Source organism: Amphiprion ocellaris, chromosome 1 (genome assembly GCF_022539595.1).
Source record: "Amphiprion ocellaris isolate individual 3 ecotype Okinawa chromosome 1, ASM2253959v1, whole genome shotgun sequence".
Lineage (NCBI taxonomy): Eukaryota > Metazoa > Chordata > Actinopteri > Pomacentridae > Amphiprion > Amphiprion ocellaris.
The window spans coordinates 22528794-22672972 of NC_072766.1; the positions used below are offsets into that span (position 1 = coordinate 22528794).

Below are 144179 nucleotides of genomic sequence, written 5' to 3' on the forward strand. Positions count from 1 at the left end.
ATGTAATTTTCATTAAATTAGCAAGCAGTATTGGCTTTTCTAGACTTGGTTATTATGTACAGATTGTGATAATGACCAGTAGTATCACTATTAGTCACTGAGGCTTTAAATGCACCAGGCCTTTTATCAAAACTTTTGAATCTGACTATTAGTTTGATAGTTATTATCACTTAGTCTCAATCTAAAATAACCAAACTGACATTTTAAAACCACCCACCTTCTTGGCAGCAGCACTACTCTGTGTTACTGTGCAGTGAAGCAACAGTGGAGACAGCAGAGTTGTGGAAACTCTGGCATAATACTTTGCTGAAGAGAGAACAGTGACATCATGCTGGACACTACTGGACACCAAAAGCTTCCTGTTTTTTTCCCCTCACACAAAAACAACATAATGGCTGTTTGTCTCTCTGGTGGTGTCCAGTCTTTGTATCTCTCCTCAGGGACAGGAAATCCATGCTGAAGGCAAACTGTGACACTCCAAAAGAAAGTGATGACTGCAGAGAAAACCCTTCAAACACAAAACCTGTCATAGATGGTGTGGCTGATCTGCTGGGATGATTTTGCATCAGAACAAAGTGTGAGTTGTCTATTAATACGCAACAAATCCAAATATTTTAATTAATATAAATGTATTTATAGATATTATGCATTCTTGTTTTTACGGCCAACTTCAGCGAGAAATAACATAATGTGGCTGAGAGGAAATTATTTTCTCTCACTATGTGCCTAAATGAATCATCAATTGTCTGCTGTCTCTGTCTTCATCTAAATTGTATTATAAAGTCAAAATGCAGTACAATACATCTTCAGAGCAGCTATTGTGGCAAGTAATTGAACATATCAGTTCACAGAAGTTAATAAGACCTAGTTTTGTAATGTAGGATTTGTACATTGACAAACGGATTGCATTTACCTCTTTCTGCCTTGCTTATTATCAGTAACTTGTAATATAAATATGCAAATCCGCTGCTTGAACTTTACAATCCTCCGTTGAGGCTATTCATCTCCTTTAAAGTGTTCATTTACATGTGGAGAGCCCCCATGCATCAAGCTGTGTCATTTTGAAAGCAAATATTAATCAATTTTGCGTTGTGGATTGCCCCGGAGCAGTGTGTAATACATGCAGTGTCTGTGCTGGGATGGATGTACACAGACTCTTCTCTGCTCAAACTTCTGATAACTGTGGAGAGGCTGCAGCATTAAGTGGCATCACTAAGCTTTATCATATTAGGTGCACACATGCCCTGTTATTCCCCTTTTTGAAACTGCTTTGTTTACAGGGAAAACAGGTGTCAGTTTATTCGCTTTATCCCGATTAGATACACCCATGTTCAGTTGTTCAGTCTGTATGCTTTTGGTGACAGTCTTCTACTACAGAAGAACTTCTTCTCTTTGCTTGCTTCACACACACAGTGGGAACTACTCCACTTGTTTCAGACCTGTAGATACAATCTTTCTGATGGATGATTACAAAGAATCTGCAGAGCCAGCTGGCATGTTGGCTTACTGGCAGTGACACGTGTGTTAACTGACACTGAATCATCCCTAATGTCCAACTGAGACTGACATCGCCTATTTAGTTCATAATGCCTACTGAGCCACCCATGATAATCTTTCAAAACCAGGCTGAAGTTTGTCTGAGTCATGCAAACTGGTCCGTTTGAGCCGACATGGTCTGTTAATGTTGATGCCAGTCAGAACTCATTAACCTCATTCTACTGGGCCACAGCATGACTATTTAGCTTTAAAGGGAGCTGCATCAGCTACACTTTAGTGTAATGCATTGGAATAATACTGTGATTTCCTGTACTCAGGCTCATAGCCCGTGTAATTTGTTTCTCAGCATCATAATGCTGCACTAATGAGCTCCCAGTGTTGTGTCATGTTTTCATATGGCAGGCAGTGCTAATATCATCTGCTGGTGATGGTGAGAGACCATCTTTGGCCTTGTTACAGAGCTTTATAAGCCGAGATGGATTCAAGGCGTGTTTGTCCATCTGCTCACGTGTCCGGAGCTTCTCATGTTGTGGCTGTCTTAGCAGGGAAATATCGGAGTCTGTGCTGGGTCTTTCTGCTGGCACTGCTAAATTCTAAAATGCTGTAATGATCAGTTTGGTCCAGGACTGTATTTCAGTCTCTGCTAGCACTAAATTTTAACAGATATCTGAAGAACTTTGCTGATCCTTCTGATTTGTTTTCTAGCATCAACAAAAGGTTCCCTTTTTCAGTTTTGAATGAAATGTGACAACTATGGGACAAAATGATTGGCATGTAATTTGGTATAGATTTGGTATAGATTTGGTATATAATTTGGTATATATATATGTTCCATGAGAATTCAGCATCAACCATTTAAACTGTTAAAAAACGTTGAGTCCACCTAATCTCCCAACATCGAAGATCAAAATTTTAATTTGTGCAACACTTTTGTTGTTGAAGATTATATCTGACATAATAATTACGGTATAGCATAAAATACACACAAAGTAAAGACTGTTTCATGTTCATTTTAGCATTCAAAATTCACTTTCAAAGTAGACAACATACCGTACAGTGAGAAGGGGAAGGAATAAACCTTGCAAAGCAACTCATTGTACAGTTTTATGTGCAACTTGGCAAACTAGTGGAAATCACAGCTGCACTGCTTGTCTCACCAGTGCTGTATGTTCAGATTTTCTTACTGTGTGTAAATGCAGCGAGGCCTTGCAGAGCTTCTTTCTTATGGTGCCACTGAAGCCTTGACGAGCCATCATACTGAGTAATACCACAATAGGCCAGTCTGCTGGTTTTGTTGCGAGCCGTGCAACAAACCTTACCAAGCAATTTGACAGGCTGGAACAACAATCCTGATAAAGCCAAGCTAGCAACTAAGTAAAAACGGAGCATACAGCAAATACAGCAGCCTGGCCCCATTTCCCTAAGGGCTCCCTCCTACTCAATAGCGTCAGACACGGCAGACAAACGATGATAAAGTGATCCTCTCATGACTTTGACAGGCACGACAGACAGCAGCAGGGCTGGCCCACACAATAACGCCAGTCAACCGGACTCAAAGAGGAGCAATGAGACACGCGTCTCATCTGCAGTGCTGGAGTCACAGTAAACACCTACGCTCACAGTCATGTCCCTAATTATTGCCAGCAGCTTGTTAATAAATAAAGGCATATTGCTGCTGTCATATCAGTCGCACAGGTCTTTTTTTTTTGTCTGTAGAATGTCAAGATGACAAAAAAGCTTTTTTTAATGATGTATTATGGATTATTATTTATTACAAATGTGGCAATATTACATAGAAACGATGATTAGCAGTGATTATGTTCCCACTAAGACTGGGGGAGTAAATGAATGATGTTATGAGCACAGAAACCTTCATTACAATCCAGATTCGTGTTGTGTGTGCCAGGCAAACAAACTATCCTTCCCCACAAAGATTTGGTTACTTTTGGAGGCTTGGAGGACTTCCTCGTACACAATCACCATGATGGAAACACTTGGAAGACAACAATACAACAATTCCACATTTTTTTCCTGAACGTTTTTTTAGAAATCTGTAAATAAAAACTGTTGTTTTTTAATGACTTGAATAGTCTGTCTGTGTGAGTTATATTCTGAGATAAATTAATTTAGTTTTTTTCTAAGAAACATAAAGATGGCCCATTTGTGCTGTCATTTCTTAAGATTTCTACAGCAACAGCGCCAGCATCTTTCTGTCTGCTCCTTGCCTCACTTGGTCTTCCAGGTGTCTTTAAAAACAACAAAAAAAGGACCTTATTTGATTTGAAGAAGAACACGCAATATTGGGGAGACAGCACAATAGCCTCCAGTGCACAATAGCCTCCAAGGAGCAGACAGCCTTCAACCATTTCAGCATACACCATCCATTTCTCTGTTAATTATAGTCATATTGCTGTATTGAAGTCCAGTGTTCCTTAACATATTCTTTGTTTTGAGTCCTTTTTGTCTCAGGTAATGGAATGTCAGCGCAGTGTGATTCCCGTGTGTCGCAGAGTGTTGATCAAAGTGACCTCTGCACCCCTCTGCTCTTGCAAATCAATACACACAGTCAACACAAGCTGACAGAGGCAGGCACAACATATAATAAATGACAATTCACCATCACAATGGCAAGAGCATATCTGACAACTGCTGCTCATGGCAGTCATTTTCATGTGATGCCAAGCTGTTATGTTCAAAGTGGGATTCATTTGCCAGGACTGTCTCACACAGATGCTGATATTACAAGGCTGACTTGTAAGCACCTCATCCCCCAGTCGTACGTTCCTGCTGAAGCTGTCCCAGCCAAGTGCTGACAGAGGCAGCGGTATTACAGTTGTATCTTTTTATTGTTGTTGTCTTTCAAAGGGAGCTTATATTGAAAGCAATTTTCCTCTTAAGGGAGCAAATTGTTCACAGAAAATTGTAACTGCCATCGCTTGGAGATGATTGGCTGCATCTTTTGGTGTTGGCAGCCAAGAATGGAAGGATTTCATATGTAGGAGGGGAGAGGAAGAATAAAAAGGGAGCAGCGCATATTAAAAGACGTGTTGTGAAAAATGAGTGTGAATTTTCACACGCTCCGGATGATGAAAATGGCTGCTGTTTTGCCAGGTGGAGGGGAAATAGAAATCTGATGTGTGTGTTTTGCTGTCGCGCAAAGAGGTGGAGGTGGAGGCTATGTGTCGGTGGGGTGGGAGTTTCAGGTTTTATTATAAACTACACAGTGGGTCTATCAGAAAAACTGAGACTGGCCATTTCCCTCCATGTTTTGCAGCTTTGTAAGGATCAAGAGGATTTGTTTCTGCTGGCAGCTCGCCCATCACCTGAAACAGAAAAGCCAATTAAAGGAAAGGGACTTCTGGGTTGTTTTGTGGACTAGTCGACTAAAACTGATGCCAAATGTCAAACGTCTGCTGCATGAGAAAGGTCAAAAACAACTAGAAACATGTCACATGCACAGCCTCCTCTCATTTTATAGACTGAGCTTGTTTGTGCAGTTGTTTCTGCCTATCTGGTGCCTCTATAGACCTACACATTCTACTGAACAAGCAAATCCTATCCTGGGGTATTTCTGACAGTTCAATATAAATTGAGTAATTAAACTGGTATAAGTTATCCAGGAAATAGCCCCGTGCTCACATTCAAACCTAAACAAAATTCTCGCACTCTCACAACTACACAGTTATTAGAAGTTACCAAACCAACTCTCAGTTGCACAAACTGAGACGTGTACAGTCTTAAATAGGGGAAAAAACTCACCGGAGGACTGTCTATGTAGAGGCACTAACGCTAAAGTTTAAACCTGAATCCGTCACCTTGCTGCTCTTTTAAAAATATCAACTGGAGCATGCACACCAGTTCTGTTAGGAATCAGTATAAACCAGACAGAAAATGCTTACAGAACTCAAAACTCAACTATAGTATTCTGAGTGGCATTCACCATCTACTGACTATATCAGTTCACCAGTGCAGTGCAGGAATGTGTTAAGTAAATATCAATCACGCTGCTATCTGTTAAAAGTTATCTTTTAAGGTTTTTCACAATGTGATGGTGTTTACCTCAAATGAAACAGAAAAAAAGCAAATCCTTTTTATTTCCAAGCTGAAACCAAATAATGTTTAGAATCAGCACTTTTAAGTTTTAAAATGTCCAGCGATGAAGATGTAAGCTGAGGGATAAAATTGTATGAGTTAGTATATATACAAATGGATGTTTAATTTTTGTTATCTTCATTTTAGACAAGAAATTGCATCACAGTTTAATATCTTCCACAGAGGTCAAGAGTAACGATAAGCATCATGGAAATATGTGGAGATTAAATCTTACCTATTGTGATTTCAGATGTTATTTTTCATTTAAGAATGATAGAATCTGAAGTTTTTAGCATTAAGTTAGATCCATCATACACTAACAGAGGCTCTGCAGATTGGCGAAATACAGAAAACTAAATATCTTGTGAAATATGATAAATTTATTAACATACCCATCCTAAGTTTCAGAGAAAAGTTTTATTTTATAATCAACATGTTCCAAAAGTTGCATTTTTGGTGATAGCTTCATTCACTGTGGGGAGAAACAAGTGAGAAAGACCATCAGGAGCAGGCTTGGTCTGGATGCCGGGTTCAGTGGTTTAGAGAAACCTCCTCTGCCTTTTCAATCAGTGCCTTGGAGGAAGAGCTGTCAGCTGTCTGTTGATAAACTGCAACAGAAATGATCTGCAAAATATCCATAGTGTGAAGCTGACTGCAGGGACTGAGCAGGACATGGAAGATCTTCACTGGCAGGTCCCTCAAATAAAAATCATGTTCAGTCATCATCTAGAGTCATACTCCAGCCTTCCTACCTGATGGTGGTCTTCAGGTGTTTCCCTCACAGTTAATGCTGTCTGGGCTTTGTCTTGAGTTCACTCAAAAGTTTAGGCTTCCACTTATTAAAAAAAAAAAAAGATGCTGTTTTTTTTTTTTTTTAAACATATTTACTAATTATTTTACTTTATTATTATTAGTGACAATGATTTTGACAGTTTTATTACAATGATTATCACTTTAATTATGTTTAATTAAATTTCCATTTAATGTAGTTTTTAAATGTTATTTTTAATTGTTTTACTTTATTATTAATAATTGTATTATTAACAATATGGTTATGGTTTTGTTTAGTTTCTGTTAAATTCAATTTTAAATTTTATTTTTTAAAATATCTTACTACTTGCATTGGTTTTATTGGCATTTATTGTATTGTTATTATTATTATTATTATTATTATTATTATTATTATTATTATTATTATTATTATTATTATTATTATTATTATTATTATTATTATTATTATTATTATTAACAGCAACAACAATAATAACAGGTTTTTCTTTAGTTTGTCAGTCTAATAAATTATTTGTATCTTCTTAATATGGTTCATGTTACAGGGGGTTGAAGGTGTGAAGTGGTTTGTGTTGACTCTGATGTTGATCCTTATTGTTGATTGGTGGTAAATGTTACATGCTGTGATGTTCATTTGGACACCTGCGTGGCTGATCAAGTCTCTGGTGGATGTGGTGTGAATAGCAGACCTTTCTCTGGAACATCTTCACCGGTGCTTGGTCAGGAATTCACGGAGTTGTGTCTTAGAAAAGCTCTGAGTAACATCAGTCTCATCTCTGGTGAGCCTTTCTGTGGAGCATCTTTAGACTTTGTCCAGGACAAATTTGAAGATTTGTGGGACATCAGTGGCATCTCTGGTGTGTTGGCTTTTACTTTGTGTGAACTTCATTGTATCCGAGATGAGTGGGAGGCAAACATGCATAGACCTCTACTTGACTCTGCTAGTTGGTGGTGGTATTCTTTGGATATCTGCTGGAGCTTTTTACAAAAAGATTTTCGTGTCTCGTAGTTTTCTTGTTTTAAGACTCTAGGATCAGTCTTAATTTTCTCTGACTCTTCCAAAACAGTGTCTTATTTCTGTAACAGTTCGTTGTTTAGGGTGTCGTAACATAAACTAGAGATTGGACGTTTTGTGTGTGCTGCTAATTTTTGTGAAAGGGTTAGTTGAGAAACCACACCCACACACATGCATTTGTACCACCTGTCAACAAAACTTCACACCTAGGGGAGTATTCTACGCATGTGCTGCTTTTAAATTAAACCTTAGATACTCTGAGACTGGGTGTAAGAGCAAGAAGGACCACTATGATTGACAATCTACTGTAATAGTCTGCAGCTTTGGAAAGTATCAAATCTGACTGTACTCATCTGTGAAGACAGGAATCCTGAGGCCTATAAAGTTTATAGTGGGATGCCTCAACTGTGCTGAAACATAACTAGCTCTATGGTGCTGCAGAGAGATGTCCTCAAATACCTCTGGGCAGAAGAAGCCTTGTTTTATAACGTTGTAGAAGATGAACACAGTCAAATTTCCTGTCATGCCCATAGGAGATAATTCATTTTCCATTTGATCGGTAGTTCTTGGCAGTCACTTTGAAGTTCTCTTCAAGTATGGAGCACACCAGTGCAAAATGTTGAGCGATCGTGCTGCAATTACAGAACAATAGTTCCCTTTCAGAGGAGGAGACAGAAAGCTGGATCAGTTCAGTGACATGCACCATGTCACTTACCTGTATTTTTCGTTTGTACAAAAAAGGAAGAGTCTCTTGTTCCTTATCATATAGTGGGAATTCTCAAAGCTGTCAGTCTGCAATTCAGCACTCCATCAGAATCGATGGTGAGGTACTGACACCTCTGATGGGGCCTGATCTGACCGTATACGTGACACAAGTCACTAGAATCCCTGCTGAGCTCCAAGGGATGGCACACTGTCCTGACTTTTGTCCTACGTCCAGCAGCTGTCAGTTTTCATATGCAGTTTCAGCAGGTAATCTATTGTGACACTTTGGTATATTTGCTTCACTGCCAAACAAAATTCATCAACGTCCAGTCCACCCCTCTAATCAGTGTCTGCTTCTCTGACTAATTTGACAAAACCTGGAATAGCATCACTATCAAACATTTTTATCTATAATTGTAATTTTGCTTCTGTCCTCTTTCTTGACCAAGGCTTTGTGTGTCCTTCCATTAGAATATCAAGCATTAGATACACTGTTTGTACTGTTTTTGAATTACAAATAAAAAAGTTACTGAAATTCTCACTGTAGCTGTTTCTGCTTCATCTCTGTCTGCAGCAGCCCCCACCCCCATCCCACCCTTTCCTCCACCACCACCACCACCACCATGTCCCTGCAGCTGCTGCTAATTGCCCAGATACTGACATTTCTCTTACTATGGACATAATGAATTATGAAAGTGGCAGAGCAGGCCTCAACTCGCTGTGTATGCACACATAAATACGCACACACACTTTCCCACGCCTCCCGATAAACCTGTTTGTTTGGGGCCAGCTTGCCCATCCATTAGTTGTTATTGTTTTCTCTAAACATGACATTGATTCAATTTACCACCAATCAATTTCAAATGGTTCTGACATTCAGATATGACCTTAAAGCCAGGAAGACCAAGAACTATGATTAGGATTAAACTTTTGTTAATGAGGTGATTTCTCTTCACACGGGGCCAAGTGACACGATGGAACAGGAATGGTCAGTAAAAATTAGATCAATTATTGTGAACGAAACCGCTTTAACTTGATTACCCTTGCACCCGCTAATTTGTGTAATTAATAACCTCCTCTCAGCTGCAGAGAGCAGTTTATTAATAACAATCTATATCTGTGCTCCTTAATGAAATGGCAGGGGCCAGGCCATCCGTTCTACAGGTAATGTCATAATCAATGGCGCCCAACACACATGTTAATTACCGTAGTTATTAATTGTTACAGTTGGACTTGAATGCTACATGCTGTCAGCTCCTTTGTCCTACTATGTATAGCAATCAGTGGATTGAAAATGGCAAATCTAATTAGCCATTCAGCAAGCAGGCTGGGAATCCAAATGAGACGGTATCAGCCCTGACAGCTGGCAGCCGAGGCGCCGTTCACACTGGGCCGTGAACAAAACCAGCATTATCCACTGCCCCGGGAACAACAGGAAAAGGCATGTATCGCAAACTAATAAATACATTCACAGCAGCGACCTGCCATATCACACAATGGTCTAATGAAATGCCTGCTTGATGCCTTTGTTTGGGTACAAGGAGTGTTTATGCATTTATCTGTACAGGGTGAACCTCGTCCAGGCAGCAGGCAGCACAGAGTCACTTTACGCACGAGAGAGATTCTGTACCAAGTGGTAAAAATATTAAGTGGTACATTCTTTTATTTACTTATTATATTGATAATAATCATTGAAGTTTTTGCTATGTGAATTACAATGTATGGAATGCTGCATTTAATGAGAACTGTACATTAAAATTAATATTACAATACAATTTAGAATTAATAATACTGTCAGGAAGCTAATCTGTGCAGCTTTTATATTGAAGTTTTGCATGGGCCAGGCAGCCTTGTTATCTGTAAAGTCTGAAGGTATCATTTAGAAGAAATCTCTTGAAGTCAACTGAAAAATGAGCTTCCAATACACTCAAAGTATCCTCATCATCCCATTGTTCTTTAATCCACATGTGACTTTTTGCTGCAAATAACTGCATGTCACTTTGAACATACTTGGTTATTCTGGCCTTTATTGCTTAGTTTGTGGGGCAAATTCATGAGGGAGATTATAAAAGGTCATCGATGGTGGAAGCTTGATAGACACAAATAATTTAACCAGGACAGTCAACTTCTGCTCACTACAGGAGATAACAGTAGGCATAGTTCACAAAAGAGTGCAGTGTTCAGTGTGGACTTACAAGGCACATACTCTTTTTATAATTATTTGACCTGGAATTGGTCGTTTCAACATTACATTCAGTGGATTAATTGTGTACAGTATGTATTGGATGTTACCTTGTGGGTCAAGGGTCTTCTTGAACAAAAAATACTGAGCAGCAGCATGAACTGACAGTCCTATTGGTCCCACTGCTTCTTGTGCTGTGTACAAACCTGCAAAGAGGACAGGCAAACCCACTGAGAAAAACATGCATCTCCAACACTTATTCCATATAAACTGCTCTGCTTTCAGCACTGTGACAAAACACATGGTAGACAATCCAAACCTGTATTTAAATCTTTTACTTATACTAAGAAATTTGAGGATACTGAACCCATACAGGAGTGTTTTTAGGTTGATCGTTTGTCTGAAAAATCAAAGACAGTGTCCAAAAGTTGGACACAAATGACATAAATGTAAAACATTCTCTTGTAATTTATTTATTTTTTAAATCACACTGTCAGCTAATATCATGAATTTATTAGCAAAATGTTGCTTATTTACACATATGTCTGATATTCACTGTGTCAGCTCTGGAAATATCAGCCCCTGTGCTTGCAAAATGCTCCCCTATGATTACCAACTGCTAACTTTGTATTATCATTCAGCTGCTTCTAAATAAAGTATGAGAACATAAGTTAGTCAGGTTGAACTAACCTGGTGACCAGTATCATCCATTTGTGACCGGCTAGCATGGTTCCATTTCACTTTTTCACACATATAGTGTAGACACACACACACACGCACGCACGCACGCACGCACGCACGCACGCACGCACGCACGCACACACACACACACACACACAAAACCATCCATATTTAAAGCAGACAGCAGCTTGTGTCTCCATCCAGAGAGCACCTGTAAATAATGCAGTGTTAAAGGTGGCAGCCAGGAGGGAATTACAGGGCGAACAGTTGGATGATCCCCACCCCTCACCCCCCACACATGCACCAACACCACCATAAGACAACACAACACAACGCAGTGCCATGCCAAGTCTCACTCTCAGCCTCTCCATCCATATTCTTAACACCACAGGTGCTGAGCTCCAGCGTGGCAGGCCCAAGGGGGCCGCCGGCCTTTCCTCTTGCCATACTCAGAGCAGTGATGGGCAATAAAAACACTTCACACCTTAAGTGAAAGATACGACTTTAAATATTTTACACACATTCTGCATATGCAATTTATCCACACCTGGCTCTTAGGAGCAACAGCATCTGGTAGCTGTTGCTTTAGAGGCAATTAATTCCTCATCCAAGCGGCCAGGTCCTTTCTGAGAATGTGGGCAAATGACTTATGTATTACTTAGATGAGCACAAATGTTGAGATTACAATGCAGTTTAGTCGCATCAAAACAATACAGAAGAGATAGTTTGTTATAGGTAGCAACAATGCAAACTTTACACCAACGGTATCACAATAGGTCGAACTGATTTCTCTACATTTTAAAGATAAAATAATGGAGACGAGGCATGTTATATTTATAGTAATTTACATATGATTACCAGTGTGATGCACAAACAGCTATTGCTGAAAATAATGGTGTTAAATCTCAATTTATTTAACAAATGGGTATATTTTAAAAGAATGCTGTTTTAGACTACAGACCTAAATTGAACAAATTGTCTCATATAAATATTTGACCATTTACGTGGAGGCTGTTTTATCCTGGAGCACATATGTAAATTATATGTACAGCAAGGTACAATGCATCTATTTTGTTGCAAGATACAGGACATTTAGAGCACACAAACAGAAAAGTTACAGTTTCCCTGATCTTTAAGACATAGTGTTGTGCAGTGCTTTAGGTCAAACACTTAAGTCAGATTTTCAAGCTGCTTATTCTTTAAGAATGCTGTCTCCAGCAGGTGATATTACTTCTAATCGGCCTCATGTTTAATTTCAAGAATATCAGCCATCAAACCTGAGATCCAGAATGTCACCAGAGACACCAGGTTTGAAACTACTGCAAAGACCAAGTTCAGACGTTCATTTATATGTGAAAGTCTCACTCCACCTTAAAAGTGAAACTGAGGTTATATGTAGAATTCACTGCTTCTGTGTGGATTTTAATTAAATTGATCCACTGTAGCCATTCATTCATAATGGCTGGTGTACAATTTGTTGCAGTGTTTGTTTTGTTAAATGGTTAAATGTTGATTTTTTTGTTACATGTGTGAACCAACATACTCATTGGGACGTAAGACACATTTTAGAAGAATATTCAGGTCGTAAAGTCAAATCAGATCAAATCAAATGTAGCAGTGGATTAACACTAGATGCATTACTCATGAGGATTCAGTGACTCTTTAAACTCAGCTTTCATTGTGATCCAAACTAAACACCAGTAAAGTTTTGACTTCATCTTTTACAGTTGTGATGCTATTGTGATGACAAAACACATCCACAGAAGTCCAGACAGACATGTAACATCACCTTTGTGATAACTCCTGCTACAGTGGATGTCTCCAGCACCACATTTTGCAATGATGACACACACACACACAGATACGGATAGATTCACAATATAAAAACAAAATGAACCACCCTATCACAGCTGGTAAATATTACCCATAGATGGTTGCACTCACTGATTTTAAAAAGCAAGAGACAACAATGACAGAAATGCTAATTTTGTGCCCTGACAACACCAAAGCCAGAGGCACTTGTGTCCCTCCACTGATGAATTGAACAGATAGATCTACTAAATGTCTGGCTGGGTGTAATTTTGGAGGGGCATGTGTCCACGGAAAGAACAGCGATCTGGGTAATGGTGAAAAATAACTGTCTTCTGAAGCCTGAAGAAAAGAAACTAAAGCGAAGATTTTAAGATAGCTTAAAGTGACTGAGTAACTGCTGAGTTAATACTTTTGGCAATAAACATTTAGGTTGATTACACTACTTTGACTTCATCAGAAAGTGACCTTTGAAGACACTAAATAAAACCGGTTACCATGATGGAGTTAAAACAACACCGAAGTGGTATATTGAGTTAGGACTGATTGGCTTAAAACCATTCATGGTCCACTCTTTTTCATCTTTAGTGCCGGAAATCACTGCTTTCCTGTTGTCTGAATGGCCTTAAACATTTACTTTCCTTCTGCACTGATAGGATTCCTTTGTTTGTTGCTGTCTTTTCCCATGGGAATGAGAGTAGATGTGGAGCTCAATGCTAAGTGAGAACTGCCCTGCATTCCCATGTACTGTATAACAACAGGAGACACCCGATTACCTTATGAGATGGTGTTTATTATGACATGAACCACAGCAATGAAATCTTGGCAAGGTTATAAAAGAACACAATAGTCCTCTGTCAGTGAGAAAAAACAGAGGAGCCAGACATTTCGAAATCAGCACCAAAATAAGAGGTTGTGTTTTGAGAGAATTTTGCGGTTTAAGGTCAACTGGCTGAACAGGGACTTGTTGTGGTGCATGTAAATTATCAAAACTCTCCTCAGGACGTGGTAAGTCATTATGTGCTTCCTTCCTAAACCTTCTATGTGTTTGGGTTTGGTTGCTGTTTTGGTGAATAAAGAGCGGAAGCCCGGAGCAGGTGAGGTTAAACTACTGTAATCCTGCTGGCTGTCAGTTTGTTGGGAGGGTGGGGTTAAGGTGTTAGATGGACACTGGTTGGACTGGCTGTTTATCATAAACACAGCCTAGCCCAGAGAGGTCCATCTGCTTTGATTTTATTTAGTGATTCCCCCCAGGGGCCCTGAGCTGGAGCGAGAATAACAATACTTGAGCCCATCTGTTCCCGTAGAACCAGCCCCGGCTAAATTACCACACGCTACGAGCGGCTGGCATATGCTGTGGCATAAAGCTACAAGAGGGCATTGTGCGCCAGCTGTTCTGTTGACAAATACTTATCTGGCACTTCTGAAGTCAGCTTGCTAAGCTGGTTTCAAGTTTGACTAAAAACTAAACAGGGTAAGGTGTAGAACAGGGTTCCAGTGGGGGAGGTGCATGTATAATACATGCTGATTTATCTCAGGGTATCGTTTTGTCAGAGACTGTCTGGGGAATTGGGTCACTGGATGGAGACTTAATCTGAACATATAGGGCAGATAGAAGAATAAAGCCAAACCAGTGGACAAAACAGACTATAACTAATCTTTGTCATCCTCCTATAAGCATAACAGGCTGTAATCGTATTGTTATACATTTACAAGTCAGGGGATGATCACTGCTTCAAAGACCTAAATTGGGCTTGATCATAGTAATCCTATAAGCAGAGCAGCAGATCTTTCTAGGGATAGACAACACACAATGCAGACACTGAAAAATACACTATAGCTGTTTTATTAGCACCTATAGGCTTTAAAAAAATCAATAATAATATATTTTATAGCACACATATGGTCCTTGATAGTGAAATAACCTGAGATCTTCATTTCAAGGAAATGGATGCCAGCTACGGACACTAAAATGTGAAACTTGACAGGTTTGTGCTACACATGTGGTCTGTAATGTCAGTGCATTCAGTTGTAGTCACCTTAACCCTGCGAGCACACGGGTCCTATAGCAACTTGTTAAAGGCAGTTTCATAGAAATGTCTGAATATCCATTTGGGAACACTGTTTTGGGACATCTATTTTTTAATTTCTACCATTATTCTAGACTCTTTTGGTGAACGCCACTTCTTCTGATCTTCCTTTAGTACTGCAGTTCTGAATGCAAAATCTATGCAAAAATACATTTGGACATAAAACTTTTTAAAAATGGTTCAAAAGCAGCGTATCATTCTCAGGTTTAAAGTCTCAGGTCTGACCAGTTACTCTTTAGGTCAGTCTTAAGGCACCACATTGCATGTACAGGCTGAGCTATTCTAGCACCACACAGACTCTACGTTTAGTTGGCAAGTTACATCAGAAACTGATAAGGTTTTATTTTGTTATTAGTCGGTGTAAGAGTTTTGTATCTACCACTTATTTTCAAAGTCACATTGGTGTGTCTGTACTGCGCAAGTGAAATAATTGTATTGTCAATTTCAACCCTATGCCACTGGCTAAAAAAATATTTGAGATCCTATAGTCCTTTCTGAATTAAAAAAACAATAAATTTTAGAAAGTAAAAATAGCCCACCACACCCACCACCACAGCATCTGCACATTAATCCTTGACGCTCACCTTGCTAAACGAGAATCGTCATCCCAATGCGTTGCCATGCTTTTCTCAAATGTACTCACCAGATACCACGTACCCTTCAAAATGGGCTTTATTTTTGTTAACATTTACAGGAACATCACTGACATTAATTTTCCACCCGTTACATATGTCTACACTGTACAGATGCAACAGAAAAAAAATCAAAATGCCATCCTCTGTTCTGAGACTTCTCTCATCGAGAACAAGGCTCCAGTCAGTGACAAGCTCCAGCAGTGCAGAAAAAGTTCACACAGGAAGGTCCTCGGTCAGAATCCCTGCGACAGTGGAAACGACCACAGAGCAAAATGGAAGTTGTCGGGTGGAAAGTAATTTATAAAAGGCCCTTGCACATTTACTTTAAACTCACAACTAAATCCATGATTAAGCTGTGATTAGGTTTAAGAAAAATATAATGCTGATGCCAACATCTGTACTTTGTTGATTTCATCCAATTTCCTCGGATATATAAAAAACAACTACTTTATAACTTGATTGGTATGCTTTCTGTATTCTGTAAAACTGGAATATAATGGAATCAAGTATCATGTTTTTCATTTTTAATTTATTTTTTCTTTAAATACATATATATGATGCCCCAAGGTTACCTGCCTTGTGCCTCTTCATTTTCCATCGTTTGCTAACTGTTCAATGTGTCACTATTAACATTCAGTAGTTGCTATGAGACAACGTAAACTACAATAACTCACTTCAGTATACAGTGAAAGAGGACAAGGAGTACCCAAACCTTACAGTATCATCAACCCTGTTTCGTTTTCTTTAAAAGGGACATATGAGTTTGTAATGTGATTAGAGCATAATAAATAATTATATTTGATCACAATTGGTTTGTTATGTGGTGCTTGGCTGGAAATATTGCATGTCACACTTTCATGAAAGGCAGCGAGAGTCAACACTTGCTTCTCTTCACCCATAGGAAATCAGACTCGCCATGATGGGCAGAGAAAAGGCTTTGTAAACATAAATATAATTTAGATTTACTTATCAACACCGTGAGACTTAAAACCACTGCATGTAAAATTCTTCACATCACACCTTAAAGAAAACAGCCAGACTTTTCCAGTATTTCACCTCATTGACCCTATGAATGCACGGAGTGCTCCACCAACCAGCTTTACAACAGGAGCCATTGTGCAAGCCTCCCTTCATGCATTTATCTGGCATCTACTCGGCATTAGCAATGCAGACCATTCTTTACAGCTACAGCAGAGGAGCAAATTTGTATTCTGTAGCACAAAACTCTGATGTCTTCCAACCAACAAATTAGCACTCACTGCAACTTCCAATGGGAGGAAGAAAAAAAAAGCAAAACCTAAATGTTTCCTGATAGGTCCACTTGGGGATGGAGCAGAAGTGCAGCATTGGTTGAGCAAGTATGCGGTAAAACGTGAGACTTTTACAATGGCTACGTCTGTTTCTGCAAAACATATACTGTAGAGACACTTACACAGTATGATGAGGAAATATGCAAACCGGTTCACAAAGAGCAGAATAGTCTGGTCTTAATGCAACTGCACAGTAGGTTGACATCTATACTGTTGATGTTACTACCTGGAGAAATCTATGCTACTAAGAGATTTTACACAAGTTTTTACAACAGTACACACAGGTTGGATGAGGATTTGCGCACTGCATTGCTTCCTTAATGTGCGTTACGGAAAGCTCCCATCTTTTACAGTGATTAAGAATAGCAGGACTCCTCTTTTCTTAAGGTAAATGAGGTGAGCAGGGTCCTCCCACCAGCTCATCTTGTTTTTGTTGCGCGTGTTTTGTCAGCCACTGCAACGCAACATGCCCTCCCGCCCATCTTCTCCTTCCTCCCTGACCAGGGAGTGAATCCTCATAATGCCTACCTTTGCTTCATCATCGGCCACCAATGCTCAGCTGTAGGACACAGGGAAGCTACATAGGACTACATGAAGAACACAACACTTCAACTAATGCACAGTGCAAATAGGCACACCCCCCCCCGCCCTTCCATCTCTCCTACCTCCAGAAACAGGTAGGCATTGAGGAGAGGTGGGGTGTAGAGGGTTCAATCTGCCCATGCTGGCAGGCAGCTGTTCTTCTTTTAGTTTATTTTTCATTTTTGGTCTTTCTTTTGAATCTCCTGCCCTGGGGGGAGGGGGAGGTGGCGTGGCTGAGGGGCAGAGGTGGAAGGACAGGGGTTTGGGGAGAGGGTACTACTTGTACAGGCTCATGGTTGGGCTCTGGTACATGCACATGTAGGCATCGCACAGCAGGCGTCGGGCCTGGCCCTGGATGCTCTTGGGATCCAGGGTGTGCAACTCCTCTGGGGTCATTTTCAGGTAGGCTTCAACCTCCGGACAGGGAGACACCTGCGGGATGTTGAATCCATTCTGCCCTCCTGCAAAACCACATGCAAGGTCATTAACAACAACACAGTGGACACTGCACAGCCGAGTACAACTTCATGCCCTCACTGCATGATTTTATATGACTAACAGTATAACTATCTGCTTGAATAACTCAAACTATTCAGTGCATAATCAATCACTGAAATTTTAGTAAAAATTGTGACAACACTCTAAACATTTAAGTGACGTGTAAGAAAAATGCCGAGTTCCAGTTCTCAGATTGTGTCTTCCGTGACAGTAAAAATGTAACTATGTTCTCAAACAATCAACAGAATAAATGTAATGAATTGCTGTGGCTGCCATGTTTGATGTCACTGGAAGACCAGTCACACCGTATTTCAAAGTCTATGCAATTCAAACAAAACTTCACAAGTTTACATCTTCATCTCAGCGGTCAGTTTGGTAACAAACACAACATCAAAAGGCCACAACGCCCACCATCACGGTCAGCCATGCTGTCGAAGAAGAGCCAGGCGGAATCTGCGCTGCCGTACTTGACGAAGGCCACGTAGTGACTGGTTTCGATGCACAGCACGGCGAACAGCTCCATCCTCTGGCGGGGAAAACTGCCCTGACGCCCCGTACCGTCTTGTAGCTCCTTGGGGACAGACAGTTTGCCGTGCCGATGGGATTTCCTCCTCGGGTGGAGGTGAACCTAAATCAGACACACATCATCTGATATTATGGCCTTTAAAGGACAAACTAAAAAAGGCTAAACATATTTTTAATTAATCATTTAGGTGGAAATAAAAATCTTTGAGGACTTGTGCTACTGTACAGCAGGGTTGATATTCTTTCAACATTATTTCAAGAAATGAAGTGATTGTGTGACCATGTGTTACAGTCTGCTGTAGAAGTCAGTCTTCTGCGACTGAACTCCAACAATGAGCTAAGTACGATTCCTTTGGATTTGGCGCCACCAAATGGATGTTCTTGACACAGACTTTACAACTTGTTTTTGTTGAACTGATGTTGCAATAATGCCCTCTGTTGTTTACCTGTGTATTGCACTTTTCACAGAACTGCTTGATCTTGCCAGCCGTGATATCTCCGTCCTCATAACAGTCTCGGCACTCGTAGAGCGCCAGGCCTCCGCAGATACGACATTCTCTTGGAGCTGGATAATAAAACACAAGCCTTTATCATTGCCGACACACTGTACAGAAGTGAAGTTCTTTAAAAAGTTAAGAGCCACTTTGAAAGCAAGAAAAATTGGCTCCTTCATCTCAGCTGAGCGGCAGCGACAACCCAGCAGAATTTCATTAACGAATGGCACGCAGCTCTGACTCCCCATTGATCGACACATCACACTTGCAGACTGGAAAAAAAAAAATTAACTACAACTCACTGTCTTCAAGAAGGTCTGTGATGTCCAACTCCAAGGAGGGGAAAATCTTGTTGAACATTTTGAAGTCCTTGCCAAAGCGGGGCATCTGGATAATAAGGCAGGAGGGAGCCTGTGAGAAAAACAGAGCAAGAGAAAACGTATGTAGTCATCAACAAAGCAAGATGAGCACATCAGCAAAAAAAGTGTACATAAAAATTTAAAATTGAGACCATAATGTGACAGCCCTATTTATAGAGCAAGCCTTAAAAAGTAAGCAATCTTTTTAAAGGTAAGAAAATGAGGACAAAGGATATTAAGTGTAAATTACCTCCTAACAAGCACATGAAACTCTAAGCTGTACATTATGTCTTGTGTAAGTGAGGTGTTTGACCAGCAGATGGAACAATAACTAATATATCTACAGTACAGCATATAGATTTCTAAATGCTCCTCATGGTAATATTTTATTTTCAGGTTTTACCATCATTATTTCAATGATTGACAGTGAGTATACAGCACACACGAAAGAGACAATTACAAAAAGTGTATTTTCAAATACAGTAAATTATGAGGTGCAAAATTAATTTACTTTATTTTGTAAATAATACTCAAGTTGCAAACCTGTCACAACAGCCTAAACAGGACAATACTAGACTTTCACTGCACAGCTATCAGCCAAAAGAATTCAGAAAAACCATACTATCACAATATCTATAGAAAATTTAAAAATAAATAATAATAAAAATAATGCTATCAGTCAAACTCATCTTGACGTTTTGTTTGCTTTTTGGCAAATGAATGACACTCAAAAGTCTGTAACCACAATTGTAATATATAGTTTTTCTAATCTGCAGTGTCAACCAAAAGGTTACTAGTGCTGAAATATTTACAGTATTACCATATGTATATTACTACCATGATGTTAAGTTATTTTTTTCAAATATCACAAGTGTTAGCAATACAAATATACTGTGACACCTCTAAACCTGAATATAAAATAGAGCAGAACAAGGTAAAAAAAAAGTTGTAACATTTATTAATTACATGATTAAGTCTTTAAGACATCCTGCTAAATATGCCACTTTTTATTTCTTCTAATTTTATCAAATTTAACACAATGCTCAACTGATTTTGTACAACTGAAAACATGAGACAGAAAAATGTTTAAAAATTTAATCGAGCAAATAAATGTGGAAAAAGACTTGTCAGTGTCCAAATTTTGCTTCGATCACCTATCAGGCTACTTAATTCAAGCTAAACTGAATACAGAGAGTTCAAACTGAATAAAACTCACCTCTGCAAACTTTAGGTCGCTGTTAATGAAGGACCATTCCAGGAGCTGCTGGATGGTGGGAACTCCAACTTTGTCTTTCTTGTCCATGAAAATCTGATAAAAGTAACAATCCTGGACCTTCTGACCCGCTGACCTGAAAAACAACAGCAGACTTTATTTATCTTCTCCAATCATATTCACATGTCCTGTTCTCATCAGACAAACACAACAGGACAGCTGTAATCTTACTATTTATAACTTTAAGCCTACAATATAAAAAAAAAGCTTTATGTGGAGCTGATTAGTGGTATTAATCTTTCTGAACAATTTAACTCCAAATAGCACCGTACTTATGCTAATTGGTAAAACAGGTAAAAACAGTCCCCTCACAATTTATGAATGAATTTATGAGCAAACATTTATGTTAGTGAAGGATCGGCACAATTTTTCAGCATATTTCTAAGTATTTTGAGGAATTTCTTGAAAAAGACTATATAACACTATGAGAGCTTTCCATACAGTGAGAAATAAGCTAAATGGGAATACATTTTCTTTTGACAGCAGTTTGATTAATGGGCAGTTTAACTTAAGATCTGACAGCTTGACATTTAATACACAAATTTTCTGCTATATGTCTTCATAAGCTGTAAACACAGATTCAAAACTCCTGAAGTATCCTTTCCATGGCCAGTATTTGTTTCAAATTAGTCACATTATGTAACATGTTTTAGAACAATTTACACTTTAGAACTGCTGCATAACAGTAAACAGGAACAATGATGTACAGCTCTCTAAGCCATTACTCCGCTCTTCTGAATTGCAAAGACTCTTTAACCTGAATATAGTGTGAGTTTTCCTGCGGTAACCAAAATAACTTCTACAGTTAAACCAAGCTGCCCACACTGTCCGCCATTCAATCTTCAATGTAATTACAGTAGCACAAGTGAAACTCGGTGTGTCTGTTTTGAATATAAATAATACAAATTTAGACTGTGTAACTCTGTGCTTGAGCAGTGATGTGTTTAGAACTACAATTTTCTGTTAATGCACAGTCAAGGACAGTCCATTACACTTTGTAATACACAACGTTTATGAGTAAAAAGTATTAAGATATCTAAGGTATTTCCTCTGATCCAACGTCGTTTCAAGATTGTGCTTATCACTCTTTTGTGCCTTACAGTAAATGTAGCCAAAGATGTTATTGTGTGTTTTATCAAAAGTCAGCTGGCCCTTACCTTAGCTTGAGCAATGGATCCACCCTCAATATGTGATGGAAAAGGATATTTAAGAACTCCTCAGGATCTACAGGACAAAATGTGGTAAAATTAGATGTGAAGTAATATTCCTGTGCAAATGCTGCCATAAACAATTGAGATTATTGTATTGAATGTGTTTGTTATGCTAAAAAAAAAAAAATAAAATTTATTGTTTCTCATGACTTTGAACATCATATTTTAGTTTCTCTAGAAAAAAACTTGAATGTGATTTTCTTTTTATAATTATAGCAACTAAATCAGAGAAAAATCCACATACAAATACAATAAAATAAGTTGAGATGATCATCAACACAAATGCACAAACTCATGACGATGAGCACACGGAAAAAAAGAGGTGAAATCCTGATCAACATATTGTCTCACTGTCCTACCTTTTTCTTCAGAGGTAAAACCAGACGCAGCTTCTACTTTCTCCAGTATTCTCCTCAGCTTCATCACTTTAGTGGCACAAACGTACCCATGTCTGGAGGACAAAGACGATGGAAGTTACAAGCTTCTTAAATAGCTACATCTGGTTTAGTAGCAATGGCTACTGTACTGCAGTTTGCTTGTTTGAATGAACAAAGTAAAAATGTATTGTTCCCTGTACTGCTTTTATTCATTTAAATGTGTATGCTACTATTTAAAGTCCTGGAAAAAAAAACTTTATTATCCAAACCTAAAACTGAAGTTTTTGACTTGAAATCACACATACCAAACACAGGTCATAACACTGTTAAGCTCAAACCTATAATATGTGTCAAGGTGAAAAGCCATGTATCAATTATTAAGACTTACATTCGCAGAGGGTTGACGATCTCTGTGCGTAGCAGCTCTTGCGTCTCTCTGTAATACTCAACGTCGGTCTTTGATCGTGGCCTCAGCAGAACCGTGTCCAGTACAGAACTGAAGGAAAAAAGACTGCAGAGCAGAAAACACAACAAAGGACTTAGAAGACAATTAATCTGCCCATTACCTACTGTACATACAATAAATAGGGATTACTTGTCTGATGTTCACCTAATATTAAAAACCAGATCAAAAAAAAAACCTAATATTGTAAAGCTCCATATGAAGGACATGATGCTATTTGTTTATTACATTTGTATTTATTATACAGCTGATTAATATAGGCTTTACGTGAAAAGCTCTTAGAGACTTAAAGACTTTTTTGTTGTTTGTTAGTTTTTCAGAAATGGTCAGATTTGAACCTCTGAACCTCAAAACCCACCACTGGGATTGAGAGGTATGTTATCTTTAAAGACGATGGCCAAAATTGTACCACTTATCATAACGAGAAACTGTAAAAAGAAGGAATGATTGGATTGGACTTTCTAACTGTTGTTCATCTGCTCATCTATGATGTGCTGTTGGGAATATGATAGAAATCTAAGCCTAAAAATCATCACATTTTATCAAGATCACTTGATTCAAGACGACTCATTTAAAAATTTTTAAAAAGAAATAAAAGTAAGCCATTTGTACGAACCACATTCTATTAAAAACTAAAAACGTCTACACTTAGCGCAACACTGAAGTCATTGGTGACTCAGCTACAGTCACATAGCATCAATTCTGGGACTTTCTGGCTGACTGGACTTAACTGCAGGCTGTGTTTACACAGAGCAGATAAGAGACAAGTATGAAAACAAACACTCTAAGTAGTAAAATATCTATGGTATGTAGACTCACCAGTTTTTTCCAGTATTAGCAACACTAGTGGGCACTTGGAAAAATGTTGTACGTGCTGATTCTAGTTTTATTTACATTTTTTGTAAATAAATAAAGAAATTCAGCTTACATTTTTTCCTTTTTTATGATATATGCCATTATAAATGTGTCATACTGCACAGAAGACATGTTTGAGTTCTCTCTAGCCATGGTTGTACTGGTTCCATAGAGGTGCACAGTGAGTAAAAATGTGACAGGAGTAAAGAAACACTTGGCGTTCAAAGAGTTGAAGCTAAAATTCCCCAACTAGAAACTGTCAAATCATATTCAGAGGCATCTCCAGTAGTTTGGGGTGACTGCTTCATTCAAAAGGCAGTGCTGACAGAAACAACAGATGTACCACAATACACCAGCCTGCTCACAGCTGGAACACATCCTCTGGACAGAGGCAGTGGTCAAAGTCAAAACAGTTTACTAATAAGCCTCCGCCTCAGGGCAAATACAGCACTGCCTGCTGATGAGGCTCTGTATAGTCAATTAATGGGACTGCAGTCCAGAGACAATAATAGAAACTGGCATACATTGTAGCTGATAAAGTATTTACTGCTCAACTAAAAGAGTACTGACCAGAAAAGAGTTGAATCCAGGTAGCAGGAATTGTAGTGGCCCTGAATGCCTTTCTTTTTTCCCACCATGACATCAAGACCATCATTCTCTGTGCGTGGAGGTGTGTTCTCATGTACTACCTCACTTAGGTAGCCCCCAAATGCTGCAAAAAAAATTTAAAAAATAAAACTAGAAAAGCAGTCAGAGTGCAGTACTCCACCAAGGCTGTTCAGTTGATGTATCATTTCCGACAGATGAAATCTTTAATAAAAAATTACCTTGCGCTGAGTACAGGCATGTGTTATGCATGTGCATGTTATGTATGAATACCAAATTGCATGTAAATTACTCTTATAAAGGTCTGTTGATCAGTTCATCACTTTTGCCAAAACTTTGTTTTGCTACTGTTAAAATAACCGTTCTTTCCATGCTTTTATTTTTAAGACACATTTTTAATGTTGCAGGCTTGTATTTTGTCACCATTCCAGCGGCACATGAAGTGGTTCCCTAAGAAGCAGGTGCTTGACATGACGAAGACGCTGTCGTAAAGTCCAAAATTCACATAAAGATGAAAGAAAACAGTTCCACACTGTTGCTGTCTAGCAAAGGATGTGTCTAAACTTGCACCTAGCTGCAATACGGACAAGCTCTTACGGTGAAGAAATGAGTGAAGGACAGAAAGGTGAATCTGTGTTCAAAATAAGACTGACGGCTGAACTTAACGCGTCTGGCTGGGGTTTGCTACATTGCGTGACCTAAATATGTGGCGGGCGGCAGGAATTGATGGGACTCAGAAACACCCCACAATTTAATCATTTGTTCCTTGTATGATTTCCAACTGATAAATCACAGTCAGTTTGTAGTAGGATCGCAATCATGTGATCGACAGCAGGTAACTGACACAGTGCTCATGTCATAGTTACACTGCTATATCTGGCAATGGGAAATCCTTAACAAATCCGTGGATCCAGATTATAAGCCGCATCAATGCCAAAATCTAATCAGTTGGTCTTTGTGTCATTTCTGACCTTCTCTGAAAATTTCACCCAAATCCGTCAGTCCGTTTTTGAGTAATGTTGCTAACAGACGGACAGATTCACAGACAAACGCACGCCGATCGTCACATAACTCCACTGTTCCTTGACGGAGTAATCACACGGTTCAAGTGCAAACATAAAACTTTTGGGAACAGTAGTTTTTATGATAACTGTACTCATTCATATACTACTACTGACTCACCAATGGAGTTGCACCGCTCTATGGGGTTGGAGGAGTGGTGCAGGGATGGGAAGCGGGAGTCAGGGCGGCAGCACTTGAGCTTCACAAACAGAGCTTTTTTGGGAGGACAGGTGAAATACCGTGTGCCTTTAAAGGTACCATCAGTGCAACCAGGGCACTCTTCTTCCTGGAAGAGAAGGTCACAGTCATGCGATCAAATTACTTCAAGGTACAGCAGATGTGTGCAGTAAAAAAGCATGGGGCCAGTTAGGCTGCCCTGAATATCTAATCAAAACTGTCAAAAGTGGTTGGATGTTTAGTGACACATATCTTACATTTTACCCACATTTTATGCTCACAAAGCCTACAGACAATCTCAAGAAAAATGTCAATAGAGCACTGTGCTAACAGACAAAGTACAACATTTTAGGAAATACTTTTTTTCCATGTTGTTGCCTAGCAACCAGCAGAGAATCCAGGCCGCCACTGTGCTCAGCTAAGAAACTGTCTGGCCCAAAAGCCCTCTAAAACCAGTTTTTCATATTAACTCTTTATCTTTTGAACAGATTGAAGAAAGCTGTTGTGATGTGTTGATTACACAATGTAAGGTGGTGCTGAATTGGTTTTAATTCAATCAGGTATGAAATGTTACCGGGCTTTCACTCTGTAAGCAACATGATCGACATGGTGAGATATGTCTACTAATTTCCAATCCAGCTCAGCAACCAGTGTGATGAAAGAAATCATTTCTGAAGGATCAAAACAAGCTTGTTGATGAAGAAATGTTTGATATTTTTAAGATCATCCATCAGTCAGAGTTATTAGTAGGGACAGCAGTTACAAACAGCAAGCATTTTAGCAGTAGAAACTTTAACACCTTAAAATTCACAACTGAGGGAAGGCTGGGTGGAGGTTGTTGTGTGTCTGGTTGGAAAACACTACAGTAACCGACCAGTGAACAGCAGCTCACTACAGTATTTAAGAGAAAAAACTACTCTAACTCAACAATGCCTCAACAATGTCTACATCAAGGCTGGGGTGGTAAGCACTGAGAATAAGATACACTATCTAAAAATCAGCTGACTTGGGTGACACTAATTACTTCATGTCCTTCCATGACTATTAGAAATGTATTTAAATAAGACAACAGATAACATTTAAAGTCTCTATAAAAAATGCTGAGACACGAATTAAGATTTGATCTTTTTAAAGTAGACAAACAATCTGGAAATTACTTCAGCACCACAAGGCAGCGCAGTTACCATGTCTGAAGTAAATAAAAGCTACACTGTAGCCTCAGTATCTTAACATGGTGTTGATAGTAGTGTAGTGTCTCCTGATAAATCAATACATTACTTTTCCCAGCAAAATTTTACTATACCTGTGCTTTTTTTCTCTCTATATACTGATCATAAGACTTAAATCTAACTTCCAAGTTTACATTGTTGTGTCTTCTCACCAGCTCCAGACCAGCCAACGGCTCCAGCAGGCCAGGAGGCAGACCCACCCAACGGATGACACCACACAGAGGGGGGTTCTCCTTCACCTCCACCAAAGAGCCCACCTCTAGACCTGGCTGTCCTCGGGGAGGCGTCGGAGGCCGCGGTGAGGGAGGTGCGGCAGGTGATGGGGGCTCAGGCTGCTCTCCCATCACCGACTGGACGGAGAGGGAGAGAGGCCCATGGCTCATACTGTCAATGGGCCCGGTTTTGCGGTTCAGGCTGAAGGGTAGCGAGTGGAACTTGTTGTCACTGGACAACGAGGCAGAGGGCGGGGCTCTGGAGGGCGGGGAGGACTGGTTGAAGTCAGGGGGGGTGTCAGTAAGTGACTTGGCGGGGTCCTCTCCAACTGTAGGAGAGAAACCAGAAACCCAAACTTAAAATCTATTCATGTCATGCAGGCTGTGTTTACCAAAGTAGATGTCTTTGAAAAAAAGAAAACTGAGTATACCAGTTTAACTGGTCTCAACTGATTGAAAGTCTGTGGAAATGAGAAAACTTTAATCCTGGCGATCATTGAACAGTGTTAAGAAATGGTTTATTAGCACCATTCATAGGGCATTTTCTCACATGAGACAACTACATAATTTAAATTAAGGGTATTTTCTACTTAGAAAAGGCATGTTTGGTAAAAGTTAAAATGTCTGATTAAGCATTAATACCATTCAACAATCTAGTACTGCTAAAGTAATTTTCTTCCGAGCAGTTACACCCATTACAAGTGATGAGAAAGACTACAAGCAAAGATCTCATTGTTAGGGTGTCTAAAAAGACATTTAACTGGTTTGTGATGTTGGTGACATTGGCGTGCAGCTAGATTTTAAATTTTCCAATGGTGCTTGAACTACTCGTATGAGCCTCCAAATCTAGTTTATTGCTTAATGGTATTTCATTTAAAAAATACTTTATTATACATGTTCTATTTAAAAGTTAACCAAAAATAAAATGTTTACACCAATGAGATTCTGCAAAAAAAAATAAAATAATTGTACTCCATTGCGCAGCTGTGAAGTACTAGTAACACCTGTGGGCACTTGGAAAATGTTGTGTAATGTGATGTGATAAAACTATTCATTCCCTAAGTAACAAGTTTCCATGTCTGGTTAAGTGTGAAAATGCCCTCAGCTGATGTGTGATGTCAGGTGTGCAGACTCCTTCACTTTGTTAACACATTTAAGTAATCGGGGATAAACTACTTACTTACTTGCAGTATCAAATTTGCACTTTTCAGAGGTGGCATACTTAAAGTCAGTGTTCTTCACGATATAGTAAACGCAGCAAACCGTAAACAAAGCCTTTAGAAACATTCTGTGATTAATATGAAATAAGAAACATATTTTAATAATAACAATATTTCAACATTTCAGAACTCGCAAAGCATTCATTATCCCTTAACCTCCTAGGACCTGGCATCCACATATGTCGACATCATTTTGTTTTTCATAGAGTATATTGTTCATAATAATGATAACAATAATAGCAATAATAATTATAACAAAATAATAATAATAATGTATATAATAATCAATATTACATATGATCTGATTATTATATTTACTGGTTACTTCTTATCACAAATAACTAGAAGAAATCTAAAATGGAAGAGCAACCGAAGGTCTGGTCTTAAGAGGTTTATCAATCAATCAATCAATCAATCAACCAATCAACCAATCAATCAATCAATCAATCAATCAATCAATCAATCAATCAATCAATACTTGCATCACAGTTACATTGTTTTATCTTAATCAAAAAATACAGTACTGACTAAAGTGTCACAATACAACACAAGTGCTAGAATTCACCTTTAAGCTTTTTTATCCACAACTCAAATGTTGTTTTCACTGATAGCACCACAGGAATGTGTAGCCTTGTCTGCTGGCTTCATGATAGAAATGAAAGTCACCAGAACCAAAAAAGCCCACAATGTGAAAAATGACCCAGAGGAGGATGAAAAATGATTACACATTCACAGGATGAGTAAGCAGTTGTGAAAACAGCTATTTATGACTGACCTCCTAATTTCTGCAATACAAACAGCAAGGGAGATTGCATGAATTAGCATTGAAATACTACTGCAGGCTCTCATGGAAGCTGTTTTGCAGTAGCAGATGGCAACATTACAATCACTTGTACACAATCGATGCTGTTTATGATTAGTCCCAATTTCAAAGCTTACATATGTCATATTTACCTTGATAATGAGGTAGTCAACTTTTCTTGCATGTCTTTATTGTATTTTTTTTGTATGTTTTGTGATCTTGTCTCCAAATTCCAAAGATAATTCTTAGTTTGTTTATTCATTATTAAAGCTAGAAATTTAAACTGAGTGTGACAATAAGCTGAATATCCACAGTGTTGTGTAATATACAGGAAAAATCGCTCCATCTTTGTTTAAAAAAAAAAAAAAGCGCTTCACAACTGACAAATACTGGTGATGACATGAGCAGTGTAACTGTAAAAACAACTTGTGTCCCTTCACCAACAGAAACACAAAAACAACGAGACAACGTGCCAACTGAACCAGTCAGTCATGACACCAGCAGCTAAGTCTTTTACTAATGCTTTGGCCAGCAAATAGTATCGCACTAAAATTTGGATCTTTCAATTGCATAAGCAGCAAAAAACAAAGACAGCAGCCAGTTGAGATGTCATTTGCAGCACTGAGCATTATTAAAAGCCTTTAGCAACACCATGCAGGTAGAATATCACGCTAAAATGGTGATGAAGGACAAGACTAGTGGACAGGCCTTTATAGCAAGCTACTGCAACAAACTGCTCATTGTGTTACTTCTCTGGAAACCATGTTTGGGGCAGAAATTTACTTAAAGTGTCCTGTAACCAACTTCTTGAAACTACCAGAGTCTTGTAAAAACTGATCAACTCATCGTTAAGCAAAATCATGGCAGGCATTTTGTCCCAGCATACAGTAATTACAGTATGTAACCTACACATACATATTTTAACTAAATATATTTTTTAGGAAACATCAATTCTCCCACTTCTGTTCTTTTTTTAGTCATCTGTTGTAGAACAAATGTAGCTTTATTTCCACAAATGTTTAATTTCACACAAACCCAATATGCAATCGCCACGGGTTTATTATTAGAAATAAATAATCTCTGCTTTTGTCCTCTATACATATTAGTAATTCTAAAATGTAGCTCTTCTGTAACCTACTGAAAACTTTTTTTGTGTATGGATGAGTTGTTGTGTTGGTAGTATTTATTATATGAGCCAGCAGGGTAGAGACAGCAGACTACCTCTGTTTGAGCAGTGCAGCTCCATTTAGTTACTGCTTAAAGGATAAAAGGAAGCTCAATCACTAAGTCAATTTACAATATATGCTACGGAGTAAATCAGACTGATGGTCTTGTGCATCAGTGTCTGACTGAAAAATGACTTTGAACTCAATAAAATTTATCATAAGTAGCTTCATATAGATTTAGTTAATATGAGATACTATGTCAAAAATTGTTAGCAAGATCAGCAATAAAATAATTAATGTAAATTAGATCTAAAAAAAATGTTTTGCATGTGAGAGATATTATGACAGAGTTCCATCAATTTTATTTTACAATTATGATAAAACAGTCATCTGAGTAAAACAATTCATAAAGCCTCCTAGATGATTGAAAATATAATTATATTCCGGGTTTTAGCAGGTGGGAGAAATGGGTTTCCAGCTATAGCAAATGCTACGACTATTCACACTGTAGTGTATGCTGCGTTTGGAGGACACTTCTATTTAGAGCAACCCTCAGCACCAGAGAGTCTTGGTACAGAGATAGTCCAGTGGGAATGGAACCCCTGATCCTGCCAATGTAAGTATTAAAACTGTACACTCGTAAAAGTAGGCCATAGTCAAACAGATTACTATGTAGCTTGTTGTGAACAGGAGCTTGCTGTGAACAGGAGCTTGCCAGTTGGATGGTTGACGTCTCATGAGTACCCCCTTTTTTTTTTTTTTTTTACCTTCATCAATGTACCATGTGCTTTTGGATTTGGACTGGGCTGGGGGATCAAGAGAGCTGCCATTTAAAGTATAGTAAAACTCAGACTTGCTTCTACTGCCACACTGATGACCTAATCCTGTAAATAGCACAAGTACATGAAAAAAACAGAAAAGAGAAAGATAAGCATAATATGAATGTGCGCACTGTATGAGTGTGTGTGTCTGAGATCATCTTTAGTCACCAGGTTTCAACAGAGAATCAAGGACAAAATGAATTTTTAGAAAATCCTACAACAAAGAGCCACAAGGAAAGAAATCAGGGTAGAGACCGATTTCATTCACAAATCAGTTCAGCTGCTACAGGAAAAATGGAGGGGAAAATACCCTCCATTATTATCTTTTTAAAGGGACTTCTCACCAAAGGTAGTGTATAGGTTGTTAATTATCACTTGCCTCTCTTTGCCTAAAATATTACAGGTTTCAAAACTTGTTTCATTTTTAAGAACTGTCTGTAACAAAGAAAAGACATCTGTAAAAGGATCTCTAGAATGTGTGAAAAGCATTTATGAACTGCCACTTTAGTAATTATCATCACTCCAAGATGTGGGTAAGTCGGTTTACTTTGTATCACAGCAGCAGTGCAGTACCTTTGCTCTTTGGTTTGCTTTGGCCAGAGGACGACTTGTCACTGTTGGTGCCTCTGGAGGCAAAACTGTGCTTCTGCAGCCTTTGGTCCTGCATGGAATATTCTGTACAGCCCAGAAATACATCCACGTTAAAGGCACAACGCTCCTGTCATCACACATGAAACTACCATGCACCGAATGACTGCCATACCCACTTGCAATTCAGTTAAATTTACTTTGACCTGTCATTTAGTGTTTTCAGTTTGTCAGTGTAGTTTGATTAACAGATTCAAACATCTAACAAGAAATGTGAATAATGTACTTCAGCTTCCTTTAAAGGAAAAATAATTTTAATAGGTTAAATTTTAGCAAGATATTCCTTCACAGGCACTTCATAACCTGGAGCGTAATACTGAGCCAGGGACAACAGATTGTGAGTATCTTCTGAAAGTTTCCCACTAAAGACATTGTATTTAATTGCAAGTAAGTGACCAGAAGTTATCTTGCCTTTCAGTTTACACACGGGCTGATTGCTAAAAAGAAAGCATTTTCACTGTCTAGTATCAAAAACACAACAAACAAGGAACCAATGAATAATACATTTTGTTTCAAGACACATTATAAATCAGCTCTACTTAGTGACAGCATTTACTTTGTATAGTCTGTCTGCAGAGTGCTAAAGGAAGGGTTGTAAACACAGATGACAAATTTGCAAAATTAACAATGTCAATCTTGAAAATTTTCTGAATGCAAGTCTAAGCAGTCAGAAATGTGGCAGTAGCACACATAAACAAATCAATATGCCACTGCTGGGAACAAAGAGCCAGAGTATCTCACTTGACTTTCAAAAACAAGTGAGCCATCAACACAAAAGGCTCTCTGTTCCCGCTGCAAGCAAAACACAAACTCAGAATGCTCAGAAGGAGCTCAGTGTTGGTCCAAGTGAGGGACAGCTGAATGTTTTCAGAAAACGCTAAGATTTGAGAACATATACATGGTGTAAAAACAAGGATAAACACTAGATGACTCACCTGGCATTACGTCACAGATTGGGACGAGTCGAGTGTGCTCCAAACTGGCAAAATTACACAGCAGCTTCCCGTCAAACACACCATCCCAGTCCCCAATAGGATTGTCCTGAAAGAGTTGGAGACATGACCACCTTGCAACCCTCTGAAGCGCTCTTCAACACTGATTAAGTTGGTGCGACACTTTCCCTAGTACCTTCTTGGTGATTAACAAGGTCTATTGTCTTGTCGCTCTATCTAAAGATTCTGATTAATCTGGATCCTTAGTATTGTAATCATCCAAACTGCTCATCTCATCTTCTCAGATCTTCCAGCTCAGTTCCTCCTCCTTGAAAGCTCCACTTTCTCTGCGAGCACAACCACGCTGTTCTTCTTCAGTTTGGAATCCAAGGTTCTGCTCCAGAGGGATAATCTAAGATAAGCCTGAGGCCAGTGCCACTAGCTAGAGAAGGCAGGGCGAGGCTGGATGCAGAGTGAGGCAGAGCAGTGGGCTCTCCTCAGCTGCCTACTGGCCCCTTGCCATGCTGTTGGGTCATACAGCACTAAGTCTTTACCTCACTCCCCGCGTGACTGCCTTGCCTTTGTGTGGGAGGCTCAGATGCACCGAGTGGGCTGCTGCTGCGGCTGCTGTTGGTGCTGCTGCTAACGATCAGCAGTCAAATGCCTCAGTTATGTGTTTCAATCTCTCTATGACTACAATACCACTCCCGCCTGACAACAGTAGTCATAGCTACACTGATCCAAGGCAACAAGACATGTTCCTTCAATGGTCATTAACAACAAAAAAAAAAAAAAACACATGCAAATTGTGACAGAAAACCCAAAACAACAACTCTGCTAAAATTGGTGACATCCCCTCAGTTTATGATAAACAGCTATCTAGTTGAATGTAAATGCCACAAAGCCCATGTAACACCATTTTTTAAATGAAATAAAACAATGAATGGTAGAACGTTCATGAACGTCAGCAACTAAGAATGAACTATATTTAAAGAAATAGTTCAATATTTTGGGAAATCAGTGTTTATTACCTTGCTTCTTCTGCAGCTCACTGACAGAACCAAGGTGTAACAATGACATAGTGTCATCTTACAGTGAGGGAGGGAGGTATGCTTTGGACTATAAAGTGGTCCTGACCAGTTGTCACAGAACAAGGTGAAGATACTGATCCCAACCCTAACTAATCACCAATTAGCCAGCCTTAAATGTGCCTGTAGGTACCTTTGATACATCAGGACAGAGTCAGGCGACCTGTTACCTCTCATTCCCAGTTTTTGTGCTAAGCTAAGTTAGCCGGCAGCAGGCTTCATGTTGAGCATACAGTCAAAACACTGCTGGTAATCTTCTCATCTCTCTCTCTCTCTCTGACAAGCCTATTTTTCCCTTATGAATGAATGAATGAATGAATGAATGAATTGTAAAATTACTTACCATTCATTCTTCAAAGAATTGATTGTTTAATTCGTAGGACGTTAGAACATCATGAAAAATGTTTATCATAAACATCCCAGAGCTCAAGGTGATTAAATGGACTATTGTTTTCCCCAACAAACACCGTAAAACCTTTACCAGTATTTGGGCCCCATGCATTTTATGTACCATGATTTAGCACTTGTTCTTGCACTTGTCTCAGTTGTACATGAAAATAGAGGGAGCCATACTTACCATGTCAACTCCCACATAGTAGCCCAGGCTCTCATTGCCTGGCAGTAGGTCGCAAAAAATGATGGTGCCTCTCTCAGGTCCCTCCCTCGTCTGCACCAAGACCCTGGAGTTGATCTCCAATGGAGGAAAGTCCTGATCCTCTTCCACCAGACTGATGTGGTCCACCTCTAGCTCTCCCAAGGCTTCATCATCATCATCCTCCCAGAGTTCAAGCTTGTCCAGAGCCACAAACACACCACACTCATCCTCACAGCGGAAAAGCTGTCGGCCCTGGTAGGAGCCCTCCGTGAAGCCCTGGCCTCGACCTTCCTCCTGGGACAGGAAAGTAGAGGAAAGATGATTAGACAAGTTTAGAGAGTAAGGCAGAACAGGAACAAGAGAGATAAGCAACTTATTGTCATATTAAGGAGGGCAGGTAGCAAGGCTGCTTGCTCAGCATTCTTCAGCAAAGGGAAGTCAACATCCTAGAGCTGTGAGAGCATCTGATCGATTACTGCAGTAGGAATACGACTTGACTTACTGCGATGACAAATATGCTAAAAAATTTCCAGTACAGATACTGAATGCACTCGCAAGTCATATCATAACATACTGTGCATCTTTTCTCATAGGCTCTTGAGATGAAAAACTGCCAAGTCCCTGTTACTGCTGGCAAAAAGAATGAATTGATCTCTGCTTGGTTATCAGCATAAAATAGGAATACTATCTCTAGCATATGTGCTAACTGAGGCATCCATCCTGAGCTACAGTTTGAATGCTTTAGCTCCATCAGCCCACTCAAGAAGACTACAGCTGGACTCAGTAGAATAAAAACAACATTGTGCTGCAATAAGCAACCCTTTGTATTTTGTTACTTACTGTTCTGTACATGCACGCGGCATGAATAGCATGACATCAAGAACTAAGATTTAGTGTTGTGATTAAAGGAACAGGATTAAAATGTTGTCATGATCTGCTTTCATTCAAGTCTGTCAAAACACTGCAGCTTTGTTCCAGCCTTCACTACAACAAAATGACATCCGCATCTAGTCTCAGTCTTTACAGCTTAGGTAAAAATGCCCATAAACCTCACCTTTGTAGAAAACGATATAAAAATTTCTAAAAAGCAAAAAATCTGAGTTTGCAAGTCCAACATATTCTTCATTCAATCCTGCATTTTCAGTTGAACTCAAACCCTAGAGGATGCTAAGATGTGATGATCTCATTGCAAAAGCAATACAAATATCAATATTCACCTTTTCATTTAGCCCCTGCAGAACTGCCCTGGACAACCTTTAGAAACATACATCTTAATGGATCAGCATGGAAGATTTAGTGGCATTTAGCATTGAGATTGCAACAATAGGTTTTAAATAAAAGATGGAAACAGCCACTGTGACATCACACATCACCCACTGGTTTCTGGGCTACCTTTTTGAAGCGTTGAGTTTGGAATTTGGTTAATCACCATCTTGGTCTTTAAAAACCGATCATAATGAGTATGAGGCGGATCTGACTGAGATTCTACGAATAGAAATATGACAGCAACCTATCAATCACAGAGTAGGCCTGCCCTAAAACATATATGTTTTTTATTTACTTTAAATAAGAACATCATTTACAAATATGGCACAATGTTGTATTCAAAAAATCTCACAACTAGCAACTGAGCACAAACGTTTAACACAAATAAACAAGCACAAATAAAATGTTTACTGAGGTAATATATCAAAGGAGAAGTAGGGTAATTTTCTAATAGGCCTCCTTAATATCTGAGTTCCATTTTGGGTCCTGCAAGCCATTAGAAACAATACAGGTTTAAGTCACGTGGATATTGGCTTCACTTTGCAGACCTAGAGGCTATGTCTGTCTTGTATATACAGTCAATGACCACAACCATCTCCCTCCTGTCAGTTTTTTCAATCATGTAGAGGAATCAATGATGGACGTACTTCAACCTAAAACCGCAAAAGGACCTGTTGAGAGCCAATGTTTGGTTTGTCTGTCCTGGGCTTCTGAAGAAACATGGTGGTGCAACATGGCAGACAAGGACCGGCTGTCTATATGGTTATAAAGGACTTATTTTCAGCACACTAGAGATGCATTATATTGGGGTTTTGCCAATATTAGTGCATGAAGTCACCAACACAGTTTCCAAAAAAAGCTGCAAAGCAACCCAATCTTTGTGTGAAGAGAGAATCTGGAGAAATCTAAGGATTGTGTTTCCTTCTATTGGATACAAAGGTACAAGTTCCAAGTCCACTGAGATTAAAATAGCATTAGACTCGCACTCCAGCATAACCACATACCTGCCTCTGTCTTATTCATTGCAAAGAGAGGTACAAACACTTTAATGCATTGCAATTACTATGAGCACTTTTCCTAATGAGGGCCAAGAACCATAAGAGGACATAGTTGTACTTCTGTGCCCAATAAATAATGACAGCAGAGACTGTTTGTAATTGTCAGGATTACCTCATTCATTAGCTGGAGAAATGGACTGACGCAGTTCTAAGCAGTTGTCCATAATTTAAAAAGGTACTTGACTCAAGGAATATCACCTCATTTCCAAAAGCTCCCAAAAATCAGTTCTTGTCAGCTCCTTTTGTTTTTAGTTTCTTGAAGATGTTCATGTTCACTTACGACAGTGGGTTTGCAATCATCACATCATTGTGCCATAAATAAGCATTTGCTGAAAAAGGTATTTAGTGCAGCAGTGTTGTCGGATCACAATTTTACCTCTGGATACACATCTGTGTACTTTTTCAAGCAGTGATTCAACTATAAATTTAAACTATGTTTTTTGGGTTTTCTTGTAATGTTATTTGAAATATGAATCAAGCCATAAGAAAACTTAACATTTTCCATGCAGAATTTTGTCTCATTTATACTGACTAATTTTTGAACTGCATTTACTATTTAAAATATAGTAGGTTTTTCCTGCAGAATGAACAGAGAGGAAACATGAAATTTGCATTGATGGGAATACAATCTTCAAAGACAGAAAAGTCACAAGAGTTCTCACCAACAGCTCCACTCCAAACCAGATTCCAGAGAGCGCTCTGTCAGGGAGCAGCGAGCCTTTGAAGCGGACCACACCAGGCAGAGGTTCATCCCCTGAGCGCAGCTGGACCCGCACCTTTGACCCACAGTCAATATCACGGACACGCTCTAGCCGTGACTTGTTGCAGAGCAGGGCATATCGCTCCTCACAGTTGGTAATGGGGAACAGCAGCTCAGCCAGCTTCTCGTCCAGCTCCAGGACGTCCCGCTCATCCAGGCTGAGCACCACATTGGTCTGATCCAGAATGCGGAGACTTTTCTTGCCCTTGCATGGGGGCAGTGTTCGTCCTAGGCTGTTGCGCTCCTGGCAGGACTGGCCAAGACTGCCACGGGGGATCCTCAGGGTCTTCTGGGGAGGCTTCTCCACCGTACACTCCTTCACAACCATGTAGAAGCGCCAGTCCTCCCGGAAGCCCCCACTGGGCTTCTCCTGGCTCCACAGGGCAGAGCTCATGGCTGCATGCTAGGCAGGAGGTCCAACGTCAAGGCAAGCTTGACCTGTGGTCTGGAGTAAAACAATGTACAACTAGTACAGGAAGAGCAAAAGTACTTTTATTTTCTTAACTTGAATGCTAATCCCTCAAGGAAGTGCTTTGACACTGTCAATAAGATACAGCTATATATAATTAAAATGGCATATTATTTAAATCAGTTATTGTGCAAACCAATAGAAAATGCTAAGTAACACCATCTAACAGCTTGTATAATGTATTTCTCTGTTTCTGTACCAGTTTGTGTGCTTTTGTTTAGGCGTGTGTTATTTTGCAGTTAAGCTACAGTGCAAGGTGGAACATTATTCAACACAAAGCAATGCACCAGGAAAGCCTTAAATATAGAATTACTTTCATGATGCAACTGAAAATATAAAGAGTATTCGTTGATAACACTACAAAGCCCATTCTTCAGCACAAATCAAAATCAAGTACTCATACAACTATTGTTTCTTTTGTCAAAAAGCAAACTGAGACATCAGCAGATGCTCACATTTCCATTAATTACATGCAAATGGATTACTGACAAGTCATACAGAAAAAATAAACCACTAACCATGCTCCAATATCTGATAAAACTATCTCAACAGCATGTTTACTAAGGAAAATGTTTTCTGAATGATGAATTTTGACCATAGAACAATTTATATACTGTCATGGAAAAAAATATTAGACCACCCTTCTTTTTTTCAATTTCTTGTTCATTTCAATGTCTGGTACCACTAAAGGTATATTACACGAAGAATACAATGAACACATCAAAAAATGCAGCTGATTATATAATATATTATGTCCTATTTGACATGCTTAAGCTTAATTGAATTCCCAGGGTATGTAAGAGGCCATTTCATGTCAAAAGCAGCCTGCACATGCAAAGGCCTAGAGTGGTTTCCTGCTTACATTGAAACCATAGCACAAATCAGAAGTTGTCAACTGTCACGTAATGCCTAAAACAAAAGAACTATGTGAAGCCACAAAGGCAGCCATCTTGGCAATTGGCATCTTGAAAATTGGCATGACTGAGAGACAGGTAGCGAAAAAACTGAAGATCTCCGAGACTAGATGGAGAACCAGAACATTTGAATCACACTTTGGCCTGCTCAATCACCAGATCTGAATCCATTTGAAAACCTGTGGAAAATCAGCAAACACAAAATGGACAACCACAAGCCCAAAAACAAAGCAAATTTGTATTTGTTCAACAGGAATGGGCTGCTGTGACAGCAGAATAATGTCAGAAGCTGGTGGAGATGGATGGCTGCAGTCATCAAAAACAATGGTTATGCAATCAAGTACTAACTCCTGTGTGTATCATGTGACTAAAACAGACAGAAAAGAAAACATGGAATGCCTAAAAGCAATGTTTTTGGCACTACAATGCCATAGGTAGTGATGTAAGAAATTAATTGATTTTGGTTATTATCAAGACAACCATGGAAAATGGCTTGATATCAGCTCTAAATTAAACTCTTGCAAGCTATTTTTGTTGTTTTCACGACATTTTTTCAAACAAATGTACCTTAGTTGTACCAGGCAACGAAATGAGCAAGAAACTGAAGAAAACAATGGTGGTCTGTGTGTCTTGATATATAAATATATATATATATATATATATATATGTATATGTATATATATATATATATATATATGTATATGTATATATATATATATATATATATATATATATATATATATATATATATATACATGCGCAAAGTAACTTTAGATCTAAATTAACTGATCTGTTATCCAGTTGGTTGTTGTGGTTTGAACCTAGCGGCTCTTGCTGGTCTCAGCTGTGTATTCTCCTCTGCTGCTCAGTCATGCCTGTGCAGCACACCTGTTTTTAGCAGGACCTCGTGTGATATTACTCATATCTACTAATTTGAATGTTCTAAATATAGACGATGAGCAGACAGTTGACTTTTTCTGACACTCAGGACAAGAGTAACACCAGACGAGTGGATTTCCCCTGATCATACATTAGATACGATATTCAGCCACCCGACAGTCAAGAACTACGTCTACATCCGTCTTTTGTTTCAAGCATGGCAGCAGAAGCAGTTTTACAGCATTTACTTGGTTAAGATGTTGTTGTTTCCAATAACTAATGATATATCGGCGAAGAAACCTATTACCGTTACACCGATATTGTTGCAGCTAATAGGGTTAAGACACAACAGACGCAACACCGAAAGTGATTTCAACTTGGCATGCGCTGACCTGACTTGACATTTACTAAACGTGGTCTTTCAGGCGACAACCACACACCAATATCATGAACCGTTTATAAATTAACATTTTCCTTGACAACCACAGCGGCAGTGTCACCGGGCAGAAGCTGTCAGTCTAAGGCCCTTTAAGAGAGGGAAGTGGCTAACACACTAGGAGCTAAAACGCACTAAACAGGTATTTACGTTCAGTTTAAACAGCATGGACACCTTACCTCTGATAGGCGTCAGTTCGGTTACAGGCTACAGATGACTGTCATTTCAAACGCCCATCCCAGCTAGATAGGGGTCTCTGGAAACAAGCTAGATTCCCTCCGTAATAACCTCTGATTAGCCAAATGGCTAGCTAATGCTAGCGTCCTAAACAGCCCTGTATCACGCTAAAGTTAGCCTAGCGAGCTGGTCAATAGCAAGCAGGCCGGCAGAGGACTGCCACCTTCTACAGTACGCTAACTGCATTGAGATAAATCTGTTCTCCACGAGAAATACGTGAAATAAAACAGTGTATCGTTACATCTGTGAGATATATTATTTACAGGAGACGACCTCACTAAACTTAACGTGTTGACGTTGCTGCACTCTCAGACAGCTATTGGTCAGCCGCTACGTTCTCAAGCGCTGATTGGTTGTTTGTGGTGTCTGTAACCAAGTCCCACTCTGTGGGGTTTTCCCACGGAGTGCAGAAAGCGTAGCTAGGTTGAAGTGTAGCTTCCAGGGCAGATGATGCTGTGACATCTGCAGGCAGTGATGGAGGAGTATTAAATAAAGAAGCGATTCTAAATCATAAAAACAGCATCAAATTTGTAGGCTTCTTAATTTAAACAAAATAAATTATCAGCAATACTTCCTCAAGAATAACAAGTGTTTATGTACTCAAAATCCTCTTCAAGGGTGTTATTTACTACATGCATGAAAATATTGGAATTTTATTAATAATGTATTCATATGAGATGTTTTTTGTTGTTGTTGACTTGGTGCTGTTTACTAATGCTTTATACATTATCAGAAAAAAAAATCTAAATTCACACTAAATAACTGAAAGCATGATTTGAGTTATTATTATTTTCTGCATGCCCTGTGTGTGTAAAGTCACCAAATAATCCAAGCTAAACTATCACTCAACAATGCCTGAAAGATTAGAATTGTGAGGTGACAAGAATAAAGCTGTGCTTGAAGAAGAGGAATACGGTGGGAGAAGAGTCACTAAATGGACTGGATTGGAATCAGTAAAAAAGCTGTTCATTATAACTTTAAGATGGCTCCACCAAGAACAGAGAGGAGGGCAAATGAAGAGACAGAAAACCATGTGCACACATGAGATGATCATACACCGATCAGATACATTATGGCCAGTGACAGGTGAAGTGAATAACATCGATCGATCTTGTTATAATGCAATGTTCTGCTGGGAAACCTTGAGTCCTGACTTTCATGTGGATGTTTGACATGTACCACCCATCTAAACATTGCAGGTCAAGCAACCCCCCAAAACCCCCATGGCAGCAGCAGTCCTTGATGGCAGTTGCCACCCTCAGCAGGATAATGCACCCCGACACACCACAAAAACGTCTCAAGAGTGGCCCAGGAAACACAACAGAGCTAAGGTGGCCAGCGGGGTTCCACACTCCCCAGATCCAGATCTTATTGAGCATCTATACCCTGGGATGTCCCAGGGTAAGTCTGATCTAGTTAGGTCCCTCTCTGCAACCCACAGGACCCACAGAATTCACTGCTACCATCCATCCTGGCACCACAGGACATCCCCAGAGGTCCTGTGTCCATGCCCCACTGGGTCAGAGGGGTTTTAGCAGCATAAAGGAGACCAACACAATATTTGGTAGATGGTCATAATTTTATGCCTGTTCAGTGTATGTTCAAGTAAGTACTCCTGTCTGAAAATGTATCACAATAAAACATACACCATTCAGTAGCGGTTTAACCATGATAAACAGCAAAATACTGTTTAAAATACGAGTGTATCAAAATTGTACATCTCTTCGGTAGTTAATTTCCGGTACTAACAGCATGTCAGTTATTTTCATTTGATACAAACATATACCAACTCTATCATTATTATTATAATAAATAGCAATGTCAGTGGTGGAGTGCAAAAGTCAAAAAGTTTTATGTGTCTGAACAAACAGAATATGTCAAAATAAATTTCACATTTGACACATTTTACAGGTCACATTTTAATAGAGCACATTTACTATAATAAATAGAAACCAATCTATTGCACTACACATTCCTTGGCCAGCCTCTTCAGATCAGAAGGTCAGTCTTGATTCACGTTGTGCCATTTCTTTTACCTCCTCCAAACTGAGGTCATTGTTTCTCAACCTGCAGCACATCAGAAAAAGACAAAAATCAATCAATTACAATGCAACGGTCACTTTGGAAATAAAAACAAAGGTGAAAGCCAAACTAATATTGTAGCTTAACCAAAACTGAGATGGAAACTACAAGCTTTTCTTTTCCCACACGCTCATGTACTAACAACATGTGTAACAATGGGAATCCTTGTATTAATGAATGGATCACATACCACACTGACTTCATATGAGTGTTGTGTTCCAGGGCTTCAATCAGACATTCCACCCCTGCTCTGGTTATGCAGTTCTCTGTCAGCCTGTCACAGGAAATACGAGGGTGGAGTCATTTAAGCATTACTGTACAGTCACTGCTCAAATGTCACAACAGACATTCAGTTATTGTAAATGTCATGTGCACAAGCAATATGAGTAAATCTTGTCTCCAACGCTTACCAAAGTTCCTCTAGCGATGTGCTGTTCCTGATGATGTTAGCGAGGGCATAAGCTCCTTCACTCCCGACGCCGTTGCCTACCAGGCTGCCATTATATCAAATTCTAATTAGATTCAAGACAAATTGCTAATCATAAACCGAAAGTGCAATGTGTTTAGCATCTTCCGGAAATATATTGTACAACTGATAAAGCATCCTCACACTTACATATCTGTGATGCATGTTTTACTTCGTCAAAAGTTACCAAACATGTGCTGGTGTTAAACATAAATATTACCTCAACCAAAGCAGAGTGTCGCTGTTCTCTAGAGCACTGGCAAGGGCCTCGGCTCCTACATCACCTATCTTATTGCCCCAAAGCCTGGAAATGGAAAGAAAGATTAGTACATGGAAATGCATCAGCAATATGAAGCACGAAATTTAACAGGAAAACTTTTACCCTAAATGCTTCAGTGAATGATTGGATTTCAGCCCCTCTGCCAGCTGCTTTGCACCTTCCTCTGTTATATTATTGTTGCCTAGTCTGAAAAGAAATAAAGGAGTTATCTCTTCTTCTGCACTGTAAAGGCTTACTTATTTGTGCAGTCCCATTTTAGTGCCACATCTTATGACTGAGGCTGACCTTAAAGAAAGGAAATCCTGCCTGGTCTTCAGAAGGTGAGAAAAGTGCTGCGTACAAGCATCAGTTAGCTTATTGTTGAAGAGCCTGAAGAGGAATAAAATGATTATGCATTGTGACTAATAAATTTAATTCCCAGTTGCATAATGAATCATCTTGACAATACTTACGCAATTTTCTGAAAGTTGTCACACTGGATTACTTTGGCAATCAGTTTGTGAATTCCCTCATCTGTAATGTTGTTATTTCTGAGGCTGAGAACAAGAATACAGACATTTAAGCAAAACAGTTTTATCTTACAATAAATGCTGTTAGACTTTGTTCACTCTGAATTATGGCTAAATGATTAACAAAAGACATTCAACAAAGAAGAATTGAAGCTTTGCACACTTACTACAGGGATTTACATATGTGCATGCATGGAAGAAGCTGCTCCACTCCAACATCGCCAACAGAGTTGTTGTCCAGCTGGATGCCCACGGCGTTTCTTAAATGTTGGAGCACGTAGGCAAGTGCAGTGCACTCTACAGGACCAATGTTACAGTAGGTCAGCTTTAGGTGGTCCACCTGCAGCTTACTCATCGCTTCTTTTGCAATCCTGCTCTCCTGCATTTCATAGATGCACTTGATAAGCCAGACAAAGCCGGGCATTGCATGCATGCTCTTCTTCTCCCCCTGCACTGGTTGGGGGATGGATTTAAAATGTTTCTGCATGCCTTTGGAAAGGCATCTCGCCACTTGTCGAGCCTTTTTCTCCACCATAGCAGTGGAGCAGCAGTGGAGCCACAAGCTTTGGTGGCGCTGGGACAGTAGTCCACTCACAAAGGTGGCTGTGATTTGCAGATTTGGTGTTTCTGCTACTGCATGTTCACTATCTACAATCTGCTCTTCTTGGTCAGTGGAAGGCAAACAGGATCTGAAGCACATGCTGCTCACACCTGTGTCTCTCAACTCCTGTAGCTCGAAGAGCTTTGGGATCGCATAACGGTCTGTGTGACTGGACAAAACAATGTAGAGAGCAGCAAAGAAACATTGCATTGTTACATGGAGGAATTCATAACATTTACTGTGGGAGGAGGACATGTCTTTACTTTGTGTGAGAAAGCCCATGCAGATATCCTTTTCAGTTACATCACATTTCTCCAAGTCTGCACCTGAGAAGATATAACAAGTGGTGGATATTCCTTCAAAGGCGAGCTGCCCTAAATGCAAGATTGTTTCCAGGTGCCCCTGCTGCCAGCCTAACCTCACAGTGCTCTTCGGGGGGCTTTGGCGTTGGAAAAAGTGCTGTAAGATCATCAGGTAAACATCTGTGATTGTTTGGGGGCTGCCTTCCCCACAGCCTAGCAGCTCCTTGTGGCACTGTGACACAATCCAGCAGAGGACTGGACTATGGCAGAGTCCAAGTAAAGCTGTGTTTGCTTGTAGGGACTCTAAAACCTTAACAGCCACAGTGGGGTCACTGTGATGCTTTCTCACAAAACAGTCAATCCCATTTGGAGAAAAGCCCTTCAGGAGGACCTCCTTGCAGAGGTGCTTCTTTAACACAGGGCCCACTGCCTCTGGACGACTAGTGACCACTTTCCGCACCCCCTTCAGTAGTGAACCTTGGATTAAATTGAACAATAGGATATGAACAGGTGCACGCTGTGTGGGGCAGCAGAGTCTGTGTTCATCTGAAAAACTCTGCTTGAGCTCATCCAGGCCATCAAAAGTGAAGAGGATAAGATGTGGGTGGTCCAGGATGAACTGGAAAATCTCTTCCTGCTCCCTGTCCGGCCAGCAGCAGTGTTGAAACAGCAGCTCTTGGACAGACAGTTCCCTCTGCTCTGAGTTCAGCCTGCGGCAGCTGAATGGAAAAAGAAGCAGATAGTACTGAAGAGCTGCACCCCGAGCCCAAAGTAAGTGCAGCCTCTGGAGTAAGGTGCTCTTCCCACTGCCCGCCTCCCCACATACGAGCACTGTGTCGGCCTCCTCGTTCACTGTACCCACCGTCCCAACTATGTCCTCCAGGCCCAAAGGTCCCTGGACGTCAACACATTCGTGAGCTAGTTCCAGCTGGCCTTCAGTATAGATGTCATCTAGAGACATGTGGCTCGTCCCTCCATAAGTACTGAGAAAGCAGGACTGGGCACATACAGAACTGCTCAGTTTCTTCTGGTACTTCAAGACCTCTGTGAAAAAAAGTTTTTAAAAAGATAAATTAGAATTAATCTATGTATTAGTAGTGAAAATGATCCCATTAAAATCTTTTATACATCTTGTAGATAGTTTCTGCATGTATTCTCTAAAATGAGGAACTTGCCATTCATTTTTCACACGTTCTTTCACATTTTATGTTTGAGCTCCACTGCTTCCACATTTTTAAAGGAAATGCATATAGTTTGTATATTTTAGACAGAGTTCTCATGTGGTTAAACAAGAATGTGCATCTGCTATAGGTTCATCATGCTCAGTGAAATATTATTGCACAGTGTAATCATTTTCATCATAATTATGATAACAACAAACCTTTGGGGGGAGTCAGTTTCTCCTCGTTCAGTGAGGATCCAGCTTCCTGTTTTTGGTGAATGTACTGCAGGACAGCCGCTGCTGCTGACTCACCCTTAGATCTGACAAGGTCAAGCAGACGCCTTGCCTGGTTGACATATGAATGACAGCAACAACAACAAAACAGAATAATTGCCAAACATTTAGAGAAATACAGTTATTTACCTCCTTGCTGAGACTGCAATAAAAAGATGGCAACCAGTCTCATGTCTGTATGTTAAGTAAGATGCTTGCAGGAGCAGGTGGTAAAGCAAGGTAAGACTCCCCCCTTAGGAACAATGTCTATTTTCTTTTCTAATATATATGTATTTTGAATATCAGCTACTTATGATGTACGCTTCTTAAGAGTTTAATAAAATTACAACCAACAAGAGATCTTTTGTAATAAACCTAAATGTAAATTCTTAAAAGGAGGTATCTTCTCCCTCAGTGCAGTCATTTTGATCCACACAACTTATGGATTAGATTAATTTTTACTAATAATTTGAAAATGATGGGCCCAGTGCAAAAGCCAGAACTATAACTTTATTGTCATATATACAGTATCTAAAATCCTCTTTTTACCTCACATTAGGGACATGGAAAGCCTGTCTCTGTCCAAAGTCAGTAAAGTCCACATTCTAGCACCTTTAAAGTGTCCACTAATTAACCTTGTTATATATGTTTGGTTTAATCCATGCATAATAATGAATTAAAAGAAAACATACAGTGTTAAAGGGGTTATATGCTGGAATACTTCTTTAACTTTCATAGAAAGGCCCTAGTTTAGTAGTGATCTTCAGTGGGTTTTAAGTGGATTTGTTACCTGTTCCTTTTCCCTGCTTTATATTTACTTTACAGACAGAAAAAAACGGAATAATTTATCTAAGTGAATAAGCAAAAAACATTTATTTAAAGTGGTAATCTGGACGTTTTTATTTAAACAAATATCTGTTAGATCTGCAGTGGGCGGAAATCTGAAAAAAATTTTAAAATGTGAAAACACACAACCTCCTGCAGCTCTCCCCTCTGCTCTCTGCCCTCAGCTCGTCCCACCAGACAAGCAAGAGCTTCAAAATGCAAAGATAGTCAGGCTACCAGTCAAACCCACAGCATCCTGTTTTCTCTACATACTCCATATTAATATTTATGCTACCTGTGATTGCCTAAAATTATAACAAGCTAGATTTTCTAAAGCCTGAAAAAACAACCATTTGAATTACATTATGTTGAAAAGATAGTGTAATTTTTTTTTTTTTTTGCAAAATTGTGCCCAAAAATATGGCCTATAAATATGTCACATTAGTTAACACAATGATGAATAAGCCAATAAAATTGTATAAAAATCCTTGCATTTACAATTCTGTCCTGTGCACAGTTAGTGACACAAGACTCCATCACCCAGCAGTTATCTAACACACCACACTCACAGTTCAACTACCTGTCATTTTAAGCACTGTACTGGTTTTGACACACTGTTCTCCTTGAATCTCCGACGACTGTATTATGTTTGCATTTTTATATGTGTAAGCTAAATGGTTATGAAGGTGTGGTCCAGGTGCTATATGTACCGGCACTCCTCTTAAACTGGTGGTAAATCCATTTAAACATATAGTTGAGACTGCTAAAAACATCAACATAAAACCAGAAACAACTTTCAATAAATTCCCAATAATAAGGAATGCAAAAGCTCAGCAGAGGCTTCGTTCCAAGATAAATAGGTAAAGAGCAATAACAAGAAGCTGTGTTAAACTGGAAGCTTTCAGTACCTGCTGTGTGGGTGTGTATATGGGCAGCTGCACTGGATCAAAATCTGCTGAGGTAAAGTGGCCTGATTGAACCAGAGCTTTCAGAGCACCATCAATGCAGTCTTGAAGCTTGTAAATGAGACTCGGCCTTTGAGTCAGAAGAGTCTGAGCAGACGTTCCGTGAGTTTCTTCTTTTTCTTCTACATTCGAACAGCTGCTCAAAGAGGAGAAGCCAGCTCCTTGCACTTCAGGCAAGACCTGTTTGAGAGCAGCAAAGAAGATTCCGCAGGTGTCCACACCTTTAGCATAAACCAGGTCAAGCAGCTGTCTGGCATTGGTGTACAGCGCCCGTCCTGGTACCTGTACATTCTGGTAGTCTTCCCATGTGAGCTCCCCCTGTGCCAGCAGTACATCCAGAACCCTTTCCAGATGTTCAGCTGACCCACTGCTGCACAGTGCATCAAGTATATCTGTCCGTTTTTTCAGCACAAGCTCCTGGGCAGACATGCTGTTTGCACGTCAGCCCAGTGCTGGAGGGCATCCAGTTTGTACGTCTGCTGCTTTCAGTGTCACGACCTGTCTCAACAAACAGCCGCATGTCATCATTATGCTGCTTCTAGCCTCCTACAGTTTCATTTTCCACTGTTCCTCAGCTGTACACAAACACAGGCTATTTTCATGTAAACTGTGTTACACACTCCTTTAAAACATGTAGAAATAAACAAATGTAAATCAAAGTGCAATAGACTGCAACACACAGTAAAGTCATTGTAAAATTACCTTTCTCATGAGAATGTCAAGAGGAGCCCTGTTCCCTCCATCTGACATTTGCGGAGGAAGACTTGAAAGCTTCATATTTCCATCTTCCTCATTCTACAACTGAAAATGAAACTTATTCTACTGCTCCACCCCTCCTGTAGCATGGAAGACAAGTAAAGCATTCAAACATGACCGTTTGAGCCACTTCCCCGATGTTTTGGAGACAGAAAAAAAGCAGTGTTTCACAGTCAGTTTCAATATTCAGAAGCATTTAAATATAGTTCGCCACATGCTGAAACCCATTGCTCACTGAGATTTGATGCCATTTCCACATCCTCTCGCTAACTTGATTCTGCATGTTAAAAGCCAGAAAGAGGAATTATACTTTTTAAAAGCAGAAGTTCTGGCGTTGAATACAAATGAGGAATTTTGCACATGTTTAATAAAAGACACCAAAAAATACCCTGAAGTGGAAAACTAGATGTCAGAAATAGGAGCTCTGTGGAGGTTGCAGTTTGGTGGTGTAGCCACTTGATGGAACTGTTGCATTAATAAACTGACCTGGTTTTCTCCAGAGAATGGGACTTCCTTTATTTTCTTCCCTTTGACACATTTCTATATTCCTCTTTTTGTCACATTTCTCTGATTCTTTTTATATCTCAGAAGCTGTTTTCTTCCCATCATCCTGACCGCAGTCCTCTCTTTGAGCACCAAGTTCAGTTTGAGTTTGGTGGTTTAATTAGTATTACTTTGATAGCAGGTTGGGGAGTGATTCCTGTCAGGTTTGTTGGAAATAAAGATGCAGTCATCTTAGTATGCTAATAATTGTACTGTGTTGGATTAGCAGTGATACTGTAACCACTTAGAACCTGCAGCCCAGGCAGCATGCTGTGCATCTGATCCAACTTCAAAAACTGCATATAAAACACCAACCCTAAAACAGCTCATAATGCTCCCTGCTCCGCTTACGTTCTTTGAAGTCAAGATGAAGTAAGTGCAAGAATAGCTTTTTGGGCGGTCACATGATTTATCATTATTGTTATTACAGCTCCCTCCTGAGCACCATGATTAGTTTATCGTGTGTCTTCGCTGTGCCCTGTGGGGGAAAATCCTCAAACACACAAGGACAGCAGTAATCAAAGACAAACTGGAATAAAACTTTCAAAAAGGGGAGTTTCTTTTCGTCTTCCTCCCCTTCTTGTCTAAGAAACTGTCAACTCCACCAAGGGGAGTGTAATGCAGAGTGCTCTCTGTCAAGACATCCTACATGAAGCACTAAGGTGGGGTTCTGTCATCCAAATCACAGCTGGGGGTTCAGAGAAGTTTGGACGGATAAGAAAGAAAGGTAAGAAATTGTCAATAAAAAACACAGGCTCAATCCCTAAAGACATTTCTGCGTATTTCTGTCCTCTGTCATAATAGAATTCTTAACACTTGGTGTGAAAACATGGACAATATGAGCTCCAACTTTAAGCATTCGGGCTATATGAATTTCTTTATTATTAATGAATGGATTTTTTTTACATAGTAGTAACTATGTTCCTTTAAAATACTTTACAGAAGATTAATAGTTTTCACACAGAATAGACCCACAGACAGGTTGACTTATATGGCCTGGAAGATCTGTTCCTCAGCCTGCAGTTTATTGGGCATGAAAGTTAAATCTTGGTCCAGTCAGTTCAGCTTGGTGTATTCCAATATAAACTCCTGCCCAGCACTAAATAACCTCATCCACCAAGTCAGCTTTAGACTGTATGTCAGTGAATAACAGCGCAGCTCAGTGCTGGATCCTCCCCACACTCGTAGCAGAGATGGAATACTTTGGCTCAGCCATTTTATCGCTGTGCTTTCTTTCTGTGCAGATATCAAAAGCACATGTGGTGAGCTCAGCGTTAGGCCAGGTGCACTGATGTATTGTATGTGCGCTGATCGGTCTGCCAGAGACTCAGAACTCCTAGAAACAAATCGGCACGTCTCATCGTCAGTGTAATCTGGTCACACATGGTAAATCTGTGTTTCTTTTTTGATAGTGTGGACGTACTGCACTGCACACGTAGAAATATTATATCCGCATCAATACAGTACGCAAAGCAACACAAATGAAGACTCAGTCATTAAAAGACTTGATTTTTATCCTTGTAGGTGACATTGAATGCAGCAACAACACACAGTATCAGTACACACATAAACGGCAATCAACTAAAATCAGTGTGCATTTGTGTCAGTCAGGGTTTCAATGGCTAGGAAGGAAAACAATAAAAACACTTAAATTTGCTGCCTCACCTTAACTCCAGATAATATTTGGCTTGCAATTCTACACAATCATCATTAGCCTAATTCATTTTATTTGGCCAGAAAGATGCACATACAGTATATGAAATGTACCTTAAAGCACATTTTTGGCTTTTTATTGGTTCGAGAGATCAGTTCTCAACATCTAAGATTTTAAGGAACAGTACGAATAGTACAGAATATGCGATCTTAGTGATGGAGGTTGATACAGTGTTAGAATAAGACACAAACTTGCTACATTATTCTTTACATGTTTTCAATGGTTCTGTGATAAATAATTCTCAAAAAGGAGCTAATCAGTATTTAATGGAAGCCTCACACTAAGCAAACAGCAGTGAAGATTCCCAGTCTAGTAAGAAATGATGCATTAGTACTTCCTCTGTCCAGGGCATGTGTTTACAGTATGTAGTCCACTAACACAAGAACTGAGTTTTATTTCAACAGGTTAAACAATAAAAAAGAATAATTACAGACGCTGCATCTATGGCATCAAGCCATATAGTGACAACCTGTAATCTTCTATTCCTATGACACAGAAGGGCTGACTAATGGAGCTGAATTACCCCATTTGACTAATGGAGACATTGACAGCAGTACTGTAGTAATGCGCGGATGCAAGCCACAGACTGACTCATACACTGGAAGGATGGATTTGCAATTAGAAAAGGCCTCTCCCAGCCAGGGAGACTGAGCAGAGGAAGTGGATGGCATCTCTGACTGGTTAAGTGGAGCATGTGTCGGTGACCATGTGTGCATGGGTGTGTGCGTCAATCAGGATTTAATTGACAGGAAGATTAAAGCTCACATCTGAGAGCCCCCCTTTTTGCAGGCGCAGCCAAGTTGAAGGAGTCTGGTCTCCAGCGTCTGCCTGAGGTTTGGGGTGCTGCGCTCAAGGTTAGCGCAGGCACCCTGCTGAGTGTGCGCTGTCTGAGATGGGTCCTACTTGTTGGACATTCATTATCAAACTCTGTTTGCTCCTTTCATCTGCAGCTCTCTGCAGCACTCAACGTAAACTACAGAGGCACCTTGCAGCTTGACATCTCTCCATTCAGTCTGTACCTTAAACAGCATGCTGCCACATCAAAGAGCTGCGGCTGCCTTTGATGTTGCAAAAAGAAAGAGCTCCAATGATCTACTAAAAACCAATGCAACTTTCTGGAGCCTTGTTTTATTCATTTGCTATCTCTAGAAGCCTGGAGTCAGTCTCTAGAAGTCCAGACAGTAGATTTGGAATTTGGAAAAGTTGGACAGTGCTACTTCCAAAATAAAGTGAAAAGAGAACGCTATTTTTCATATCACTGTGGTGGGATTTGTGATTCCAGAATGTCCCACGGTGTCATAGATTCATGCCTCAGTGAAAAATATGACTGACAGGCTCTATTGGGTCTGTTGTTAGCAATTTACCACAGCTGCAGTTTAAGCAGCTGTAGTCATTGCAAGTGGACAGTTGTCGATATCGATGTCTTTGTTAAGAATTTAGCTGCATCTCAATAAAATAAAATACACATTCATAACATAATAACTGACAATATCCTCAGTCTCTGCATTTTGGTTAATATTTATGTCATTAGGTTAAGAAGTTAGCTGCATCTTAATATAAAACATTTTTATTACATAACAATTAACAATATCTTCAGTCTGTGCATTTTGATCCAGAAATCCAATGTTAAGTGTCTCAGCCTAAAGTTTTTATACTGAACCATCCAACAATGTAGAGTAACACAACATGCTTGACAATGAGAGTGTTTAATTTAAATTTTGACAATTAAATACAGGTTATTGATACAAATGTCTTTCTCTTACTTGAGTTTCTAAAGAATAAAGCCATTATTCTTCTTTTATTGACAATGAGTTCCATAATGAAATCAATAATGTATTAGTCTGTCTCAATACTTTCCATCCTCTGTCTGCAGCACTTCTCAGCATCGTTCATTTCTTCTGCCTGAAGTAAATCTTTCAAACTTCAATGTTTAATTTTTTTTTTTTTTCATTTTCAATACACACTTGCAGCTCCGGTTAGCAGAATTCTGTATGTGGGATTAACTCAAGATAAACTACAACTGAACCATGTCATCCGCTGCGATGGTTGGCTCTCAGGTGTGTTTTTTGTAGTTTTTAGCAATCAGTGGAGCTTGGTGGCACAGAGAATTACAGTATTAGACGACTGAGAGAATATTTATTGAATCAGTTCAGCCTGGGTTTTGGTATTTTTACAAGATTTGATGACAATAACAAAAATAAAGATAGATAGAAAACTGGGGAAAGTGAAGCCTAGTTATTAAAAATTATGGCAGTTATAGTCTACGAAGACTCTCACTCTTATTGACACACACTCATACAAACACACATTTAAACATATCCAGTGTAAGTGTTTGTCTTTTTATATCTGGTGGTGAAGGATTTTTGCACACTATGCTAATGACAAATATGATTTTCCTTCAAATTTCTAGCCAGACAGACACAAAAGGCTGATGAAGACACAGCAAGACTAAAAACTGCTCCTGGTCACGAATGACTTTTGTGGTTTGGCTGCCTGTCATTAATCAGACAGATCACGAAAACTTTGTGGGTCAGAAACTCCTTTTGTTATCAGTTACTCACACTACATCTTGAGTCACATTAATATTTATTATCATCGAATCTTTATTAGATTTGCTTAGGAATAACTGTGCAAGCATTGTGCATAATCGTCAAAATATTAGACTACTGAAAGGAATAACATCCAACCCCCCAGGCCTGAGCTGCCACCAGCATCCGAGCTGAACAAAGTAGCCTCCCTCTCCAGCACCAGCTTGGTGATTATAGAGTGAATTTAATCCTGCTAATTATAATTTCATCAGACAGAACAAAGCAAATGTCGACAGTGAAAAGTGACATTTATTTCAAAAGGCTACTGGGTCAGACACACTGAACTTTTGTACTTTGTCAGCTTGTTTCCTAATTGAATGAACTTGACAATAATTGAAGTGTTTTATTTTTGCCCTTCTTTTCACACATAAAAGACTGCCATGGCAATTAGCTTTAATTCTCTCTTTTCCCTCTTTCTTTTCATGCTCTTGAGTAGGCAGGAAACAGCATATTCCGATCATTTGCATTATCCAAAGCGAATCTGCTTTGAAGTTCTGAGATTCTGTAAGAAAAAGGATCCACTTATCCCAAATGAAAAAAATGTTCAAAGCTCATAAATTCGCTGGAACAGATGTACATTATCATTGGATTTGCCTTTTTCCCCCCTCTTAGCTCCTGTATTGGTAATAGACTACCTCATGTCCTTCTCATCCTTTAGCGTTTAGCATCTTGCCTTTACAGAAGCTCACTCCCTGCTGTGCCAATCCACACTTCAAAGCTCTCTGCCTATCTGCTGGAAACAAAGCACACAGGACATATTATGGCAGCCTCTTATTTCCCCATATTTAAGTCAATATCATTGCGTTTTTTTTTGTCAGTGGCAGCACAGAGGCAGGGTTTATTTCTACCCAGAAAGACCATCCCCTGTAACCCATGTCTGCCAACAACACAAATACAACAGAGGACACATACAGGGCAAAGGTTTATCCTATTATAGTCCCGACTAATGCAGAGTTTTTCGGTGACAGTCGCCGAGCTCGTCATAGCTCTAAAAATAGAAAAGCAAGAAAAAAGAGATGTGCTCATTATTCTTTAAAGAATTCCATTCAACTGGATGTAAAAAAAATAAATAAATAAAAAAAATCAATGTTTAAAATAGCTATTTTGTCCTGATTTACTCAAAGGAGGCAAAATATTGTGTTGAGCTCATCACCTATAATTACACTCGACAATCTTTACTTTCCATAGCGCAAATTAAGATCCTCTTGGGCACTGGCTGACTTATTAGAGTATAAATGAATGAAAATGTTTGTGGCCATAAATACCTCTGTGATGTGCAGTAGAGAGAGAGGAGTATTCCCCTATCGCCACTCTTTATTATCCTTAGCTGTTTCTCGCAATAATTGCTCACTGAAATTACTGTTGGTAGAAATCAACTATAAATGACTGTTTATAGTCATTGCACCAATGTCCTGTGTTGATTTTTGTTCTTGTTGCAAATGAGAATTAAGCAATTTACCTTTAGATAATTTATGCTCATTTATATTCAGAGCTTTGGAGTAATGTTGATATTCTAGCTAAATATATGGAAGATAACAATTAAACCTTTAGGATGTACAACTTTAAGAACACTGTAACATCTACTCAGAGATTAAGTGGTGTTACAGTTTTATCAAACACACCTAAATAAAATGTAAAATACACCATAATAAAACAGGTTGGGAGCACCCCATATTTGTAGTAATTTAGCTTATTTTACTAAACAGCCAGAGCATTTAAACACTCGTATGGGTGTGCAGCGCCTTTAAACCACAAAGAGCCTTTTACTTTCAGCTATCATATACTGTAGGCTATGTGTAGCATAGTACACCTACAACTAGTTTGCCTGCAGCTTTGTGTATGATCTAATAGCAGAAACTGCCCCTGTGGGACCTCTTTCACAGCTGAAAAAAAACATTTTCTTGAGTATAGGTTGGACTGAGCTGCAATGTAAAATGAATTATATATGCTAACAAAACAAACAGTAATGTAGCCACCACTTTGGTTGACTTCACTCAGAATTCCAGTCATGGTCAATTTTATGTGCACATTTGAATCTGAGGCTGACGTCTGCTTTTCTTACAGCAAAAATAAATTTAAAAAAACACATACTATCTAAAGAAAACCATGGATGTACACAAATTTCCCTTTTTTAGTTAATGTAAGTGCCTCATGTCGTCGCCAGAATGTGAATTTCAAGTTTCCTCTCAAAATGCTGCACAGACAGTAAACTTTACCATGCCTCTAATATCACTGGTTTTGACTCTTGTACCTTCCTAAAAAATGACCAACAATTTGAAGCATGAGTGGAGCTGAGGCGGGCCACTGACTGTCCAGTGAATGTGACCTGCTAGTCAAGTTTTTTATACAAACATTTAATGACTAATACATTTTAAACAGGTGAGTTCTATAACAATTCACACCATGTACAGTCATCATGAATGGGGAAAGAAGCTGCACAGAGAAAAACTGCTTTTTGTACCAGGCTTTAAACATGTTTCTTTCTGTTAAGTTAGACATTTTAACGTGGAGCTTTATGGGGAGTCGCTCTATTTTAGAGCTTGCCTCAAGTGGCCATTCAAGGAACTTTGTCAGCCTCAGAAGTTGCTCTTTACTGCACGGTTTGTTCAGAGACACACTTTCTGATATATAGTCAAAGGACAGAAATTAGGAGATGGTCTTTTCTCATATTTTGTTGGCCTTAGACACACTGGAGACACTTAATTGTCTTTTAAAAACAATGACACACTGAATTTTGCAAACCCTGGCCCTTGAAAGAACTCCAGAGGAAACTTTGGTTTGAACTTGTAAAACATGTTTTGCACCCTTAACTCTTGTACCTGACACACTTTCAGAGAGTTCTGAACCACAGAGATTGAGCAGCAGAGGCAGGCTTACAGATGAGAGGAAGGACACTGTCTCCACTGCTGTCATTTCAAAAGGCGTGAATGCATTATCCAACCGTTACTCTGCACTGGAGAAGAAAATCTCCATGAACAGCAAGGCTATTACCAACATATGTGAAGAGTTGAAAGGAGCGCAGATCAAAGTCAAAGTGAAAATAAAAAAAGAAAAGAAAAAAATGAAGAGAATGTCAAAAATAAGAAGAAAAAGCAGAAGAAGTAGTCTCATGCCAAGCTACAGAGAAGACATGATGCAGGAGGATACAGGAGGAAATGGCCCCTTTGGCTATAAGGCATCTGAGACTGGCAATGAAGATGAATGGAAAAAAGTTTTTGAACATTTTTCAGAGCAGAGGACTAAAACAATCTTGGGTTTCACACTACAGCAAAACAATGTGTCAGCACTTTACTGAAAAGACTGTCAGAAATTCATAGGTTTAAGGTTAATCATTGTTGGCTGATGGTTTGAGAACTTTGATTTCCCAGAGCCTGAAATATTCAGCCTACCAAAGGGTCAGCGCTGTGGTTCTAACCTCTGTTTTCTTTTCGCTGCAATACTCTGTCGTCATGGTTTTCATTAGTTATGGCAAATGTAGCAAGGCATCTTCACAGAGCGCAAGTATGGAATTTATTAGGTTTGCCAAGATCTTATGAAACATTACTTTTTGTACTGACCGATGCTCACTTGTGAAGTCCTTTTTCTTTCTCTGTCTACCGATGCAACACAATCAAAAGCTGTTTGCTGTTAGATGAAAGAGAGAAAACTTTGTTAAACTCAATGTGGGTTCAGTTTAGGCTTATTTTTCCAATAGACAGCACCATTCTGCAGGAGTTACCATGCAGTTTAATAAATTAAAGAATTACTTTCAAAGAATGATCGCAGGAAGTTGGAAAGTTTCTTTATTGTATGTTAATCTGTATGCATGCCACCTCACACCAGGGCTACGCCTGCTCTCCTATCTTTGAAATTTATAAATTGTCAGGATAAGTACAAGTAAGCCTGTCTTATCATAGGGGTGACTTTAAAAGTGCATCTGGTAAGTTAAAGCAGTTCTGTGTGATCTGTTGCTTCCTGCAGACATCCAAGTTTATACTCTAAAAAATCAAATTGTGGTTTATCAACTGATAAAACAAAAGAGGCCATAAAGTTTCCAAATATTGGTTCCTCTTTTCACTTTGATATCTCAAATTCGTATTCCTTTTTTACAGTAAACTTGTAAAACATTATCAGAAATTAAGAGGTATTGTAAAAAATACAATATCAAATCGATATTCCTAAGTGTGCATAACAGTCATGTGCCTTTTTGTACATTGTAAAGGTAGATACAATTGATCTTTTACTTTAACTCTTAAGGAAATCCTGCTTGTATAAATGTAACCACTTACTTTACACCTCTAATATGGATGCCTGATGCTTTTAATAGCTGAGATGTGTAAAGCAGCGATAATAATAACCTGGTAAGCTGTGTTAGGATAGAAACCATTTGTAACGATGATACAAGTTCTGCGGGTTACACTGGCTCTCTCACACAAATAGCCGTGTTCGTGAGAGGAAACCGTATCACGTTGCCGAGAGGCAGACTCTCTGCGGTTGCCACGACCAGAGATAAGCTGCTAAGCTGCAGATGAAAGTGTGTGTTCATGTCGAGAGCGTGGCGTGGTGAGCAGCTGGCTGTGGTCAGCCAGATTTGGGAGCTCCGTGTGACACCACCGGTTCAGAAATAGGGGAGAGGAGATTTACATCACGGCAGACACACATTTCCCCTTCACCCTTCTCACCAGTCCAGCTCACTTCTTGGAAAAATTTTAAGGAGATACATCACAAAAAGGTGCAAGCTGTGTGAGGAATTTAATTATCAGGAAGAAATTCTTTTCAAAGACAAGAGAAATGAACTGTATATGTCTGGTTTTTCACTTTGTTTTGATTTGAACAGCCTTGTGTGGTCATTATCACAACTTTTTGTCGATGTTCTCCTGTCTATTATTTGTAACCGTGGATGTGGGCGGGAAGCTGCTGCACACAGCTGCCTTTAAAGATATAAATAAATATGTACTGAATTGATGAATTGACCATTTGCTCTGTTAATCTGTTTCTTGTTATTTAGTTTACATTTTGTACTGGTGTTATTTAATTTCATTTATTTTTATTTTTTTGGACACTATTCCTTGGCATGCATTTAAGACACTTCATACATTTCACACAAACACTTACACACTTAGACAATTTTCGTTTTGTACTTGGTATTCTTTTTCATTTCTATTTTACTACTAACCTCTGTGTAATTGTGTATATTTTTACTAACCTTTGTTTATTGTATTGTACTCTGGCAAAACAATTTCCTCCAGGATGAATTAAGTTGGTCTTATCCTAACCATCTGTAATCAGTCAATGCCATGGCTGAGTATTTCCATCTTGAAGACGTAGTGTATTGATGATAGTCTCAAAAACACAGATTCACGCAGAGTTTTATGTGAAACAAACCTAAACATTCAGTCCTGTCAGACTGCAGGATCTGACTTTCAGTATCAAATCTGCTTCCGGTTCAAACATGCGGCTGAATTATTCCAAATACTTCAACTTATCATTGCACAGCTCAGAGCAGTTTTACAATGTCTGAGCAGAATTCTATGGGAATAATTTATGAGAAGCAAAACAAGCAGGAAGGGATTATTTTCATGTTAAAAAAAATGTCTAAATATGTAACTTTGATACACAGAGATGAGTTTTTAGGGGTTTATTCAGTGTGAGCCAGAGTGGTGCTTTAAAAGTATTCTGCTATTCTGCACATAGGTATTAAAACATGGTGTTTACTTCCAATTATGAATACAAAAATGACAGTAAGAAGTGTGATTGGGTTGACACAAGTGTTTGCAGTGTGACATTCTTTTCTAGTATATTGGTAACAATGAAGCTCAAAAAGCAGGCGTGTAAGAGTGAGAGACTAGCCATGGTGGCGCTTTTCCAATATGCACAGAAGATGAAATGTAACGTGATTTTAGTGAGAGAAGGCATTAATATACTAATTTAAAATTAATATCTAAAACGCACATTGCTTTTAAAGTTGTAATGGGACATTGTGTAAAACGTGTGTGGTAATTTGACTCCCGTTTCTTCTTGGCATCCTACAAATACCATCATCTGTACTGTGTGTAATGTGTGCACCGATGTTAAGGACATCTTGTACTGAGGTGAGTCCAAAAGCCAGTCAGTTTATAAGGAACAGGTTCATACTTTAATAAAAGGGTACGTTCCCTTGGCACAGATCTGCTATCAAATAAATAAAGCAATTAATCAAATACAATCTAATATAAACTAAACAAAGGCATGAAAAAAAAAACATTAGGAGGGAGGGGGAGGGGGGCAACTAGGGCTAAAGCAGTATACAACAAACACCAAGTGAAAGTGTGTCTGTGTGTGTGAAGTGTGAAGAGAGACAGATTATTACTCCTCCCTGCTAAGTGGGATTGGCGTGGCAGATACTAGCTGATAGTAGGCAAGTGAGATAGCTTGACAGTTATTTCATTATAAATAAGCCTTATATTCTTTCTACATGATGCTGGTTTAACCTTTCTGCAGTCCACTATATACATCAGTTTTAAACAAAAATGTTGATACATGATCTCACAGAGCAAATTAGTGGTGCTTTAGATACTGTGTTAACTTGGAGAAGTGACTCCGACTACTGAGAATCTTCAACAACAGGACAGAGGATGGTTCATTTAAAATAGTGACATGATTTGAAAATGTTAGTTCTGGACAGAGGTGTTCATTTTTTTTTTTTTTTTTAAATGTTGCACCCACACTCAATTAATAACCTGCCAAACAAAATAATATAAAAAATCCATTCTGGCGGATTTAGTGGGGTAGTCGAGTTGAACAACACCTGAGGATGACTTTACTTGCTCTCAATATATAGATCTATTGCCATGATAGGATAAACAACAGAAGAGGGATAGCGACAGTGCTCGGTTTAAGAATGAGGTTTTGAGAACACAGGGTTTGTAAATGAGGTTTTCTCCTTCTAACAAAGTCTATGCGACAAAACAGAAAAATAACCGCTTTCCCAACCCGTAACAAATGCTGTCCTCGCTCAAGAACCTTTGAGGTTTCTGGTGTGAGTTCAGGTAAGTCTATGAATGTGAAGTAGGGAGCTTAAAGAATTAAATCAAATAGGGAATTCAGTGTGTGTTTAGTAAAACTCTCTCTGGGTGAAACCAAGTTTAAAAATTGCAACCTGGCTGTGGGTCTGACTCACCCAAATTCCTTCTGAATCCGTGTCGAATCAGACCACCCTGCAGGACGAACAGTCGCCTGCTTGCTGTCCGTTAGCGCAACAAGACGGCCATTTTCACACTGCTTACATTTGGAGACTAGTATTGACGCTGTTTCAGGTGAGGTGAAAGCACTGACAGAGAAGGTACAGTGTTACAAGGGCTTCAGGAGCAAGGGCTTGTTAGGTGAGGAAGCTGAGGTATGGGGTGCAGCTGTGAAACCCGTCTGGGAATGAAGCCGTTTTCACCAGCGGCTCCTACGAGATGACCGTCTGACTGGTGCCTCTGGTTAAGGATGGCCTGCAGCTGTGAGAGGATGCCGCAGGGCTGAGGACAAGACTGGCATACACTGCATTCCTGCTCATCACAAACACACACACATCCTCATGGGAGACTAACACAATCAAACTAAGTGGATGTAGCTTGAACAATTGTTGGCCCTGGGGTCTGGTTCTCACAAACCATGTGTTGACAGTTCACTTCCTCTGCATGTACTGCCCTCGAGCAGGACACTTAAACCCTCATAGAACACTATTTAGTTACACAAGAGCAGGTTGTTTATCAAGGAATTTACCAAGAATTAAGGTTATTAATGCTGTCACACAGGCAGCTATTATCTCACTGCTCTCATTGGCTCAGGGGTCACATAGGTAAAGGTAAGTGTACTGCAGGCAACACCTACAGAGCATCACGGGGCGGGATGAACACACAGTCCCTGGTGCTGGCAGGACAGCAGCAGCGACCGGTGAGTTATGGGTGCAGTGGAGACTGTGGGCCGGGCCCAGTGTTATCCAGCACCAGAGGAATGAGACAGCTGAAAGCCCTCGCCCCGCCGCACCACAAACAGAGCCTTGTTGGCTGAGCGCTCAGGCCACATGGCGGCACGGTGAAAGACCTGCTGACAGCTGGGGGACAGGAAGATGCCATGGAAACAGAGGGATCAGACGTGTGACCCCAGGGCAGGACGACAAAGCTGCTACTAGGTAGAGGAGAACACTATTCTGAAGGTTCAAAAACTATAATCCATAAAGAAAACCATGGCGCAGGACAACAACTAGGTGTGAATACGGGTAACTGCTGAAAGCTGAAAAAGGGCGAAGCACAAAAATTACATGCATGGATGCATGCATAATATTTCCCTGCATAAATAAAAGTCTCCTTAAAGGTCAAACTCCACACTGGTGAATGAATGCACCAACCTCTAGTTGGCCAAATATGAAAAGGTTTCTACTGATATGCCAAAAGACTTGAGCCAGAACTGGTGAATTCTACTGCTCTGATGTCAAGATCACACCATCTCAGTTTTCTTTTTAATGGTATCGTGGGACTGACACCATGTGATTCAACTGCTGTAATTTTGGACATTTAAATGGAAAAAAAAAAACAGCTCTTGGTACAAACCGCTGGGATTCAGGAGCATAACAAGAGCTTAATACAGGAAACTGCCATCTGAAGAAAATGAATTAACTGGTGAATCAATGTTCTGTTAATGTTTGCTTGTAAAGTGAAAATGAGCTACTGAACAGCACCGTCGAATGTTGGGATTTTAGCCATTCCGCCATAATTATTAGGTCACAGTTCAGTGAAAAACAGAGGATGAAGGAGTGCGAGATGGGGTTACTGATATAGTTGTACATATTGTGGTAAAAATGAGGCTCCTAGTGGTCTTAATAAAAATGCAGTTGTGAAGGAAAACAAGCATAACAGCTTCTTCAGAGCATGAATACAAAGATATCACATTATCAATAAAGCTTATAAAATTGATAACAATATATACCTTATGTACAGCAAATGTTAGTTCATAAATGTAAGGAGCTTTTCGACATTTCAGTACTGCAGATTGTGACGCGATTTCTTATCTTTCAAAAAAGTTTTGAAGTAATTTGAAAATAACCTCTGAATGATTATTCAAAATCACCATTACAACAATTAGGATAAAATTAGAGGTAGCAGCGGATTTGAGATCTCTCTTCTTCTTTTTTTACTTTACAACATTTCAACATTTTCCTTCCCATTTTTGCTCAGGGGGTATTGCGTGCTTAAATCAGAATCTTCATTTTCATCTTCAAAAACCCGCTTGACAGCCTGCTTTAAATACTCACGCACCCATGAGCGCACTTCGAGTGGTTTTCTACAGACACCAGTGTCGTGACACTCAGACACACATACTCACTCACACTTTTGCTACACTCACACATTCACACCATGTTTGACACACACACATACACACTACGCCTTGCTCTCATATCACCAAGTTCCTTCATATATGTTTATCTTTACGTCACAGTCTTTCTCCCTCTTGTCCCTCCTTCTCCATAAAAACCTTTTGGCTTAGTGATCTGGAAGGGTGGTGGTGCTGGTTTGGAGACATATAGTTCATCAGGTGGAGGATCACTGTGCTGTGGGGAAAGGAACATCTGAGTTATTTATTAAAACGGTCCCTCTGTGCCTCCTCTCGAGCCCCAATGTGATCCTCAGTCCTGTACCGCTGTACTGTGGCCCTGAATCACTGTCCTGCTGCATACCCAAGCTTTTGTATGTCTGACCAACCTCTTCATAACACTGTTTAATAACGTCTCAGCACTGGGACGCCCTTCCCATGATCCTCCTCTCTTTCTCATGTCCTGTGTCCACTACAATGCCACTGCAGGGCTAACTGCACAGTTTTTAAGGAGAAGGTTCCCTGCAGTCAGTGTCTGCTGGCCTGACTGGGGTTTGCGGGGCTGCAGGAGTTTCGAGCTGTCCCAGGCAAGGTGGAAATTCAGGACTGGTAAAAGTGGTGGTAGTGGTGATGGTGTTCATGGTGATGGTGATGCTCATGCCGTTGCACCACTTGGGCCAGCCCCCCCTCATAGAGCAGCACACTGGGCAGATCTCTCACTTGTTCTTTCTCTACCACTGGTCCTGGAGCTGCCAGAGAGCCTAAAGCCCGATAGGCCTGGCTCTCCTTGGACCGCTGCTTGTGTTTGCGGTAGGGGGCTGCGGACTGATGAGGGGGTGTCTGGCTAACTAGGGCTGGAGGAGGGGGGACCCCTCGGCTCCTCATCACCCTGCCACTGATCTGTGCTGGAGGTGTGCGGCTGTGGGTCTTGGGAGAACGGAGGGCATGTTTCCCTGAGTCTTGGCCTCGCAGCCTGGTGGGGTGGAGACTGTCTGGAGCAACAGTGTCCACAACAGTCTGCAGGCGGCGATGGTGGGAATGGGATTGGCCATTTTCTGGTTCATGGGAGCGAGAACGAGTCTGGTTGGACGACCTGGTCTGAGGCTCTGCTTTTGTTGGCTCTGCAGCGGGAGCTGTGAGAGAGGGAGACACATTTGTTTACTTTAAACAACTGCAAACAAACAAGGCTGTCACAGAGTTGGTGTCCACTGTCAAGATCTATTATATAGGTACTCAAAATCCAAACCAAGAACAAAATTGGGGCAACTTGATGACAGAGTGGATACACCACACACCACATGGATTAAAATGCTCTTAGCAGCTGAGCCTCAGGCTTGCTGTAAGTAATTCCACTGCTCACTTTCCTCAGATTTCCTGTCTATCTTTACAGTGCTGTCTAAATAAAGGCGAAATGCCAAGAAAACCATTTAAAGAGCAGAGAAAAATATACCATGATGTGGAAATTACTGTGCGAACAGCTCTCTAATAAAGTTCTACTCAAAAGTTATATGATCCGATTCTGGCAGCCTCATTTCAGGATCTTTCTCTAAGCAGATAACCCTGACAGAGCAGATCTCTGTTAGCACTTCCCTGACAAAACCAACATTAAAATAATAGCATGTCATCACTGACCATCAGATCAAGGCCGCTGCTTATTAGACCTAATATTTCACTTCACAACAGCCCGTTCTGTTGATGGGCTTTAGCCTTGAACACTTGATGTATTGTGCTTGTCTGAGTCCAGATGTTTGTACTGGCGAGGAGCACAGTGGGCTGGTAGTTCCACCTAATGGCTCCAAGCAGGTGCCGCAGTAATGAGGGCCCCTGGATAGAGCTTCAAAGGGCCACGGTCTGTATTTCTCCCTCCCCTCACCCCCCCCCCCCCCTGGCCCCGGTCCACTCACCAGCTCCGAAGCGGGATGTGTAGTTTTCAATGCCTGCCAGGTCCAAGTAGTGGTTCCTGCGTTCCAGGTTCTCATCCACACAGTGGCGCTGGCAGCCAGGCTGGGTGTGGTGGTCACTGTGGTGGCGCCTGCGGACACAAGCGGCACTGCTCATTAGGTAGCAGTTTGGGCCAGTGAGTTTCACTATGGTAGTGTTTGGAGAAAGTAAAACAAGTGTTCCTTATGATCAGGCAGTGGCAGAGTAATTGTTAGAGGAGTGAGATGGTGATTGGAAAATCACAGGCTTGAAGCAGAACTTGGGAGTACTTCAACAGCACAGTGAGTGAGCTGACTCTCTGCTGACTCTCTCCCGTTTGCTCCTCGTTAGTGCAGTGGAGGTAAATTTGAGCAAAACTAATTAAAGAGTAGAAGACTATTGCACAACCCGAGTGTGAATTCATCCTTTAACAACCACTGACACATTTTATGGGAAAGTTAGCTTTTCTGTTTCAAGAAGTGGATGGAAGCAATAGAGACTGAAATGTGCAGGGGAGGTGGGCTTACCTTAGGAGTGCTCGAGACTTCTTGTCTGCACTCTTGGGGTCTTCGATGCACTTGTCATTTTTCTCTCTGGGGTGGGGCATGTCTGTGTTTGTGTGAAAGACAGGAGGCTATTATCAAAGAGAGCAACACAGAGCAACCACACATACACACACACAAAGACACACGACAACAGTCACACAAGCCTCAGAAGAAAGCAACCTTTGTTTTGGGGTTTTACTTTGAAGATCTATAGAAAAGGAAAAACAACAATGCTTCATTTATTCTATTTTCAACTCTCAGCCTCTTATAAGTCGTGAAATGAAATAAAAAACATGCAGACTTCAGAAATAGTTTATTAAGGACGTGAGATCTGATGCAGTTTGAAATTAGCATGAAGGCAACCGGCAATATTTTCAAAGCTTGCTCTGTCTGAATCTCTTGACAGATATTTATAGCCGAAACAATAGGACGCAAGCACACAGGAATATATACTTTTTGAGATATTTTTTCCTGACTACTTGTTTACCAAGTCGTCAGTGAGAAAAGTTAAGTTGAACACAGCTATATTTTCCCGGCAGCTCTGAGAACTGGGGACGAAGAGAGGGGGAGTAGAGGGGAAAAAAGGGAACTTTGGAGAAAAGAAAAATGGCTCTGGTTATCAAAAGGACTCGGCACATCTCTTAAGGTTTCTTTCAGAGTATTTGAAGGCACTGAGGGAGGGGGCCCTCTCTTGGCTCTGTCACTCCCCCCATCATTAAAAATGAACCCCATTGAGTGGGAGAGATGGAGCGACGCCGAGACTGCGAGGAACAAAGCTCTGACAGGCCTGAAGGAGCCGCCTTTCTGCATGACAACAAACACATCTCTGGGTGAGCTGACAGCAGGCAACACAAGGGGGACCCCAAAATGCCCTTTCTTCTCCTTCACTCCCACCCACTGTGTTAATGCAAGCTTTACCTGCCGCACCCTGTGTACAACTCCTCCACCGCTGGCTGGAGTCAGGAGCCACAGAGAGTTTGACCCGCAATGTCTTGCTGCTGCCAGGAGAATGGTTGACAGAAGCATCTACAACCTCATAGATGGTGTGGAGCAGGCTGGTGATGTCCTGCAAGAAAGAGGAGGAGAGGATGTGTTACATCTGAGCTTCAAGAATTGATCACACACACACACATATATATATATATATATATATATATATATATATATATGTATATATATATATGTATATGTATGTATGTATGTATGTATATATATATATATATATATATACATATATATATATATATACATATATATATATATATATATATATATATATATATATATTTGCTCATATATATACTTTTTTTTTTTTTTCAAGAGAAAAGTAGCATGGGAGACTATTGAGACTATGACTGCGCTATGAATCCAAGAATCTCTGGCTTTATGCATTAAAATCATGCATGATAAATCTCATGCTAGCTAGGAATTTTCGAGAAGTGACTTAGACAACAGCGAACAGAGAAAAACTCTGACATCAGTTGTTTCGGCTTTCCAAGTGTAGCTATCAGGCAGGGTGTAAAGACAAGTTCTAAATTCATAAAAAGAAATGTCTTGGCAGTAGCAGAGGAAGCTGACTTAGCTGTCAGGCTTGATATGTGTCACGTTACAGCTAGGAGCGCCACACTTTCCCCATCTAATTCCCAAAAGTCTTTTAAACGGCTGAAATTACATCTGCATAGGGACCAACATCTGTACACACTTTCAAATAAATGGGACATGAGCATGTATACATGACCTCAAATTCAAAGTGTGTATTGTCGAGTATATTGTGTCAAGCAACTTAAGGTTATTATAAAACTTTGACCTGATATAACAATTGATTACCAACAAACAGCAATAAACACAAAGAAAAATAAAACAATTGTGCCAAGCGTACCAAATTAAAAATTTTCACTTTAGAACGTTGTAAGTGACCACATTTGAACTCCAACAATTTCCATAAAAAAGCACAGTCTCTTGTGGCTGTTAAGAAACTATATTTTGCACTGATGAGTGTTTTTATGCAGCGTAATGAGCTAATGACTCCCTATTGGGTGTTAGCAACTGTTGGATCTTTTCACAGCAATCCAAATTCTAACTGTCCATAAAAAGTTCATCTGGTATGGATTTGAAATGAACTGACTCATGACATGCACTATATTTCAAATGTCTTCAGTGTTTTACTTTGGGACGTAAAACAGCTTTATCATAAGGGCTGCTTTGACAGAACTGCTAAGAATTAAGTCTGTGCTGCACAAAGAATGCAATAGCATGATTTCTGCTCAGTATGACTCATAAAAAGGACTATTATGAATTCTTAAGGGACCGGCTCCACATACTAGTTTCAAACATAGATGAGCAGTCAAAAAAATAAAATAAAAATAAAGTAAAATAAAAGCCTCCTGTGTCATTTTTGGTTTCCTTCTCTTTTTTATTTGTGTGAAGGGATTAAAAATAAAGAGCTGGAGAAGAAAGCTTTTCTTTCCCCCTCCAAGCCGCCGCCTGCCGTCTCATGAGCCATGGAGCCACAGGCAATGCCAAAAAAACTGCACAGCCAACCACACAGAGGACAGCTCCAGTCTCTTTGCGCTGTTTCAAGTTGTTCTCAAAAAACACGGGCCTTTCTGGATGTTCTCTCAGATCTGTACCAGGCAGACGCAAGCCACAAGGTGCCTCACAGGAGCAGAAACACAGATTCGGTTCTTAGGAGTAAGATTGGATTGGAGGCTTCTTCTTTCCTCCCTTTCCTTTTGGGTGTGGTGACACCAGAAAAAGTGAACAGAGAAGTTACTGATTCTACTCCAGACTGAGGTGGGATGCTGTTTTGGATAAGTAAAGCTGCTGGCCAGTCTTTTTCTGTGGTAATCACTTAAAATCCATGTTTCTTTCTTATTGCATCATCTGTGTTCATGCAATGACAATGTAAAGAAAAATGCCAAAATGAGTAAGTAAGCTACACCTTTTTGGCATGTTCATCATATACATTTATTCAGTAATTACATACATTTCTGCTCAGAACAGAATATTTTTACCTCTCTGGTAACTTTGCCGTTGTTGTCAAAGTCGTAGAGGGTGAAGGTCCACTCCTGCCTGTTATCCTCCTCCACAGACACAGCACACTCCAACTCCTGAAACGGCACAGAGTTGAACTGAATACAGTGTGTATGTGAGTGTGTATTTGTGTGTGTCCTGCCACTGCCCTAGTTTCATCCAGAGGGGGAAGTAATAAACGTCCCGTTCTGTGTTGACACTCACTTCAAACTGGAGCTGTTTCTGTGGCCCTGCAGGAGATTGGCTGCCCCTCTCCTGCATCTTCTCCTCCACACAGCAGCTGTCTGTCTTCTCCGGGGGTAAAGCCACTGCAATGACACACACACACGAGCACAAAGATAAAAGAGAGAGCCTGAGGATGAGACGTTGGGTGCAGTCATAACCTGAGGATATGTCGTCGCCTTAAAGTGTTCCTTGTAAGCTCCTACTTCCTTGTTTGGCAGCCGCAATTAAGATGTGTCACACATTCAAGTGCTCCTGGTTGCAAATAAAGTTACACAGCCAAAGTCCTCATAGTTTTTATCTCACTGCTTGTATTCTGAAATTGTATTCTTATATATACGTTATCCTGTTTAATAGCAGTGGTATATTACACAGGCAGCACAGGGCTTTGATGGGCTTAGCATGAGTAACACATACACAGTATCTCCAACTCACAAATCAGAGGTCGTTATTTAGATTTTGTTAGGCTGCTCGCTTGCACTGAATTTGTAGGCTGCATCTTCTGTATTTGTGATCACTCTCAAAGGCAAAAATCAAAGCACAGTTTGGTTCTCACAGTTCAAAAATGTTCTTTGGAACATTCCATGTTAGCAATCAGAGCAAACTGATCCATGACAGTGTGAAGTCAAGTCACAACAGAGTTAAAAATCCAAGAAACTGATTAATTTCTTCTTTTTAGACATTTTGAGGTGCTTTCACCAGTACTGAAATACACGTGGTACCAGAATTGAGAAATGGTTCTCTAATTACACTTTCGAATCTGCATCTTGGTTTTGCAATGTTTCATGTTAGGTAACAAGTTCATTGTTTCATCATTTCGGAAACCACAAGTCCTGTAGAATCAAAACAGTAATATCAAGGCTGCAGCTGGAATCCACAATGACAACCCAACACAAAAAGAAGAGATGTGGAAACTGTGACAGCACTAAATCTCCAGTGGCGAAAGCTCTTCCATCACCCACACACATAGTAATGGTGTTTCAGCTCTTAGTTGAAGTATATATATCCCAATGGGTTTACACTGAGAGGGAATGTCAAACATGAAACTGAATGGCATAACATGCCTAAAACATGACAGAATATGGCAATTGGAATTCAAATATAAATGGTGGAACTGAAACAGCGTGTGAACATCAAAAGGTCTATAGGAGGCCCCTGAGTCCCTGGCTCACTGCCGCAGAGCTCATCATTTTATTGGAATGACATTCACCATATATTACTATCCAGATTTACAGTACAGTCAGGCAGTCCGCAGGGAGTACTAATCTGTCACATGCACTTTACCAGGTAAACTGACAGCCAGACCCACCTGTGTAGGTTTCCCTTATCACAGACATCAGTGATGGTTTCACTGTACTATGCTGTACGAAACACAGATTTCTCTAAGCAGGGTTTAAAGTGAGAACATCTTGGTGATAAAAGACCTTAATATTTCTCCAACCCCAAATCAGCGAGCCTAGGAAAGACCTCTGTGTGCTGATGTGAATGTATCAGACTCCACAACATAAGCATAATTACTCTATTGAGTGACACCAAAGGGTCATAAAGGCTAGACAAAATAACCAAACTTCACTAATATAATCACAGTAATGCAAGTAAGAAATTTGTGTCACCTTTAATTTATTTTAATGTCTAAAGCTGGTATTGATTCAAGATGTCTGAGATCACAGTTAAAAGTGGTGGATTTTTTGGATTACACTACAAGGGTGCCCACCCCGGTAGCACAAAAATAGTGCGACTGTCGCTGTCTAGTTCAATGTTTTAGTTTCACTGTTGGATGTTCGCCCAGATCTAATGCTACCGGATATCCTTCTCTGCTTTGAAATCCAGCATTTGTTTGACACATGAGACCACAGAGACACACAACATGTAACTGAGATTTGGAAGATGTACATGTTGGCTCCTTTAAAAGTCTCTATGAGTTGCAGTTACCCAGACACATCCTTGCTTCATCCTCATAGATGTTTGTGTGTATTTTTGGCGGCAGCTTGTTTTGGCCTTTAGTTTGAAACAGACACCGTGTGGCTTCACCTCTGGTCATTTCGTCCCCCTCCCCAATCAATCACAGTCTGCTCATAAAGCAACACAGACCACACCCTTCTCTCCACCCCCCCATCTCCATTTCTCTCTCCTCCCGCCACACTTTGAAGTTCCATTCTCAAACCTTTTGGAAGAGGATCAGACTGGCTGTAAAACAGAATCACTAATTAATTAAGCCAAGTCAAATCTGAAACACTGTTTGTTTGCTCGCCAACGGAGCAGACACAACAGCCCAATTTCTTTCCTCCTGATCCAAAGCAGATCAAAGCAGACCTGTCTCATCCCTGGGTAGGGGAAAATGCCAGAAATGAAAGGCATCATCCCAGGGAGCTTTTACCAACTTTTTGGAGAGGAGCAGCATTTGGGGTCCTGCTGTTTGATCATCTGAGGTGCTCAAAGGGAACATTGTGTGCGAGGGCAAATCTGTTCCGTAGCAGGCTCAATATGGTGGTGAGATGCTTATCTTGGAGCTAATGAAATGCCGGGAGGAGTAACAGTAATCTGCTATCACCCTCCTCCCCCCTCTGACCCCCTCCCCATCACAGACATAAGCCGGCTCTTTATGAGTGAAGCTGCCGCCAGGGGATTGGCTGCACATCAGATCTGAGGGGCAAGACGAGGGCAGCCGAGGCTGGCACCCTCCATGCCAAGCCTGTTCCAGCAGCTCTGCTAAGCACGTGCATGCATACACTCTATATACACACACACAAAAACACAGGCAGGTTGGGAAAGCTGCCACAGACTGTGAGCAATCACACCCGGCTTAGCTAGGATACTGTACTACACATAACTGGGCCTGTCCCCCCTCGTATAGGCAGGCAGCAGGGTGCTGAGTACTGGAGCGATTCTGGGTTGACTAGGATGAGATGGTCTTTATAAGAAAGGTAATTTTTTCACAACTAAAAAGCATGCGATAATCAAGCAATTTAGTTTAGTTGCTTGTGACCAATATTACCTTACTTGTAGGCCACATATGAACTAGCAATACACTTGTAATCTGAAAGAAGGTGCTGGTGAACAGGACCCTCATCTGTTGTGAAATTCAAAGGTTAAAAGAGTCTAATAAAAAGCCTATGTAGGCTACTCTTCTTGCATGCCAGCTGTACTGATGGAAAGCATCCTTAAGACACTTTCATCATTGAACCCTTCTTCCCTCCTTTGCAAATTTTGCACAAAAGTTCTTTTTTAATCCCCTCAAAACTTTCTTTGGACGTGCTTACTTATACTCAGACGAAAGAAGTCTTTCATGTGCATTGGTTGTCATATTGTGTCTGTTCTTTCTGCTTTCTCTCTGATTTTTACTTTACTCTGGTTTGTGAGATCTAAGGACAACAGATCTGATCCTTGAACTAAATGTAGTCCATGCTGTTGACATCATAAATCCTCCACAGCTGTCTGTTTGGGATTTAATGTGGCTGAGGAGGTAAAAAATGTCTTGCTATGTGAATATTAAGACAGTTTATTTCAAACAGAAACAAAGAACAGTTTGAAAATCAAATTGCATTCATTGGACGATGTAAAAATATTAAACAGGTATTCAGTTCAATTTCAGCAATGCATGCTCAAATCAACTTTGCCTACTCAAACTGAGATTTAAATTTACCTTTTAAAAATTCTGACCCTGACATTTCTCAACCAAAACAGCTCCCTTTGCTCGATGAAATATGAACATGAAAAGCAACATTTTTTGATGTCACTATTATGAAAATATTCATGCATAAACTAGAGTCTTCTATTAAAGCAAGTTATTGAGCTCTTTGCCTGTTAATCATAGTGAATGAACAGAGGAGCTTACTCTAATTAGCAACATCTGTCTTGAAGGGAGGACAAGCCTGGCCCAGACTCAGGTCCAGCCCAAGGACTAAAAATCATTTTAAACTCTGTTAATTAGTCACATTATCTTTTGTCTCTCTGCTGTTGTCCAGTGACGCTGAACTAAATAAAAGTAAATTTTCTGCTTCCAAATTCTGGGCTGGTTTTGCTCAACTCTGTATTTTTGTCTGCACCTCACGTCCAATCCTGTCTTTAAATGGGAGGGAGAGACTTTCTCCTCCTAGAGCTCTTAATCCATGATCACATCACATCAGGGAAAAAACATGGAGGAATGGAGGCACTTTGCAGAGCACCGCTGGGGAGGGGCGGACAAGAGATGAAGGAGGTGGAGAGGCTGGAGGGAATGTAAAGGGGACCTCATCAGCACATTGCTGGGGCTTAGACAATGGGTGTGGAGCACAGGGGAAAGGATGAACCATTGATTCAAAGAGCCACAAAAGCACTTGAAGGGCAATTCCAACAAGTATTTTGGCAGATTTTGATTCAAATCAAACACTAGACCAGCGAATTTCACCAGAGAAGGGAACAAAAGCTGAGAAATGAGCTGCAGTAGGATATGACAATGAAGACTAAAGGACCTACCTTCTAAACGATAGTGTTCATCACCAATCCTCTCAGCACATGCTTCATCAATGGAGTCCTGAAAAGGGAAAAAGAGGGAGAAGACATATATCAGTGTCACATAAAGGAGAAGTCATCATATTTTTGTCACATAAAAACAAACATCTTTAACGGTGCAAATCCACACCACATCTTTCCAGCATAGAGTGACATGCCCAAATCAAAATTACAGCGTTTATACATCTATATATGAACAAAGTTTGACAACTGTGTGCTGAGCTTAAACAGTAGCGGAAAGTTTAAGAGGTTGGTAATTGCAGGACTGAAACAAACTGAGCACAAGACTGGCAGTCAGATTTGAAACTATGAAAGAAGTATCTAAATCACTGCTGTCGGCCCTGCAGTGGATTCTGAGAAAGAGGGGTGGCACTAGGGCTATTTCAGTGGCGGACTATCATTGGCTTGTTTTTATCCAAAGCCGTTTTCACTCAGGACCCCTCTCCTGGCAGCTCTGTCTGTTAGTGCATACCACAGAGAAGGAAGGGACATGTGATCCCCAGGCATTGCTATGGAAAAAGCCTGGCTCAGGTATCCAAGTGGCATTACATTCAAATGGCTAAAAATCCATTACTCACAAGTTGACAAATACATGTACATGCACATATCTGTGTATACTAACAAATACGCTTACATTCAAAGACCCACAAATTTTGCACAAAATGTTGCAGGCGGACACATTAACAACAGACTTATCACTGGTGAACCCTGATAAAATGTTCTTGGATGTCCGTGTAAAAAAAGCATGCATGTTTATGATATATATGCTGTTGTGTTCATAAATGTGTATGTGTCTGAGGCAAGACTGTGACAGCGTGAGAAGGGATTTCTGTGTAATCCAGAGAGGTAGAAGGTCAGATAGTATGATCCTGCCCACTTCAGTCTAGTGCTGGCCAGGCTGCAGCACTGTGGGTGGCCTCAGGAAGAGAATACAGCAAACCACAAGACTCAGACTGATAGACTGATACCCCAAAGCAGGAACCCAGGATAAACCTATGTTTGTTGTTGATTTGAGTAGGTCAACACACATTTCAATATGGCTTTATGACCCTTTTCATGGGTGTTTAATACAAGTATGACATTGCTCAGCTTCGGTGGTGAAATGGGTCACCCTTATTTTCCATAACTGCAGGACCACATAAACTTGCAAACAAAAGTACGTTTTCCAGCCATTAACTTGGATGCTTCAAACAACCTTTGAAGATAGTTGTTGAAATTGAACCTTATGTATGATTTTTATGATTGCATCAATTTTTCAAGAAGAACCTCTTTAGCACATTTGCCAGCTAAACTTACCATTCAATTTGTCAATAAATACATGTTAAACCAGTGTTTCTCAAATAGTGGGGCGCGCCCCCCTGGGGGGTCGCAGAGGCATGTCAAGGGGGGTGCAGGCGACTGGGAGGAAAAGGTCCGTCTACACGGAACTAATTAGCTGAACTATTGTTTTAACGTCGGCCTGTTTTTCGCAGCGTACAACAATACTGAAATTGCGCTGGCCCATAGACTGTATATGCACTGGCCGTTCGGACTCGGAAGCACATGCTCCCATGAACAGGAGAACGCATCGTTAATGTGCAGTCGGAACACCAGCGTACTTGATCACATCACGTACTTGGCTCAACTACTCCGATTATTTTTACCAGCAAAGTCAAACATACGGCTTTACAAAAGATAAAAATTACGACATTAACTGTAAATTGTAAATTTGTAAAACTGTAAATTTAAAATAATTTCTAGACCTTGACAAGTTGTTTTGGTCATACAGTAAAATAATAGATTGTTCAGTTGCAGGTTCCTGTGACTGAATGTTTTGTGTTTTTTGTAAATAAACTATGATCTGGCAGTTAAAGTGCATGTGTAAACGATCAACTGAGGCATAATAGGCTACTGTTGAAATTGAACTTGTTTTCCATAAGAAATTTCAGGTTCATAATGTTTTGTAAAAAAAAGATAGTTCATTAAACGTGAACATTTTCAGAATGTACTTTTTTAAAACTAAAACAAAGGGGAAAAGTTGGAGTTGTGGTTATTTACTGGTTATTATGCTGTGATTTTACTGGTGAAGCCCACTGGAGATCAGACTGGGCTTTATGTGGTTTGACACCCCTGATCTTTACTGTGAAAAACAACAAAATGGAATCAAATAGCCCTGCATATTCATGTTTTCACAGTTTATATGTTTTTGTCCTCCGAAGTGGGGTCCGACAGAAAAAAATTGAGAACCACTGTGTTAAACAGAGGACAGCTGCTCCCACAAGTCTGGCATTCATAGCATTTGTTGCCAAGTTTCTGTGTAGCATGATCAGAGTTATGCCTTTCACCTTATATTTTTCAATGTAAAGAAAGATATGACAGAAATATAAGCTTACGACAATATTGTTTTTTTGGGATTTACTGTAAAGGTTTTGGCAAGCGACATCTAGAATTAATAATCAACCATTATAGGTTTGGTTATATTTAATTATACAGTAATAGCTTCCTATTTATTATTGGATGTTTTAGTTTCTTTAGTTCCGCCCAGACTTTGTTTTAAAAGAAAGCTTTAAACCTTTCACAGGTTAATAAGTGGCTGTCACTGTTAGCAGAAACTCCAGTTTGCAGTGCAATTACACATACTTCAGTGCTAAATCGTAAAATTCAACAGAATAACAATACATAATCACTGGATAGAGCTACTCTAAGAGTAATTCTGATGTCTGATTTACCAGTACACACACACACACACACACACACACACACACACACACACACAACTTTTCCAGCTCATGTTCAACCCAGATCAGAAGAATGATCATGTAGGAGAGTTGGCTGATTTGTGTTGACCCATTCAGAGAGATCACGGACATCAGTCAGTCACTGTAAATCAGTGGTAACACTGACACTGGCCTCTGTCTCCACTGAGCCCCACAAAAATAAAATCACTCCACAATAAACATTCCTTTGATTCCTTGCACACTAAAAACACACACACACACACACACACACACACACACACACACACACACACACACACACACACACACACACACACACACACACACACACACACACACACACACATATACAGCATCTTGAATGTGTTTCAGTTATTTGATGAATGATCCAAAATAATTCAGGGGTTAGCCAAGAACATGAGAAAAAGGGGGAAGAGGAATCTACTAATTGGTTGTTGTCTGTTGTGATGGATGAGAGCCGTATTATTAGTATGCCGGGCTTTAACTGGGATTTGTTCTGGTCAGTGTGGAAAAAAAAAAATTATTTTTTTTTTACTTTACACTTATGTACGAACAAACACACATGCACTTTTTCCTCTTCTGAAGGAAAGTCTCCTACCACCAAACAGAAATGGATATACAAGGGAGAAGAGACTGAAATGATTTCTTTACATTATTTATCATTCCTCGTGACAACATTTCTGCCTTTCTTTGCCATGTGACGGGTCAGTCATTATTTCTGACAATTCTCTTCACAGACGGATTAAAAAAACAAAAACTTCAACTTTTGTAATGATGACATTTAAATTCTAAACTTTTATAGAAAACCACTTCCTTTTGAAACATAGCCCCCTTGTTCCTGGCTTTGGCAGTGATTGATCAAACCATCAAAATACCATGCAGAAGTTCTAAAAATAAACTGTGTTTGCTTCTAGGTTTCCTGCTTTCACGCCAGCTGGTTGGTCACGAGAACAATGAAATGAATTTTTGTCAAGCTCCAGAAAATGGGAGGTTTTAAAAACAGAAGTAACAGTATTGATAGACTGACTAGTCACACCTAAGAGAAAAAGATTAATGTCCTTTAGCTCGCCAAACAAGCTTTATGTCAGTCCTAAGGAACAACTAACAGAACTCCCACTCCTCTTTCTTAGAGGGTCTGGCTCTTCTCATCAGCTAAACCCAAGAACCTCTATTCCTGCTTGTTTAGTTAGTAACTGTATTACTTTTTTGTTACTCTATGGTCCAGTTCTATATTTGTGTAGGATATGAGTCACAAACTCCACCAAAGTAAGTTTGCGCTCTTGTAAGAGAATCATTTACATATATGTATTTTACACAATAAATAATATGTTAAAAAGCTGTAATATTATTTTCATTATACCAAACTAAAGGTGACATAAAAAGTGAAGTTGGACAGACTATTAAACAGACATCAAAAAACTGAATATCTTTTGGACTGGACAGAAATGCTACATAAAATGATACTATTATATACATTGCAGGATGTAGCAAGAATAACAGAACAAGAAAGTAAGTCAGGCCAGTCTGTTAAACCACAGACAATAAACACTTAAATAATTCCCTTTAGTTTCACATGAAATGAAAAAGCTCAACATGGATCTGGCCCACACTGTGATCCTCCCTAAAATTATGTCTCAACTAATGAGATAAAGCTCAACTGATGCAATATTTAACACTGTGCGAGTCTGAATGGTCAAATCTATCACTACAAAAATTATATCTCATTAAATTCTCGCACACATGGCACATGTCAGCAATAATTCCAATAACAACATGTATGTAAAATGGTAACCAGAAAGAGCCACCAATCTTTTCTGGTCAAGCACGAGCCAGGGATGGGCTTCTGTGGGACACTTTCTGATTCAAAGATCTAGTGCTGGGCGATATGGAAAAAAAATCATTTATCACAATATGAATTATTTTATATCACGATAACGATATATATCACGATATACCACAATAAAGTATGTTTTTAGTTATTCTCTGAAAAGTCGGACAGAAATTTCTTTGCTTACTTTTCTCCATGAAATTTCAACATGTTGCTAGGGCTGGACCCGAATATGCGGTCCCCATGGTAGTATGTGGATATTAATTTTGAGATCCGAATACCCCCCCCCACCACCACCACCACACACACACACACACACACACACACACACACACACACACATACACACAGACCTCCACCCCCACCCTCACCCTCACCCCCCGTCGAGCGTTACGAACTGAGCCGAAAATTCGGCTCTTTCCTTCGTTAGCTCACCGCCTCTGACCTCAAGGACCGAACTGAATATTCGGGTCGTTCCTCCGTCCGTCCGTCTGTCAACCCCACCCCACCCACCCCGCCGGATGTTACGGGGCGGACCGAATATTCGTCATTAATAGGGCCCAAATATCCGGAGCCCAGACACTGCTATTCGGGCCAGCCCTACCTGTTGCACGTCCATCGCTCAGCACTCATGAGTTAAGTAACATAAAGCATGTCGCAAACCCGCGTGAGAATCAAAGAACGTAAAGCAGCGTCATGCCGCAAAAACCACAAGATGGAGTTTCTTTACGAAAAATCTTTTTTATTCTTTATTTTCACTTATATAAACTTAAGAGTATGCATAGTGACAAGAAAACACTAATACAATCGTTGCAGGCTATTTAATGATATATTTGCTGTAATAATTGATAAAATTAGGTTAGAAACGATAGAAACGATAGAAGAGAAATGGCACGATAGACACTTTTCTATCGTTCTCACGATATGAATCATCATATCGCCCAGCACTACAAAGATCACAGGTCAGTGTGGAGTGCACTTCAATCAGGAGAAGCCTCCACACACTACCACTCTAAAAAAATCAAAATTTCTTTAGTAAACTTCCATACAGCCAATACTGGCAGTGGTACTATGAACTCAACACTAGTAACTCTGCTGCACTCTGGGTGTTGCAGTGTTTGGTCATTTTGTTCCTGCTTGTTCTTACAACTTGGACCCAAACTGTTTTATGAAACCTGCAGCAGGGAGTCACTTCCATGTGCCTATGCAAGATTCAGTCGGAGGTGCAAGCTTCAGGGGACAAACAAGCATCTTTCTACTCCACTTGGGACCAGCTAAAACAATTTTCCAGACATGATGTTAAATGTTCTGTGGAAACCAAAGCATAAAGCATATTGCTTTCAATAGCAGCCAGGTCCGTCGGAGCTTCTTCGGGGCCTTTAGGATAAGAAATTGTGCGGCCCTTGTGTGTTTTAAAGTTGTTCAGTCCCCTTCAGAAAAAGTGATTTATTACTGGACTGCAACACAGAACACAGTGTGCCGGCCCTATTGCAACATTTCATGTACATTGCTCGCCGGCCTCAAGGCCTGTTTGCTTTGGCCACTGGACGTATTTGGCAAATCTCATCAATGGCACACTTTATAAATATGGATATGGATGTGCCAAAGACAGATGAGCATATTAAAAATAATAATATTTACTGAGCTAACATCATTCATAATGTTGTTTCTTTAGGACCACTCAACTCCCCTCACCATGGTGTACAAGGGATGTAGGAAATACTATAGTTACGGATGTGCATTCAACACAAATCCGTCGATTTAAGGATGCTAACTAGTTCACACTAATAATGGCTCCATTATAGTGTACCAGTTGTCTCCAAGTAGTTCAAAAGGCAGGACTTGAACTGCTGTACACTAGGCTTTAAAACAGGTTTTCGCTTTTATGATTTACAGTAATTAAGATCAATTTTATCCCAAAAACAAAAAAATGCGGATGAGCTAAAAGAGCTGACTGTATGTCCGGACAAGCACAGTATGAGGCCATAGTCTTGAGGAAATCAAATTAAAATGCCACAGTTCTATTAACATATTTTCCATTTTCATCTTGGCTCACCCTGAAAGGGTAGATAACTATACAAGGTCAAAATCCTCATTCTCGTCCACTGTGAAAGTGGTATTTTTTCTTCAAAACAGTAAGATATCTTAAACGACCAAATTGATCTTTTGTTTGCTCACCTTGAATATAAATCAAGCTACATCAGCTGAGTGCATTCTGGACTAATGCAGTCCAGGATGTGGCAGAATACAGCACTTTGCTGGATAAAACATATTTAAAAAGGTCTAGAAAGAGCTTTAGCCATTTAACTTTGCATATGTTGCAATGTTTTCATCTTACTCCCTTGGACAGAGTGAGAGCGACAGAGAAAGTGAGAAAGAGAGTGAGCGCATTCTGGCAAAGAACCAACTTGGTGAGTTAAGAGAGAAAGTTGCCTCTAGAATCATCCTTACTCTGGCACTGGAGACACGGACCCACTGAGCCAATTTTTTTCAGTGAGTCTGTGTTTGAAGCAAAGGGGTACATTAAAGTGCAAGTAATATGTACTTGTATGTGATTGTGGGAAAGTCCCACAAGGCCTCTTGGTCTCTATGCTGTCTGCCTCCATGACCCACCACGCCGGCTGACAATTTATGCGGCCGACGACAGCTCTCCCTGATCGCGCGCCAGGGCTCGGTGGAGGCAGGCCTCTAGAGCAATGGCAGCACTACTGGCACTCCATCAAAACCCAGGAAAAATCTCATTAGGACTGCGGCTGGGTGCCTCCTGCTCCATCCTGCACCCGGTGCAAGGAAACACCTTCAGGATTGTATCGTTCCCAGCAGCACTGCCGACATGAAGTGGGGCACGAGATACATGAACAGCCATTTAGGCAAATGGGTAAGGCAGACAGAGTGACGCGTCAAGAAAGAACATGGGAATAGCAGTGATGCCTCTCCAAGTACATGCTGCTTGCCCTGGGCCTTTCAAACAGACGATGGATGAAGTCGCTGACACTCACATAAAGGCAACCGAGCATTAAAGAGAGTGAAACAGAGCTTTACAGAAAATGAGAAGTGCTTGCTCTCACTTGTACCATATTCTCCACAGCAGACATGTCCAGTGTCTGCACATACACATAAACCGAAGACCTCAGGCAACCAAAGACCTCAGGCAGTACTATAAAATACAAGGACAATGCCACACATGCGATGCACCACTGTCATTGTACCTGGTGTGTAAAGATACACTGAAGTTGTCATCATGTATTTGAGCTTTGTCCCATAAAAAAAACACTTGGCAAATGAAATTATTTTGACTGTTTCCATCTAACCTGGAGAGAAGCCATTTGCTAAAGTTTATAAATTACTAATGGAGAAAACAGCTGTATAGCATGGGAATTTTCAGAAGCTCCACTGCACACACAGGCCCAATGTTGAAAACCAAGAAGTAAAACAACAAAAAAAGACTCATTAGTTTTAGAGCTGCAAATTAGCTTATAGGTGTAGTGTTACTCACAGAAGACCTCAAGAGAGGAAATACCCATCCCCCTCACCATCCTAAAAAGTAAACTGAGATACACTGGAGGCAATTTCAAAGGACTGAGCAGCACAACTCTTGGAATCTGGAGCAGTGCCTATCCTACAATGAGTGGTAAGTGTGGTGGTGTCGCTAGAGGAGAAAAATGGACCACCAGTCAGCATCAAACAGCAGTTTAGACCTGGGTTCAAGGTTCTCTTCCAGTTCTTTATGCCAGAGTACCCCTCACCTTCCAGCAACACTGAACAGCCTCATTCAAAGCACCACATAGCAGTAAAACATGATGCCCCGAGATGGAGCCAAGATAGAGGGTGTTGATGTGAAGTAGTGAAGCGCTGCACTGCCTGTGAGTGAGGCTTCAAAGGGGATCGGTTTTCACACATGAAATAAAGATCTCAGATAATCATATAGCATAGCAAAGCTGACGTGAGACGGTCGCATTTATTGAGGGTGGGGAGATGGGGCAAATTTTCAGACAACACCTACAGACGTAGAACCATGATAAATGAATGTCTCTGCATTTCTCCCCAGCTAAACAAGATGAATTTGTTTTTTCTTTCTTATTTTGTTGCTTTTTTAAAAGAGATTGTCACACTCATCATGACATGATACACAGAGGAGAACAGATGCTTGGTTCATCTTAAATGCCGAAGCTTTACAACAAACTGAGCAAATGTATAAAACTCATATCATGAATAGCCTGCAAAGCCAAGCGGTAGTCATATCTTCACTGTTTGACAATGCAATTTCATGCCTTTGATAAGAAACTCAAAGCCTTTCCATAGGTCACAGACTTTAAATCTTTTGATGCTATTCCTTTAACATGCACGCTTAACTAAACATAAGCTATCTGCTGGATGATTTTTATCTGAAACACCTTACAGTACATGAAGTGTACATATTGGGGCTTTTTTTGGTTCAGTACAGTTACTACACAGTTATGCTACATTATTGCCAGTTCAGGGTGCAAGAAAAAATACAAGAGTTTTAATCAGATGGGAAAACTGTGAAAAGGGGGTTACAACACCAAAATTTAAACCACATGTAGGCCCCAAATCACTTCCAAGCTTTCTCTCCAGCATTTCAACCACTTTGTCCACTTTGATTTTTTACTCACTTTAAAGAAAGAGCAACACTTGAGCTAAGTGGATAGCAAACTGGATAAATGATCATATAATTTTAAGTCCTTAAACTTCGTCAACGAAAGAGAGCTAACGTGTAATTTGACGTCTCAGAGGCAGATTCAAAGACAGACACCTCTGCAGACTCGGCGGCCCCACGCCTGATACCCCTCAGTCACGGCACACCCACCTCTCTTCCTGCACCCCAGGAAGGAAATTATAGCCACGGAGTTGGGATCCATCACCAGGCAGGTTGGAGTAAGGAGCTCTATGATTAAAGTGTGCATGGTCAGCAACACACAAAGCTGGAAGGGTTTGGCAAGGTTGCACATGCCAAAAGGCTTACCGTGTTAACTGTAGTTCATGACACAGGTCATGCGGAGATTCTCCACACACACACACACACACACACACACACACACACACACACACACACACACACACACACACACACACACACACACACACACACACACACACACACACACACACAGACAGAAACACTTCAGTGAGGCTGGAAAATCCCTGCATATGGAGGTGGAGTGGTTTACAAAGCTTTGTCCCAGTGTATATCATCGTTCATTAAGTTAAATTATATGGATGTATAATTTGACCCTATGACATTGCTTGATAAGAGGTTGCACAGACACGTGTCTATGTGATGACTGAGCAATTTTTTTTTGTACACGTGTTGTTTCCTCTCAGAGTACAATTGTTTTTTGTTTTTTACAAGACAGACGAGTGCCGTGATTGGATGCCTTCCCTTTGTAGAGAGATAGTGCACAGCCACCAGTCATTTCTCCATGTCAGATTAACATTGCAAACACTGCTGGTCACATTACCTCACCCACATCAAAGGCTGCCTCCTGAAAGGCTCAGTGGAATATTAGCAGAGATTTACAGCCCTCATCTCTATGCTTCAGAAACATGCTGATCTGAAGTAATCTCCCTCCCCCTCTCGCTTTTTTGTGTTCTATGTGTGAAGTTGGCCAACACTTTAATGACCCATTTACTAAACTTTTACACCTACAAAGATAAGCTTTTACAACTCAGCTGGCCCCTCAGGCACTAAACCCTACCTGTTACTCAAGGTAACAGCCTTTATTAGCTTTTGAAAAATATGTAACCACAGCAATTAACATTTATCACACTGTTTATCAAAGTGATATCTCACCAGAGAGGAGGAGAGTAAGGACACAAGGTGTCAAGATCAGGAGTCTAACAGCATGATCAACCCTCCAGCAATTACAGAAACCCATCACTGAGAGTGCTTTTGTTTCATTTTCTACAAAGAGAAAAACATTGAGAAAATTTTCCTTACATTCCCTAAAATCTATCTCTAAAAACTGACTGAAAAAAAGAAAACATTATCTCTGGCTTGCAAAATAGATAGCAATAGGTGCTGCAGCCCTGTAGCTGCAAGCGTAATTTTTTTTTTTCAGAAAAAATGAGAGCAGTACTGTTACTACATGGTAATTATTGTCATCCTGAGTCTTCTTTTGTCAAATTGACTGGAGCGGAACTTCTAGATATCAGTGCCCATAAACCACCCTCACACACAGACGTTAAGGTAACATGTGAACAGACATCATGAGCAAAGCCTCTTCTGTTTTTGTGCTAAAGTTTCCCTGGGAGTGAGAAGTTTTAACAAGCAATGTGAGCTAGAGGTGAATCCTTAAAACATGTTCTCCACTAGCCAATGAACCCCTCCTTGGGAACTCGCATTCCCAAGTGGAAGCTATGGTTTGGAAAGGAATGGAGACAGCCTGTCGCTTGGCCTTGATTTACAGGTGGTCCCTGCCTGCCAAGAGCAACAAATCACAATATTATGGCCCTCCGAATTCAGACTAAAGCCTAGTTCCAAAGAATAAGGGAAAGAGAAAATGACACACCTCATCTCCAAAAGCTTGTGTGGTTAGTTTGGCAATTGGATATTTCATCCTCCCTGGAGGAAATTAGTTCACTCTGGACCCTTTAAATCCTTTGACTAAAAGTGCAGAGCAGTCCTGCTGGAGTGACATGAGCTTACACAGTGAGTGCTCGAGTGTCAATCATTACTGCAAAATAGGATGGATTATACATTCAAGACAAATGGTTGGCAACATGCCTGCTCCCATGCGTAAGTGTCTGAGTGTAACACTCAGTTTGCTACACTGTCTAGAAGGTCTCGGTAATTAGTCAAAGCTCTCTTTGAGGATAGACAGTCCTCCAGTTGTCTGGGTGACTTGAGACACCAGTCTCAAGTGCTGCAAAGTGTGGGAGGAACAGGATTTTAGTCAGGAAGTCTACCTCGAGGGCAGCAAGAAAGTGACAGGCACTTCAGCCTTTTAGCAAAGCCAAATGAGAAGATACACCTCTACAACTGATGTCAGTGGCTACAACTTGAGGATCGTCTAAAATAGCAGAGATTCACACTAGAATTACTCGTCCTTGATGTTTCCACACTGCTCAGCAGTGTTTTGAAAATTTTAATTATTACACTTTCTAAATATTCTGTCACTTTACAAATAAATTTGTGATGTTTTTAAAGAACACATTTCAGTTTAGAACCAGAGTCTTCTCTTTAATGTGGTATGTATTATCTGATCTACTACAAGTTAGAAATAAAAGCTGTAATGCATAAAATAGATACTGGTTTTTGCTCATATTATGATCTGATCTAACAAATCAGATTTGTACATTGTAAGGGTTTTGGGATGAGTGCAGTCTGGGCTTAATCCAGCCACAAATAAACATGAAAGCAGAGCTGTTCATAAAAGGACAAAAAAATCTGATCTTTTTGATCAGATATCTACAATTTTTCCAAACGGCAGTTGTCTGCAACATTCATTCAAAGCCAGTTACTAAACCTTGTCGCTGCAATGTGGTAGGTGGCAGTCATGAAAACCTCTGACGTGTGCATGTTAGCCAGATGGGACTGACCTCAACACCAAGGTGGCCGAATTCTTGATTTCTGCCTGTGCATACACACGTCTGAATGTTCACACACACAAGCACAAATGCACGCACAGCATGTTTGGAGCAGACATCCTGCCAGCCACAAGCCACTACCTCAAAACATCCCTCACATCTGACCTTTTAACTGTGGACTTAAAATCTCTGTAATTACAGAGAGTGTTTCAACTTAGCAAGTAAACATAGCAGCAGAAATAGACACTTCAACTACTATATACAAGCATGCTGGTGCCAGAGGCACATTTCTATTCATAGCTGACTGGAATTAGTGGCTTGTGTCACTGCTCACCATAATGAACTTGCAGTGGAGTAGGTTACACAGTTGCAGACAGCTACCAAATTCTACTGCCAATTCTCATACATATATTCACACACAGACACATAAGAACATATACAGAAGCAGAAAATAAAATAAAACTATATTTATGATAAAAGCTTTGGTACACGTTTTGTATCCACTCAGCCTCAACCTCCAATGGTACATAATTACCTGTTGGTTTCACAGCACAATTGTATTGTTTCTAGACAAAAACTGAAATAATCTCACCATCAGCATAAAGAAAGGGCCAACAACATTTATTACAGTGAAAAATTCAAAGTCATATCCACAACAGTAAATATCATTGAAGGGAGAGGGATATAATGTTATGTGATGTGACATGTGTATGTCTCTGAAAAAGACACAAAGTTACAAAATGGACAGTTGGAAGAGGAGGGATTGTATGATAAAATGCAGGAAACTAGAGACTTATAAAACCCATGTCGAAGGATTTTTTCAAACTAAAGTAATATGAAGTAATTGGGTGAGGGAGTGGTGGGTTTGACAGACAAGGCAAATGGCCCTTTGGGGAGCACATGGTTGGTCTGTGCCACTGACAAGGGTGAGGTCTTCTTTGGGTTTTGGCACCTGTGGAGCATAAACACACCAGGGGAGTACAGCTTTCCTTTCAGCAAAGCAGATCTTCTGTTTAGCTTTCCTTCCACTAAAAACATCCCCTAACAGACAATCCAGACCTCCTCCAGCCCTGGCGCCACAGGAAGAGCCGAAGAACCCTGGAACTTCTGTCGGTGAGAGGCACAATGCTCTCCCACCTCTGTTTACCTAAATCCACTTCCTCCATTCCTTCCACCTAAGATGGCCTTAGAGCCCTGGTCACCGAAGCGCACAAACACAAGGAGGATAAATACACCAGCAGGGCTCATGGAAGCTATGGATTCCATCACTGGAGTTTCCCTAGATCCAGTTTGTAAGACAAACAAGTGGAAGGGAATGACGCTGGGACTCTGTTAGCAGTGATAAATGGATTCACATATTAGAGTAAACACATGGGTAATGTGTGTATGTATATTTGTGTTTCATGGCACACCAGTGTGCATGCATGCTCATGTGCATGTGCGCGTTCTCATGAGAGCTTGACAGCAGTTTTATGCAGATGTTGATATTGTCCTATTTGAGAGCCACTTTGAGTGCTCAGTCAAATTATTCAGCACTTACTGCATGGGCCAGAGCGCAACCCGCAGGGGAACCGATAAACAAACAACAGAGAATTATTCAGGGTTTAAACACTTAAACACCCACTTCAGCTGAGCCTTTTAATACTAGAAAAACACCAACAACCACTATGCTTTATATTATGTCATCTAGCCAGTCGTTTGGACAGAAATTGAAGGTGCATGTGAATCAAATTAAACAAAATACAGTCCTTGAGCATAATCTTCATCTTAAGTGTGTTGTTGTATGGTTTGGTTAGCTCCATTTCTAGATAAGGGAAGTCAAACAACTGTTAGACATTGCTGCTTATTTATGACTTTTAGAAAAGTGTTCAATAAACACAAATAAAATTAAATAAATTGCAGTTTATTTTTACCATGTTGATTCCACACACAGCATGTGATGTAAAACTTTGCAAATTTGGAATGAAGCAAAACTGGGATTAAAAAGTACGGTCGGTGTTTATTTTAGTGGAGCAAACACAGCAGTAAGCAGAAGTTAAAACAAGACAGTAACGTGTGAATGTAAGCTGTCAATAGCAGAATATACTCTAAAGTATATGCATCAATGTTGTTGAATGAACCCTCAAATTCCACACTTGTCACAAATTCAAAGCCATTTGGACTGAGAAGTTACTCTACAACTTATTGTGTCATATTTAAATTTAGTCAGCTGGAGAGTCAATTTTCTGTAACTGATCATCTTTGTTCAATTAAATTCACAAAATAAGTCATTTCAAGGCACTTCACACACAAAACTATAAAGAGAAAGACAATAAATCCAAAAATTCAATTTGAGTAATCTCTTTGGTGACAGTAGGAGAGAATTCTGAGAGGAAGTGAGAGGACATTCAGTTCATGTCAGAGGACAGTTTGGATAAATATGTTTAAAGCCAATTCATGGTTTCCACATGACCAATGTGGAGTCTGAAAGCAGATGTGCACACAGCTGTGTTCATACTACAATAGGTGCATGTTGTCCACAACCTTTAGGCTTCTACATGTACAGAGGATCCATGAGGACCCTCAAGGACTTTGTGAAGGACGAAATATACAGCATGAGTATTCTTTCAGACACACAGACTTGAAAACCATGAATTGGCCTTTATCCTCCTGTCATGCAGTAGTAGTTTCTAAATTTCCTCAAACATGCTGGACAAACTTAATTTCTCACAAACCACATGTACAAATGTTGATTTTGTTGGAATACACACCATGGGGACATGGTTAGGGAGATTTTGTTTAATTTTCATTATTTTATTTTTTTTTCCTTTTTCTATATTTTTATATTTTTGTGGGTATTGTCAGTTTGGTCTTGTTGACCATCATACAGTTGATCACCGAGCTGATAAGCTGTTGCCCTCAGCTGTTCAATCCCAGCCTGTTTTTTGGTGTACATAGACTGAAAATGAGCCACTTCAGTGGTGAGATTCTTGTTCTGCTCTTTCTGCTCTAGATGAGGTAAATTGTAGAATATATTTCTACAGTAATGATGGTTCCACACACAGTATGTGATGACCCCTCAGAGGTGACCAGGATTCAGGACTGGTTGACCGGGTCCTTGAAAATGCTGGTGGGTTTGCCCTCATCAGGAGCCACAGTTCCCTCAGGAAGGCCTTAAAGAAGGTGGTTCCTTGAAATCTCAGCAAGCTGTTGGTCGGGGTAGTGTGGGGACAAGAGCTCTATCCAATAAGGATGACAAGGCTCTAGATGATAGACTGACTGGAGGACAGCGGGAGCTGACTAGTTTGAAAACTGGTGGGGATTCTGCAGGCTGATGGCTAGTTGACTGTAGCTGGCATGGGGTACGTATGCTGGGAAATAAGCTTGTCAAGAAAGTCCAAAATGAACTCAGGCAATGAGTCAGGGCATTTACATATCTCCACAGATATGTAAAAGCTCAAATACACAGCTGCATTTTTGAGTCTTTGTATTGAGCCTTCTTCCATCCTCCATATAGACAAATTAAAGAATCCACATCTACATGGGGAAAAACATAATATGGATCAGGTGGCCCTGGAGGAGAAACAGGAGGCTAGGGGCTTTTGGGGTCCTAAGCAGAGGACAGTTGATTGATCATTGCAGACAGGAAGGCCACCTGATTAATAAGCAAATGTTAGGACCCGACCGCTAGGGTCAGCTGGAAGAAACAAAAATAACCAGATGTAGTTGATTTAGAAAAGCAATTTATTGCTCAGTGACAAGTTTGACATAAAATGATCCAACAAGAAAAACAAGACTGATGGATGTTGCTAAATCAAAGAACAAAATAAAACCAAACAAAAGCTAACAGTTTCTAATCTAGCTAAACACAAAACAACTAAACTCCCTAGCCAAACCTAAACACAATAGCAACACCCAACACAAACAACACAAACTAATACAAGCGAATAGTGCAGAGAACAAACTAAACAAAACTAGTGCCTAAAAACACACGTCTCTGACAAAACACAGGACACCAATGAAGTAGCTTCTTCTGTCATTCTTTCAGAGACACGGACTCGAAAACCATAAATTGGCCTTTATCCTCCTGTCCTGCAAAAATTGTTTATGAATTTCCTCAAACATGCTGGACAAACTTAAATTCTCACAAGCCACATGTACAAATATTGATTTTGTTGGAATACACACCATGGAGAGATTTGGGATTTTTTTTTTTTTTTTTAAATTTTATTATTTTAGTGTAAAATATTTTTATATTATATATGAATTGATTATATTACTAATTACTATAAATATTATTAAATTATTATTATTATTATATATGAAATAATATATTATTATTATTATTATATGAAATATTTAAAATGGCGGTATGTCAGTGTAATGGAGCTCTGCGGAGGCACCGCTACATAAATCAGTGGCGTAACTGACAACTGCTGATGCCAGCAGAAGGCCCACACAGGTGCTGCCAACCTGCCAGGCCACTTTTAAAAGGCCTTGGCAACAGCGTTTCCAAAATCCTGCCTTAATTGGAGCAGGAGTAAAATTCTCTGCACCAGTCAATATTTTTTTTTTGAGCTGTGTTATAGTTTCTTCATGAGTCCGAATGACATGCATAGCTTCTGCCACTTGGAGCTGAAGATTTTCAACAGCCATCTTCAAACGTCGATTTTCTCCCTTCTGATTGTCTCTCTGGCTCACAACTGCGGACAACTCCTCGGCAAGCCAACTGTTCTGCTCACTCAGGAAGGCTTCCTTCTCACGAAGGTCATGCACTGTTCTTCTGAGCTTTTCCAGCTCTGCCTCCATCAGTGATTCCGCCTTGGTCAGCCTTTTGTGTGCATACTGAACCTCTTTCAGTTGCACCTTGAAGAGAGATATTTCTTCTTCCAGACTTGAGATCTGTCTGTGTTTCTGTTCTGTCAGATATTCAAGCTGGGGCCGCTTGAGCACTGAGGGTTTTGTTCTTCTCAGTGAGGACTTTTTCATTTTCTTCCAGAGCCTGAATTTCTTCCTGCAGCTGTTCAATTAGTGCTTTCTTTGTGTCCTTCTGAGATTTTGCTTGTTTTAACTCAGCACTGATGCTGTCTTTCTGTTCAGTCAGAGAGTCCTTATCCTCCCGCAGATCCTCCAGTTCAACCAAAAGGTTTTGGTTCTGGAGCCTCAGTGTTTTGATCACGTGCTCAAGTTCAGCAACTTTTTGCAACAGCTGATTTTTTTCAGTTTGGTCTTGAGCATCTTCCAGTTGATCCTCGAGCTGACAAACTCTTTCCCTCAGCTGTTCAATCTCAGCCTGTTTTTTGGCATACATAGACTGAAATTGAGCCACTTCAGTAGTGAGACTGGTAGTAGTGAGAGCCTGGTCAGACATGGTAGATTGATTTCTTCTCAATGTTTCGTGGTGGTGGAGATGAAATTGTATATTCCTACTGTAATGCTGCTTCCGCACAGCACTGAAGAAATGTCCAGCAAACTTGGAATGAAGCGAAGCTGAGATCTGGCCTATTTATACACTCTGAATGTGACATCATTCTGACATCATAGATTTTTCATTGTGATGTCATACTTGATGTCATCACATACTTGATTGCCACTTCAACAGGCTCCGCCCACAGTCAGGCTCCACCCACAGTAGACCTTGGCTCCTCAGTGGATCCAAGATCCACTGTAGAACACAATGGCCACATTTCATCCAGTCCACTTCCAACTCATCTATGCAACGATCACGTAGACAACTGCAGAGGAGTCCACAGTGACCCTCATTTACTTGGATAGATGATGAAAATGATGCCATACTTACCCTTGCTTCTGTCCTAAAATACCAGTATAAAATATATGTAGAGAGAGAGAATTCCTAAAACATCTTCTAAACAATCTATACAGCCCTTTATCTGCTGTAGGTTCGTGGGGGGCTGGACCCTGTCCCAGCTGACTTGAAGGTGAAGGCAGGATTCAGCCTGGACAGGTTGCCAGTCTATCACAGGGCCCTCATAGAGACAGACAACCAAGCACTGTCACATTATCTTATGTCCTGTAATAACAATACCTACACAATTCACACCTACAAACAATTTAAAATCGATTTTTAACCTCACCATATCTTAGGACTGTGGGAGGACGCTGGAGAACAATTCGTATTATGTGAGAGGTCATCATTCACACTCATTTTCACTCACATTCAGCCTGCATGTCTGCAGACTGAGTTCATCATCCGTACTTGTTTAGAAGTGGAAGAGGTGCTGTGAGTTTCAAGTGTAGCAGATAAGTACTGTCCCTGATGCAGCAGCTGGGTTTAGCATCAATGCTGCCAACAGAATACACATCATATTACTGAAAGAGACTGTAAGTAGGCTTTGACTACACTTAATCCACAACTTTCAGTGGTGGGTGTCTCCAGCTGCTGATTTTGTAAGAGGATTTCATGTCAATGGTCCAACCGTTAAAGTCCTGCAGCTGGAATCTCCAAGGAGCTCTCATGTCTCAGTTGCTCAGGTGTAATCTCCAGAAGGCCCTTATGTCTCTGGAGCTCATCCTCTGAACTTCAGCATTGTTGTTTCTAGTAGTCCTTTGTGGCCTTTACCCCATTCAGTTCTACTTTGAGGTCTTGAATTTTCTGTGGCTCAAAAAGTTCCCCCTCCACTGACACATGCAGTCACCACCACGCAGAAAGAAGTTATCTTGCTATGTATCTTGCGTTTACTGTCACATATAAATTACCAAAAGTTGGTTTGTTCTGTTGCTCTTCCTGTCTGATTTCCTTGCCTCTCTCATGAGCTTACAAAAACCCTTCTAATCACTGTGAGGTCACAGTTGGCACAGAACAGTTCAAACAAAAACAACAGCCACTGCACCAGGCTACATTAAAACACCCTCAATCAATTATCTTATGTCCTGTAATAACAATAACAACATTATATGATGTAATAACCTCAAATGAAAATGGCATTTTTAATTTTTTAGTTTTTATTTCTTTCTAAAAGAATGCCAGAGAAATTATACCCGATGCGACTATTCTTTCACAAGAGAAAACCGAGATAAAATTAAGATTTTTCTAAATGTGAAAAAAAAACATTTATTTATGCCATTTATATCGCCTTCATTTTATTTTGATGGTTTTTCTTTGAGTTTGTACCACCTCTAATCCCACAAATTATAGTTTTTTTTTGTGTGTTGTATGCTTTTTGGTTTAGTATGAGTTGTGTACATGTATGTCTTTTGTATTGTATATCTGTATTCTTGTATGTATTGTTTATGTATTCTGTAATTCTGATTTGTATGCATTATGTGTACATGTTGCATTTTGGTGTTGTCACAAATGAAATTATGAAGACCCCAGGAAGAATAGCTGCTGCCTTGCAAAAGCTAATAGGGGAGCTTAATAAAACAAACAAACAGTAGGAGAGAGAATTCTGACATGAAGTGAGAGGAAATTCAGTTCACAGCAGAGGAGAGTTTTGGCTAAATATGATTAAAGCCAATTCATGGTTTCCACATGACAAATGTAGAGTCTGAAAGCAGACGTGCACGCAGTTGTGTTCATACTACAATAGGCGCACGATTACCACAAGCTTTAGGCTTCTGCATGAACGGAGGATCCATGAGGACCCTCAAGAACTTTGTGAAGGACAGAATTTATGTCATTCTTTCAGAGACACGGACTCGAAAACCATAAATTGGCCTTTATCCTCCTGTCCTGCAAAAATTGTTTATGAATTTCCTCAAACATGCTGGACAAACTTAAATTCTCACAAGCCACATGTACAAATATTGATTTTGTTGGAATACACACCATGGAGAGATTTGGGATTTTTTTTTTTTTTTTTTTTTAATTTTATTATTTTAGTGTAAAATATTTTTATATTATATATGAATTGATTATATTGCTAATTACTAAAAATATTATTATTATTATTATTATTATTATATATGAAATAATATATTATTATTATTATTATATGAAATATTTAAAATGGCGGTATGTCAGTGTAATGGAGCTCTGCGGAGGCACCGCTACATAAATCAGTGGCGTAACTGACAACTGCTGATGCCAGCAGAAGGCCCACACAGGTGCTGCCAACCTGCCAGGCCACTTTTAAAAGGCCTTGGCAACAGCGTTTCCAAAATCCTGCCTTAATTGGAGCAGGAGTAAAATTCTCTGCACCAGTCAATATTTTTTTTTTGAGCTGTGTTATAGTTTCTTCATGAGTCCGAATGACATGCATAGCTTCTGCCACTTGGAGCTGAAGATTTTCAACAGCCATCTTCAAACGTCGATTTTCTCCCTTCTGATTGTCTCTCTGGCTCACAACTGCGGACAACTCCTCGGCAAGCCAACTGTTCTGCTCGCTCAGGAAGGCTTCCTTCTCACGAAGGTCATGCACTGTTCTTCTGAGCTTTTCCAGCTCTGCCTCCATCAGTGATTCCGCCTTGGTCAGCCTTTTGTGTGCATACTGAACCTCTTTCAGTTGCACCTTGAAGAGAGATATTTCTTCTTCCAGACTTGAGATCTGTCTGTGTTTCTGTTCTGTCAGATATTCAAGCTGGGCCGCTTGAGCACTGAGGGTTTTGTTCTTCTCAGTGAGGACTTTTTCATTTTCTTCCAGAGCCTGAATTTCTTCCTGCAGCTGTTCAATTAGTGCTTTCTTTGTGTCCTTCTGAGATTTTGCTTGTTTTAACTCAGCACTGATGCTGTCTTTCTGTTCAGTCAGAGAGTCCTTATCCTCCCGCAGATCCTCCAGTTCAACCAAAAGGTTTTGGTTCTGGAGCCTCAGTGTTTTGATCACGTGCTCAAGTTCAGCAACTTTTTGCAACAGCTGATTTTTTTTCAGTTTGGTCTTGAGCATCTTCCAGTTGATCCTCGAGCTGACAAACTCTTTCCCTCAGCTGTTCAATCTCAGCCTGTTTTTTGGCATACATAGACTGAAATTGAGCCACTTCAGTAGTGAGACTGGTAGTAGTGAGAGGCTGGTCAGACATGGTAGATTGATTTCTTCTCAATGTTTCGTGGTGGTGGAGATGAAATTGTATATTCCTACTGTAATGCTGCTTCCGCACAGCACTGAAGAAATGTCCAGCAAACTTGGAATGAAGCGAAGCTGAGATCTGGCCTATTTATACACTCTGAATGTGACATCATTCTGACATCATAGATTTTTCATTGTGATGTCATACTTGATGTCATCACATACTTGATTGCCACTTCAACAGGCTCCGCCCACAGTCAGGCTCCACCCACAGTAGACCTTGGCTCCTCAGTGGATCCAAGATCCACTGTAGAACACAATGGCCACATTTCATCCAGTCCACTTCCAACTCATCTATGCAACGATCACGTAGACAACTGCAGAGGAGTCCACAGTGACCCTCATTTACTTGGATAGATGATGAAAATGATGCCATACTTACCCTTGCTTCTGTCCTAAAGTACCAGTATAAAATATATGTAGAGAGAGAGAATTCCTAAAACATCTTCTAAACAATCTATACAGCCCTTTATCTGCTGTAGGTTCGTGGGGGGCTGGACCCTGTCCCAGCTGACTTGAAGGTGAAGGCAGGATTCAGCCTGGACAGGTTGCCAGTCTATCACAGGGCCTCATAGAGACAGACAACCAAGCACTGTCACATTATCTTATGTCCTGTAATAACAATACCTACACAATTCACACCTACAAACAATTTAAAATCGATTTTTAACCTCACCATATCTTAGGACTGTGGGAGGACGCTGGAGAACAATTCGTATTATGTGAGAGGTCATCATTCACACTCATTTTCACTCACATTCAGCCTGCATGTCTGCAGACTGAGTTCATCATCCGTACTTGTTTAGAAGTGGAAGAGGTGCTGTGAGTTTCAAGTGTAGCAGATAAGTACTGTCCCTGATGCAGCAGCTGGGTTTAGCATCAATGCTGCCAACAGAATACACATCATATTACTGAAAGAGACTGTAAGTAGGCTTTGACTACACTTAATCCACAACTTTCAGTGGTGGGTGTCTCCAGCTGCTGATTTTGTAAGAGGATTTCATGTCAATGGTCCAACCGTTAAAGTCCTGCAGCTGGAATCTCCAAGGAGCTCTCATGTCTCAGTTGCTCAGGTGTAATCTCCAGAAGGCCCTTATGTCTCTGGAGCTCATCCTCTTAACTTCAGCATTGTTGTTTCTAGTAGTCCTTTGTGGCCTTTACCCCATTCAATTCTACCTTGAGGTCTTGAATTTTCTGTGGCTCAAAAAGTTCCCCCTCCACTGACACATGCAGTCACCACCACGCAGAAAGAAGTTATCTTGCTATGTATCTTGCGTTTACTGTCACATATAAATTACCAAAAGTTGGTTTGTTCTGTTGCTCTTCCTGTCTGATTTCCTTGCCTCTCTCATGAGCTTACAAAAACCCTTCTAATCACTGTGAGGTCACAGTTGGCACAGAACAGTTCAAACAAAAACAACAGCCACTGCACCAGGCTACATTAAAACACCCTCAATCAATTATCTTATGTCCTGTAATAACAATAACAACATTATATGATGTAATAACCTCAAATGAAAATGGCATTTTTAATTTTTTAGTTTTTATTTCTTTCTAAAAGAATGCCAGAGAAATTATACCCGATGCGACTATTCTTTCACAAGAGAAAACCGAGATAAAATTAAGATTTTTCTAAATGTGAAAAAAAAACATTTATTTATGCCATTTATATCGCCTTCATTTTATTTTGATGGTTTTTCTTTGAGTTTGTACCACCTCTAATCCCACAAATTATAGTTTTTTTTTGTGTGTTGTATGCTTTTTGGTTTAGTATGAGTTGTGTACATGTATGTCTTTTGTATTGTATATCTGTATTCTTGTATGTATTGTTTATGTATTCTGTAATTCTGATTTGTATGCATTATGTGTACATGTTGCATTTTGGTGTTGTCACAAATGAAATTATGAAGACCCCAGGAAGAATAGCTGCTGCCTTGCAAAAGCTAATAGGGGAGCTTAATAAAACAAACAAACAGTAGGAGAGAGAATTCTGACATGAAGTGAGAGGAAATTCAGTTCACAGCAGAGGAGAGTTTTGGCTAAATATGATTAAAGCCAATTCATGGTTTCCACATGACAAATGTAGAGTCTGAAAGCAGACGTGCACGCAGTTGTGTTCATACTACAATAGGCGCACGATTACCACAAGCTTTAGGCTTCTGCATGAACGGAGGATCCATGAGGACCCTCAAGAACTTTGTGAAGGACAGAATTTATGTCATTCTTTCAGAGACACGGACTCGAAAACCATAAATTGGCCTTTATCCTCCTGTCCTGCAAAAATTGTTTATGAATTTCCTCAAACATGCTGGACAAACTTAAATTCTCACAAGCCACATGTACAAATATTGATTTTGTTGGAATACACACCATGGAGAGATTTGGGATTTTTTTTTTTTTTTTTTTTTAATTTTATTATTTTAGTGTAAAATATTTTTATATTATATATGAATTGATTATATTGCTAATTACTAAAAATATTATTATTATTATTATTATTATTATTATTATATATGAAATAATATATTATTATTATTATTATATGAAATATTTAAAATGGCGGTATGTCAGCGTAATGGAGCTCTGCGGAGGCACAGCTACATAAATCAGTGGCGTAACTGACAACTGCTGATGCCAGCAGAAGGCCCACACAGGTGCTGCCAACCTGCCAGGCCACTTTTAAAAGGCCTTGGCAACAGCGTTTCCAAAATCCTGCCTTAATTGGAGCAGGAGTAAAATTCTCTGCACCAGTCAATATTTTTTTTTTGAGCTGTGTTATAGTTTCTTCATGAGTCCGAATGACATGCATAGCTTCTGCCACTTGGAGCTGAAGATTTTCAACAGCCATCTTCAAACGTCGATTTTCTCCCTTCTGATTGTCTCTCTGGCTCACAACTGCGGACAACTCCTCGGCAAGCCGACTGTTCTGCTCGCTCAGGAAGGCTTCCTTCTCACGAAGGTCATGCACTGTTCTTCTGAGCTTTTCCAGCTCTGCCTCCATCAGTGATTCCGCCTTGGTCAGCCTTTTGTGTGCATACTGAACCTCTTTCAGTTGCACCTTGAAGAGAGATATTTCTTCTTCCAGACTTGAGATCTGTCTGTGTTTCTGTTCTGTCAGATATTCAAGCTGGGCCGCTTGAGCACTGAGGGTTTTGTTCTTCTCAGTGAGGACTTTTTCATTTTCTTCCAGAGCCTGAATTTCTTCCTGCAGCTGTTCAATTAGTGCTTTCTTTGTGTCCTTCTGAGATTTTGCTTGTTTTAACTCAGCACTGATGCTGTCTTTCTGTTCAGTCAGAGAGTCCTTATCCTCCCGCAGATCCTCCAGTTCAACCAAAAGGTTTTGGTTCTGGAGCCTCAGTGTTTTGATCACGTGCTCAAGTTCAGCAACTTTTTGCAACAGCTGATTTTTTTCAGTTTGGTCTTGAGCATCTTCCAGTTGATCCTCGAGCTGACAAACTCTTTCCCTCAGCTGTTCAATCTCAGCCTGTTTTTTGGCATACATAGACTGAAATTGAGCCACTTCAGTAGTGAGACTGGTAGTAGTGAGAGCCTGGTCAGACATGGTAGATTGATTTCTTCTCAATGTTTCGTGGTGGTGGAGATGAAATTGTATATTCCTACTGTAATGCTGCTTCCGCACAGCACTGAAGAAATGTCCAGCAAACTTGGAATGAAGCGAAGCTGAGATCTGGCCTATTTATACACTCTGAATGTGACATCATTCTGACATCATAGATTTTTCATTGTGATGTCATACTTGATGTCATCACATACTTGATTGCCACTTCAACAGGCTCCGCCCACAGTCAGGCTCCACCCACAGTAGACCTTGGCTCCTCAGTGGATCCAAGATCCACTGTAGAACACAATGGCCACATTTCATCCAGTCCACTTCCAACTCATCTATGCAACGATCACGTAGACAACTGCAGAGGAGTCCACAGTGACCCTCATTTACTTGGATAGATGATGAAAATGATGCCATACTTACCCTTGCTTCTGTCCTAAAATACCAGTATAAAATATATGTAGAGAGAGAGAATTCCTAAAACATCTTCTAAACAATCTATACAGCCCTTTATCTGCTGTAGGTTCGTGGGGGGCTGGACCCTGTCCCAGCTGACTTGAAGGTGAAGGCAGGATTCAGCCTGGACAGGTTGCCAGTCTATCACAGGGCCTCATAGAGACAGACAACCAAGCACTGTCACATTATCTTATGTCCTGTAATAACAATACCTACACAATTCACACCTACAAACAATTTAAAATCGATTTTTAACCTCACCATATCTTAGGACTGTGGGAGGACGCTGGAGAACAATTCGTATTATGTGAGAGGTCATCATTCACACTCATTTTCACTCACATTCAGCCTGCATGTCTGCAGACTGAGTTCATCATCCGTACTTGTTTAGAAGTGGAAGAGGTGCTGTGAGTTTCAAGTGTAGCAGATAAGTACTGTCCCTGATGCAGCAGCTGGGTTTAGCATCAATGCTGCCAACAGAATACACATCATATTACTGAAAGAGACTGTAAGTAGGCTTTGACTACACTTAATCCACAACTTTCAGTGGTGGGTGTCTCCAGCTGCTGATTTTGTAAGAGGATTTCATGTCAATGGTCCAACCGTTAAAGTCCTGCAGCTGGAATCTCCAAGGAGCTCTCATGTCTCAGTTGCTCAGGTGTAATCTCCAGAAGGCCCTTATGTCTCTGGAGCTCATCCTCTTAACTTCAGCATTGTTGTTTCTAGTAGTCCTTTGTGGCCTTTACCCCATTCAATTCTACCTTGAGGTCTTGAATTTTCTGTGGCTCAAAAAGTTCCCCCTCCACTGACACATGCAGTCACCACCACGCAGAAAGAAGTTATCTTGCTATGTATCTTGCGTTTACTGTCACATATAAATTACCAAAAGTTGGTTTGTTCTGTTGCTCTTCCTGTCTGATTTCCTTGCCTCTCTCATGAGCTTACAAAAACCCTTCTAATCACTGTGAGGTCACAGTTGGCACAGAACAGTTCAAACAAAAACAACAGCCACTGCACCAGGCTACATTAAAACACCCTCAATCAATTATCTTATGTCCTGTAATAACAATAACAACATTATATGATGTAATAACCTCAAATGAAAATGGCATTTTTAATTTTTTAGTTTTTATTTCTTTCTAAAAGAATGCCAGAGAAATTATACCCGATGCGACTATTCTTTCACAAGAGAAAACCGAGATAAAATTAAGATTTTTCTAAATGTGAAAAAAAAACATTTATTTATGCCATTTATATCGCCTTCATTTTATTTTGATGGTTTTTCTTTGAGTTTGTACCACCTCTAATCCCACAAATTATAGTTTTTTTTTGTGTGTTGTATGCTTTTTGGTTTAGTATGAGTTGTGTACATGTATGTCTTTTGTATTGTATATCTGTATTCTTGTATGTATTGTTTATGTATTCTGTAATTCTGATTTGTATGCATTATGTGTACATGTTGCATTTTGGTGTTGTCACAAATGAAATTATGAAGACCCCAGGAAGAATAGCTGCTGCCTTGCAAAAGCTAATAGGGGAGCTTAATAAAACAAACAAACAGTAGGAGAGAGAATTCTGACATGAAGTGAGAGGAAATTCAGTTCACAGCAGAGGAGAGTTTTGGCTAAATATGATTAAAGCCAATTCATGGTTTCCACATGACAAATGTAGAGTCTGAAAGCAGACGTGCACGCAGTTGTGTTCATACTACAATAGGCGCACGATTACCACAAGCTTTAGGCTTCTGCATGAACGGAGGATCCATGAGGACCCTCAAGAACTTTGTGAAGGACAGAATTTATGTCATTCTTTCAGAGACACGGACTCGAAAACCATAAATTGGCCTTTATCCTCCTGTCCTGCAAAAATTGTTTATGAATTTCCTCAAACATGCTGGACAAACTTAAATTCTCACAAGCCACATGTACAAATATTGATTTTGTTGGAATACACACCATGGAGAGATTTGGGATTTTTTTTTTTTTTTTTTTTAATTTTATTATTTTAGTGTAAAATATTTTTATATTATATATGAATTGATTATATTGCTAATTACTAAAAATATTATTATTATTATTATTATTATTATTATTATTATTATATATGAAATAATATATTATTATTATTATTATATGAAATATTTAAAATGGCGGTATGTCAGCGTAATGGAGCTCTGCGGAGGCACAGCTACATAAATCAGTGGCGTAACTGACAACTGCTGATGCCAGCAGAAGGCCCACACAGGTGCTGCCAACCTGCCAGGCCACTTTTAAAAGGCCTTGGCAACAGCGTTTCCAAAATCCTGCCTTAATTGGAGCAGGAGTAAAATTCTCTGCACCAGTCAATATTTTTTTTTTGAGCTGTGTTATAGTTTCTTCATGAGTCCGAATGACATGCATAGCTTCTGCCACTTGGAGCTGAAGATTTTCAACAGCCATCTTCAAACGTCGATTTTCTCCCTTCTGATTGTCTCTCTGGCTCACAACTGCGGACAACTCCTCGGCAAGCCGACTGTTCTGCTCGCTCAGGAAGGCTTCCTTCTCACGAAGGTCATGCACTGTTCTTCTGAGCTTTTCCAGCTCTGCCTCCATCAGTGATTCCGCCTTGGTCAGCCTTTTGTGTGCATACTGAACCTCTTTCAGTTGCACCTTGAAGAGAGATATTTCTTCTTCCAGACTTGAGATCTGTCTGTGTTTCTGTTCTGTCAGATATTCAAGCTGGGCCGCTTGAGCACTGAGGGTTTTGTTCTTCTCAGTGAGGACTTTTTCATTTTCTTCCAGAGCCTGAATTTCTTCCTGCAGCTGTTCAATTAGTGCTTTCTTTGTGTCCTTCTGAGATTTTGCTTGTTTTAACTCAGCACTGATGCTGTCTTTCTGTTCAGTCAGAGAGTCCTTATCCTCCCGCAGATCCTCCAGTTCAACCAAAAGGTTTTGGTTCTGGAGCCTCAGTGTTTTGATCACGTGCTCAAGTTCAGCAACTTTTTGCAACAGCTGATTTTTTTCAGTTTGGTCTTGAGCATCTTCCAGTTGATCCTCGAGCTGACAAACTCTTTCCCTCAGCTGTTCAATCTCAGCCTGTTTTTTGGCATACATAGACTGAAATTGAGCCACTTCAGTAGTGAGACTGGTAGTAGTGAGAGCCTGGTCAGACATGGTAGATTGATTTCTTCTCAATGTTTCGTGGTGGTGGAGATGAAATTGTATATTCCTACTGTAATGCTGCTTCCGCACAGCACTGAAGAAATGTCCAGCAAACTTGGAATGAAGCGAAGCTGAGATCTGGCCTATTTATACACTCTGAATGTGACATCATTCTGACATCATAGATTTTTCATTGTGATGTCATACTTGATGTCATCACATACTTGATTGCCACTTCAACAGGCTCCGCCCACAGTCAGGCTCCACCCACAGTAGAACTTGGCTCCTCAGTGGATCCAAGATCCACTGTAGAACACAATGGCCACATTTCATCCAGTCCACTTCCAACTCATCTATGCAACGATCACGTAGACAACTGCAGAGGAGTCCACAGTGACCCTCATTTACTACTTTCTATACAGCCCTTTATCTGCTGTAGGTTCGTGGGGGGCTGGACCCTGTCCCAGCTGACTTGAAGGTGAAGGCAGGATTCAGCCTGCCAAGCAGGCTGAATCCTGCCATTTATATCGCCTTCATTTTATTTTGATGGTTTTTCTTTGAGTTTGTACCACCTCTAATCCCACAAATTATAGTTTGTTTGTTTTTTTTTAATTTCTGACAATACATCGGCTAAAAAAATGCTTTTTTGTTTCATTTATGTATCTCTTCCATGTATTACTCTTTTTTCTATTTTTTAACTTGTCTATTTTTGTGTTTGTGTAGCACTTTAAACTTGTTTTGAACGATGCTATACAAATTCATTAAGATAAGATAAGATAAGCTTTTTTTGATCCTACAGTGGGGAAAGTTCACCGTTACATGATTGTTATTAATATTATTGTGTTTTCAGGTTCGGGAAGCTCCTTCTCTGAAGCCAACTACAAACCGTCATTCCTTCCTGATGAGGAGCTTAAACATCTTGTCCTTAAGTGGGTGATTAAAATGGGCACTGAGCTCCCACAGAAAGCCCAGAATCACCACAGGGGCCCCAGTCACCTAGGGTTTCTCCCAGACTCACACACACATTGTGCACTTCATAGCACTTATCAAATGTTGAACTAGGGCAGAGTGCTGCTACACTTATGTTTTGGAGATTTTTTTCAGTACATATTTCAGCACTATTACATCAATAATATTTTAAAAGTAGAAAAAATGCAAAGTTCAGAATAACTGAATGGTACATTCGAGAAATCTACTATATGAAAAGTCAAACTCATCAAGTATGACCACTGCTTTCTGTTCTACTGACACTTCAAAATTTTGCAAACCTGGTTACATCAAGTCTTTGATCTACCATATTGACTGCATGAAACTTGCACTTACTGGTAAACTAAAATATCTGACATTCATTTGATCTCCTTTCAAATTCAATTTTCCTGTTAAAAGTGAGGAGGAAAATGTTTATGATGCCATTAGTGTGTCTGAGGCATATACACACATCAAAGGTTATGTCAAAAGATATAGGAGCATTACAGCAATGATAATTATGTCAGTTAGATATATTCTATATTTAGACAGATTCACTGCTCAGAGTATCACACTATTTATACAATTTCTGCTAATCAATTGCAAGCAATTTCACTCCAATCCAGGTTTAAAACAAAGAAAAACTACAGAGCAGATCATCCTCCAAAACTATCTATTCTTCAGAGTTCTGAAATAAATGCCAGCCTCAAGTGTTGAACAAAACCCACCAGCCAGAGAGACACTTTGATCAACAGCTATCCGTTGCTCCAAACAGAGCATATATTCGGGGAAACAAAGCACAATCTCAGCTGCTAATCCCCTGAGATTCAGAGCACATTCCTGTAGAAGCCTTTGATCTCTGGAGTGCATCCGGACAGCTGACTCCAGACATACTGCACACTTACATGCACACGCATGAACAGATATGCACATAAATGAGCCCTTGGACTATTAGTATATCAAATATACAATTTTATTTTAGATGACACCTACAGTGGCATTACTTTAACAAACCTTAAACAAAACATTGTACCTGTAAAGTATTAAAAGACTTGTACAATGCGACTAAACTTAAATCTGCATTTCTTAAAAAACTGCTATGTGATGTACAATAGCAGTTGAGAAATATTTAGAGAAGGATGAGATGCTTTAGTTAAGCAAAAAATAAAATAGTTGGATAAACCTGATCAAATTTCTGCATGCCACTAGAGCTTTATCCTACTCTAAACCACTATCATTCTTTCACAGAAATCTGTTCCAAGACCACCATACACAACTCAGAGTTATCCGCTCTGCTTTGTCGCACAGGAGAAACTCCTCCAGCTTTTAGTAATCTATGTGACATACGATGCCTGATGTGACATTAAAGCCACCTCCACATCCTCAAACCTCCCAGTCCCGGAGCTATGTTGATGTCAGCCCGAGGCTTCCACTGCATCTTCTCATGGGAAAATAAAAAACAAATTCACAGAGCTCCTCTATGGCCAGGTGCTACCCCTCCTCCCAAAGGCTAGGGCTTTTCTTCTCTTTAGAGTGTGGCTCCAAACTTTTCTCCCAGCCTCTTCAAAGAGCAACAACAGGCCCTTGGTCCCTTGGGAGCACAGAGGGGGTAGAGCCCGGTGGGAGAGGGGCATACGTCACACAGCACGCACAAGAGGCCAGCCGGTGGGAAAAGAAAATGTACAGGGAGAAGACAGAAAGAAGGAGAGAAAGAAGATGAGGAGTCTGTATTTGAAAGGTGCTTTCAGCCTCTAGACAAGGGCCCTCGCTTTGTGAAAACGACAAGGAAAGAAAAAGCACAACAACAGAAGCGAAAAACGAAGGGGGCGCAAGACCTGCCATGTCTTTTATCAGACTCGGAGGCTGAGGGAATGCGTTTAAAAGCTTTAGGCCTATTTCCAAAAAAACCCTTTCTACTTCAAAAAAATCAGAGACCTCGCAACCAACTGTGAGACAAGGGGGTTGGGGGCAGAAGCTCCACTGTGATTCACTTTTGAGTGCATTCTGTCGTCAGATGTACCTTTGCTTTTTGTCTGCATTCCATACAAACTGACGGAAGTTCAGTTGAAGAAGAAAGAATCCAAGCTTTGGATTTGTAAAAGCAGCAGCTTGGGAAGACTGGACGTGCAGGGGGTCTTTTCTGACTACACAGAGGGTAGGGCTTCACAGAGGAGGAGGAGCCATCAGTGTCACTACAAACACCTCCCTGCGTGGCCCATTTCAAATGCAGTCTCATTTCATCACCCACACCCAACACAGGGCCACAGGGTAAACGCAACAAACAGATGGAGGTTAGGAGGAAGGGAGGCAGAAGAGGGCAGAACCAAAAGAGGGGGAGGGGGATTTTAAGAATAGAAAGCAGTAAGTTGTGAGGAAAACAATTAATATAGATCAGCATAATCGTCCTTCAAATGCGACAATCAGAGCCAAAGGAAGCAACCTAATAATCCAGCCACGCAGAAACTTGAACTTCCAAGTCCTAAGTTGTGAAAACCTTCTGCCCTATCAATGTCTTTGTCAGCAACTGAATTCTACAGGCTGCACATAACATATCAAATTTATGGGTGGGTGTAGACAACATGCAGTACACTAGGGGAAAGTGTGCCGAGGTTCACATGACCTGGATCTCATGTGTTGAGACCTACGGATCCACCTGCCCACACCACTCACTCACTGTCCACTGAGCCCAACCAGCGCTGCACCTGACTGCCAAACTCATGAATGAGTGTAGAGCAGGGCTATTCAATTAAAAATTGACTCGGGCCGGCTTTTCAGACTAAGAACATGAGCTGGGCCGGATGTTTTTAGCAGACAGTGAGCAAAGTTAACCATTTAAAATAAACACAAACAGATCAGATAACAAACACACTGGATGTTTATAAACGTATTGCCACATCCAAAAGGACATAAACACAATAGAAGAGCAGTACTTAAACTAAACCTGTGCTGAAATACTGCTTCTTTAAATGTTACATTTCAAACACACAACTTCAACACATTTTGATAGGTAAATATAAGCACATGTTAAGGTGCATATGAACATAAAAACTAAGTGCCGATTAGAAACACCATCTTTTGTTTTGGTTACATCTCAAAGTGCATTAAAAAGTAACTTGCTTAACAGTAACTTTTCAGAACTTGAGACATTTTTCTTCTTTTGAAATAACAAAAAACAGAGTTTGTCTCTGTCCATATTTGGTCTCATCTGAGACAGTCACATCTTCAGTGCATATAATCAAAAAAATAAACAGTAGGCACAGTGATAGTTACTATCCCTTTGAAACGAAATAAAGCTGACATCAAAGTGCGTAATAAAGTGCAACTAAGTGAAATAACTGTCAAAACAAAATGTATTTCTTAAATATTAAACTTCTAATAAGTGACCAGAAAATAGTCACATAAATACATAAAACTACCTTTAGTGTCTGCTACAGCACGCTGCTTTGTTGCACTTACCATGTCTCGAAGACATTTGTGGCGAGAATGTTTGACGTGTCAGAGCTGTTTGATAGCAGATGTTACACTCGTCTTAACTTTATCGTCCGTTAAAACTTCATCCACGACAGCCAACATGCAGTCCTTCACAGTTTCTGAGTCTGTGAACGGCCTCTTTTTCGTGGCCCTTTCCTGAGCTGTGCAGGTCCGCTTCATTGTAGTACAGCTCCGGTTGTAAGATGCAGTCAAACTCTGAATTATAGCCGCTCTCTCATGACATCCCTCGGGAAAGTTTGTCCGAAACGCAGCATGTTTTTCAGTGTGGTGTCTTGGGACATGATAATCTTTCAGCGCTGCAAAGCACTCGTTGCAGAGTAAACGCATTGGTTTGGCGTTCGGACTTGGTGGTAAATAAATAAATACTTGTCAGTCCACGCAGGATTAAACCGACGGTTTTCCTCGCCGATTTGTCGTTTCAGGATAGAAAAAGACATGCTGCTATTTTCGCCTGTATAGAACTGCTAATGTTAACTTTTCAAACGCGTCTCCTCAACACAATGCATTGTGGGTTAGTTGCTAGGTTACGGTAAGTGTTGCATTCAATGTTTGCAATAATGTTGGAATTTTTGTAAGAACTTGTCAGTGTTACTGAAAGATGTTTTTCTGTTTTTCTCGGACCCAAGTCCCAATCACTCGACGGTTGCTTTCGGGCCGCATGTGGCCCGCGGGCCGCTAATTGAGTAGGGCTGGTGTAGAGCCTGCATGGAAACATCATTAAGTGTTCAAGCGGATCTTTATGCTTCAGGCTAGCTGTGAATTTTTAACAACAATTTAATCCAAACAGATTAATGAGGACAAAGCGCTAATGTGAGCCGCTCCTCACAACAACGACTTCTTTAAAATCTGCATTGTTCTAACAGTGAATATGTTTTGGAAAATATTGGATCAAAAGAATTCCAAGCGTGGACTCCCTGCTGTTGACACCTGACCCACATTCTCCTGGACCCCGGTTCAGCTGGGAGGGGGCCTTAAAGAACAGCGGCTATAAATAACTATCTCACCAGGTATTCCATACAATATAGACAACTTTTAAAGCTAAGAGCATAGACGTGCATTTTCTCATCTAAGAGGTTAGCTTCTGTTTTCGTCTGAAAGCTCCATGAGGTCGAGCTTTTGAACTCCTTTTCAGACAACGTTAAGACTTCTAATACAGTTAAAGCAAAGTATAAGCAGAACATTTTCTGTACCAAAGACTAATAGATTCTATTCGAGGATTAATTCATAATTCTAGATTTGAGATCATTTTGATCATTTAGAATTTCTAGTGACACACATGGAATTATTCAATAAATGTTCTAGAAAGGTTGGGACCTCGTACCTGCTTGTAGGACTCCTCTTAACATCACAGGAAGAAACATTAACACATAAAACATTAAGCTTATTTAACAAAGTGCTTACACAACAAGAGACAAATGTAGAAAACAGCACTATAAAGTGAAGTTTTTAAGGCTTCGAGAAAACTACTGAAGGATACATCTCATCTGAACACAGCGTGTAAACTCCTCTGCCTCTGACTGATGAGGAAAAGAAACATAAAACCTTGACTTTATAAATGTGTACAAAACCGTTATCTGACATGACACCGAACAGCAGGAAACATACAAATGCATTACATTTTAAATGCGTTAAACTTTAAAATGAATCCTTACACTCCACTTTTAGAATCCACTTTATAATCACAAAACGAGAGAAAAGCACCCAAATAAATATTGATGTAGAAACACCTTTCTTCTTTTCTTCATTTTCCCCCTGAGCTTTAAAAGCCATTAGGCACCCAGACTTGAATTATTTATACAAACTGAACTCCGTTAACTCTAAATTGTACAAAAACATCCAACCCTTTCGGCAGGGGCCCCTTCCATCCTGGACCAGAACTTCACACACACCAGTGTTGTTGGTAAAAGGAGCACACGAATATGTGGAGGAACAAAGTAATGAATGTTTGTTTTTGTGGTAATAATTCATGGTAATTGCATGGTAATAATGTGGTTTTAAATGCTTAAATTGCCCAAAGCGTACGGACACCACTCGACACATAAGCAATGGTGTGAGTGGAGTGGATATTCGGCTGCAGCTGTGTCTACGTGCTCAAGAAAAGAAACATGGATTCAGGTATTTCTCATAGAGCCACTCCCAAAAAACATCCCGTAGACACAGCTGGCAATGAGTGCAATCCTGCTGGTATATTAACGTTTACTATACCTTTGGACGCCTCAGGATTAATACCTTTGACACCATGTATGTGCCAAACTCCTGACACTTTAAGCGCAGTTTCACTCCGTAATCAATAATCCACCATGGAATGCAATGCTATCAAAAACTCCTTGGGACAGAAGAAAAAATTATGATGGACTTTAGACCTGACATAAGTGAGACTTTTATTACTTAGAACTTCCTTCATTTTTATGCTGACCTGCTGCACAGCATCATCATGCTGATAACTCCTGAAACCAAAGGCTCAGTTCTCCAAGAATCCTATCCAGTGAATGTATTTGTGTCTTGCCTGCGTAATAATCAGTTTAAATGCATGGAATAAGATGACCTTCACATAAGAACGTCTGCATGCAAATGGAGCAGGAGCAGCAAAGTGGAAAATATAAGACTGACTGTTTACTTCACCAATCACATACATGTCACTGATGAGTGCTTAAATGAACTGTCAGATATTCTGAAAGGAAAATCAAGCTCCCCAACATCACAACAGCATATAGCAGCAGATCCTCTGGTGTGTTCAAAATGCAGTTGATCCTCCATTCTGGGCTGTACTCAATAGATAGATGCATTTCTGTTCATAGTGTCTGGATCGTGGGTGGAGGAACTGGTTTTCCCTTTTTTTTTTGGTGCCTTGATGGGCTCCAGTTCCTCAACCATGCTGCCTTTGAGGAAGGCATCGCTAACCAAAGAGGCTTAAGGCTCCTCTGAAGCAATTCCAAAGGATTTCCCCACTTGACAACAACAGCACAGTGTTTACGGCACTGCCAAAATACAAAACAAGCATGACCTCCCAACATTTCTCCCCAGCCTTTACAATCCATACTTGTCACCAGACTGTCACACTGCAATGCTTTCAACTCAGGCTTGATCTATTGTTACCTACTAAAAGAGAGAGAGAGCCTAAGATCAGCGCAAAGGCTGATACAAGCATTTGTTCCCTACAGAGAGCTCTATAGCAAAGCAATTCATTGTTACATTTTTGTCACAGCGAAACAAAAACAACACTAAACGGAGATGGCTCACTTCAGGAACATGTCAGTCACTATGAACACCTCTGGTAAAAGTTTGTCCACAAACAAGGCTTCGAGGAAGTTTGTTTAGACTTTGAGAGGTCGGACACGAGACTGAAATTAGCCTCAAGTTGATAAGGCGATAAGGCGAAGCGCACTAACAATAAAAATAAAAAATAAAATGCGCACAAGTGAAGACACGCAGGTAACAGTTAAACAAGAATTTAGCAGGCATTTCCACACGGCTGCCTGGCTATAAATAGCCGGTGGACGGAGCGGTACTCACCCGTGTGGTCAGACCGCAGTTATTCTTGTGGTGACAGTCCTGTTGCTCCAGACGGGAGCTCGTGCAGTAGTACTTCTGCTTCACGAGCCAGTCGTCGATGCCCTTCCTGGCCAGGCAGGCGTTCACCACGAAGCTGTCTCCTGAAACACACCACCCCGTCAGCCCGCACACCACAGCTCATGTTTTCCACCTTCAAAGACTCCGTAACGAAGCTGCAAACTGCTCACAAACTATGTCCAGAAACACACACACGAAGAAGGAGAGGAGGCAAATAAAGTGCGCTTACCTTCGGGACTCTCCCTCGGTTTACAAATAGCGGCTTCAGAGACAGAAAGAAAGACAATGAATGTGTTACTCGAAAGTATCGCAGCAACTACGAGCTGTGATTTTTCTCTCTCTCTCTCTCTCGCAGGAATAAGAAGCCTTACCATGTTTCGAGTGCAGTTTACCCATTTCTATGCATCGAGTTGGAGTTGAAAACCATCAGATGAATATAATCCAGAGATTTTTTATTTTTTTTTTGCTTATATCTTTTGTTTGTTTGTTTGTTTGTTTGTTTTTTTAAATAAGAAGCAGGCTGCGATATCCAGACAGCGGAGCGTCCGTGGAGAAGGAAAGCAGTCTGCGCTCAGTGCAGGACCGTACGACTGGCAGCCAGAGCAGCCTTTGATCCGCAGTACAGCGATGTCAAGACGCATGTTGACGACAGAGTGTGTGGTTCCGGCCATCGCCTTCAGAATAAAGCACACGGAACAGAGACCGGCAAAACAATCAGAAAGACAATTTACATTGCACTATTGCCAAGTGAGCTCGCACACACAAGGGATTTGCCACTCACCACCACCAACAAGTAAGTAAGAGAATAAATATAAAAATCTAAATTCGAGAAATTCCAAATAAAAGTGTAAAAAAAAAAAAAAAGCATACATTTGCCTAAACCACAGTAATAAATTCCAATACAATTTAAAATACAATATTGCACATGTTTTTTAAAGTACTGCACATGATATTGAAATGTTGTACACGTATTGGATATTGGATATTCCAGAAATTACTGTAATCTTTATGACATTTAAACTATGACATTTAAGCATACATTGTAAGGAGGAATATGTCAACAGAGAATTACCTTGAAAAACTGAACTCGTCGTAAATCTGGGCTACAATTACACCACCGAATGAAACGATTCAGTCAACTGGTCAGAAACGACCCTCCTGCCACCCCATGTCCATGCATCTTTCATTGTGAAAAATGAATGTCAGAACTTCCGTATTTAAGTTACTTTATCTTTTTGACTTGACGCAGCTCCTCCAGCTTTACCCGCTCTTCACTGTAAATCAATTTATGTTCACTCAGTGTTGAAAACTAAGTTCCCCTGCTGCCTGGATAAACGTGAGTTAAGCGCGCTTCAGGTGATCCTATGTGTTAGGTAAAATTGCCTCAAGTTTTAAGAACTTATGATTTCATGTTCTAAAGTGATCGGCACATTTTTCCAACATTTTATATTTTAAATCCAATTAACTTTACACTAACAAAACTCATATTTACATCATGTAAACTTGAAAGGTTAAGTTAATCTGATTGAAAGCCTTCAAGACATTTTTACAGTGTTGTCTCTCTTAGAAGCAACGAGGTACCAACAAAACCATCATGTCAGCCATCTAAAGATCAAAATTTAAGTATTACCTTATAGTCCAAGCAAGTGTGTATAGATGTAACAGCTGCTGAAGTAAAGTTAACTTCATCGTTTTACCACTAGGAGGAGCTGTCGCATTGGTAATGCTAAAAGTAATTTGCTTGGTGCGCAGTTAATTTGTATAAATATTGTTTTTATTTTCCTAATATTGTAAAGTGCTTATTAGGCCAAGGTAATGCATACTAGTGATAATAATTGGGTTTAAACTAATATAAAAATTGTAAATGCTAAGTCATGTGAGAGGGCACGGCCAGGTTACTTCCTGTTTTGTTGCTAAGCTAAAGAGAAGCAGCCGACACGGCAGACAAGGCTCCCGACCGAGTGTTAAATAAAAGTATAAAAGAAAAGAAATAAGCAACTTCCCAAGTTCACACCGTTTGCTCACTTAGCAGGCCAAAGTGGTATGTTTATTTTATTATTTGTGTTTATGTTTGTGTCAATGTATTAAAGAAGCAAAGCTAATTGTATGTACATCACTTTTCCCCACCAGTTCTACGGTGTACTCTGTGATGTTAAAGCCTCAAGAAAGTCACAGTAAAACATCAGTAAAAGAAAAGAACCCTTGTGTCTTCGATTTGTGAGCAAGCCGGCATAGTAGAACACTTACTGCCCCGGAGAAGGCGAAGGACAACACGAGGTGGTCGGGACCCGAAGCTGCTAGCAAGAAATGCTACACCACATGCAAGGAAAGTATCACGTGCTTGGACAAATGCATTGAACAAGTAAAGAAGCAAGCTAACAAGTAAAAGGCTTAAAGGCAAGCACAAAAGTCAGTGTCTTGGAAGGAGCACAAGTATTTGTGAGCTGTTATTAAAGATTCAATTGCATTCCAATACCCACACGTGGCATTTCTCTGCAAAGGAATAAATCTTATCACAAGGATAAAGAGATTAAAGCAAGTCAATGAACAAAACAAGCACTAAAATAACGCAAAATGGCAGATGAAGATAAAGTTATAACTCAGACCACTGAGGAAAGCAGTGCAAATAATGATGTACAAAATGATGAAAATGAGGAAACAAAATACAGAAGAGCAGACAAATGAAGAAGAAACGCCACAGCCCTCATCCTCAGTTGAAAGCACACAGACAGAAAATGTACGCAGAAGTCAGCGTGTACGCACACTCACTGAAAAAGGGAAATCCTTGCAACAAGAAAAGCTAAGTGATTTAATAAATGATTTTGAGCGTCTTTATAAGAAGTGGAAATACCAAATAAACGGTTTTAAAAGAATGTTGAAACATAAAGACTTTGATTTAATACCTGAAACTGTGAGTGTGATTAACACTATGATGAGTGATGTCTGTGCCATCTATGATGCTATCAGAAAGATAGAAAGTCCTGATATTGAAATAAGAAGAAAATGTGATGTGTGCTGGGCTATCAGTGAAACGGCTAGAGCAAAGGCTAAGTGTCTTTTGGAAGAAAATGGTGATCCAAATAGCATTCTCTGGCCTGACTCAGAGTCAGTGTTTGAAAGTAGTACGTCCAGTGCTTCTTCTAGGATTACCTACAAGTCAAAGTCTGTGTCAAAGAGGTCTCAACACTCCTCTATAACACTGCGACAAAAACAAGAAGCTGCAGCTGAAGTAGCAGCTACTGAAGAAGTCATTAAAATAATGAAAACACAGCATCAATGTGAGGAAGAAATAAGAGAGCTTGAAGTTGAGGATGCAAAGAAAAGAGCTCAATTTCTAACAGAGAGCACCACAATAAAGACAAAGTTAGAAGAAAAGAGAAAGGAAGTGGAACTATTAAAAGAGCTACAAAAGCATAATGCAGCACAAGCAAGATTAAAGGTGTATGCTGAAAGTTTAAGCAGTGAGGATGAAGAAAGACCTCTTGTTATCCAACCTAAGGAAACACGAAGCAGTTCTCTCCCACAAACAAACACTCTAAATGTACACTCAAAACCATTCATCCCTTCACAAGCCAAATGTGCCACAACTCAACCTACTGCACCTCTCCAAGTGTCTCAAACAACTATCTCCACTGCAAATGAAGCAGCCTCCATTGATCTTGTAAAGACTCTAGCTGAAGCAATCACTGCAAACAGAATCCCAATCCCGGAGCCTGCAATCTTCACAGGTGATCCACTTCAATATAACGATTGGAAATTGTCATTTCAAACATTAGTTGATCGCAAAAACCTACCAATACAAGAAAAGCTCTTCTACTTAAGAAAGTATGTTGGAGGTTCAGCTAAGAAGGCTATTGAAGGAAACTTTTTAGTTGGAACAGACACTGCATATTCTGCAGCCTGGGAAATACTCAATGAAAGATTTGGAGATCCTTTTGTTATAGGAAAGTCATATCGTGACAAGATTCAGTCGTGGCCTAAAATCAACACCAAAGACAGCAAAGATCTACGTGAGTTCGCAGACTTTCTAAGCAGTGTTGAATCAGCCATGCTCTACATTCAAAGTTTACAAGTGTTGAACGACTGTGTCGAAAATCAGAGAATAGCAGCAAAGCTACCTGATTGGCTAAGCGCACGTTGGAACAGAAAAGTGACTGAATTCCAAGATGAACAAAAAATGTTTCCTGATTTCTCTCATTTTGTCAAGTTCTTGAATAAAGAAGCCAGAATTGCATGCAATCCAATCACATCACTGCACGCAATAAAGCCAACTGAACCGGATAACAAGCATTCTTTCAAGGACAAGCCAAGACGAAACAACATGCTGAATGCTAAAACACTCAGCACAAGCTCAAACGAAAAGACAAACATTACATGTCTCTTTTGTAAGAAACTAGGACACACAATTCACAAATGTCGAAAGCTACTGGAAAGGTCAGTTGAAGAAAGAGTAAGGTTTGTGCAGTCAGAAAAACTATGCTTTGGTTGCCTAAAGCCAGGTCACAACTCAAAGAACTGTACATCCAGAAGTGTATGTGACAAATGTCAGAAACCTCATCCAACTTGTCTACATCAAGAAAGAGAAAAAAGAGATAAAGAACAACAAGTAAAGGATAATCAAGAAAGACCAAAGACAAATATGACTACAGAAAAGGTGTCAGAAACACAAGAACAAGAATCCACACAAGTTACATCGAACAGAGTTGTGCAACAAAGGTCAAAGGGTTGTACTTCCTCAGTTATTCCAGTTTATGTGTCAACTGTTGATGAACCAAATAAAGAGAAGCTTGTATATGCCCTGCTCGACACTCAAAGCGACACCACTTTCATCCTGAAAGACACAGCTGAGACATTACGGACAAAGTCTGAGCCAGTCAAACTCAAGATTTCCACAATGACATCTAAAACAAAGATTGTGTCAAGTTACAAGTTAAAGGACCTACAAGTAAGAGGCATGAACTCTGAAATGAGAATCAAGTTACCAACAACCTATACTAGAGACTACATTCCTGCCAACAGGTCTCATATTCCCACAAGTCAAACGGCAGAGAATTGGTCCCATTTGAAACATCTATCAAAGGAGATGGCACCCAAGCTTGACTGTGAAGTCGGATTACTGATTGGATATAATTGTCCTCAAGCTTTACTCCCACTAGAGGTGGTCAGTGGTGAGAGAAACCAGCCATTTGCACAGAAATCCCTGCTTGGTTGGAGCATCATCGGCTACACTGACACTGGAGAAGATTATGAAGATGAAATAGGAGTAAGTCACCGTGTCATTGTAAAACAAGTCTCACCAGTTCTTGAAACAAGTCATAACCTCAAAACTGAAGTCCACTTTGTGAGTCGAAACGAAGTAAAAGAAATCACTCCGGCAGAGATAGTCAAAGTGCTGGAAATGGACTTTGTTGAAAGGACTATTGAAGAAGACTCTATGTCACAAGAAGATTTACTGTTTCTGGCCAAAGTAAAAGAAGGCATCAAACACAAACAAGATGGCCACTTTGAAATGCCACTACCATTCAAAGAGGAAAGACCTGAATTACCAAATAACAGACTTTGTGCAGAACACAGGCTAAAGTGTTTGGAAAGACGTCTCAGGAAGGATGAGCGCTACTTCAAAGACTATGTAGCATTTATGCAAGACATCATACAGAGAAGCAATGCTGAGAAAGTGCCAGAGGCTGAGCTAAGTAATCAACCCAGCATGGTATATTCCTCATCATGGCATTTACCATCCGCAGAAGCCAAATAAGATACGCGTTGTCTTCGATTGCTCGGCAAGGTTTCAGAATACATCATTGAACGAGCATCTCCTGTCAGGACCAGATCTCACAAACACACTCGTAGGAGTTCTGTGTCGCTTCAGGAAAGGACAAGTAGCAATCATGTGCGACGTCGAGCGCATGTTCCACCAATTTCATGTTGCCTCACAAGATCAAGATTACCTCAGATTCCTATGGTGGGAGGATGGTAACATGCAAAGGCCACCATCAGTGTATCGCATGAGAGTCCACCTGTTTGGCGCAGCGTCCTCGCCTGGATGTGCAAACTTTGGATTGAAACATCTAGCCGCCAAAGGTGAAACCAAGTTCAGCCAAGTCGTAGTGAAGTTCATACAGCGCAACTTCTACGTGGACGATGGTTTGGCAAGTGTCGACTCAGAACAAGAAGCTATACAGCTTGTAAAAGAAGCAAGAGAACTTTGTGATACAGGAAAGCTGCACCTGCACAAGTTCATTAGCAACAGTAAAGAAGTACTTGATACTATTCCAAAGGAAGAATGTGCAGCAGGTGCTACTGACCTGGATCTTGCACTAGGAGAGCCGAAGATGGAAAGGGCCTTAGGGGTCCAGTGGTGTGTAACATCAGACACATTTCGCTTCAGAGTTGTCATAAAGAACAACCCCTTCACTAGAAGAGGAGTGCTCTCCACAGTGGCCTCAATATTTGATCCACTTGGATTCGTTGCCCCTTTCATTCTCGTTGGCAAAAGAATCCTCCAAAGAATGTGTCAGGATAAACTGGACTGGGACGAGCCACTTCCAGAAGATCTCAAGCCTCAATGGGAAGCTTGGCTCAGAGACCTCCAGAACCTGTCCACTATCAAGATACCACGTTGTTATGTCCCATCAACATTCGACCAAGTACAAACAGTATGAGCTACACAGCTTTTCTGATGCAAGTGTATCTGGTTACGGCGTGTGCTCGTACCTAAGAACTGTGACAAAGTCTGGAGAAGTACATTGCGCCCTTGTAATGGGGAAAGCAAGAGTTGCTCCTACTAAAGTGACAACGATTCCAAGATTGGAGCTTTCAGCGGCGGTAGTAGCTGCAAGGACTGCTAGCTTTCTCAAAACAGAGTTAGAGATCCAAGACATTCAGCAATACTACTGGACCGATTCCAAAGTTGTCCTTGGTTACATCAACAATGACGCCAGACGATTTCACGTATTCGTTGCTAACAGAATACAGCGCATCAGATCAAGTACCGAACCAAGTCAATGGCAATATGTTGCCTCTGAACAAAATCCCGCTGATCATGCATCGCGTGGAGTCATGACAAAGGAACTAGTGGAGTCCAACTGGTTCACAGGACCAAGTTTTCTGTGGGAAAAAAGACATTCCAAAAGAAGATATCAAAGTGAAAGAGATTAGCATTGAAGATCCAGAGCTCAAGGTCACGCAAGTTTTCACAGTCCAAGCAAAAGAGCAGAAATCCATCTCAGAAAGACTCGAAAAGTTCTCTGATTGGACAAGAGCTGTGAAAGCAATTGCAAGATTAAGAAGACGTGTAAAGTATGTAAAGAACTCTAAAGAAATGTCCAATGAAAGTACTACACTGGAAGAAAGACAAGAAGCGGAGGAGTTCATCATACGCACAGTCCAACAAGAAGCATTCAGTAAAGAAATCAAGTCACTCAAGGATAAGAAAGAAGTCAAATCATGCCACTCTAAACTGCACCAGCTAAGTCCATTCCTTGACAAGCAAGATATCGTCAGGGTGGGAGGAAGACTAACAAAAGCGTCACTCCATCCCAACATCAAACATCCAGCTATCATGCCAAAGGAGCATCATCTGTCACGTCTGCTCATTAAACACTATCATGAGAAGATACATCATCAGGGTCGAGGAATGACCATCAATGAGATACGTGCCAATGGTATTTGGATAATTGGTTGCAGTACAGAAGTGTCATCATTCATATACAAATGTGTCAAATGCAGAAAATACAGGAAATACAACCAAGAACAAAGGATGGGCGACCTGCCATCTGAAAGACTAGAAGCTACCCCTCCATTCACATACAGTGGTATGGACTGCTTCGGACCATTTTGTGTGAAGGAAGGGAGGAAAGAAGTGAAGAGATATGGACTCTTATTTACATGTATGTGTTCGAGAGCTATCCATATAGAAGTCTTGGATGATCTTAGCACAGACTGTTTTCTTAATGCTCTTCGATGCTTCATTGCAATTCGTGGAAAAGTCAGCCAGTTGAATTGTGATCAAGGCACTAATTTTATTGGTGCAAGAAATGAGCTTCTAACACAAGAAACCAAAGAAAAGGTCAAAGAACTGGGAATCAGTTTCATATTCAACCCACCTGCTTCAAGTCACATGGGAGGAGTCTGGGAGAGACAGATTCGAACAATACGAAATGTTCTCAGATCCATTCTCGACCAGTCAACTTCAAGATTAGACACTTCATCGTTGCGAACATTCATGTATGAAGCTATGGCGATAGTGAATAGCCGTCCACTATCAGTCGAGTGCATCAACGATCCAGTCGGACCAGAGCCACTCACACCAAATCATATTTTGACAATGAAATCAACAGTGATATCACCACCGCCCGGAGAATTCGTCAAAGAAGATCTCTACCTGCAGAAAAGATGGAAAAGAGTGCAGTATTTGGCGAACATATTTTGGACTAGATGGAGAAAGGAATATCTGTTAAACCTGCAACAGAGAAGTAAGTGGAATAAGAACAGAAGAAACACAAAAGTCAATGACATTGTTCTTCTACAAGAAGATTGTGTTCCAAGAAACCAGTGGAAACTCGCCAAGGTCGTAGAAGTCACTCCAGGAGCTGACGACAGAGTCAGAAAGGTCAAGCTTCTCATCAGTGACACTACTCGGGACAATAAAGGAGCACGTTCAACTAAGACTGTTTTAGAAAGGCCAATACATAAGACTATACTTTTGCTAGAAGCAGAGTAAGGACTTATAAGTGTGTTTATTTGCTAAAGTTCGTAAGTTCATGTTGTGTTAACTTCTATTTAGGATCACACATACAGTAGAAGTAGTGTGATGGTGGGAGTGTAACAGCTGCTGAAGTAAAGTTAACTTCATCGTTTTACCACTAGGAGGAGCTGTCGCATTGGTAATGCTAAAAGTAATTTGCTTGGTGCGCAGTTAATTTGTATAAATATTGTTTTTATTTTCCTAATATTGTAAAGTGCTTATTAGGCCAAGGTAATGCATACTAGTGATAATAATTGGGTTTAAACTAATATAAAAATTGTAAATGCTAAGTCATGTGAGAGGGCACGGCCAGGTTACTTCCTGTTTTGTTGCTAAGCTAAAGAGAAGCAGCCGACACGGCAGACAAGGCTCCCGACCGAGTGTTAAATAAAAGTATAAAAGAAAAGAAATAAGCAACTTCCCAAGTTCACACCGTTTGCTCACTTAGCAGGCCAAAGTGGTATGTTTATTTTATTATTTGTGTTTATGTTTGTGTCAATGTATTAAAGAAGCAAAGCTAATTGTATGTACATCACTTTTCCCCACCAGTTCTACGGTGTACTCTGTGATGTTAAAGCCTCAAGAAAGTCACAGTAAAACATCAGTAAAAGAAAAGAACCCTTGTGTCTTCGATTTGTGAGCAAGCCGGCATAATAGACTATAAGTTTCTCTTCATTACTGTCATCAGTTCTTATAAATAGGGTCTTTGGACCTCCATGGATTTGTGTCTGAGCAGGTTTGGGAACATCAATCTCAGCTTAAATGAATCCACATCACAATTTGTGAGGAAATAAAATGAGCAAACCACAAAAGAAAGTCACGAGAAAGTTGTGAAAATGTTTCTCTCAGGTCAGCAGGACTGATGACTCCCTCTGTGGATAATTAAATGACATACATCTGACATCACCATCCATTAGATACAAGATCTTTTTCATGAGTGTACTAACGCCAGCACAAAATAAAACGACTGTTTGGATTCCCTCTTGATCTATCACTACTTGTTCGCTTTAGTAATAAAACATATCAGCAATTATCCTCTCACATGGGCTCCCTGGGGACAGAATCATATCATATGGGGCTCTGTGGTCAATGCGCGTCTGTCTGTTTGGGGTTTCTGTCATGAGAATAAGGGATTTATTGGACCGAGGCAGCAGATGAAGGCAGTCTAAGATTCTTTTGATGTCTTCAGATTTATAAGACAGAAGCCACTTCATGCCAGGCTGCCAGCATCTCAGTGTGACAGTAATATATCATCTTCTGAGAAAGCACTGGTAAAGGTTCAAAAATTCTCTTAAAAGGTGCTGCGTCACTGCTCTGATCATTATCAATGTAAGACAAAACCTGAGCAAATATCACCTTTAAGAATTTTGAATTAAATCTGTAACCGGTGAATGATCCCTGATCAGCAGCTTTGTTCTTTTCACCTAAAAACCCACCTAACCCAGCATGGGATTTTAAAAATTTTGTGTGTTTTTGTAATAATATATATATATATATATATTTTTAAAAACACACGATTGTTCTTCCTCAGATCAGTAAGCTCTCTGGAGGACCAAGTCAACAATACATAATGTGTTTCTTTGATTATTTAAGCCCAAAGAACCTCATCATATACAGACATACATAAAAACATCACAAAAAAATTCTGCAAGAACCAAAAGGCTGATTAGGATTTGAACATAACAAGCTTTTTGTTTGCTCTTTGTAAACTCGTGTGGTTTTAAATCTGAAATAATCTGATAAGCTCCCTAAAAACAACTACTGAAAAGAGGAGCCTCTATGATCTGCTGAGATTTAGTTTCGTGAATTAAATGTCCCAGGATGCAATGCGCCTAAAAATACATACATATAACACAAATTCTCATCAAAAAGGTTTTCTAAGAGCTGTCACCTGGTGCAGGTTAGTACCACTGCATAAAAGGTACAATTTCATGTGTTTTCAATCGAACTGCTGGATGTCTAAATTTAGTCTTTGCTTGTCATTTCTGTGTCATAGTGTATTTTCCTTTTGAAATCTAAAAACAGGAGAAGCTTTGTTCAATTTTAGGACATAATATTATAACTAGATTTACTTATAAGCAAAGGCATGCTGAAACGCTGCTAATGGCCCCGAAATCGTCATTGGTTCCTACTGTTAGGAAGTCAAATTATAGGCCACGTTGTCTATAGCCATGTGCCTCCAGCATACCAGCATGTCACACACTGGTAGGCTGGAATATGTGGTGTATTATTTTAAAAGAAAAAAGCATAGAAGGCAAGCTGTTTTTATTTTGTGTTATTTCACATCTCTACCTTTAATCTTTTTATCTTCACCTCATTAACTTTATTGCCGTGCAACTCTTCCTCTATATGGCTCCATTAGAAACAAAGGCACCAGTATTCTTACACTAAAACACCTGAAACCCTTCACAAATGACTAAAGGCAGAATTGTTTTGTGTGCACAATCTTTGTCTAGTCCCTCCTTTGGTGCAGGTCAGTTCCTATGCATGTAGATATCTAACATATAACCACTGAAACAATTCAACTGGGGAGTACAGTCTGGTGTTTGCATTAGATTTCACTCACATCCTGGTATTTGTGTTATTGTTTATGTAGTTTATGTATTGTGCGTCCTAAAGTTAAGCTATGCACATACTTATAACTGATGTTACATCAAAGTAGCTTCTGCTTTGCCTTGTCTCATTTGGAGCAGTGCAGTCACCATGAGAGACGAGCAGTAATGAACATGTGAGGCTTGAGAGGAGATGCCTTTGTTAGATGTTACTAAAAAACTTCATCTTCCTTACTGTTGTCTATCAAACATTAATCTCCATCCACACTGGCAACTTGCAGGAGAAAACATAAGCAGTCAGCCCTGACTGTTCCTGTAGCCGCCACATGGTGCATGAAATGTAGTTACACTGAGGAGGCACATGCCAGCTACAGAGCTTAAATACATACAGTAGGTTTAAGCATCCATAGAGGACACAGCAACGTGGGAGACTAATACACAAACTACTTGCAGAAGCGCTCATAAATTCTGAAGCTAAGCATTTAAAATCTGCAGATGACAAATATATGTACCTGAGTTGGGATGATTTCTGGCAAAGTTAAGATCAATAATGTAATGTGACCTCAGTTTTGTAGGGAGGATTCTATACACTGGACACACGTCCCCGATGTAGTCCTCCAGTTGCATTTCTACTACACGGTGGTTTCCGCATCCGGACTCTATCATCACATGTTGTACCAAGAGGAATCAGGCTCCCCTTTGAACTAGTCTGCCACAGACACACAGATGAGCTTGTTATTATAGCAACTCGCCTGAATTTGCTGGGAAAGAAGGCCTGTCCCTCTGACACACTTCCTGTCCTTTGAAGAGGCCAACGGAGAGATGGCTTTGCGGCCCTATTTCCAAGCTCTGCCTTTGATGCCTGTGAGAGAGGAGGTGGCGGGGGTTTAAAGCCATCTCATGGACGTGAACCCCCAAACCTCCAATCCATCCCCATTATCATGGGACGCAGTTATTTTAGTCTGACACATCATCAAATCAGAAAATAAATGAGATAAATATTTGGCAGATATTGAGGCATTCGTCAAATCCAGAGGAAATCTGCCTCTTGATTTCTGTTGTGTCTCTTCCTTTATGGTGAAAAACCTTCATAGAACAAAGCTAAATTCTTTAGACACCTGCCTGATTGATGTAGGTATTTATTGGCCTGAGGGAGCGCCTGCCTTGGTGGCCAGCTCTGGCTCATTCCACCATAAAACTGGGCATTCTCCCTGGAAACAGGCATAATGGGGGGCATTCAGACAGCCAGATTCAGGGGGATCTAATGGTTTGTCTATGTTTATGTCCTCGTAACAATGTTAGGGGCCTGATGCCTGCAGAGCCCACCGGAGGGAATGCTGCCTGGTGGTGAAGAGGGGGATGTGAAGCATATAGAGGGAAAGAAGAGCAGCTGCTGGCCGCTTAAAGCTCAGACATGTGACTGTTGCCTTTATCTTGAGGAACAAAAGGGGCGTGGATGTTGCAAAGGGAAGAAGACAATCGTGACTGAAGTACAGTGTTGATTCCTGCAGCGGTGGTGACTCAGCCCATTGTGGTGGCCCAGCATGTGATGTGTCAGGCGAAGGGTCTGCAGGGAGGATAAGACACCCTGGCATGCGTTTGCCTTTCTGCATGCTGGAAATGATGGAAATAATCAGGATTCAGAATACTCCTGGACACACGGGTTTATTTTGAGCTTTTATAGCAAGTGGAGGAAAATTCAGTGTCAAATCGGATGTAACCATATACTGCTAATAACATCTTTGATGTATTTATACGGACTAAGTGGCAGGTGGCAGCTCTTTCCTTTTACAGCATTTGATGCATACCAAGAGCACAAACCCTGTCATTTTATATGCAAGCGAGGAAAAGAGTACAACCAGAACAGGCACCAAGGATGTAGTTAAAAACTTTACATTTTAAATTAATAAAGTACTGAGCAGCTGTGTAATAAATATGGTAAGTTTTTTAAATTATTGTTTGCGTGTAGTTGGAATAAACTTCAAAAAATCCTATTTGCACTTAAAAGGGTGACAGTAACCCCTTTCAGCTTCTTTTGGTCCAAATTTGTTTTGTCACAGCAGTAAAAAAAAAAATGTATTAAACTGCACAAAATTAGTGAAGGCAGTAAAACAATAATATATGCAAACATGAGTTTTTAAAAACTCTTCCAGATGGGACTTTGTTAGACTTATCTTACCAAGATTGCTGATCCAGTGTTTTGCATTATTGGCTTGTAGTGTAAAATAGGGTAATCTTTAAGGTCCCACTTAAAAATTCCTTTTTATCTTAACAGCTGCATATAAAACACCCCTAAGAGGGCCTGAAGCCCACTGACATGTATTTTTTGCAAAATGTGTCTACTATAAAGCGAGCGATGAAAAGAGAAAGCGCTGTGCAAATAAACAGACGTATGCAGACTTTCAGGCACACCGCTAAACGACTGGTAATTTTTCCAACGTCAAAAACTCTCCAAATTTAGGCCTATATAATCAATACTTTCTGCTTCTGTACTTCTCTTTACTATCTGCACTCGGCACTGGCTGCTTTTTTTGAAGCGGTGGGGGTGTAGCCCCATCCAGAACGAGGACACAATTAGTGTATTCAGCCGAAAACAGTGGGGTTCCCCCTTTGATGTGGGGATCAAATGAAGGAGCTGTGTGTTTTTGTCCAAAATGACAGGCTTGCCAGGTTTACTAATGGGTAGCTAATAGAAAGAGAGGTTTATGATGCTCATTAATTACACAGTCTGTCATGTGTTGGAAGGGTAGAAAAGAGGAGATAGGGAGAAAGAGAAAGAGAGTGGGGTGCAACAGAGGGAGCAAAAGGAAGAGAGTTGGGGGAGGTGGCGTAAAGAAGGCTGGGTGTACTCTGAAAGGGGGAAATTGGAAATGAGTGCAGTGAAAGAGCAAGGGCAAGGAGAAGATCTCCTAAGAGATCCGTACAAAACCTGCGTTGATGGAAAGTGAGGAAGAGAAGAAGAAGGAGGAAAAAAGAAAGGAACAGGAGGAGATAAAATAATCCTTTCCCAAAGATAAGAGCAGCCACCAAGACAGGAGCTTCAAAGAGCAGGAGACACTCTCATGGGAGCGTGCCATAAACCTTTTCCTCATCTTCAGAGGAAAATTCAGTCCCTGATCCAAACACGCCCAAGCTCTCAGCACCCACCACTCTGCAGGCGTCCAAGGCCCGGCGACTCCTGGGGTGGCGTGCACACTTCCAAGCAACTCAGCCTTTGAACTGCTTGGACTCATGTCGAGTGGCGATGTTGATCTGCACATAAGGTGCAAATGTGAATAGTTAATGAAGAGAGAAGAAAAAAAAATCAGAGCCTGTCACTCCCACCACAGGGAAGACGAGTGATCTCTGCTATCAGCTTCAACCAGCACAACTCCTATGAACCCTCCGTAGACGCAGTTTGTCATTTCAAGCTGAGCCAGTAACAATGCCCTTGCCAACAGTAGCCTATCCTTTGTGACAGAATAGAGGTGTGACTTGTGGGATGTTGCTCGTGGATGTCACGGTGAGTTTAGGGTAAATGAGGCTGTCATTAACACTGAGCCCATCCAGTGACCTGTGAGAGACCAGGCTGCTCTCGTCCCCATAGGGCCGGGCACCAGTGGGGCCACTCAGCCAGACAAGGTTTATTTAGCTAAGCTCCAAGTCTCCCACACATAGAGGCCCGCAGTGCCATGGAATTCATTATCTTGGGCCGTTAACGGGCCGCTGGTGTTTTGAATAGTTTCAGCAGGCTTTGAAATTGCACTCTTTGCTTGGGTGCAATCGCAAAGACCGCGATCGAATTGCACCGAGTGTTATATCATCTTCTGGGCATTCAGCTCGAGAAGCGAGACCAAGGTCCACACAGGAAAACAATGACAGGCTAATACCCAAATATTTAGCATCACTTTCCCCTGTGAAGAGGTGATGGTTTGGTGCAGTAAGGATCTTGTTGCAGACATGTGACCTTTCACCCAAAGATCCCCTGTTCCATCACTGCAGCGCAAAGTTGTGAATGCTGCAAAAATGAGATGAAATGCTGAAATGCAAATATTAAAAACATGCTGCAGGATGATTTTTCTGTCTTGGAAAAATATAATATAGACCACCGAAGATGTCACAAATCATCAAATTTGCTTGCTTGTGCTGTGTTGAGAAACACTGGTAATTCATGAGGCTGCAGAAACCATTTAAGTCCACTGTGTCCTCCACCCCAACAGCCACTGCAGCCCAGCTTTGTCCAAGCTTGTAAATGTTGCAGAAATGAGCAGAACTGCCTTTTCTTTGCCTTGTTTATGTGCTGATTTACTATTGAAGAATACAAGAAGAATTTTCTAACAACTTGATGGCATTATTTGCACAAACTGCCTTAAGGAAAACAACTTTGACATAATACAAGAAAGAGACTTCTGGGCAATGAGCCAAACAACCTGGATGGAAAAGAGACCTCAGAGGTTCGTGCAGCTCAAACTGTCATAGATCTGTTTGTCAGTGATTCATGAAATTTACTCAGTTGCACTGTAACTTAGAAGAATCAAATTGTGTGGTTTTCATACATGCATTAACGTAACATATCCCTGAAAGCAGGACTTGCCAAGAAATGACCAGGTGCACTAAAAGATTCATACACCTACTGATCCTGCAGAAAAATATAACATTATATGGGGCATTTTCTCAAAAGAACCGTTCCAAAGAGCATTTAACGACACAATGTTTTGTCAGTATTGTTTTTATGTGTTTACTTAAAAAAAATCTTGTAAAACATATCATTTAGGCAGACAAAAGCTGCAGAGTGCTGTCAGCAGAAACAGGCATGCCTCAAGCAGCATTGTGAAGCAAGTACTTAAAATAATTTTTCCACAACAATAAAACATTTCTGAGCTGGCTCACAGCCAACCCCACACAATTCTGCCTGTAGATGCTTAACGAGAAAGCAACAACGGCATTTCTGAAGAAAAGCAATAAAAGCAACACTAATTCTTTACTGGCTGGTTTCTGCCTCCATAAAATGTTTCAACCACTGTACGACACAATGAACAAATAAATAATAAAGCATACTGATTCCTTTTATAGCACTGTTTCTGTCATAAGCCAAGCCAGCCTGAGTGCCTGCCTCAAAACCTGAATATGGTTAGACTGTGATGATAGAACAAAGTTAGATTTCAAGATTTTTGATTTGTTTCAAAACAGCTTTCATGGTTTTGATCATTTATATGACAAGCTTTTCCCCCGTAATATCCAGCATATAATGATCCATTTATTGGATATGTGACAGCACTGGACAGCTTCATGAACATTTATAATATTATGGGATACTGGGTTGTGCCAGAGAAACCACAGGTAAACTCACGGAACTGCTTCTCTGATAAAAACAAGTTTACCCACATCTTGAGCATATAACCACACAAGTGGTTCTGTGAAACAGTGCAGCAGAGTGTTAAGCAGTTCTGGAGAAACATTGTTAATATTGAGCTGGTAAGCACATTTAGATTTTTAGCATGTACCACATTACTATCCCTCTCTCTCTCTCTCTCTCTCTCTCTCTCACTGCTCCTTTACCTCCATCCACAGCATGAACATGCACGAGAACAAATTGTGTGGATTGGTCTGAGCAGCTTTGCAGTTTCCTATTTACAGAGGCAGGGCTGTGAATGAACACGGGATTTTATTTTAGCTCACAAACAGAAAGAACTGGATAACGTGAAGTCACTGAATTTGATAAAGAGCGTACTGAATTACAACTGTGTACTTCACCTTTAAGCCAAATGCTAGCATCAGCCTTGCAACACACTAACCCTAGCCCTACAGTGTTTCCATAACGATTTTTTGCAGATATGTTTTCTTTGGTTGTCAATTTAGTTATGTCTTCAGCATGCCAGCATTCTCACTTACTTCTTTGCACGAGTTTTTCATAATTAGTAGGTCAGCACTAACTTGTAAAGGGGTTTTATTGCCCCACTCCTGTTGAAAGTTTTACATCTGCATGACTTTGTCTGTAACTAGGGTTGCAGGGCTGCATTGAAACCAGCGGAGTTCAGCAAAAATTATATTTTCAGGTCCTGTTTGGTTTGATAGACATTAAAAAAGAAAGTGCCTGTTTAGTTTGTTTCCATTAACTGCTCTAGAGCAAATAAACTTGGCTGTGTAGAGTTTTCAGAAGGTGGCGCTATAGGCTACATTACACATTGCGGTAATGAACAGAGAGGACAGAAACAAAACCAGTTGTTGGCCAACCGCTAAACACAAAAACAACAAAGTTTTGGGGATCTTTGAGAGAAATGGAGAGAAGTATTTAGGGATTGTTTTTAATTGGATATATTGAAAGCATTCTTTCATGTTGGCTAGTATTGGCCAAGTTCCATGCTCTCTAGACACGAAGACAGTAGAATGAACAGCTAATCAGCTCAAGCTGAAGCAAATTAAAAAAAATTTTGCAAAATTTAAAATTTTGCATTTTTCATTAACTTGCTAATGCAGTGTTTCAGAATGTAAAAAAAAAAAAAAAAAACAAAACATGGAGACACAGCTAATGTGACCATGAGACAGCTCCTGTGTTACACTGCTTGGACAGTTTACAGTGGTGTTCATGAACTGTGTCCTTCACAGGAGGAAACTGCTGCTTCCTCCAGGAGCTGATAAAAGGCTCTCCAACCAGCCGGACTCTTCATATTCACTCCACAGATGTCTGCCTCCAAAAGCTCGCATGTCTACTAAGTCGTAAAAACCACTGATTTTCCATACACAGCTGGCAAAGCTGGCTTGACCTGACGGTGTAGAAATTGTGCTCTTTCCTTCACAAAGACGACCAACGTCAGCTGTTAGCCTGAAAAAAACATCATCAAAGATGTCAAATCCTGCCTGTGCCAGGAAATGACCATCCACAAACTCCTTTCATCGTGTGAGAAATTTGCACCTTTACAATCATGTTAAAGAGCAAAATTGCAATCACAGTCAAAATGAAGGAATGAAAGCAGGGCATAACAGAAAATATTCTAACTTCATTTGTCAGAAGAGATTAGGCTTGCCAAATATTTTAGAATCTCTGCTAAGTAAACAAACTGGTCACACTGATTGCGTACATACATGTCCCCTCATTAAGTATTGTAAAGGATGTACAATGCTGTTCAGTGCTCTGGTCCTCGGTGACGCTGTGAGAGTAGAGGGTCCTGGGCTGAGAAGAGGGGGCAGCCACCCAGTGATGCGTTACGTGAGATGCTTTCCAAACAGCGAGTGAGTGAACAGTGAGTGAACTGACCCCTGAAGCCGGGTCACCCCATGATGCCACAATGTCCAGCAAAGCTCCACCCTCTCCTGGGAGAGGGGGCAGTTGGGTCTTCACAATAAGACAATTCTTCTCCTTAATGAAGTCTTGTTCCCAGAGAGAGAAAGGCTGGCCGGCGGGGAAGGCTGGCGGTCCACCGAATGGCTCTGAAGGTGGGGGTGGGGGTGAAGGTAAAGGGAGGAGGGGGTGGAGGGTCCATAGAGGCCGGTCATGTCATTCTGCTGGAGGTTGTGCCTTTTGTTGCCAAATGGTACAAAGAGAACATTCGGAGTGGAGCAGGAACTGGAGTCGTCACATTGATTACGGACCTAAAATGCATTTTTAATGATGCAATTCATTTGGTGCTGACTTTTCTTTCACACATATGGAACAAACTAGTTTTGCATGTTTATAATTTCTGAGAGAGAGACAGAAAAAGAAGAAGAGGACCATCCCCCATCCCCCATCCCCCAGAGCCAAACCTCCATCCAATCTCCCTTCCTGCTCTCTGTGATCACGTATACTGTTTTTAATGCATTCACATTCACAATATGGTTGTTCTCATTTACATGTTTTTCTGTTTTGGCTGTGACATGTCATTTTAATGTTCATCAGCTGCTGAACTGCAAATAATACATTTTTTCACATCTGAAAATAAATTTATTGTGAATCTTTGGCATGCATCCTCTGAATGCTTTTTTCTTGTCAGATGGGCTGTACTGGTGGATGGAGCGAGGTCAGATCTGTCAGCATTTGCATGTTGGGAAACATCTGGAGAGTGTACAGGTCACAACACAATCTCTGATTGTGAGATTCTTGAATCACTTGTTAAAATTTTGTGTACCAGCTACTTGATACATGTTAATTACCTTAGTGACTCTTAGTGTTGAAGCTTCATTCTTTCATTGGTTCTATTTTACATGGTTAAAACACTTTCTCTAAAAGTCCCTGCAATGATCTGCACATAGCTTCTTGGACAATGATGTATAGAGAGAGTGAAATGAAACAGTGATGCGCTTTCACTGTGTGTGCATAAGAGCATCCAACTAATCCATTTTTAGATTTGTTTTGAAGCCACATGTGAATATCTCTGCATGTTTTTTTCTGGCTATTGTGATATTATTCATCACAGGTCTTCCATATTGAGTGTATATGAATGTAAGTAAGTCTTAAGAAGATGCTTTGAGGCTCTGACAGCTACATAATAAAACTGACTTGTGTAATGCTCGTATGAATGTTAATAACTCTGACACATGTATGCACATATAAATATGAATAGCCGTACGTACATTTAGAAAAGACTGGCTCTTCATGTGATTGTACCAATTCATCCCTAAAACATTTTTTTTTGTTACTTGTTTTGACAGTTATGTTGTATGTCACCCGATTTAGTAAATCACTAGTTTGAAACGACTTACTAAGAAGTTAAGAAGAGCTTAGTGATTTACAAACAGCTGGTGCAACCAGGTCATGGAAACCATCTAAGTGTCCTTGGTTTTTTTCTCTCTATCTCAACGTGACTGAGGCCACAGCAGCTCCACAGAGGAGTTTCTATGGTGTCTGTGTTGTTTCTGCTCTATATCTGACTTTGATGTATGATGACTGCTAGTTAGACCCCTGACCTTAAAATAGTAGTGCAGCTAAAGCCAAGATTAAGCCGTTTTCCCAGTACAAAGTACAAATCTCCCTCCATCTATCAAAGCTGAAATGCTTTTGAAAAATTAAAAAAAAATGGCTCAGGATAAATTTGCAAGGATAAAATGATATTGACATGGAACCAAAAACAGCAACAAATATGAAATGGCCATTTGTGTCGTTTCATTTTTGACCTCTCTGGATTTTATGGGCTTTTAAACTTGGCACAGGAGAAACCTAGAGTTCAAATAAAAGTCAGCTGGACTGTATGTTCTCAAACAAATTCAGTGGAAACTGGACAATCAACATCATAGTCCTATTCTCTCCTGTTTGCAGCTCATCCAGAACTTGTTTACCGTGTTATACCTGCTTACATTTCACATTGATAATTCTGCCTCGAATAATTTCCTCTCAGGCCTGCAGATGCCTTAATTTAAAGCAAAGTGTCACTGAATGATCGCACACACATCCACACCTTGCCAGACTTGCTGGTGGCGAGCCTCGTCACCGGTTTGTTTTCTCGAGGTCTCAGGTTGTTCCTCTCAGTTTCATAACAGTTTGAAGTCTTTTCCGCGGAGGAGTTTGCGAGGCTGTAATTGGGAGCAGATGAGGAGGCCCCTGCGTGCCTCCATGGTGATGTCAGCCCTGGTTGGGGGAAAAGGATGGTGGATAGGGGAGGGAGGGTGAGGAGGGGGGAGCGGCTACATAGATGTGGTGAGCCTGAATATCTGAAAGGCGGCCGGCTCGCTGCAGGTCTACAGGTGGGAAGACTGGCAACAACACCACTGTAAAGCAGAGCCAAGGCGTTCACACTTGTAGAAACATTCTGCTGAAAAAAAAAATCTTAATTAAATGCAGCTTGAGAGAAAAGTTAATGGGATGGACATTATTCACACAAAACATTGAGGTGAAAATGAAAATTGTAGGCTTGTTATCTGTTCATTGTAATTCAGGACATATTAATATTCTGCACAGTGTTTTCACCATCCATTATCCAATCAAAGACAGACTTGTCAAGCCTTTTTTTTTCATTTTAAGTGTGGCTGCTTTTTGTTGCTCTCTGCTTGTTGAGATTCTGTGATCTAAAATGTAAATTCGTTAAGCACTTTGCTCTTATCCGAGCACACACAAACTGTGCCCACCTAGTGGTGCCCTGACCCATTTCGCTGCATGCAGGACATTTGCATGAAAGGAATGAAACTCGATGCCAAAATAAACATCAATTAAAGCTGTCAAACACCACCAAAAACAGCTGCAGCTTTGAACAGCTCGACCAGCAGGCTTCAAAAGCAAGCCGTCTTTAAAGGGCTCCCTCGCATGTACCAAAGGCCATGCTGGAATTTGCACGACCTAGGCTAAAACAGAAATTACCTCTGCTAATGAACCAAGACGAAAGATGATTTCACTGAGTCGTCAGTTAAAGTCAGAGATTTTCCCTGTTTTGTTTTGCATTGGTTTAAAAATATACACGCTACAAGCCACGCTGCACACTACATTCTGAAGCAAATCCAGCAAAAACTACATGTGTATTTGTTGTCATTAGTTATGAATCTGTATGCTTTCTGACACAGAGAAATATTCTATGTGTGCTTAAGGTGCAGAACAATAATTGAAATGATTATATTTCTCGTGGACACAGTACACTTCTTTTTCAGTTTGCTTTTTGCAGTTGTACACATAAAATAAAGCACTGCAGCTCCAGCGTAGCCAAACACGTTTTAACCAGAGCAGACGGGTCCTCAGGAGGAGGGAGCGCAAACAGGTATTTGTTTCCTTCTTTGCTGAAAGCACAGGAAGAGCTGCAGTGATTTGTCAATACAGGTTTTTGTTTGATTTTAATCTATTATGGCTCCTCTACTCTTGTCCATTTGCTCATACAGAGCTCCCATTGAGTAACTGCCATGGCTCATTACTGCTTCAATATCAAACATTTTTTGCCTGGACAGACTGAATTAGGTTTTGTCGAGATCTCACTTCTCTTCCGCACAGTTTACACTGGAAGTGGAGGCAAAGGCTGCTCTTGACCATTAGAATAGAAATGAAAAAATCTATTTAATAATCAAAACAGGGATGAGAGAACGAAAAGTGAATATAGGCCATGCTAGCAGTACTTTGAGGCTGTACAGGCACTTTGGTGCATGGAGATAAATCTCAATGGCAGCACTCTAAAATTCACAAATTACTTTGCTAACATGCTGATATTTATCAGGTATAAAGTTGACCTTTTTTACTAGGCTGGCTTAGCATGTAAACCATAAACTGTCCAAGTAAAGATGGATGAAACAGCCATACATTTTCTGAAGGGCAGTTTTGGAGCTCATCATTTTGGCTCTAGCCATTTCCATCTTGACAGTACGTGACTCCACCTAATACCCGGCTTAATCTAAACGAGCAAAGGAATAAGTCAGGAGCTGAGGCTGGCCATGCAAACATCTCTAGGTAATGTTCTGTCTTGTGATGGTACCGATTTGTCATGCAACGCTGCAATGCCTTTAATGATGCATATCTTCAAGACTTAATACAACTGAAATGTGTTTGTAATATAAAAATTCACCACTGTGCAGTTGCCACAAATGAGAAAAATCGCTATAAAGACCCAAATTGTTTTTTGTACCAGGTTGCAAAAATTACTATTTCTGATGTTATGGGGAACTGCAATTTTTGACATTTCAGCATTAGGCTTCATGTTTCAGTGCCAGAGGATCCTAATTAATGTTATCATTTGTTGTCATTAAGTATCAAGATTTTCATCTGATAATGCCACTAGATTAAAAGTCATTGGATGACCACTGTTACCAGAATTCATCCAATGGTGTACATAAATATTTGTTAAAAAAAAAAAAATTAAAAAATATTATAATAATAATACCTCATAAACACTCTAAATGTCAACCTTGTGATAGCATTACAGGAAAAGTCATGGAACCAACAAAGTTTTTAAGATTCATCCTCTGGGCACCATAAATGTTTACAAAATGTAAAGGCAATTTAACCATGCATGGTTGAGGCACTTTGAGTTTAAGACACTTTAGCCTGATGACATCCATCAAGCTATGCAGTTAAATTGATTTAAAATTGTAACAGGATAAAAATAAGACATACAAATGTGTTTTTTTTACAATCCCTGAGTGCATTGATTGCACCCATCTGTCTTTTCCTTTTAAATACCGTCCCTGCACTGTATCTAATTTTGTTTATCAGTATCTCTTCCAAACGAAAGCAGACTGTGCTCCTTCTCCAGTAATTTCTCACTTATGTATATAGTATAAAGTTTACACCATCACATACTGGAGGTGGAACTGAACACATTCATATTCTTAAAGACCAAACTAGACATAGGATTCTTTGTCGGATTCCATATGAAAAGCGAAGCAAAGGAGGCCCCGAGGCATTTCTCCAAACACTGAAAAGGTAAACACATTCTCGCCTTGCTACAATCAGAGTAAAGCAGCAGCCAAATTACCAAATTAACACAGAGTCAGTGGAACGTCGGAAGAGAAGAAATAAAAGCTTCGCTCCGCTTTGATCTGACGTCTTCAGGAGGAATCTTCTCTGCAAAATGTTAATCTACCCTCTACATTGCAGATTACCCCCGCCCCCCTTCAAAATGTGACTGTTCTCAGATGGTCAAGGTAATTTTGACCCACTTAGGCTCCTTTGATCCGAAACCCCTTTTAACAGATCCTCCGCACAAGAGTTCAAACTGATTTTGTCACTGCCGACCACAGGCCCTTTGCTGAGATTCCGAGTCGAAGCTAAAGCTCTTCGAAGCTGCCAGAGTTGCTGACAGCCAGCAGAGTTGAAAGCACTTTCTAATGCTGACGTTCAGTGCGAGTGACTTGCTGCTAATGGGTTGCACTCCCTTTTTGTGTGTGTGAGGGGGGTGGGAGAGGGTCTGTCTGATACTTAAGGACACCAACAGTTCTTTATTTCTTTTCAAGAAAATTATGGAGTTTGCAAATTACCTTGTTTGCTCTCCTATCCCGTTTTTCTGCTGAGACAGAATGACAGCCTGCTTTGTGTGACTCTCCTTTTAAAGTCTGTCTTACTGTGATTCCAGCTGCTCTGTTCTGAGGCGGTGAATCGACTTGGATGTGCAACGGTACCCCGGTAGCTGTGAGGTGACAGCGGCAAAGCTCTGTCACAGCAGCGTCACAAAGAAACAGAGATGTGATTAAAGAATCAGATAACGAGACAGAAACACAAGAGAGTGTTGAGAGACATGTTCGCGGACTCTTCAGAAGTGATCTCAAAGCCTCTTTACTTGGAGACCTGTTCCCTGTCAGCACTACTCTCTTCTCCAACTTCTTTCAGGAATGTGTGAGCAGCACTCTGAGTTTACTTAATTCAGAAACCAGAAGAGCAAAAGCTTTACACTTCAGCTTCACACTGCAGTTGACTTATATTTTCATCCCTCGTTGTTGATGGATTGGTCACTTTTTCCTACTTAGCTGATATCGCTGAAGTGCCTGTTTCTGCTTATGAACATTGCACTTGGTGTGGAAACATGTGGCTGTAAAGTGCTGCTTTGGCGTTAGACCTTGCACTATGGTATAAACATCAAATTCTTCAGACAGCAGCTCCCAGTGCAAAGCCGTTGAGCTGGTCCAAACATATGCAAAGATTGCCGTAGTTTTGCATCATTGTCTTTGAACGAGCCCCCGAGCAAAGATCAATTCTTGAAAATGATTTTGAGAGCTGGTGCGATCAATACTTCATGATCAAACGTTAGTGTGGCAGCAGGTAGCACAACAGGCAAGGAGAGCAAAACACATTTGAGGTAGAGTTGAAAGACAGTTTAGTTTGTCAAGATCAGTTCTTGATGGTCAGTAACAGACAGGCAACATGGAAGGCTGGGAAAACTGCTGGAAAAAAAGTAGGTAGACATTTCCAACATGTGGTCAGAGCAGGCAGGGTTTCTCCACAGGCTGACTTCTTTTTCATTGAGGCTGACCTCCGTACAGGACCACCAGCTGTCAACATGTTAGAGTCTTCTAGCTAAACAACACTGTCTTCATGGGCTCAATCTCTTTAAGAAATGTGTGTCAGCATTTTTTCAGTATTTTGGAAATTGAGAATTAATACAATATAAGAAGATGTTGGTCGGTGGAAATCTCTTTGGGGATAAAATCTATTGGAAAGTAAGAAGCAAACAGGAAGGTAAGGTAACTGGTGGCTTGAATGCAAGGTGACATTAGCTGTAAATCCAAATGTAGCACAAGTTTAAACCATATTTCATGAAAATCTGCAAAATATCCATAGACTGTATAGAAGAGGTGGGTGTGGCATCAGGCTGAAGTAATTAAAACCTGCACTCTTTATAAAGGCCAGCAGGGGGAAACTCCTCTGGTTTCAAAAATGTTTGATTGTATAGAGGTTAGTGAAAAAAATAACTACTTCTCATCTGATTTGTCACCTCAGTAAACATTTTCCAAATGAGTTTATGGTCTCAGTTCCAAATTTCAAGTTTCCTTCAATACAGCATGATGCTGATTTTCTGAATTATGATTCATTTAGAATAAAATAGACCGTGAAGCGGGATATGTTCCATACTACCTTATGATTGATGAGTCACTACCGTATAGGTGTGTGGAATGTCCTCGAGGTCTCAGTCAGATCCAACCCTCCCTCATAACACCTGATTCAAAATGGTACACAAACCAATGGGCGACATTGTTGCCATTATGTCCATATTTTATATACAGTGTATGAAAACATCATGCAAACATACAAATGTAAGGACTTGGTTCATTGATCCAAGATTCCATTCAGGGGCCATTAAGTTTTCAGAAGCTTCAATAGACATTTAGGTCAGGTGCTTATGTTGCAATTTTATGTATTTTGGAAAATGTGGCTTTTGATACCCCAACTCATGCAAGTTAAAGAATCGTTTGCAAAATTTTAAGAATTTATTGGATATTCAGTTTTTACACTCATCCTCAAGTTATAAAGGGGTGGATGGACACCTACGCATATACAGTCCCGCACATTCACAACACTTCTGTCACATGTCAATGAATGGCACAAGAAAAGATACGAGGATTACAGCTTCAAGTTACAGCCTACAATTTAAAGCCAGTCGCACACATGGGGCCCCATAAATTACTATAGCTATAACATTACGAGTAAAAGGATTTAAACCTGTACCTAAAGTTTTTGAGTAAATTCAGTGAAATTAAAATAACCTGACTTCCATTTATATCCTAACTGGTCTCCACTAATTACATGGACACATTTTGGCAGGAGTACAGTAGCTTTTTATCAAGTTTTACCTCTACCACAATATACAGGTTAGATGTAAACTGACAGTTTTTTAAAAGAGACTGACATTACAGCATAGTAAAAACTGTTTTACAAAAAGTGTCAGATTGCTTCCCCAGTCTATAAATACACTCCAGTAAAGAGTGAGATCTTTGGAAGAGCAGGGAAGTTACTGAGCAGGATATACAGCTTATAATTTAACATAATAGTTTATCTCAAAAGGTTTACACTGATTGTTAGGTGTCTTGCAATGCCAGAAACATTTTAAATTACAGGCAGATGGTAATGACCGGAAGTTTAAAAAAACAAAAAAAAATGTATTCCTCACATCAAGCAGTATCCTCTGGATCTGGTATATTTGAATAGAAAACAAGCTTTATTAATGTAATTAGTTACAAAATGTGAACTGAAAGAATGGTCTAAACTGCAACAATATATTTTTTAAAATCTGATTAAGAAAATAGGCTTATTTCCATTAACTCCTTTGGAGCAAATAAACTGGGAAACATAGTGTCATTAGAAGGTGGGAGTACAGAGAAGAAAAAGAGAAAAAACAGCTCTTTGTCAAAGTTTAAAAGACCTTGAAGAAGAAGAAACAAACTAAACCTTGTCCATCTATGAGAGACAAATGGACAGAAGTCCTCAAGAATTGGTTACAACTGGGAAAGTTGTAATTGTATGTCTTAAATATACAAACACACTACCTACTGTACATCTCTACAAGACCAGCAGAGGTATGCAGTGAATCAATGAATAATTTAAAGCAGCATAAATATCTCGCTGCATTACAGAATAGTATGACTTTATTTAATTACTCTGACCAAGGAACGCAGCAGAGTAATTATGTGACGATCGGCGTACATTTGTCTGTTCACAACTTTACTCAAAAACAGAATAACGGATTTATATGAAATTTTCAGGGAAGGTCAGAAATGACACAAGGTCCACTTCATTAGATTTTTGCAGTGATGCGGCTTGTAGTCTGGATCTACAGATTTGTTAAACATTTCTGTATTGTTGCGAGATAGCACTGTAACTATGACAACAAGTGAACACTACGTCAGCAGGCAGCTGATGTAGTGTCACATGATGGTGATCCTACTAGAAAGCCAATGCTGTGGACTTATTGGGACTTATCCATAAGAAATTATACAATGACTGAGCAGCCTTGGTGGAGTACTGCGTTCTCTGAGTGTGTTTCTTGTTAACATTCTGCTATAGAGAGCTAAAGTTTGTATTTCTTTTAACCAATCACAATTCGGCTGGGGTGGAGTTAAAGGAAGGATGCGGCTTTTGTGTTCCCTCAAAATATTAAAATGGTGTATTGTTTCAGTGGGACTTTTACACACAGGGATGTAAGAATTGTGATCAATATGGCTAATTTAATGAAAAATATGTCAGTGCTGCTCTACAGCACAATCAAAGTCCCTTGCAAAGTTTTTAGTATGATAAGTTACTGGCTGGAGGTTATTGCTGCTGTTTCCAGTAGTGAAGAAGATTTTGAAACAGTAACACCCAGAAAGTGCAAAGGGAGCAAAAGAAAGTTGCTTGAAATGCTCAGCCAATGGCACGCTTGTATCTACATCAGGTGAGTCAGACTACAATCAGGGGCTGGTTGTAAAATTACTCCTTATTTAGCCTATAGTGCATTATATATTCTGTGGTGAAATTCTTGGTGTACATTTTTGTACCATATAAACCTTTCAACAGCAGATATTTTTTCATAACAGAAAACTGAGGTGAAGCATATTTTGCTGATGATGCTCAGTTCCCATTGAGCCTGTATGGACAATACCAGGACTCTGGAAAAAGCTGACCTAAATGGAATGCCATCATTTTTATTGTCGCCAATTACACCTGTTCTACATAATTCTTCTGGTAACAGTCAATTTAGCATGTCACATTAGTTAGAAGCTTTAAATGTTACATCACTGCACTATTTGTAATATCAGTGAATGAGACAAACAATAATAAAATTGTGTGTGATCCTAACAAGTGAAATTAACTGACAGAGAAGCCGGAGAGTGTTCGCCTCACACTCACTCCACCAAATGTTCTATTCCAATTAATAAACTTTCAGTCAGACAAGTAAATATACTCTCCCCTCTCTGTCCCAGACAGATATATGCAAAACACTTGTGTGCACCCCATCTGTGTTCCAGGCATGCATGATGATTAAATATGTGGATCTGTAGGTAATTTTAACTGCAGACACTTGACTTGTCAAAGCAGATGAGTAATTACTAGCATCAACAAAGACTATATTCAGTTAGGGACATGTCCATTACGGTGTCAGTACCACACATCTTGAGTCCTTGGCAGAGCCTAATGGGGGGATATCATCCCTAACTAAGCTTTACATCCACATGAATAAGCACAATTTTTGCAAAATATCCATAATAGTGTGGACAAGGTCTGACATAAAAGGCTGTGAGTAGCCTACAAGACTAATCAGAAATGTTTGCTGCTGATCCCTCACACCTAAATTTCCTGAACTTTAAGAAGGTACAACCAGTGCCCTTCTACTTTCTATTAGAAGTTGTTTTACTCGCCAAGCGGGGACTGTCTGGGGGGATAAAATGATTTTTCTTACTCTGGACCCTGGAGTTCCCCAAAGGGTTCCTGACGTGGAAGCGCAACTCTGGTTCAGATTCTGTTTGAAGCAGGTTGTTTAAGTTCCTACCTCTTTAAGGCTGACCTCTTGATTAGCCCACTTTGTTGTAATTGATCAGTTCAGGAAGCAAAGAAAACAAACAACAGTAATCTGATTTCACCTTTTTCTGGTTCTTTACTCAAAATGTCTGCTGTTCCAATCTGAAAGATGTGTGACAAAGACACCAGCAACCCACTGACCAAACTTTGCTGCCACCCAAGCAGCCAAGGCTAGGAAATGTAACAAAATGAACAGCTGTTTGTGTACAAAAACATTGTGGCACTGAGAAGGACATTGCAAAGAATCCAGAACAGTGTATACAATAAAGACAGAAGTCACATAAACAACATATGTCCCCTTTAATGAGAAGCCTAAAGGCAAATTAGATGGAAAGAGTGAGAATGAGGAAATACAGAAGTTTACTGTTTGCAGTATTTACAGTTATGGACAGATCATTGTAAGTTATAGGTTGACCAGGAAATATCCCTCAAATGTCTACTCCAAATACACTCAGGTATAACATATCCAACATCCAGTTTTTGTTGTCACTTGTAGTTACCGCTTCTGTTTTCAAAGGTTATTAAGAAGATCAGATAAACATCCAGCAAAGTCACAACCGTGTATGAGTTATCAACATTGTTTCTGACTATAAGTTACTAATTAGAACTGCTTTCTGTGGTTTACTTGTCCACTTCACTGTCTACTTTGGTGAAGTCGACTAAATAAACTATTTCACTTCAAAGGATTTGGTTAATGAAGCCATTAATCATCATTTAAATAATCCACATGAAGTAACTGAAGTGAGACTGGATATTTATTTGGTTCCACTGTTCTCAGCACTGAAAAACAAGATCCCAGCAAGACAACAGCTTGAGTTTCCCCACAGCGATCCCCTGAGTGGGACCTGCACTTTTTCCCTGGGAGTGGAATGCGTCCCAGCTCTCCATGTGGCGAAAGAACAAGCCTTTTAACTTCCACTCAAAGATGCAAGAAATCTGCTAAGAATTTATGTTTCTCCTCTGGGTCACATTTGCACATTTGTGGCTAATGAAAAACCATTTGCCGTGTGTTTTGCTGTGCTCTGGAATGAAGCCCTAATGGTAATTAATTGATTCCTAGCACTCTGTGGCAATTATACAGTTCTTGAGAGAAATGAAAGAGACTGCCAACATGTTCTGCATTAATAGCACAACCTTCATTTGGACACAAAGCAGAATGTGTGATGTACCACAGGGATGGCTAATTTGCAAAGAAATGTGTTGAGTTGTTATCAAGAGAATTCTTGGCCTTTGTATTCCCATCTGTTAATATGAAGACAATGGAAACAAAGACCAGCGTCCTTTATTTTTACTGAGGTTGCTCAATGTTGAAACTCCAAAAAATAGGCGATTGGAGTGTAAATAAGTGTCCATTTAACATCAGTCTTTCATTCAAGAAGAAAAAAAACTTTAAAAGCTGTTTTATGCTAATGTCAAGCTTAATTGGCATTAGAAAAATTGCTCTGGCATACTGAGGGGCTCCAAGATTAGTCAGAAGAGAAAGAACAAGATAAAGCCTTCAAAAGGCCTATTTCAGAGGAATTATAGCGTCCTTTGAACATCATCCAAGTTTTAAATACATTAAAAGCCTGTTGGCATACATGTAAATTAAGCGGTACCAAAGTGTTCCAAAGAATTCATGGTGAATCAGAGCAAGGGTGCGAGGATAAAATACAGAGGAAACGCATCCCAGAGAGAGACGGGGAGGAATCCTGCCATGTCCCACAAGCCTCTCTGCTTGTCTTTTCTTCTCCATGTCCATTCTGCTGCGGGCCAAGTGGCTTAACTTAGATGAAAAGAACAACAGCTAGGAGCTCCCTTGGCAGCAAAGCCCTCACGCTGTCCAAAGTGCCAGTGGTAGAGCATTGTGTATACCACATACAAAAGCCTGTTTAGCGGCACTAAGCACAGAGCACCAGGGATTCTTTTTATTCCTCTGGCCGCCTGGCCAAACACTGGCACAGTTTGGTCCGAATGGTCTGGGTTCAGGAATGTCTGTTCCTCACTGTCCTGTACATCATGCATAGTAAATGGGTGGAGGAGAGGCTTCCATGGGCTCTTGTGGTTCCTCTGGAGTCTTCTCACCATCGTATGTGTTGATGCTTGTGCCACCTTTTGGTCCAAGCAAATGCGATCAGATCCTTGTGCCTTTGACACATGGAGCAGATAATGCAATGAATCAATTTGTCACACTCAACAAAACAAGAATACTTTCTTAGTGCACAAAAGTTAAGTCTCTGTAATTTGTGTAATATGACCAAAAGTACTGAGAAAGCCCTGGTAACACTGGCTGTGTTCAACTCAGCCTGTCTTGATCAAAGCGTGTCACTGGATACTGTTGATTATGGAAATTTTAAACAGATACAGCTGTTCACCAATTTGCATTCAAACCTACAAACATACATGCTTCTTTTAGCATCAAGTCATAATTTCAGTATTTCCTATGTGTGGCGTTCCCCAAGGCTCAGTTCTGGGCCCACTGCTTTTTATTTTTCTATCCACCTGTGCAGCTGTTGCAGATTGTTCACTTATGGACAATTGTTGTTGTGTTGACAAAAACCAGAAGCTTCTAACAGTGAGCTCATCTCAGTTTCACCTGCATGCTAACTGCAACAAGATAGCAGCAAATGTGCAAGTAGGTGTGAGTAAAGAAGGAAAACATTCCCTAAGTGATTTCACTGTGGTGATTATGGCAGTACGGTTTGCAGTTGTCTGACTTAACACAACAAGGGACAGTGCAACCAGGACTTTTTAAAAACATTGATCTTAACCCCTTGACGCCTATTGTCGCGACTTTGCAACATACCACTTTCATTCAGACTGCAGCCGAGATAGGGTATCCATTCCCCTAGTGCCGGTTTGTGCATATTCAATACGTACCTCGGAACCTTTTTGAAGCACTGGTTTCTTGTAGGACCGGTCAGAGTGGGACCTAATTATTATATATCTGTTATTATTGTTATTGTTATATAACTATGTATCTATGCTCTGTGTGTAATAGATAAATTAACAGTCACCACTTATTTTAGTATCAGCTGGAAAGTAAAAACACACACAAAAGAAATTTATTTAATTGTAAATAAATTGAGGTATCAAGTAGTTAGTTAATTTCCTGTCATTTTAGTTTGTTTTAAACTTGTTGTTTGGAGATGGTTTTAATATGGAATATACTTTATGTTGTTTGGTATAGTTTTGTGGGTGTTTATTTCTGTCTTTTGGTGATCAGCTTTGCTTGATTAAGGTGGAAGCCCTCTTCCTTCTGAGCTTTTATGGATAAGTACATTTAACCTCGAACCTAGATTGTTTAGTAGTTGTGCATTTATTATTTACTTTCTAATTCATCCAAGTAAAGGGATTTATTTCACATTGCATCAAAATTAGGAATGTTTTGATGTTTTCCCATAAACCTTTTGCAACCCGAGAGAAATCAGACTCTACCATTATTACACAATAAGAAGCCTGGTATTAATTTACATTTTAAATTAGCTTATTAAAAAGGAATCGGCCTCAGATCGCACAGTAGAATATAGGGTTCCAACATTAAAATTCCTTTACAGGGAATTATTCATTCAGTGTTGTTTTCTTTGTTTACTATGATCTATCTGTAAAGCAAAAGTATTACAGTATTAAAGCAAAAGTAATTGGATTAAGATGTTAAATAAATTCACACCTTGGTCCTCATAACGTTTTTACCCTTGGTTCAGAAACTGTAGCTCAAATAAAAACATCCAAATGTCAGATGTGGAGATTTGAACTTCAGTCCAAAAGTGAAGATATGTTGTCTTTTTGTAAGACAGCTTCTTTTTACTGAACAGAATAATGAGAACGAGGCTGAATGTCCATAGTTAAGTTCTAACCGCGCTTGATCAACATGGTCAAATCATCACGTCTCCGCGAGGATTTACATCTCAAGACGAACAGTGACATGAAAGCTCTGAATCTTCAAGAGGGTGAAGCACTTCATTTAAAGTTAAGAAGATTTAGATCAAAAGGTTAGAGAGGGAAAAAAAATACACTCAAAGGACGACCCTGTGAAAAAAAAATCATGGCCCTCATAGCACTAAGCTGTACAAGTTCACAGCCATGGCAGGACACAGTCCGTTCCTTCACAGCCTCAGAGAGATGAAAGGGAAGATTGTCCGCTCGCTTTGATTCAGACTTGGCCAAACGAAGTTTAAGAATGCCTGGCAAAGTTTGTGTTCTGAAACCTCAAAGTTCTTCAGTATCCCCACCCCTGCTCCTCTTTCCTCCTTCTCCTCCTCCCTATCCTGTTAAAAGCAAGCGAGCAGGGAGAGTTTGTACAATGGTAATTCTTAATTACTTGGCTTGCTGTGATGTTTAGCTGTGCGCGGGGATCGTGTTGTGTTGCTGAGCTCTTTAAGGCTTCAGACCTTGTTTTGTTGGAACAAATGGTCATAGAATTCTCTGAAAACTGTAAACACTTGTGTCTTGGAACAGCCAGGGTGTGTTGCATATGCAAACGGGATAGAGAATGAGAAATTTAAAGTCTTCTGATCTTTAGGGTCGAACAATATGTGCACTCCCAGAGTGACCTAGGGGTTAGAAAGCCCCTTCACATTGACCTCAAACTAAAGAAGCATCTTGTTCAAGTGCGTCATGCCTAACCTTTTCATTCATTCCTATTTATTGTAAATATGAGTGCAAGATTAATGCTCCAGGCATTCATTTTACCAACTACTGATGATGTGGATATGTTGTTTTCAGCGGTGAATTTTGCAAGTCGCACATCTGACAATATGGCACATGACAGGAGAGAGTGCAGTATTTCCAAAGCTGGACTGACATATTAGGAAAAAGGTGCTTTACGAAGGTCAGTGGACTCAGTGGACATAAAACACTTGATAAAAGAAATTACAATATGGTGCAACTATTACAACATAAAACCGTGACCCTGAGAGTGTGAGATTATTGGAGACCGCAAGGTGATTACTGATTATGAGAGTTAAGGCTTTACGTGTGGAATTAACTGGGGTTATCTGTATTTGTGGATTTCTTATCTGGATAAGTAAAAACATGTGTTGATGCATTTAAGATGCACGTACAGCACACTGCAATCAGACAGTGATCAGTTCAGCGAGATTACATCTGGAGGGAGTCTGGCTTGGACTGAGATCACATCTCAGCTGCCAGGTGCAGTTCGGGCACATTCTTAAAGGAATAGTACCTCATTTTATTCATTGTGATGCAATACAACTGTGCAGGTAGAGCCAATTAGCCTAACATAAAGACTGGAAGGGATGGGGGTGGGGTGGGGTGGGGGTCTTCTCATTTTTTCCGTGACTGTAAATAAAATATAGATACATAGATAAAAATTACATGTTAATAAAAATGAGAGTTGTAGCAAATGTCTTTTGTTCACATTCTAGTGACAAAGTCGTCGTCTACAATAACTATGTTAATATATTGACTGCTATCCAGTGGAGGCAAAGGAGTAAATTGTATAATGTTGTTATAGAGCATCAAAATCTGCAGAGAGAGGAGGACTAGGTGGATGGAAGGGTCAACAAAACTTAGACAGACAAACAGCGTACGGTTGTCTGTCTCTCTGTCTGTCTGTCTGTGTGAAACATTACTCAAAAACGGACTAGTGGATTTGGCTGAAATTTTTTAGGGAAGGTCAGAAATGACACAAGGACCAAGTGATTAGATTTTGGCAGTGATGCGGCTTATAGTCTGGACCCACGGCTTTGTTAAAGATTTCCCATTGGGAGATATAGCAGCCGGCACGGCGTCGCTGTAACCATGACGTGAACACTGTGTCAGTTACCTGCTGTCGATCACATGACTGCGATCCCACTACAAACTGACTGTGATTTATCAGTTGGAAATCATACAAGGAATAAATGATTAAACTGTGGGGTGTTTCTGAGTCCCATCAAGTCCTGCTGCCCGCTACATATTTAGGTCACGCAATATAGCAAACCCCAGCCAGACAATGGTGAAGCTCCTGATGTTTCACAAAGCCTTTATTTAAGTTCACCCGTCAGCCTTATCTTGAACACAAATTCACCTTTCTGTCCTTCACTCATTTCTTCACCGTAAGAGCTTGTCCCCATTGCAGCTAGGTGCTTATAAGTCTAGACACATCCTTTGCTAGACAGCAACAACGTGGAA

The 144179-nt window shown here is 40.2% G+C and overlaps 6 protein-coding genes and 1 long non-coding RNA gene across 9 annotated transcripts; 2 read left to right on the plus strand and 5 right to left on the minus strand.

Annotated features, from left to right (window-relative positions):
- Positions 1 to 15514: 15514 nt before the first annotated feature.
- Positions 15515 to 40304, minus strand: cylda (cylindromatosis (turban tumor syndrome), a). Of its 2 annotated transcripts, XM_023275830.3 has the most exons (17): positions 39962 to 40304; positions 36987 to 37529; positions 33983 to 34294; positions 32321 to 32426; positions 31311 to 31412; positions 30684 to 30800; positions 26669 to 27057; positions 25231 to 25396; positions 24013 to 24154; positions 22513 to 22635; positions 22107 to 22198; positions 21694 to 21760; positions 20480 to 20612; positions 19207 to 19315; positions 18857 to 18975; positions 18297 to 18513; positions 15515 to 17848 (listed from the first exon to the last, which is right to left on the minus strand). In XM_023275830.3, the coding sequence occupies exons 2-17, from the start codon at positions 37476 to 37478 to the stop codon at positions 17664 to 17666; spliced, it is 2871 nt and encodes a 956-aa protein (XP_023131598.1). In that variant the 5' UTR covers positions 37479 to 37529; positions 39962 to 40304; the 3' UTR covers positions 15515 to 17663. The 2 variants fall into 2 exon arrangements, with proteins under 2 accessions (XP_023131598.1, XP_023131599.1); XM_023275831.3 differs by lacking the exon at positions 30684 to 30800 and having other exon boundaries at positions 39962 to 40303.
- Positions 40305 to 41919: 1615 nt separating this feature from the next.
- On the minus strand, positions 41920 to 48297 carry nod2 (nucleotide-binding oligomerization domain containing 2). The gene is made up of 11 exons (XM_023275837.3): positions 48187 to 48297; positions 47428 to 47982; positions 45641 to 45767; positions 43524 to 45303; positions 43300 to 43383; positions 43133 to 43216; positions 42950 to 43033; positions 42788 to 42871; positions 42512 to 42595; positions 42292 to 42375; positions 41920 to 42086 (listed from the first exon to the last, which is right to left on the minus strand). The coding sequence occupies exons 2-11, from the start codon at positions 47911 to 47913 to the stop codon at positions 42014 to 42016; spliced, it is 2970 nt and encodes a 989-aa protein (XP_023131605.2). The 5' UTR covers positions 47914 to 47982; positions 48187 to 48297; the 3' UTR covers positions 41920 to 42013.
- A 10876-nt stretch (positions 48298 to 59173) lies between these two features.
- On the minus strand, positions 59174 to 109525 carry nkd1 (NKD inhibitor of WNT signaling pathway 1). Of its 2 annotated transcripts, none has more exons than XM_055015088.1 (10): positions 109291 to 109525; positions 109149 to 109181; positions 108863 to 109002; positions 72576 to 72633; positions 68103 to 68206; positions 67880 to 67975; positions 65793 to 65931; positions 64848 to 64929; positions 64305 to 64432; positions 59174 to 63533 (listed from the first exon to the last, which is right to left on the minus strand). In XM_055015088.1, the coding sequence occupies exons 1-10, from the start codon at positions 109313 to 109315 to the stop codon at positions 63001 to 63003; spliced, it is 1338 nt and encodes a 445-aa protein (XP_054871063.1). In that variant the 5' UTR covers positions 109316 to 109525; the 3' UTR covers positions 59174 to 63000. The 2 variants fall into 2 exon arrangements, with proteins under 2 accessions (XP_054871063.1, XP_023131589.2); XM_023275821.3 differs by having other exon boundaries at positions 65784 to 65931; positions 109291 to 109524.
- LOC111572274 (intermediate filament protein ifa-1-like) lies at positions 95369 to 98827 on the minus strand. The gene has a single exon (XM_023275855.3). The coding sequence runs from the start codon at positions 97287 to 97289 to the stop codon at positions 96279 to 96281; it is 1011 nt and encodes a 336-aa protein (XP_023131623.1). The 5' UTR covers positions 97290 to 98827; the 3' UTR covers positions 95369 to 96278.
- On the minus strand, positions 98978 to 101302 carry LOC118470697 (intermediate filament protein ifa-1-like). The gene has a single exon (XM_035950753.2). It carries the CDS (start codon positions 100901 to 100903, stop codon positions 99893 to 99895), a length of 1011 nt encoding a protein of 336 aa, XP_035806646.1. The 5' UTR covers positions 100904 to 101302; the 3' UTR covers positions 98978 to 99892.
- Positions 109526 to 110588: 1063 nt separating the features above from the next.
- LOC129349421 (uncharacterized) lies at positions 110589 to 111118 on the plus strand. Its single transcript, XR_008602424.1, has 2 exons — positions 110589 to 110960; positions 111050 to 111118. It is a non-coding gene; the product is annotated as an uncharacterized LOC129349421 (long non-coding RNA).
- Positions 111119 to 116041: 4923 nt separating this feature from the next.
- On the plus strand, positions 116042 to 118283 carry LOC129349865 (uncharacterized). The gene is made up of 2 exons (XM_055014602.1): positions 116042 to 118125; positions 118215 to 118283. Exon 1 carries the CDS (start codon positions 116241 to 116243, stop codon positions 117639 to 117641), a length of 1401 nt encoding a protein of 466 aa, XP_054870577.1. The 5' UTR covers positions 116042 to 116240; the 3' UTR covers positions 117642 to 118125; positions 118215 to 118283.
- Positions 118284 to 144179: the final 25896 nt, after the last annotated feature.

Bases quoted from the DNA above. Each gene is read 5' to 3' on its own strand.
- cylda (XM_023275830.3), bottom strand. From the start codon at position 37,478: ATGAGCTCTGCCCTGTGGAGCCAGGAGAAGCCCAGTGGGGGCTTCCGG. The intron at 30,801-31,310 runs GTACTGCACTGC...TGCTATTTACAG, and splicing joins AAGCAAACCAAAGAGCAAAG to GATTAGGTCATCAGTGTGGC. The intron at 17,849-18,296 runs GTGGGCGTTGTG...GTGGTTTTGCAG, and splicing joins CAGCATGGCTGACCGTGATG to GAGGGCAGAATGGATTCAAC.
- nod2 (XM_023275837.3), bottom strand. From the start codon at position 47,913: ATGTCTGCCCAGGAGCTTGTGCTGAAAAAACGGACAGATATACTTGAT. The intron at 45,304-45,640 runs GTTTGTTGTTAT...TTTTTTTCACAG, and splicing joins GAAACTGACTCCCCCCAAAG to AGGTCTTGAAGTACCAGAAG. The intron at 42,376-42,511 runs GTAAGCGTTGGA...TTCCTGTGACAG, and splicing joins ACATCGCTAGAGGAACTTTG to GCTGACAGAGAACTGCATAA.
- LOC111572274 (XM_023275855.3), bottom strand. From the start codon at position 97,289: ATGTCTGACCAGGCTCTCACTACTACCAGTCTCACTACTGAAGTGGCT.
- LOC118470697 (XM_035950753.2), bottom strand. From the start codon at position 100,903: ATGTCTGACCAGGCTCTCACTACTACCAGTCTCACTACTGAAGTGGCT.
- nkd1 (XM_023275821.3), bottom strand. From the start codon at position 109,315: ATGGGTAAACTGCACTCGAAACATG. The intron at 65,932-67,879 runs GTAAAAATATTC...TCTTTCTTGCAG, and splicing joins ACGGCAAAGTTACCAGAGAG to GACATCACCAGCCTGCTCCA. The intron at 64,930-65,783 runs GTAAAGCTTGCA...ACACAAACACAG, and splicing joins TTGTACACAGGGTGCGGCAG to ACATGCCCCACCCCAGAGAG.
- LOC129349865 (XM_055014602.1), top strand. From the start codon at position 116,241: ATGTCCAATGAAAGTACTACACTGGAAGAAAGACAAGAAGCGGAGGAG.